The sequence below is a fragment of the Lytechinus pictus genome, chromosome 17, assembly GCF_037042905.1.
Source record: "Lytechinus pictus isolate F3 Inbred chromosome 17, Lp3.0, whole genome shotgun sequence".
NCBI classification, from domain to species: Eukaryota; Metazoa; Echinodermata; class Echinoidea; order Temnopleuroida; family Toxopneustidae; genus Lytechinus; species Lytechinus pictus.
This window is the reverse complement of record NC_087261.1, coordinates 4529004-4673182: the sequence shown is the minus strand read 5'-3', so window position 1 is coordinate 4673182 and position 144179 is coordinate 4529004. Positions and strand designations below refer to the sequence as shown.

The 144179-nt window shown below is 36.1% G+C and overlaps 4 protein-coding genes across 6 annotated transcripts; 1 reads left to right on the top strand and 3 right to left on the bottom strand.

Moving 5' to 3' along the window:
• Window positions 1–5089: 5089 nt before the first annotated feature.
• Window positions 5090–9914, bottom strand: LOC129266844 (uncharacterized). Its single transcript, XM_064112522.1, has 3 exons — window positions 9426–9914; window positions 8288–8406; window positions 5090–7471 (listed from the first exon to the last, which is right to left on the bottom strand). The coding sequence occupies exons 1-3, from the start codon at window positions 9487–9489 to the stop codon at window positions 7136–7138; spliced, it is 519 nt and encodes a 172-aa protein (XP_063968592.1). The 5' UTR covers window positions 9490–9914; the 3' UTR covers window positions 5090–7135.
• A 34436-nt stretch (window positions 9915–44350) lies between these two features.
• Window positions 44351–79631, top strand: LOC129280812 (trafficking protein particle complex subunit 12-like). Of its 2 annotated transcripts, XR_010296319.1 has the most exons (14): window positions 44368–44508; window positions 47745–47839; window positions 48980–50217; window positions 52481–52597; window positions 53438–53551; window positions 61435–61573; window positions 64097–64209; window positions 66012–66084; window positions 69558–69631; window positions 71033–71131; window positions 74896–74996; window positions 76472–76559; window positions 77841–78870; window positions 79276–79631. XR_010296319.1 is itself a non-coding variant. In XM_054916819.2 (13 exons), exons 2-13 carry the CDS (start codon window positions 47794–47796, stop codon window positions 78081–78083), a joined length of 2445 nt encoding a protein of 814 aa, XP_054772794.2. In that variant the 5' UTR covers window positions 44351–44508; window positions 47745–47793; the 3' UTR covers window positions 78084–79631. The 2 variants fall into 2 exon arrangements, 1 of the variants encoding a protein (XP_054772794.2); XM_054916819.2 differs by having other exon boundaries at window positions 44351–44508; window positions 77841–79631.
• Window positions 79632–83220: 3589 nt separating this feature from the next.
• On the bottom strand, window positions 83221–99360 carry LOC129280434 (peroxisomal membrane protein PEX13-like). 2 transcript variants are annotated; one of them, XM_064112457.1, is made up of 4 exons: window positions 99186–99360; window positions 89064–89821; window positions 88450–88575; window positions 83221–86808 (listed from the first exon to the last, which is right to left on the bottom strand). In XM_064112457.1, the coding sequence occupies exons 1-4, from the start codon at window positions 99263–99265 to the stop codon at window positions 86324–86326; spliced, it is 1449 nt and encodes a 482-aa protein (XP_063968527.1). In that variant the 5' UTR covers window positions 99266–99360; the 3' UTR covers window positions 83221–86323. The 2 variants fall into 2 exon arrangements, with proteins under 2 accessions (XP_063968527.1, XP_063968528.1); XM_064112458.1 differs by lacking the exon at window positions 99186–99360 and adding an exon at window positions 91829–92007 and having other exon boundaries at window positions 83325–86808.
• Window positions 99361–104443: 5083 nt separating this feature from the next.
• On the bottom strand, window positions 104444–129324 carry LOC129280802 (eukaryotic translation initiation factor 3 subunit I-like). The gene is made up of 9 exons (XM_054916810.2): window positions 129207–129324; window positions 119565–119745; window positions 118696–118761; window positions 117671–117820; window positions 114358–114485; window positions 111494–111607; window positions 110124–110213; window positions 108615–108781; window positions 104444–107768 (listed from the first exon to the last, which is right to left on the bottom strand). The coding sequence occupies exons 1-9, from the start codon at window positions 129207–129209 to the stop codon at window positions 107687–107689; spliced, it is 981 nt and encodes a 326-aa protein (XP_054772785.1). The 5' UTR covers window positions 129210–129324; the 3' UTR covers window positions 104444–107686.
• Between the last annotated feature and the right edge of the window lie 14855 nt (window positions 129325–144179).

Below are 144179 nucleotides of genomic sequence, written 5' to 3'. Positions count from 1 at the left end.
TTTTATTTCTTTTTTAAATAAAAAAATCGTAAATAAATCTACCTCATTTGCATATATATGAACATCTTTATATGGAAAAAAATCCAGAAATATTGAGTTTTCTCACAAAAACAGTTATGAAAACATTTCAGTCTAGATCAATATGATGTGATCACTAAGAATGGTAAATACATTAATAATCAGCTTCATATCTGAAGTGTAATTTACATATTATGCATCCGACATGTTATAAATATTCAAGGAAACACACGTAAGTGATACTTTCCTCTAAAATTCCATGTAGATTATGTGTATTAACCATGATGACCTTCCCTACACTTCTTGCTTGGTTGATATTGACTTTTGTCACGAGCAGTTACCCCACTCATATTGTACAATGATGAGTCCATTCTACATGGATCCCACTGCTTGAATGCTTCATTATTTCCATCTAAGTCTTGCTCTCTTCTTGACTTTTTATATAGAGACTTTGCGTTTCTTGCGAGTATAGTCCACGCTAGCAACTTCTGGATTGCCAAGTGATCAGCACAAGATGTCACACCCGTACAAATAAAAGCCCATTAGCTTCGAATATTTGGTCCTTGTAGCACACCAATTAGCTTATAAACTTGGGGTCCTTGTATTTAAAGCGCTTAACGATAAATCTCCACCCTACATCTCAGAGCTCTTATCTCAGCATAGACCAACACACAGTCTCAGATCAGCAGCTCAAGCATTGCTGAGGGAATCTCTCAGCCACACAACCTGGGGTGACAGAGCCTTCTACATCTCTGGACCAAAGCTGTGGAATAGCCTTCCCCAATTTATCAGGAGAGCAGAGACCCAATCAACTTTTGAGTCTTACCTGAAGACCTTTCTGTTCCCCACTCCAACATTATCCCAAGACAAGAATAACTCAATTGTAGCATCATTACTAGGACAGTACTTGAACTGAATGATGATCCTAAGCACTGTTTGAAGACATTGGAATTTGTGAGATATTTCCTATTTTTGAGCAAGCGCCATGAGTGCCCAGCTGAGGTGGACACCGGCGCTTTACAAGAACCCATCATCATCATCATCATCACTTGTCTTGGTGGTGTATATGAGTACGTGCTTGGATCACAAGATCTCTGGGCATGCTTATAAGAGTAACAATAGGCATTTGCCTATACGAGCGACATGAAAGCCATTCATAATTTCATGATGAAGGCTTAAAGTGCATTATTTCTCAGATACAGGAATCGAGATAAGACGTTCTTGCTGAATCCAGTTGCTGCTTCATGATGAAGCATCCATTTTCTGTTCTTTCCTCTTTGATAAATCTCCTATGGCAACCAACTCCAAATATTAAAGCTATAGTTTCTAAGTAAGTCGTATGAAAATAATAATATAAATTTTCTGATATTTATGGTAAACAGAAATTCCTCAGTGAGACAATGAACAAACCAGATGGAGGACTAAGCCAGATTATTGTATTTCCAACAAGAGGACACAACGTAATGGAACACCCTGAACATCACCATCAAATACCATCCAATATTGATTAGACAGTGTGTACAACTTCCAGGATTTATTTGCCACAATGTGCTACTCATGGGTATACTGTGAGGTTATCCAGAGGAATAAACATTTTATGGTACGACTAAGGATGTTCTTCTGGAGGAATGCTTACTTTTTTAGTGTACTTTGGACAATCATACAACTCTCTGTACATACTGAAATCCGACAAGTCGAGCATAAGAGACTGAATGCCAATCAAGAGGACGTTAACAAGAACACATCGTTAACCATGTCTTCTTCCGACACAAGTTGCCTCAATGGGACAATGGACATAAGTTGTGTCGGAAGATGTCAAAAGTTTTAGAGAAAGGCTAGGAAGGCTTGCACATTTTAGAGCTCCAAAAGCATCAGTAAGGTAAAGCTCAGAATTGCTACAATGCATTAAAGAGGACCATATAGATCATATTAGGATAGATTTGAATGCTTAGTGATAGCAGCATATTAATTTGAAAAACTGAAATGTTTTCACTGCAGTCAATGTGATAAAAATCAAAATTTCTTGACATTTTCCATATAAGGATACAATGAGGCAGATTTCCTTGCTTTTTTAATAGACATTGAACTTATTTATTCATCATGAACTTTTGTTCAAAATAACTTGCTGTGGACATTTAATTTGTAATCTTTGGATTAATTTCCTCATTTTCTATTTTTTTAAATGGCCAATTTGCATAACATGCAAATTAATTTTCAGGCATTGGGATGAATTCTCATGCTTAGTGATATAGTAGCATATTAATGTCAACATTAATGAAATGTTTTCAAGCAGTCTATTTGAGAAAAATCACAATATCTTGACATTTTTTCCATATAAGGATGCTTATTTGCATAATATGCAAATGAGGTAGAAATTTTTGCACTTTTGATTAAAAACATTGAATTCAGTTATTTATCATGAATTTCCATTCAAATTAAAATGTTTGGGACATTTAATTTGTAATCTCTGGATTATTTCCCTTTTTTCTAATTTTTCATGGCTAATTTGCATAATATGCAAATTTCATAAATTTCCACTGCTTGGATTTCTTGGGACTTTTAGTATGTTGTTTAGGGGACGTTCCTGGAAAGCATTTCAGTGGAATATCTCGTGTTGCAATTAGTGGTGGGTTACCCCCCTATTCTGGCTAGATTGACTGGACTATAAGTCATCATAAGTATGTAAGTTTGCAAGAAAACATTGATGAAAATATAGTTTTTGTGTTAATTAGAACCCACAATCATGTCCTCAATATCTTCAAACCCTGTACCTTCAGGGGTGTTGCTATCTGGAGAGCATGCTGGGGCACTGCTGTTGGTCCACCAAAAGGGACTGCAAAATGTTTCTCTTTCAAATTTCCAAATGGCTTGAAGTTGAAAGGAATTATGGAGGGCCATTAGAGACATAAAATGACCCTACAGGTGTGTTTATATATGTATAGAGTGTAATTCTGGTATCATTTAAAGCCTCCATTGTCCTCCAGAATGCTATTTTTCTTTCGATCCGCCCCTTGAAAACCCCGTCAGAGACGCCGCCCCTGGACCCCCGTCCAAGGGTATTCCTATTTCAAATTTTCAAATGTTGGCAGGTATGCCTCATGACGATGATCTCTGGTGACCAGAGAGTGTGGTTGGGGGAGGGGGAGGATGGAGGGGGGTTGTGATGTCATACCTAAAAACGGATATGACATCATCATGACTAATCTAAAATCCGTTGTCACAATTGCAAACAACTTGGACATAAATCATAATTCTGTAATTATGACAGGAATTACTAAGCATTTTGGCAAGGAAGACTTAGCCGGGAATCCCGTGCAACTTTCTTCAAACTCTGTTAATTCTCACAGACTGCATGAAATAATGCAAGGATGTAAACCTCGCACAGACGTTCAGAGAAATGTAGAATTTTATAAACTTATGCGATGGCCAGATTCCTGCCCTACAAAAAGGACTTAAATTCGTATTTTTGAATATCCGCAGCCTAGTCAGTAAAATATACTCATTATCGCATTTGCTTGCCAATAATAAAATTGATATTCTTTGTTTGAATGAAACATTTTGTGACGAAAGCATAAAGTGACAATGAGCTACATATGGAAGGTTTAGTAATTGAAAGAAATGATAGAACACGTTCCGGAGGAGGTGTAGTTATTTACATATCACGTAATTTGCAATATGTAAGGCGTAAAGAATTTGAAAATCCAGACCTTGAACTGATATGTATTCAATTACGACTGCCTTTTCAAAAAGACATTCTGATTTTCTGATTTTATCGGCCTCCATCCAGTGATGCTTCATTTTTTGAGAAATTCACAGAGCTAATGGAATATGTTCATTGTTCATGTAAGATGATTGATGAAATTTTAGTCTTTGGTGAATTGAATTGCAACCTTTTAGAAAATGACAATTCTTCTCAAGTCTCCAAGTTTTGAGTTTTTATTTGGATCGTTCAATTTTAAACAGTTGATTGATACGCCAACACGAGTAACGAATAACTCAAGCTCATTAATTGATATCATATGTTCTACAAATAGTGAAACTATTGTTGAATTTGGTTGTGTTCACACATCATTGAGTGATCATTATCTCGTGTATGCTATTCGAAGGTGTAATCAAAACAAAACACATTCTAATAGGGTAATCAAATTTCGTTCTAACGAACAATTGGGATCTGATGATTTTCTTCAGAGGTCCGGGATTCATCCTGGTCTGATCTTGAAGTTATCTCTGACGCCAACATGTATTGGAATAAATGGAAACCCATTTTTGTTTCAACCATTGAGGAAATAGCACCACTAAAATATTTACGAGTACGTGAAGAGACTCTCCCACACACACAGAAAATTTTACACAAGTTGTGTTAAATTTTACACAACTGTGATGTACGTATAGAACTCCACAACAATTGTGTGAAATTTTACCTAACCCCTATTTTGTAAAATATACAAAACTATTATGTAAGAATTTACATTTCTGCAAAGTAAATTTTTTACATAATTGCTGTGTAATTTTTTCATTTTGTAAAAAATACACATCTGCGATGTACGTATAGAACTCCACAACAATTGTGTAAAGTTTTACCCAACCCCTATTTTGTAAAATATACCAAACTATTATGTAAGAATTAGATTTCAGCTAGGTAAACATTTTACATACTTGCTGACTAATTTTGTTTAATGCATCATTTTGTTGTAATTTTTATTCAGTATTCTGTACCCTTTACTCTGTTATTGTGTTCACCCAATAGGTTCTCCATGTACTAGCAGAGTAAAGGGTACAGAATACAGAAGTAAAATTTACACCAAAATGATTCATTTAAAAAAATACACAGCAGTTATGTGAAGTTTTTACCTTGCTGAAATGTAAATTCTTAAATAATAGTTTGGTATATTTTACAAAATAAAACAATTATACAGAAAATCATGTAAAAAAAGAACATATATTGTAATATTATAATGACACAGACAAGAACACATCGATCATTATAAACATGTAACAACTTTTTTTATATTTATATGTTTATTTAGAAACAAAATTACATGAATTATTTATACAAATAATTATAAGGGATTAGAAAAAATAACTATTAATTACAATATTTACAAATAATTAGGATGATTCTATAAAAACAACAACAAGGAATATAAAATGGTGGAAAAAAATTATATATGTACTTTAAGTCATGTTTTGAAAAACTAGTAGGCCTCCCATGTAAATTGCTGAAAGATGCGGTTGCAATATTTTGAGTAGGAAAAAAAAAGAAAAAAAATTAAGAGAAAAGAAGAAAAAGAGGAAGAAAAAGAAAGGGTGAAGGGTAGATAATTGTAAAAATAGCGTTTTTAATCATGTATAAGCCATTTTACCCTGATTTTACCCCTGTTGTTCAATTTTCAAAAAATATTATGATGTCACCCCCCCCCCCTGGAAAGTTCGCCCCTCCTACCAAAACACCCTGGCGCCTCCCCTGGCTATATGGCATGTTATTGCTTCTACATCCGAACTATTGGAAAAATGCAGGCACCCTACACTTTGGAATTCTCTTTTTGGTGACAAGCTAATGAGTCAAGTATAAAACACCTATTGAAAATATCAGGTCATTTAATTATTAACGATAATTAGGGCAAACAAACAATCATTATAGATGATGGAAATGAGAGAAGTGTTTTGAAATATACACAGAATAATTATATCACATACAGGTGCATTTCTACTCTAGTTTACATACAATTTAACTGCCTTTATAAGTTCACCACCCAGATCAGGCCTTAACCAACTGGGGGGGGGGTGGGGGTCTATTTGATGACCCCCTCCCCCTCAACGATTCACACAATATCTCCATAATGCATAGTGGTCTTGGTACAAGCTTTCATGAATTTTTTTTTAACAAGTATCGCACAACTTTCAACAGTGTCAACACCAAATTTATCGTGACTGCACATACAGATTTAAGGCCACGATCCTTTGAAAACTTTTCATCAAGTCAAAAAATGACTAAAAAACATGATTTTGGGTACAAATTCAATGCAATATTTCTATGTTTCAATAAATCAATATAAAAATTCACTTTTAAAATTCAAATGGCTGAAATGACTTAATTTTAGCATAATCATACTTCAATTCAATTATGCTTGCAGAGATCACTGCGCATTGTGGAGTTATCACGTGAATCGTTGAGGGAGGGGGCCAAATTGACCCGCCCCCATTGGAATAGGGTTAAACAGTCTACAAGTTGACATTTACTAAGTCAGGTTTGAACAGTCTACAGTTTGACATTTACTTTGTCAATTAAAAAACAAAAGCAGTTTAAAAAATGTTGACATCACTCAACATAGGAACTTCTTTAGAGCAAAAGTTCATTGGAAGAAAACAACTTAACAAAATATAAAATTACTTATAATTAAGACCATACTTCATACAACTAAAAACTTTCTGACTTAACCCTAAAAAGACTAGGTTATTTTGGGCCCTGTGAAAACTTTTTTTGGGGGGGGGCATCAAGTGCCACCCCTCCCCATGCGCATTGTGGAGTTATCACGCAGATTGTTGAGGGAGGGGGGCCAAATTGACCCCCCGCTGCCCCCAAAGGAAAAGGGTTAAACAGTCTACAAGTTGACATTTACTAAGTCAGGTTTGAACAGTCTACAGTTTGACATTTACTTTGTCAATTAAAAAACAAAAGCAGTTGAAGAAAACAACTTAACAAAATATAATAATTAAGACCTTACTTCATACAACAAACAACTTTCTGACTTAACCCTAAAAAGACTACGTTATTTTTTTGGGGGGCATCAAGTGCCCCCCCCCCCCGAGATCTCGGCCCAGGATCACTGTGAAACTTTGCAGGTGCGTAAAGCATTGCGTACACTACAAAACAGTGTCATCACTACTGAAGTTGAAGCGAAACAAAGTATAGTTATTGAATGCGGGCTGCAAACTGGCTTCAGATATCAGATAACGAGTCGACTAAACAGTCTACAGTTTGACATTCACTTTGTCAATTAACCGCCCCCCCTCCAAAAAAAAGAGAAAGTTTAACAAAACATTTATCAACACAGGAACTTCTCTTAAGCAAAAGTATCTGGAAAGGCAATAAACTTGCTAGCTCACATGAGGACAGTTAGATGTTGGTATTCATTATTGACTCATAGGCTGTCTCGAAGATTCTGAACTCCCTGATCGCACTGCATTTTACAGCTCCTTTCATCTCATAAATGTATGTTTGTAGGAACTCCCACGCACCACAACACTGAGGCTGGTATTCTAGATCCAGGACATACACTGCTTTATAGCATGTATCTACAGCTTTCATTAAGCTACTTTGTTCCAATGCCCGCCTTTCCACAATGATGAAAATTTGCACTGGTTTAAGGAGAGACCCAATGACTAGTATGAACGGTTGAGGTCGACTTTCAGGTACAATATCTTCCAGGAACTTGTCTAGTGCAAGGTTTTCCTGAACAGAAGAATGAGAGAAAAAGAGAAAAATATTCATGCAAAAGAGGTTCAGAACTGGATTGGCAGGAAATATAATTTTGATAGATAATTCAAGCCAGGATTACCTTAAGTACAGATCTTCAAATGAAAAAAAATAAAAATCTGAATCAAAATTCATGGAACACACCGTTGACCAAGAGTTACTGACCCTGACCATTGGCTGGTCACATGACATGAGGTGGCTATTTTCCCGAAACAAAACATGTTCAAGTTCAAGCATATTTTATCCATTCTTGATCAGGAACTTGCACTACACGTAGTCCTCTTCGCTGAAAGAAATGACATTTGCTCGATGTGAAGAATGAACTATGTCGATTTATAAATTTATTATTCATGTCTAGAACAAATCAGGAAGTTGGGACTTTTTTGATTGAACACAAGCCATTTTTATGGGTTCGTGATTCATGTTCCTGATTCTGTCTAAGTTTGGGGGGGAGGGGGAAAGCTGCACACTGTCTAAGTGTTTTTACCGGGTAATTGCACATAAAGAAATGTTCAATTTACGAGAATCACAAAATCAATTCTTGTGAGAGTGGTTATGAGAATCAAAATTTATTTTCATGGAATTTGCATTAAACAGTGTGGGTAACCAGATCAGAATCATACATACAATACAAATGTCTCTCGCAAAATTAGAGATTTCTCCTAAGCTGCAACAGAATTGAGCCTCTGTTGTATCTAGAATCTCCACTATAAGATACACACTTTATAACATGCTAACTAACAGGACCAAACAGCATTACAATTTAAAAAAAAGCAAGCTGACCCAACTTACATTTTGGACATCTATGAATCCTAGTTGTGCTTCCCGGGTTGAATATCTGCCCCCTTTCCCCTTTCTTCTACCTGGAAATAGTACTGGTAACAAGCCAAAGGCTAGATTGTTCTTTTGCTCTGAATATAAAGAAATAAAAAAAACAGTAACAAAATCGTTAAAAAACATCTCATTAATTGTTAACATATCAAAAAATCAGTCTCTTTCCCCAGATTTATTTCAAAGACACTTCTATTTAACCCTATTCTAACTGGGCATTTTCAGTGCTTGAGATTACTGGGGGGGGGGTGGGTGTGTCAATTTGACACTCCCCCCCCCCTTAAGACCTTAAGCAAAAAATCTGGTTTCATCACACTCACCCTTTCTTTCTCATTTTTACAGCATTAGCTTGAAGAGTTCAGAGACTTATTCTATTGAGTGTTATTCACTTCATTCTAATAATTTTGTCAGTCTTTACAAAAAATATTTACAATTCTTGACTTATTTTCCTTTCATTTAATATTTTTTTTTAAGTAAATTAAATTTTAAAGTAAATTTTCTCTCGCACCCCCTTTGAGAACACCACTGAAACTGGTTAAAAACAGCCGATAACTTAAAAATTTATTTTCCCCATGGTGTTTGCCGATTTGAAGACACCATTGCAAAAAAATTGGCTCAGCGAGACGCGACGGGCCGCGGCGCGGGGACGCGACCCGAGTGTTTAGTAATAGCCCGGGGAGCGATGCGAGTGACGCTGTATAGGCCTACGTCCGCGTCCTATTCACTTTCTTTGATATGTGAAATTTATCTGTTCATCATTGATTATCTAAAGAAAATGAATCTTGTCCTCAGATCTGCAGATTTATCTTTATTGCAATGCCTGGACTCATATAAAACTTTGGTGTTCGGGTGATGCAAATTAAGAGCGACCACTAATTTACAACCGCGCTGCAAATAAAGCAAGCGGGGCGAAGGTTCGCGGTTGGTCATCAACGCGACGCAACGACCGAACACGACAGAACACTACACTGATCTGTGGCTAAAGTCATTAAATTTTAAGTCACCACATTCACGTACATGCATATAATTTACCTCTGCAAGAGCTATAACTAGCATCAATCATTTGTTCATGAAATAAAAAAGAAGTTTCTATTCTTACCTTCAAATTTGTCCACATAATCCCCAAGCCCCCATCCTCGCAGCACCGTTTCGACGTACGCCATGTTGCCAGAGTACGGTATTTTGTACTTCAAAATTAAGAACTTCTGAATTTTACACTGCGCGCACGTGTCAATAAAACAAAACACAATTATGTAGAAAAACTAAATACACAATCGCCGTGTATTTCGCATATCAATAAAACAAAACACGATATGTAAAAAATCTAAGTTCACAATCGCCGTGTATTTCGCTCATATACAAAACACCATTGTGTAAAAAAAAATAATAAATCACAATCGCCATTTCGCATAACACGGATGTGGAAAAACTTTTCCCAATCATCATGTATTTTGGACTCCATTACTATGTAATATTTACCCAAACGAGGTTAAATACCCTTTTTACAATTCACATATGTATTTTAAATGCTTACAAACTGGCAAAGTAGACATTTTTTACCAGATCTTACATAGATTGTGTATAATTTATTCTTACATGCTATTTTTTTACTTAACATTGGCAATATTTCTGTGAGTGCATGGATAACGCCAAATATAAGAAAGTTAATGAGAAATCGAGATTCGGTGCATCAAAAAATTTTAATGGGAAAAAATCAAAAGATCACGATGAAAGCCAGACTTCGTGTATTTGGAAGAATTACAAAAAACTCGGTAATGTCAACATCTTAATGGAAAAATTAAATTATTTCACTTCTAAAATTCGTGAATCTGCCAACAATGTTAAACAAATGTGGAAATGTCTAAAGGTCTTATTACCACAAAAACATTTATTTATTCCTAATAATAGAAAATGTGTTCTGCCGTGATGACAAAATCATAAGTAACGCATTCAATGATTATTTCGTTAAATCTGTAAGATATCCTGAACTCCAGAAAGAAAGTCTTTCCACACTCGAATGCAATGAAACAGATAATGTAAGAAAGCATGTTCCTCTTTATGAATTTGATTTTGAAGAAGTTAAAGATGTCATAGCTGATCTTTTATCGAAATTAGACACCAATAAATCAACTGGCGTTGATGACATTAGTAGTTCACAACTAAAAATTGCTAAAACAGAAATAACCCCTCAAATAACAAAATTGATAAATATGTCATTTAACGAGGGAGTTTATCCAGATTAATGGAAAAGTTCTAAAATTTGTCAATTGTTTAAGAAAGGGGAAATTAATTTGATATGCAATTACAGACCAATTACAATTTTGCCTGTTGTAAGTAAACTGATAGAAAAGGTTGTTCACAAACAATTATATCCCTTTTTAACCACACATGATATCTTAAGTAAATCACAGTTCGGTTTTAGACCCGGTCATTCGACCTCTGCAGCACTGGGGTTGCTTACAGACCAATGGATACGCTTAATTGACATTGGGGAAACAATAGGTGCGATTTACGTTGATCTAAAACGTGCGTTTGACACTGTCGATGTTGGTCAAATTACGTCGTATTGGATGTTCAGATAAAATTACGTGGTTTAATTCTTATCTCAATGATAGAACCCAAAGAGTAGCTGTACGAGGCACTCTCTTAGATGAGCAATCTGTTTCGCTAGGAGTACCACAAGGGTCCATACTTGGGCCGCTCCTTTTCTTAATATACATCGATGATTTGGTTCATACCCTGAAATATTGTAGTATTACCATGTACGCAGACGACACCACATTATTTTTTTTAACAACATTTTACAACAAATGCATGTACTATCAGTATCAATTTATTATTTAATTTAATTTATATCGTGATATAAGTGTATTTAAGATGTAGAATTTGTGTAAATTCAGTTGTTCTTTGTTTGATATTGATTGTATTTTTCATGTAAATGATTGTAAAGGGTAATGCAATTCGGCTTTTCGGCCGCTATAGAAACCCTTGTTGAATTAAACCGTTTTAAATGAATAAAAAATTATATGTTCACAGTACGTCTGCACAAGATATTCAATATAAGCTTCAAGATGATATGAATTTCTTAAAAGAATGGTTAAACGTAAATAAACTAAAACTTAACACGAATAAAACAAAGCTTATGTTAATAGGGACACCCCAAAAGCTATCTAATATTTATATGGAAAGTGTAATTATCAAATTTAATGGAGATGTTATAAAACGGTGTACAACGATAAAATGTCTTGGAGTCATAATTGATCACCTATCTTGGTCATACCAAGTTGATAATGTATGTAAAAAGGTGTATGCCAGCCTAAGTATGCTAAGAAGGGTTAGGCCTTATGTTGACCAAAATACCCTCAAGACTCTATACCTATGTTTAATCCAATCACACCTTGATTATTGCTGTGAAATCTGGGGGATGCGTGTCAATATGCACACAGATCGTATAATCAAACTTCAAAAAAGAGCGGCTAGATTAATACTAAAATGTAAATGTTTCGTGAACTCCAATGGCTCCCCTTCAATGATCGCGTTACCTATTTTAAGTGTATTTTTATGTATAGATGTATCAATGGTCTGTCATTGGTATTCTATCGTAATGTGTTTACTTTTGCAAGTGACTCTCATTGTTTTAACACTAGATATGCAGCAAAAGGTAATTTGATCACCCCAAAAACTCATACCGAAATTTTTAAACACTCTTTATCTTACTCAGCGATTTTACTTTGGAACAACTTGTCATTTAATTTGAAACAGTCAAAATCTCTATCAATCTTTAAACAGAAACTGAAAGTGCATCTTTTTAAACTTTATTATGGCCTATTAATTTGAAATCAACATTTCTATGTCTATCTTATTTATTTTATTTATATGTATTGCTTTGTATGTAATTTGTTAATTAGTATCATGTTTTTAAGGATGCCGTATGCTTGCTACTCTGTTTTCTGTTATGATATGAGTTGAGTTATTTAGAATATTTCTGTGTATATTTCATATGTATTTAAATGTTTTATACTTGTTTTTATCATGTATTCCAGGGCCCCACGGGAGACCAGTTTATTGCTGAGTGGGCTACCCTGGTGAAATATATTGAAATAAATAAATAAATAAAAATGACAATGTACGAAGTCCTGTTTCAATAATAGGTGATAATGAGGAGGTGGAAATGGGTTTTTACCCCATCCATAAAGGCGATGCGTGCTTGATCATTCGAGCGTGACGATAGGCCTATTGCTCAACTTTTGAAAATATTGCATGGACTTTTTTTGTACGTGCACACCGCAGTATCCACAAGCACAGTCGATAAATATTATTAGGTATTCCCTCAAGCATGACGTCATTACCCACTCGATCATTCGTGCGTAACGATATCACATAAGTTTGAATATTACATGGTGGGTTAAAGTGTGACATGGAATTTTCCAACGAACAAAGTTGATTTTGAGCATTAAATCTTGACTTTTTATACTCCCCGCTCATGAGGCCAATGCATGCTTGATCATTCGAGCATAACACGGTATTGCGTGTAAAATATGCCCTCATTTTGTACAAAATCAATTCGACGTTGCACCATCCAAGGGTGCATTGCGTAATCTGAGTGGTGACGTCATAAATCCTTAGTACGTTCTCAAATATTGCGAATCATCATTATTGTCATTATTCTGTACACCCCTACCCAGTAGTTTGGATCCAAGACTAGGTTACGATTGCGCAATACAATGATGATGTCATACATTGAACAGGTACTGCAAATCAATATGGACAACAAATCAACAAGTATCAGCATTGTTCACGACTCTATATGAGACTTGCGTTCATAGTTAACATTGTTAATTACTTTCTCCGAACAAAAGAATGGTCAATGTTGTACAAGTTTGTTCAACGTATACCAGCAGAAGTAGGAGTAAATAAGATCAACCAAAATCTCATTTGAGGGGGAATGTTGATTTTCATGTGATTACGCAACGTGTTGTTGTTGCTATGTTAGGTGAAAGGGAGACCCGGGGGGGGCACTCGTCCAAAAAAGTGGTAGGGGTGTGCCGCGGGCGAGACAAAAAACGGGGGCCTTGGAGCGGGCTTATTGTAAAAAGGAGGGTCCTCGGAACGGGCTTCGGAACTACAATTTTGTGAAAACGGGGGTCCTTGGAACGGATCGCCAGCGTGCGAGTACGTGCGTATGTACCCCTATGGAACGGGCATGCGTGCATGATGCAGCTATACGCGGCCTCCGCTGGGTGCGCTAGCGCAGAGACGATGGTCGGACAGCGCTCGGCGGCCGCTTTTCACCAAAATTGCAGCAGATCAATGCGACCGGAACGGCGTAACGAAAAATATGCGAAGCTTTGGAGCGGATTTCTTTCTTTTTTTTTCTCGATAAGAACAAAGTGCTATGCCTTGGAGCGGCTTTCTTTGTTTTTTGTCTCGATAAGACAAAAATGCTATGCCTCGGAACGAAAATTTGAGTGTGAAAATGGGGGTCCCCTCCGCGGCACATACCCACTATGCATTATATACTGAGTGCCCCCCCCCCCCCCGGGAAGGGAGATTTCGATTTAGCTTTCAGTCGCGGTCATCACACCATACAGGCCCAGGGGGGCACTTCCATTGGCGAGTGGATACTAAGCGCGACCAAAAAAAAAACGTAAAAAGGATGTCTTTTTCAAAGTAGGGCACGTTACGTAACGTAATAAGGGTGTCAAAAACGCTGAAATAATAAAAAAGGGGTATCTATTTCGCTAGTAAGGCCAGGCCTGCGTGTTTAGGGTCAAATTTGCGAGGGTATACAAAAAACTAAAATGTTTTATAAAGGATGTGGGAGGTGTGGCCGTCATAAACCCAATGATGTAGGTAAAGTTAAAACCGACGACCAAAGTTCGTGACATAATAACAATTAAAATATCGCTGTACTTGTTTAGGGGTTCAATTCAGAGAATACTTGCCAAGTGTATCGTTTTTTTTCTCCAATACTTGGGTTAAGGGTAGGGTTTCACATGCCAAGGGATGCATTTTCAGAATATGGAAAATACTTGTTTGGGGTGCTTTTCGAGACCCCATGGTCGCACATGGTATCCACTCATCAATGGAAGTGGCCCCTCCGGGCATACAGGCCCGTAGGAAGATTGAAGCTTTTTCAACCTTTCAGTGTAGGTTTATAGAGAAGACATACCAGGAATAATTTCTGTAGCTCTCCTCTGCACTGCCTCAATTTTACGATCATCAATTACAAAGCGTGGATTCCAAGACACAGTACAATATTCGAGATGCGGACGGACAAGAGTTGTATACAAAGGTATGAAGATATCCTGATTTGTATTCATAAACTGATAAAGGCTCGTTTAATGACCCCTAGCTTCTGGTTAGCCTTCTATACCATTGCTGTCTCTCGACCTCTTCAAAAAACATTCTATAACACAACCTGTATAACGATAAAACCTACTTGTTTTATGCTATTAACAGTCCTTTGTATCCATAGGAAAAGGAGCTATATAAATCAAATCATTATTATTATTATTATTATTATTATTGCTGTTGTTATTATTATCATTATTACAATAAAAAATGAAAAGGAAGGAAAGGATATAAGAGGGAGATGAATAAAGGGAGGAGGAAAAGTGAAAACGTCAGGTTCAAAATATCATTTATACACTGGCGTAAATCCCGGGGGGGATGGGGGGATATATCCCCCCCACTTTTCGAGGAGGGGGGTGGCCTGTACAATCATCCCCCCCCCCCACTTTTTACGAAAGAAAAAAAAATCACAAGAGATAATTGTTTTATTGGTGAAAATTCTTTCTAAAATACCGCTTAACAAATAAAACAATGTTATTGAATCATAAAATGCAAATAAAGAGCCAGTTCACCATTTCCAAACGAAATACTTGTGTCCTTATTATAACATTGAAGAGAAACCCCCGTTTCTTCCAATTCATCAATGTTCGGGTCTTTGGAAAGGGATTAAAAATTGAATGTAATCTCTAATAAAACCATTAAACCATCATGGGGTAAAAAGATAATAATATTGGAGGGGTATTTGCCATATGGACATAAAGTGGCGTAACTACGGGGGGGGGGGACATGGGAGGCACATGCTCCCCCCATCGGCTGACAAAAAAACCCGGGGAAATGGGGAAAAAGAGAAAAGAGGGAGAAAGGAAAAGAAACGTAGTGGGAAAGAAGAAAGTATTATTCATTATAATGTTATATTATATAATAATTATGTTATGTTACATTACATAAGAAACATTTTTATCATAACTTTATGAAACATAATTTGCCCAGGGCCTATACGTCTTCATTGTTCCTGGTGCTCGCATTGTCTATTCAACGAGATATATAATCCTGTTGTACTAAAACATCCCGTTTTCAAGTCAATATAAACCAAATATATTTCCTAGCACTTGAGTTATCATTGTTTTATGTAGTGACATAGGCCTATGCTTCTTTTACATGACTCAAAAAGTGATTGCCCCATGTCAAGGTCTTTGTATATATAAAAACATTTTCTGTCCGTGATTACGTTCGCATTAGTGGATTGGTGAGATATGTCTGCTCTTCATGAATTCCTAAAATCAGTCCTTAAAATGTCCCTTTTTCTGATCTGAATATCAAAAATTTTCAGCTCGCGCTTCGCACTCGCATCATTTGGTTAATGAAATACGTATGGTCCAAGTTGATTCCTACAAAGAAACCTTAGAATGCCCCACTTCAGGTCTGAATTATCTAACTTATCTAAATTTTCTGCTCGCGCTTCACGCTCGCAATATTTGATTAGTGAGATGCGTATGATAATCATGATTGCAATGACTACAAAAAGTGTTTCATGTGTTCAGATGTAATTCTAATAAAATCAGCAAGCGCTTGGCACTCGCATTAGATGACTATGGTGAGATATGCATACTCTTAATGGATTCCTAAAATATATTCCTTAAAATCTCGCTGTTTGGGGTCAAAATATACGAAAATTTCAGCTCGCGCTTCGCGCTCGCATTGTTTAGCGACACAGGTACCTATCATGATTACACAAATTTGATTATAATGTCCCTTTTTAGGTGTGAATATAAAAAAAATTCATCTCGCGCTTTGCGCTCGCATTATTTGATCAATGAGATACATATCCGTTCAATGACATTGTCCTTAAAATGTCTGTATTAGGTCAGAATAACTAGCAACTGAGCACGCTTCGCGCGCTCACTCAGTGATTCAAAAATTTTGCTGGTGCCCCAACAATGCCGTGACCCACGGTACGCCACTGTGGACATATCAATTACAATTCCTTGCATATCTAAAAACATGATTAAAAAAAAAAAGCCAAAATATTTCAGTCATCCCCCCACCCCTCAACACGGATTTACGCCAGTGCATTTATAACACCTGAAAACTATACATTATGAGCAGTATTTTGTAATCATGAACAAGATATGTATACAAATCTTAATGCGAATGCGAAGGGCGAGCTGAATTTTGTTTATATACTGACTTGAAAAAAAGGTTTGAGGACAGTATACAATGATTCATGAAGAGGGTATAAATCTCACCAAATAAATAATGAACTGATTTTTTTATGTTCAGCACTTTTTCCGTAATCATGAACAGTGTGCGCATATCTCGCTAAAATAATGATCTAAAAGTTGTCCGTTTGTCAAAATTATACCCTCCCCTAATTTCTTCAAACTTTAAAAAATATCGGGCAAAGTTTTAACCGGCACGAGAGTAATGGGGCAGTATTTTACCCAATGCGGGAAGCATATTGTCCAGTAAGGTAAACAAAACAACAATTACTTTAGAATGGGCAAAATTTCCATCACACTGGATAAATAGAAATGCCCAAAAAGAATTCCAATATTGGTTGGACACATAATTATTGTGCGCCAAGTGTCCGCCAGTAAATTCCCTCGAATTCACACCATTCCGTACACAAAAATATGTTTTATTCAGTCGAAAATCATTTCGTCATGACGCAGTTTTATTTTCAGTTATAAAATGAACATTTATTCGCTATATAAAAACAAATTTGACATGAAAATACTATCTAACAATATATAATTTGAAATTTTTAGGTGAACTTTACGTGCAAAAATATGCGTTATACTTTGGGCATTCTCTTTACCCCCTACGAATCGTGGATCGACACTCCTGACTCTAAACTATATTTTTCAAATAGGGTTAGCCTCAATCAAGGAGTATGTAGCGACAGAGCGATTTTCTTTTTTTTTTAATCCCTAAAGAATGATAACAATTCGGAGCTCTTTTGACAAACAGGTTAAGAGTGAAAACTTCAATTTTATGGCAATGGTATTGTTATATTAGTGGTGGGTAAGGTGCATAGAGACGTTAATTTGGAGAAAAAAAAGTTGCAAGACAGTCTACTATATTGCAGGAGATCAATTACTTCATATACTCGCACTTTAATAGAGCATTAATGTATTCTGCATTTAGATGTTATTTTGCGAGGGGCGTTAAAGGAGAATGAAACCCTTGAAACCAGCTGAATCCATATCAAAGAGAAAAATCAAAGAAACATATTGTTGAAAGTTTGAGGAAGATTGAATGAATAATAAGAAAGTTATGAGCATTTGAATATTGAGATCACTAATGCCATGTAGATCATCCCATTGGCAATGCGACCAAGATCTGTGATGTCACACACGTACAACTCCCTCATTACTTTAGTACTTATTTCACTTATATTCTCACTTTTATAGAGCCTATCACAAGGTGAGGTGTTCTCTTTATGAGAGGACAAGTACAGAGGTTTCACAACATTATATCATTGATGAATCGTTTGTCATATGATTAGAATGAGCAAAAAGAGATGTTTTGGGGTATATTTTCAGTGTCCAAAACTGGACAACTCTCCCCTTTTGGACACTGAAAATGTACCCCAAAACATCTCTTTTTGCTCATTCTAATCATATGACAAACGATTCATCATTGATATAATGTTGTGAAACCTCTGTACTTGTCCTCTCATAAAGAGAACACCTCACCTTGTGATAGACTCTATAAAAGTGAGAATATAAGTGAAATAAGTACTAAAGTAATGAGGGAGTTGTACGTGTGTGACATCACAGATCTTGGTTGCATTGCCAATGGGAGGATCTACATGGCATTAGTGATCTCAATATTCAAATGCTCATAACTTTCTTATTATTCATTCAATCTTCCTCAAACTTTCAACAATATGTTTCTTTGATTTTTCTCTTTGATATGGATTCAGCTGGTTTCAAGGGTTTCATTCTCCTTTAAGGAACAGAGCGAAAAAAAATGAATTTGAATAGTAAAAAACTCTGAATTTAAAGAGCACGCGACGATATGAATGATATGAACATGATGAAGGGAATACTACATTACTCAATACGTAAATACGCATATACAGATAAACGACCAGCTGCCTCATTTTTTATGTAATATAAAGTGCATAAATTTTAATTCTTTTACGGTTCGTGATGACTTATTTTTGTTTTCTATTTAGGAACGGGTGTGAAATGATTTGTCAATTGTTAGACTGAAGGTACAGTAAAGAAAAACGTTTCCAATTTTCTGAGAAAATGAAATGAATCGATTTATTTTTTACCACACGATACGTAGAAAAGCTGCTCGCATATGACGTAACAATTAAAATGATTAAAATTCTAATATTTTTCTTTCTTTGATGGACTTTTCTCAAATCTTCAGCAATATTTTTTTCTGCAATTTTTACTATAACTTTATGTCAGGGTGAACTTCCCCTTTAAATGTGAAAGATAAATGACCACATTTAAAAAATTTAATTAATCCAGAATTATCCGACATCATCATAAATATTGAATTGTAACCTTTTTCTACCTTTTCCGAACTGCAATGATGGAATGGAATTGACCTTGACCGAAAATAATATACATAATAAAAACGAAAAGGCAATTTTCTTTACAAGGGTGAACGTGTACTCAAAGTTTGTATTTTTACATATCTTTGGAGAGCATTTTTTATTTGTGGATAGACAAATAAATATCCACATCATTTAAGGGCAAATACTGAGGAAGAGTGGTTTCAACTATCACAAAACCCGAATGAAATTAACACTGGAATAAATGCGTATATAAACAGGGTAATCCAATTTTCGAGGACTAATATTAAACAAATTATAGAATATTATATTTTAGATTGACCAAACTAATAAAGAGAAACTATTGAGGTTTTTTAATAATTCCGTACTTGCCCCTCCTAGACCACTCATGACTCAACTAATTAATGTTTAGTCATCAGTAAGTATTCCATTTTTACAGTTTTTTTGACAACTCTGGGGGATGAGATTAAATTTTCAGTAATGCCTAAGCGGCTGAGTGATTTCTTTGACAATGCCAAGATCATTTTGAAGACAATGTTGATAAGTTTTGATATTTTTCACTGACTGATCAGTTTCAATTCACCCAAACAATCTTAACAAAACCTGGAGAAAAAAAAATCATTTTGTACTGTTTACCTCCGAAAGTAATTCATTCAGCTGTGTATTGTGTCTTGTCACCTTTTGCAAGTGAGCTTTTCATATGTTATAGATGCAAATCTTAATACTCAAGGACCCTTCCGTTTTAGCCCTTTTGAATTTTGATTTTCTTTATTTTGATACGCCCGTATAATATTATTTCACTTAGCGAAAATACCATTATTTGTTATATAGCTGCTGACAGACATGAAAAGACGTATTACTTGCCTTGAGCGATCACACTAACGGTGAAAGAGAACAGCACAATAATGCACAAATACGATGTCATCTTGAAAAGAAGAGTACGTCTGATCGATGCAACAACCAACAATCCAAATGATGACAATTAGGTGTGGCGGATTCCTATTATTACTCTTACCATGCAAGAAAAATCAGTAATTCATCAAAGGCAATATTGCAGTGTGGGTAGTTTTACAGTGGGGACACGCCCACCCTTCATGATTTGTCAACATACGCCGTAGTCAGGGGCCTTTAGGCCAATAATTTGAAGTTTTGGGGACAGAGTTTACAAAAGCACCAAACTTTCCCTATGTCACCGTTAGGTCAATAGCTTCATTTTTTCCCACAGAACATGGTGTTGAAAATTGCATCTTCATGCAAAAATATGCTAATTTATGTAAATTAGCAGTAATTTATGCATGAAGCCATATGCCAATAGGAATTAATAAAAGTAAATAAAGAGATACCAAACTTTAGGAAAGTCTCTTTCAGGTCAATAGCTTTAAATTTCCTTATCAAACATGATTGAAAATTGTGTCTTCATGCAAAAATATGTTAATTTATGTAAATTGGCAGTTAATTTATGCATGAATAGTTAAAATTAGTAAAAAGTAATAAATAGAAACCAAACTTAAAGAAAATCTCTATCAAATCGATAGCTTTGATTTTCCCTATCAAACGTGCTATTGAAAATCCCGTCTTCATCCAAAATATGCTAATATTTATGTAAAATAGCAATTATTTTATATGTATTAATTAGTCCCATTCCAATGGGTATTAACAGTGGAAAAGGGGCAAAACTTTTGAAGTACCTCTATCAGCTCAAAAGCTTCCATTCTACCAGCAAAACATGCTATTGAAAATCCTGTTTCCATGCGAAAGTGTGTTATAATTTTTTTTTTTTTTTTTTTTTTTGAATGGTTTATTTATTTATTTATTTCAAATATTCACTGAAAATAGCTGCCAAAGGCTGAATTACATTCAGTTTACAGATGGCATATACAGACATATAAAAAATATACAACTTATAATAAAATACGCAAATATCAAAATGAAATTATTCTACAAAATAATTATACATAAATATGAAAGTAATTGAAATACCCAGCATATGAGATGGAAGCCTCATGTAAATTAACAATAATTTATGTATGAAGCTGTATTCCAATGACTAAGCAAATATTACATAAAGCATAACGCCGTATGCCAACCCGAACAGTGGCAACATTCTACAAAATAATTATACATAAATATGAAAGTAATTGAAATACCCAGCATATGAGATGGAAGCCTTATGTAAATTAACAATAATTTATGTATGAAGCTGTATTCCAATGACTAAGCAAATATTACATAAAGCATAACGCCGTATGCCAACCCGAACAGTGGCAACATTCTACAAAATAATTATACATAAATATGAAAGTAATTGAAATACCCAGCATATGAGATGGAAGCCTTATGTAAATTAACAATAATTTATGTATGAAGCTGTATTCCAATGACTAAGCAAATATTACATAAAGCATAACGCCGTATGCCAACCCGAACAGTGGCAACAATCGAGCCAAAGGTGGCCAGAATCGAGCCGAATTTAGCCCAAATCCTCAGACTATCGCCAAATGACGATCTAAATAACGACCCGAATCGGAGCGATTATGCCCGAATTCGCCAATTAAGTACGCCACCGAATTTCCCGAAAATACGCCAGATTCTTTCGGAATGGGCTCTAATTTACCGATTTGGCAGCTATTCGGATGCCATTTTTCTATTTTCTGGCCAATTCTCACTCGTCTATATTCTTCTTTGTATTCGATTAATGATTCGTACGATATGGGGAGGCAAGAGTCGGACCTTTACTCTACGACTGATACGAATAGGTCTTAATCTTCCCAGAATAACCCAAATGCCTCCCAAAATCCAACCGAGTGGCCCGAATGGAATTTGTCGCAGCCACATTCGGGAGTATTTTGGAGGTATTTGGCTGGTTTTGAACATTTTCATAACGAGCCGAATTCCTCCAAGAATGTTTCCTAATCCCTCCTGAATTTTCCTGCATTCGGGAGGGGAGAACAGAGTGCTCCAGAATCCATCCTTATGTGTATTCGGATGGATTTGCAACTGATTATGTTCCGTTTTATATAAACCCTAGCTTTAAGCAAGGGTTACACCAAAACCAAATTCTCCCGAACAAATTTGGCCAATTCTGCCCAAAATGGCCTGGATTCGGTACTTATTCGTCTCCGATTCGGGGAGCTCCCGGAATCAATTTGGAAGGATCCGGGACTATTCTGTTCTCCCTTCCCATATACGAGAACATTCGGGAACATTCATGGAGGGATTCTGCTTGTCTTGAAATGTTTAAAACCAGCCGAATATCCTCCAAAATACTCCTGAATGTGGCCACGACAAATTTTATTCGAGCCACATTCGGGATGTATTCGGATGGAATTCGGTTGAATTTGGGAAGGCATTTGGACAATTATTTTGGGGAGTCAACAATGCTCTGATTCGGGACCTATTCCAGACCGATTTGACTCTGATTCGGTCTGAAATTGTTTGGGAGAATTCGGTTTTGGTGTTACCCTAGTTTTAGAGATAGAGATCAATTCATAAGCCAATAAAGAAAAATCACTGAAACTATTCAGGTCACCGTCAACCAAGGGACGACAGAAAAAGAAGAAGGATCAGGTCTCTTTGCTCAAATCTGATGTGTCCCTGTTCTAAAAAATGTACATAGTTGTCAGAGGGGCAGACATGAACAGCTTTTTCTGACATGAGAACCATCCATATACCCTTTTCTTTCTGATAGGGGAAAACTCTACTTGGGAAAGAAATCTGACCTCTTGTATTGCTTTGAATAAAGATGAAATACTGGTTTATATTTTCCATATGATTTGGGTTTTTTAATTGTGAAAGGGGTATGCACAGGATTTATAATTTGCATAAATTTGCATTTTAAACATGATACCCTCAACTGGTCCCATGGAAAGTCACCATAATGAATGAATTGTGTAACAGTGTCTCATATGCATAGTGTTGTGCTCGTCCCTCGGTTTAAAACCTCGAAATATGATAGTTGATGTGTTTTACACATATTTGCAGAAACTTTGCATAAATTTGCATCAATTAACATTGAAAATTGATTCTTTTTCGGGAACTGTACAGAAATCAGTCTAGATTTGATGTCCCATCAAAATAAATCCAAATACCCCCCCCCCCAAAAAAAGGGCTTCTAGAATAGTTTAGGTCTGTACTATACATATACAGTAATTTACGGTGAATAGTGTGATTTTGCATAATTTTGCATAAATTAGCACTATGAAATAGGATTCCAGTCATTGATATCGAGGCATCCTATCAAGAATTAATGCTTTTGGTACCAGTGACACATGTGGAAAAATAATTGTGATTTGACAATTCTATATGTCGAGATATGATAAAATATGTGTTTTTACATATAATTTGCATAAAATTTGCATGAATTAACCTTAAGAGTTGATTCATACTCACCAATTTTATAAAAATCGACCTGCAGTTGAATATTTAGCAAAGAATACCCAAATACACAAAAATTGGGCAATTGGAAATTATTTTTAGTGAGATATGGTGAATTATGAGTTTTTTGCATAAAATTTGCATAAATTAGCATTTTAAAATAGGGTGCCCTTCACCGATTTCGGGGCACCCTATCTAGAAGTAATGCTTTTGATACCAGGGACCCACATGCAAAAAATTGCGCTTTTGTAAATTCTGTCCCCAAAATTGTGCTAAGGCCCCTGACTACCGGGGAGAAAAAGAAAACGGAAGAATAACGGCGGCAGGCTGCGGAATAAGGGTTTACATTGTTGATAAATGATCTTTTAATAGCAAAATAAAAACAGCTTTGATGGCGCCGTGGTATAGTGGTTACGACTTTCGTCTTTCAATCTGAGGGACGTGGGTTCGATTCCTAGCCATGGCGTGTTTTCCTTCAGCAAGAAATTTACCCATATTCTGCTGCACTCAACCCAAGAAAGTGGGAAGAAATTCCTCGAATGCTTGAGCGCCTAGATAGCCGAGCTAAACCTGGGGTAAAAATAGCACGGTCCGCTGGGGGACCAGTTTTCGGAACCGAAGTGGCTAAATATATTATCATCATCATAATTGTCGTTATTATTACTATCATTGTTATTATTGTATACCCAGTTGTTGCGTGTCCGGACAGGTCGTGTATCCAGACATTCAGGTTCAAATAGGCATTTGAAAACATTTTTGCAGGCGAAATTTCTACAAATTTTAGTACAAAGTATTAGGTAATACTCTATAGAACAGATGACGATTACAATTTTCAAATCCTAGTTTGTTAGCCAAAGATAAAAGAGGAAGCCGCAATAATTTTAATTATCCGGACACCTAAACCACATCCTATGTCTTGATAACCTCACTATCGATTCTCATCCTCATATAGGTTGTCTGTCGAATGACAGATCATCTATGAAATTCACCAGACCGTTCTAGAAATCTTAGTTTGTTTGGGCTTCATTAAGGGTAGGCCTCTATAAGAAATTGTGAAATGTTTTTTATTTTAGGGTATTTATGTTTATTTTCCCCAATAAAGAGCCCCTTAAAAAATGTATACATGAAATATTTCTGCGTCTCATCATGCTCCCTTGCTATTTATGAAAGTCTAGATCTGCCCTGCATGTGGGTGGGAAAAAATTGTTTGCAAAAATAGTAGATGTTTGGCACATCTTTTTTAATGTCGATGTTACAGAATTGTTGAATCTGATTTATTTTTAACGTCATTGCCTTGCTCTTCAGACAGTGAAATTCATTATGATAAAAAACATACACGTGTAAGTGGTGTAAGTAGTAGAAGAGATAGTTGTACTGTGTAGTATGCCATTCATTGGTAATAACAAAAAGTTTAAGGGGTTTCAAGTTTCATGAGTTTGCACCAAAAATACAACAATGGCAGTATCAGTTAAAGGATGTACATTTGCATTTTTGCTGTGTATGTGTTTGAGGGTATCACCTCCTTAATCTCTGCTTCCTAAAAACAATGCAATTATAGATAAGTGCACCCTTAAATAGGGGGATTGCATTAAGCTTCGGCTAACAGGGCACTGGAAACGATTTTTTCAGTGGGGGTGCTGATGTAAATTTGACAAGAGAAAATTATATATATATATATAAAAACGGTGCATTGAAAAATAAAGGTCATTTTACTCCTGAGAAATTTGACGGGCAAAAAAAAAGGGTTTCAATTAAATATTTTGATTATTTTTGTTACATTTATCCACTTTTTTCACACCTACCAGCATCATAGGGTTGCTGTTTGCCTAGCATGCATCCCCGCTTCTCATCAGGGCGGTGTCGCCCTCAGAGGTTATATATTTCTTTTGAAATGTTGTTTAACCAATACCAATGCTTTTTTAAACACTTGACACCCTTTATATACATCAAAGGGGTACTCCGGGCTGAAAATAGTTAACCCTTTGCACGCTGAACTAATTTTGGGGATATTAATAGCAATTTTTTCCATGTTATTTTCTTTAGTTCAAGACCATTGGAGCTTCTATTACTGTCTGTACCTAATTTCTTCACAGGGTTCAACGAATCTCGGATGATTTCTTTGTTTTCTCTTTTTTTTTTCTTTTTATTCGTTTTGTCACACAGCAGCCCGGAGTCTGTTCGTCACACAAGTACGCGCACCCAACCCGACACATCCTTATAATTATTAAGTAAATACACTCCCACACTTACCTGCAAGCACCTGTCACCCTAAATTCATTACACCGTATTGGTAACCGAAATTTATACAGCCATTAATGAACCTGGATGACGTTTTGAACAACGCAGTATTTGCACCTCAGTGTAAGTACTACACTGCAAACGAATTTAATATAGCTTTTAATACCACCAAAATCGATTAACCAACGACTTTAGCTTTATGCACGTTAAAATTAGAAGCTTGTATAAAAACTTTGATACTTTCAGTGAGGTCTTATCCATATTGAATACTTTTCCCTTTTCTTTGATCGCCATGTCAGTAACCTGGTTACATTCAACAACTCCAAACATTATCAATATTCACAATTATACATTAAAACACAACGATCGTAAACATGTAATGGGAGGGGTGTCGCTTTTTACATTCATAATGATCTACATTTCAAAATAAGACATGATATTAAACTTGAAAGATATAAAATAGAGGACAATAAAAATGAATAAAATAACTGGTATTGTCTATAGATCACCAAATAACATCACTAACACACTTTTGGACAGATTGGAACTATGCCTCGAAAATATATCACGCGAAAACAAGGACGTTTATTTCATGGGTGATTTCGATATAGACATTTCAAAGCCTTACACTCCAATTGGTATACAGTTAATTGATTTATTTTCTCATTTTCTTTTAAATCTCTCATTAATAGACCAACGCGAATAACTGGTACAACACACACAATACTAGATAACATTTTTTTCCAATGTAGGTACTTTGAATAAAAACAGCAACGGAATAATTCACTATGACATTTCAGATCATTTACCCATATTCACGATATGTCAAGATGACAAATATTTACCAAAACCACAAACTAACGAAAAAAATACCCGACAAAAAAAAACTAAACGTAACATAATCTCTTGAAACTGAGTCGAGTGCAGAGGGTTGGGAAGATGTTTATACAGAAGTGTCAGGAAAGAAATTTAATGCAGTTAGATATGTTTCAGTTAAAGTTTAAACACGTGTTTAAACTATTTACTTGGTCCAGGGGCCCGTTGCAGAAAGAGTTGCAATCAATCGCAACTCTAAAAATCATGCGCAACTTGATTTTCAACCAATCAACAGCGCGAATTTGGGACTTGCGATTGATTTTTTTACTTGCGTTTAAACGCAACTCTTTCTGCAACGGACCCCAGGTTAGGGTAGGCCCTTTGGGTAGGCCTATAGATAAGCATGTACATATGTTTTGATTATTTCAAAAGCAAGTGTTAGAAACGTTTGATACCCCCCCCCCCCCTTCGGGTACGTACAAGATCAGATGGATGCCATATTTTGTACAAATGTTTACAGTTAAAGGACAAGTCCACCCCAACAAAAAGTTGATTAATTAATATATACGTAAAACTGATAATTACAGTTATTAAAAAAATTAATCAAATCTCTTCAATCTTTCTGTTGTTTTCTTTTGATTTGTTTTACAACAATTGTAAATGAAAATATACATGAATATTGATAACATTATTTTTTTTTCTTACAGACACAATTAACTTCAAAGGTTTCCATGTAGCCCTTCACTTTTTTGGATGCAATGCTTCAAGCATATATTTTCTTATAAAGTCTATTTTGTATTTATGCCTTTCTCCAGTCACTATAAGATTGTCACTTGGTTATGTACTTTATGCCATATTATGATAATGTCTCACCCACTGTAAATTTGTTTTGTATATTATTCCAATAAATGCAGAAAATCCTGCCAAAAAAATCCATATTGCACCATTGATATTATTATATAGATGTTATTCAAGAACTATTGCCTCGTAATAGTTTTTCTTATTTAAAGGTAGGTGAGAAAACCAATTATTACGATTGTTGAATTTAATTGTACGAATGTGCAAGATTGCAAGATAGCGCGCAAAGGGTCAAATGTATGTAGGCCCTAAATACATGAAGTAAAAAATAAGATTTCACTGAGCAAAACGCATTGCCATAAAACGATGGCACAATCTGATAACAAAGTTATTGAATTTTTAATTAAGCATTTTGAAAACACTTGTACTTATTCTGTCATAATATATAGGTGGGCTCATGATATCATGTTCCCCCTTCCTTTTTCTGTTACATGAAATTAAAATTATTGGATCTTTTATCTTGGATCTTTATCTACATTTCCATCCGCAATCATGTATCTTCCAAGATAAATTACGCGAGCGCGAGCTGAGAAATGTTGATATTCCGATCTGAAATGGGGGGAATTTAAAAAGAAATAGATCACACCTTTTCATTGATGTGAGTTCAAAGTGCATGCTATCTTAAATTTTCAGATTTTCCGATCTAGGACTATTTGTAGGAAATTCATGAAAAAGATATCTCATTAAGTAGTTCTTACAATGAAATATAAAAATATACATAAAAAAGCGAATGCAAGGCGCTATTAATTTTGACAATAAGACCTGAAAAAAGTTCAGACAAAGTGGAATACAATCATCTTCACATTTTTTTTACAGACGGTTCCGAAATAGTTGGGTCGACAATAGGTTTCTGGTGTATCATTGTAGACAAAAAATTACCATTAGAAAATTACCTTAAGTGGCTATTGAATAAATTTATTCGTTTTTATTGCAGATGACCATTCAAAATTGCAATTATGACGGCCATCTCTAAATCTTTAAGGAAAAATATTGGGTTTTTATACAAAATACCATGGATATTGTCAGTATACATTACTCGATATTGCTCTAAAATGAGACCAATGTGCATGTGACAAGAGATTAGCTAATAGTAATATCTTGTCACAGGCGTATTATCGAATTGCTTCTTTAACTTTACTTGTTGCAATATCATCTATACCATGCTCTGCCATGACTACTGCAATTACTTAATCGAAAATTTCAATCTAGCATGTTTAGGGAAAACTAAACGATTACAACGACTCTTTGCTTTGATTGTAAGCTCAGACACGACACTCTAAAAGCAGCGAGTAAAAGTTTACCCAATATTAGGTAGAAAGGGAATATGCATGTTTGCTGGGTAACATTTGTCTTTTAATATTGGGGAAAATGCATGTTTTAAGGGTAAATTTTAACGCAACAATGCGTAAAATTTACAAAATATTTGGTATCTTTTTACTCAATAAATATGCATGTTTCCATTTTACCCAGTATTTGGGAAACCTTTTTTTAGTGCAATGATGATATAATATTTCGCTATGAACTTTTTTAATTTCAGGTGCATTGTACTGTTAATATTTAGAAAAACAATTATTCATCTGAATTGGTTTTCACAATGAGCTAGGACTTTGTTTACAACCACTTTCTGTTCTTCATATTAGGAGTGTTGTCAATAATGAGCATATGGCCGCAACAAGAATTATTTTTTTGTGTGTTCTTTTCAAAAACAGTAATTTTAAAACTACACCGCCGGTGTTTAAAGAGGGCGACAACACCAAGCATTGTAAAGTACAGCGTGCTCCATAAAAAAAATAATGGCATTTTAAGTAAGTATAATGTGAAAATTAATGAATCCTATTGCATATAATTTTTATAATCGCACATTAGTATTTTTTATCATACAACTGGCTCAAATTTTATTTTTTAAACATTTTTATTTGGTCTAACCATCTCACAAATATATAGAGTTTTCAGAGTAACACATTTCATAATCAAGTCTGTACAGTATGGATAAGTTACAATTTTGATTAAAATAAAGTACAACAAAAAAACAGAACATGAACATAAGAAAGCAACACAGTTTTGTCTAAATTACCCAAAATCGAATAGATTACATTTTTAACAGATCTATGCATAGTGGCGCCTGTATAAGCAATACATTTTTCTGTTTTGTATACTTGTTTTAATTCATTAATAAACAAGTCAAAACATCGCAGGATATCAATATGTCTACATAGATATAAGTTTTTCTTTGCTACAATAATGCAATGATTCAATAAGATATGTTGCCTGTTTTTAATTCCAACTAAAATCTCTTCATCCTTTACATTGATAATTTCCACCACCTTTGATAAACGTTCCAAAAATCTCGTGTTTGCGGGCACGCTACTAACAGGTGTTAAATTGTTTCCTTTTCTTGCTTACAAAAAAAAACTTCTCGTTGTCTATAGCTTTAATTCTATTTAAACTTTGCATTACTAGTAGGCATCCTGTGTCTACTCATATGGGAATATTTTTGTTCTTGTATCAGGGATTACTGTAATATGAGGCAATTCATTAATAAAACTAAAATCATCTTCATTTATATAGCATGCCTTGATCTCCAATATATTTCCTAAGTAGGGGTTTGATATTTATTTTCTTTTAATATCATATCAATGATCTTGGTTGAAAATGTTGATACAAACATTTTTTTTACTAACAAAAACTTCAAAAAATATCTTTATCTATCTTGATATCTATATAACATTTTGTAACCAAAGTTGCCTCTCGATACAGTGAATTTTAAATCTCCGTGGAATAGCAGAAACAATTGAACGCCAAAGAAGATAGTTTTGAAAGCCAGTGTGTTGCCACTTTAAAAAGAGAATTACTTGACCATTTTTATCAAATGAATCCTGAATAAACCAAATACCAATATTGAATGATTCCTTCACAAAACAACTCACACCAGCCACTGTTATTTGCCTATTATTCCAAATAATGCTTTTTATGAGAAAATGCATCACGGTGACTCAAATCTCTTAACTCAAAATAGGCATAAAAACCTCTTTATACAAAGAGGGTACAATCTTAGTTTTACACAATCTTTTTTTTTAATTCCACCACATTTCCTTATAAAATGATTAAAAATATTTTCCATAAAGAATGTGCTTCATCAAATTATCTTACTATCCTTTATATAGCTATTTTCCATAAAAAGGTATGTATAATTTTCTCAAGTTATTTCACCACACGTTTTTTACAATGAATATAAAAATATACATAAAATGCGAACGCACAGAGCTATGGGTTTTGACAATAAGACCTGAAAAAAGTTCAGACAAAGTGGAATATAATCATCTTCACATTTTTTTACAAACGGTTGCGAAACAGTTGGGTGTTGGTGTATCATTGTAGACAAAATTACCATTAGAAAATTACCTTAAGTGTCTATTGAATGAATTTATTCGTTTTTATTGCAGCTAACCATTCAAAATTGCAATTATGACGGCCATCTCTAAATCTTGAAGGAAAAATATATATATTTTTTTTACAAAATACCATGGATATTGTCAGTATACATTACTTGATATTGCTCTAAAATGAGACCAATGTGCCCGTGACAAGAGATTGGCTAATATCTTGCCACAGGCATATTATCGAATTGCTTCTTTGACTTTACTTGTTGCAATATCATCTATGCCATGCTCTGCCATGACTACTGCAATTACTTAATCGCAAATTTCAATCTAGCATGTTTAGGGAAAACTGAACGATTACAACGACTCTGCTTTGATTGTAAGCTCAGACACGACACTCTAAAAGCAGCGAGTAAAAGTTTACCCAGTATAAGGTAGAAAGGGAATATGCATGTTTGCTGGGTAACATTTGTCTTTTAATATTGAGGAAAATGTATGTTTGAAGGGTAAATTTTAACGCAACAATGCGTAAAATTTACAAAATATTTGGTATCTTTTTACTCAATAAATATGCATGTTTCCATTTTACCCAGTATTTGGGAAACCTTTTTTTTTGTGCAATGATAATATAATCTTTCGCTATGAACTTTTTTAATTTCAAGTGCATTGTACTGTTAATATATAGAAAAACAATTAATCAACTGAATTGGTTTTCACCATGATCTAGGACTTTGTTTACAACCACTTTCTGTTCTTCATATTTGGAGTGTTGTCAATAATGAGCGTAAGGCCACAACAAGAATAATTTGTTTGTGTGTTCTTTTCAAAAACAGTAATTTTAAAACTACACCGCCGGTGTTTAAAGAGGGCGACTACTCCAAGCATTGTACAGTACAGTATCCCACAAAAATTAATGGCATTTTAATCAAGTATAATGTGAAAATTAATAAATCCTATTGTATATAATTTTTATAATCGCACATTAACATTTTTATCATACAACTGGCTCAAATTCTATTTTTTAGACATTTTTATTTGGTCTAACCATCTCACAAATATGTAGAGTTGTCAGAGTAACACATTTCATAATCAAGTCAAACAATTGAACGCCAAAGAAGATAGTTTTGAAAGCCAGTGTGTTGCCACTTTAAAAAGCGAATTACTTGACCATTTTTATCGAATGAATCCTGAATAAACCAAATACCAATATTGAATGATTCCTTTACAAAACAACTCACACCAGCCACTGTTATTTGCCTATTATTCCAAATAATGCTTTTTTATGAGAAAATGCTTCACGGTGACTCAAATCTCTTAACTCAAAATAGGCATATAAAACCTCTTTATACAAAGAGGGTACAATCTTAGTTTTACACAATCTTTTTTTTTTAATTCCACCACATTTCCTTGTCAAATGATTAAAAATATTTTCCATAAAGAATGTGCTTCATCAAAATATCTTAATACCCTTTATATAGCTATTTTCCATAAAAAAGGTATGTATAAATTTCTCAAGTTATTTCACCACACGTTCAGGGACAGACAAAACTGATACACAAAATATGAATGTTGACAACGCAAAGTTTTTAAAATTTGTACTATAGTATCTTTCCTATCAGACTAAAATTACGTCTTCGCCAGATATTTAGCATTATCTTTACATCCTTGATACATCTGTCAAAGTTAAGCTTAAAGCTTAATCAGTATCATAAGAGAAAAAACATTCCAAGACCCTTAATAGGGTTATCGGGCCACTCGATGTCGAAATATTCATTTTGAGACTCCACGAGCCCAACCACATAGGCGGCCTATTTAGTGTCACGTTCAAACTCCATGGTGCATATTAAACCTGAGGGTGTATGATATTCCAGACACCGATAGATTCTACGAGCACTAGAGTGCAGAATGGTGTCTACATGCAGGTATAGCAAGTAAATGGTACTATCCCTCCATCGAAAAAAAAAACATAACGTGAAACTGCATGGAAAGAATGTTAAAGTAAATTCAAACCAATGAGAAAGGCGGAGAGGAAAATGGGCAGACGACATGGGCGGGTCCTTACCTCAGTCACCAACCTCGCTCCTTGGTTGAATTAAATGTCGAGGCACGTGACCCCTTCGGTCTCTGGGGCCCGTTGCAGAAAGATTTGCAATTAAACGTACAACTCATACAAACTTAACTTTAACTCAACGGGATGCACGGTTATTGACTTGCGATTATTTAATCGTTTTTAAATGCAGCTCTTTCTGAAACAGGCCCCTGGACCAGCATTATGACATCGAGATCATTCTTTGAAAAATATTCGATCCGAATAAAGAAATATATATTAAGTCATGTTAGTAACTGGTTCTTGAGCTCAGAATCTATCATAAGCTGATGGTGCAAAGTCGTGCCCTCCCTATATGTGGGATAAGAGATCAGGGAAAAATACACAGGGTTTGGGCAGCGCGTTTGAAACAATATTTTAACTGGGGGTGCTGAAGTAAATTTGACAAGCAAAAAATTGAAGAAAAAAAATCACAAAATTAAAAGAATGAAGGTCATTTTGGTCCCAAGAAATTTAAAAAAAAACAAAAGGGGGATTTTGTGTTAAATTTATCATATTCTCACACCTATATAGACAGAATTCTAGGGGATGTTGCCAATCAAAATACACGCAGCATCCCCAGCTCTCGCGCTTCCCAGGTCCATGATTTGAAATTTGTGAAATATAAGTTTTCAGACTGCCTGCAAGTAATAAACCAAAACCTTCGGTCTCTGTTGTAGTGGTTGTTCCTCTGAAATCCATTGGCTCCACTCACCAATTACAGAGACCGAAGTTCTTACTCGATCTTTACAGGGACTTAATGGCCATATGATTATGTATTAAGTTCGGATAAACCAGGGAAGTGGGAGTTGCGCGACAACCGAAGTAAGTAATTTTTTTTTTCTACTAAGTTTATTTTCCCCGTTTTGGTGCATTTCTTTATTTTGGTCCAGTTATTTTTACATATTTTTATGAAATAAAGACAAAAATCGATGAGCCCCATGGGGGGGGGAGATTTTGCATTGTTTACCCCATAATGGCGGCTGCACCATCGCGAGCCGTCTGTGTACGAGGAGAAATTATAAAAAATGTTGAAAAAAATTCCTCGAAATAGACGGCTGCCAGCTGTCTAGTAATACTAAGAGATTTGTTTTTTTTTCACAAATAAATCATCATAGAGAGAGGGAGAGAGAATTTTTGAGAAATAAGTACACGAAAAATGAAATTTGATAGTTATTTATATTACTGATAGAGAGTAAATGGAGTTTTTTTTAACAATGGTTGTGTACTTGTTTTTTGGGGGAGGTATTCGTAATAACCCTTATTGCACGTTTTTGCGAAACAATAATTCGGTTTATGCTAGTCTCTAGCATAAATACCAAAAATCCTCAAAAGCCACAGCAGATCTACAGCAAATAGATCTACTCTTTAAAAATGAATGTTGCTTGGACTTTGAAGAAAAGATGCATAACTTGAAGAAAGGATGCAGGACTGTCATATACCACCTATCAATGCTGCAGATAACAACAGAGAAGGCAATAATGTCACATGTAAGTTGTCGAATGCAGCACAAAAGATAGCATGTGCATGGGACTGAGCTGTGTTGCCAGAGTCATTTATAAGATGAAGGCTGGTTAAAAATACCCCTGATAATAACATTAAAACACAATTCAGAATCTAAAAAGGGGGCTCAAAACAGTGCTAAAATGGCCTCCTAGCAACATTGATGGTCATGCTTGATTTAAAACCAATTTATCAAACTGAGAGCTAAAAATATGACATGATGTACACACACTGTACCCTCGAACTGCTTGTATGAACTAATATAATACAATTTAAAATTGATGGGACTCATTTTAGATACCATTTTGAAAACCATATTTGAGGTTTTTTTTTTTTTGGAGGAGGGGTGGGGGGAAAAATGGACTGCTTCATACCATTGTATCTAATCCGAAAGTATTATTTTACCCTTTAAGCCATAGTGTACACGCCAAGCTCATATCTCTCAGGTGGATTTTAAATGAATTATGTCCATTTAAACTATAATAAAACAAAAGTAATGCTATTAGGGTCAAAACAAAAACTAAGTACTACTCATGATCAACAAATATCAATAAGTATACATGGCTGTACTCTAGAATGTGTAAATGAAGTGAAGTGTTTGGGCGTAACAATTGATAATTGCCTTGACTTTAAGCAACATACCAATTCAATTTCAAACCTTATCAAACGTAAGCTTGGAATTATTCGCAGGAATAAACATTATTTTAATCAATCTCAACTTTCCAAACTTTATTGGGGATATGTCATTCCCCATATCCTTTATTGTTCTAATGTTTGGTTTGGGAGATCAGAAGGAAATTATGACACGCTTAACAGGTTACATAAAAGAGCAGCGTATCTGATATCAAATCGCACATGGATGACACGTTCTGAAATCGTGTTTAAAGAACTAGATTGGCCCTCTCTAAACAAAGTTCTCCATAGAACCTCATGTGTTCTTATGTATAAGTGTGTCAACAAATTATCGCCCGCCATTTTATACGATAGACTTTCATTTGTCGATGATGTCTCTACGAGAACCACACGTAGTTCTGACAAATTGCTCTTGAGATTGCCAAAATGTCGTACGACCTTTTACCAAAAATCTTTTCTGTTTCTAGGCTCTTTCAATTGGAACCAGCTGCCTGACCATACAAGATTTTCAAAATCCGTATATTCTTTCAAATACCAACTTAAACACATATAGACAAATCATATCGTTCATTTTAATCAGTATACAATACACTTATCACCCACTATTCTCTTGTCCGTTCCGTTCCTAAAGTACTCTTAATCTTGATTGCTGCTCTTTTCTTGTCTTTCTATGTTTCCCACTTATTATTTAGACATTAAAGCGTGTCGTGTTTTGTTTGTTTTGTTTTTCTTTCTTTTTATCTCGATGTATATTAGTGATGAAATTTCCAATGATGCGATATGTCTTCTGCTTGTTTTTTTTTTTTTTTAATTCCAAAATTAAATGTATTAGTACTGTGTGATACATTGCCTTATGTTTTAACGATCTGTCATTTTTTTTGTTTTTTAAATATTCATGTATATATATAATCACAGGGCCCTGAGGTAGACCAGCTTTTAATGTTAATATCTTGCGTATTTATAATCTTGCCATCTGTAACTCGTAACATATTTTCGTATTTTACTTTGTATTTGTTCCTTTTTTCTGTATCTCATAATGACCTGTTACTATGTTTTTCGTATATTGTATGTTTTTTAATGCTGATCAGGCCACTCTGTATAAATATTCGAGAATAAATAAATAAATAAATAAATAAACATCAATTCGGCGCCCCTAGGTAGAACAATAATTTAGCATCCCCTAGGCCGAACATCAACTCGCTCCCCTTTCCTCTTCTTCTTTTTTTTTTCTTTTTTCTTTCCCCATTTTTTCTTTTCTTTTTTCCCTCCTTTTCTTTCCTTCTCTTTTCTTCCTCTTTTTGGCGCCTTTTCGCCTACCCGGGGAGACCGGGTCCAGAAAGCCCCCCCCCCCCCCTAAAATACAAATTGGTCACTGATTCAATTTTACTCTTTGGAGATTTTGACGCGGTTTTTTGCGTGTGTAGGTATTTTTAAAAATTTTGCTCCGCCCAAGTGCTGATCATGATATCTTGAAAATAAGCACATGAACCCACAATATCCAATATCCACACCTCTTTAGTATACCTTTCTATACAATCCTGCAAAATTTTAGTGAAACTGGCATGGGTTTTGAATAAAGTGCAGCTTTTTGCTTTTTTTTTGTTATATAAATTTTTATTTCTTTAGATGGATTTTGACTGCATATTATAGGTTAAAACTCCCACGTTGTGATCTCGCGGGGTCTAAAAATGCAAAATTATTTTATTTTATTCATGTAGGTGCAAAGGTATCTTTGTGCAAAATTGGGTGAAAATGACATAGATTTCATTTTAACCATGAAACGTCCTTGAACCACTTTTAAGGCTGAGCGATTCTCCGAGAAGTGTCTCCTCTTGAACCTTAAAAACTTGTGAAAAAAGTTCTTCAGAAATGGACAATCTTTCGTGTAGTGGGAAAATCATGTTGCATATCGCCTTTGATAAGTATTGGACGTAATCCGGGGAGGTTTTATTCAAATTTATCAACATTGAATTTTCAGTGCTTGTAGCTATAGAAAAAATCAAAATGCCATCTCCGTCATTCATTTCATTTCATTTATTTATTTCACCACGGTTAAAAGCCCATTCAGCAATGCTGTTTTTCAAAGGGGCCGTGTTACAATATTCAATACACAAAAATTATCATAGTTTTTTTTTAAGCAAACAAAGTAATTCATTAAAGGACAAGTCCACCCCAGAAAAATGTTTATTTGAATGAATAGAGAAAAATCAAACTAGCATAACACTGAAAATGTCATCAAAATCGGATGTAAAATAAGAAAGTTATGACATTTTGAAGTTTCACTATTTTTCACAAAACAGTGATATGCACAATTCAGTGACATGCAAATGAGACAATCAATGATGTCCTTCACTCACTATTTCTTTTGTTTTTTATTGTTTGAATTATACAATATTTCATTTTTTACAGATTTGACAAGAAGGACAAACTTGGCTAAGCCATAGAGTATTATTAAACAATGCTAATTCCACATGTTGAGGACGAATTAAACGTTGTATCACTTGACATTGAGGAGAAAATTAGAATATTTCATATAATGAAATACAAAAGAAATAGTGAGTGGATGACGTCATCAGTCTCCTCATTTGCATTCCAACCAGGATGTGCATATAACTGTTTTGTGAAATTAAGCGAAACTTTAGAATGCCATAACTTTCTTATTTTACATCCGATTTTGGTCAAATTTTCAGTGTTATGCATGTTAGATTTTTCTCTTTTTATTCAACTCAACTTTTTGTTGGGGTGGACTTGTCCTTTAAAAAAAAATTTACACGGATACAAACAACTAAAGTGGATAAATTAACATTACAGAGTGCAAGTGGGATATAAATTACTGAAATTCAGTTATCATGCACATAGGTATACAACTAAAAATATACAAATCATTATTCCTTGTTTCCGCTTGTTTCCCGCCCTTCCCAAGTGAAATCATTATATAAATCTCAATCAATATGTCTGATTAAAGCTTTAATCAAAGCACATTCGTAATGGTAGCTTCATTTAAATGGAGTCTTAGTCGTGATCTGAAGCTGAAGGTGGACCTTATTCCTTTTAAGTCATTTGTAAGATTATTCCAGGCAATTGCACCTCTATATTTTAATCGCCTTTTCCCATAATTTGTTTTAACTTTGGGGATGCAAAGACTATAATCCGATTTACAGGTTCTATAGTAATATATTTGATAATTAAATCGTCTACTTATATATTCGTGACGTAGATGTTGTGTAATCAAATGTTACCCTGATTAAATTAAGATTAGATCTTTTATATGATGAAAAATTAAAGTATTAGCACCGGATATTATAGGGCATTATGATTAACAAAATTCACATTCATTCTCTATTGTCATTTTGTAAGAAAAAAGCAAGCTCCGTAACCGTCATCTCCGTCACAGCCGTTACGGAGATGATGACGGCTCGGACCGTTGCTGGTCTAATATGCCTATCCTACCACATCCCATCCGCGATAGAGCCATATGTTTTGCTAGCGATTACGATCTTCTCTCTAACTATGCCATCAAAATTAATAACAAGCAGAGGCCTCGAACCTGGGGGGCAGGGGGCGATCGCCCCAGTATTTAATACAATAATTCCGTATGTGCAAAAATAAAATAAGATTGTAATGTTACACAGAAATCAGCAAGCGAGATTGAGATACACAATTCGTTCTTTATTCAAAATCGTGCTCAAAGTGCCCGCTTTTTCACATTGGAATATAAAAATTTTCAGCTCGCGCTTCGCGCTCGCATCATTTCTGTAGCAAAAATCCATACTTTTCATGATTAAATAGGTGAATAGAATGTCCCATTTTCAGTTCTAAACCTCAAAAGAACTCCCGCTTCGATTTGCAATAATCTTTTGTTGGATATATATCCTGTTCTTTATTAAAAACGTCCATTAAATTGTCAATTTTTTTCAGATCGAAATATCAAAATTTTCAGCTCGCGCTTCGCGCTCACATCTATTGTTGTTTTAGATACCCATCTTAATCATTGGTACCCAAAAATGCTTAGAATATCAAGCTTTCAGGTCAGAATATACAGAAATTTCAGCTCGCTCTCGGCAATCGCATTATATGAGTAGAAATATATGTATCCTCCTCATGAGTTACTACAAATAGTCCTAAACAGGCACATTTTCCGGTTTTTCAGGTCAGTACACTAAAAAATTTCAGCTCGCACTCGCATTAATTGTTGGTGAGATATGTGTCTCTGTCTCATGAGTCATATATATATAATGTATAGGCCTTTGTGTGTGGGGGTTGTTTGATTTGTGTGATCGAGCGCCTTTGGAACGTTGATTCATGATTTTGCCCCCCCCCCCCCCCCCAATCTAAAAAATGGATCGACACCCCTGATAACAAGCTATCTAATACGGGAGTTCGGCATTAAAGGAGAATGAAACTCTTGGAGCAAGTTAGCTTTTGTGAAAGCAGAAAAATCAAAGAATAAGATCAACAAAACTTTGAGTAAAATAGGACTAGCAATAAAAGAGTTATGAGCATTTGAATGTCGAGATCACTAATGCTATGGAGATCCTCCCATAGGCAATGCGACCAAGATCTGTGATGTCACACACGTACAACTCTCCCATTTGGACACCGAAAATATACCCCAAAACATCTTTTTTTGCTCATTCTAATCATATGACAAACGATTCATCAATGATATAATGTTGTGAAACCTCTGTACTTGTCATCTCATAAAGAGAACACCTCACCTTGTGATAGAGACTCTATAAAAGTGAGAATATAAGTGAAATAAGTACTAAAGTAATGAGGGAGTTGTACGTGTGTGATATCACAGATCTTGGTCGCATTGCCGTTGGGAGGATCTACATGGCACTAGTGATCTCAATATTCGAATGCTCATAACTTTCTTATTATTCATTCAATCTTCCTCAAACTTTCAACAATATGTTTCTTTGATTTTTCTCTTTGATATGGATTCAGCTGGTTTCAAGGGTTTCATTCTCCTTTAAAGGACGAGTCCACCCCACCATTAGTTGATTTGAATAAAAAGAGAAAATTTCAACAAGCATAACACTGAAAATTTCATCTAAATTGGGTGTAAAATAAGAAAGTTATGACATTTTAAAATTTTGCTTAATTTCACAAAACAATTATATGTACATCCTGGTCAGTATGCAAATGAGGAGACTGATGATGTCATCCACTCACTATTTTTTTGTATTTTATTATATGAAATATGAAATATTCAAATTTTCTCCTCATTGTCAAACAAAGATTAATTCCTCCCTGAACATGTGGAATTAACATTTTATAATACCATATGGTTCAGTCAAGTTGGTCTCTTTTGTCAAATCTGTAAAAAATAAAATATTGTATAATTCAAAGAATAAAAAACAAAAGAAATAGTGAGTGATGGACGTCATCGACTGTCTCATTTGCATGTCACTGAGATGTGCATGTAACATCCGATTTTGATGAAATTTTTAGCGTTTTGCTCGTTGGATTTGTCTCTATTTATTCAAATCATCATTTTTCTGGACTGGACTTGACCTTTAACTGGGCGTTGTGGCATGCGCCTTTAATCCAAGCTATATCATTTACTGTATGTGGGGAAGTTACAAATATTGATGCAGAGGTTCGAGCCCCGGTCACGTCTTTCGGATGGCGACGTTAAAGGTCCCAGACGTAAATAGGCCTAATATCCGATTGATACTGATATACACGTCTGAAAAAACTCAAATGAAGAGTTTGGTTGCAAAAGGGGTTAGACTCCGAGAAAAGCCACGTTTTTATTCTCACTTATCGCAATATTCTTATGAGAAACAAAATTGTAAAGATGTACTACCCTATCGTTAATTGGGTATACCTGCACGTCTTCAAATTTTTCTATATGTTTTTTTTTAAATATCATTGCGGACCTAACCCCTTTTGCAAGCAAACTGAAATGAATCCATAACCTTTTTTATTACAAAATATATGTTTCTTTGCCGCTTTTATTCACGTTTTCATGTGAATTTCAAATTTTCTTTGGTATCATCATAGCGACTAAAAATTTAGAGGTTTTGAGACAGAAAACAATAAGATTTATGAAAAATGGAACTAACCCCTTTTGAGAAATGAGCTCTTCAAAAGAATTTGGTTGCAAAACATGCAAAAGGGAGTCCACTCCAAGGAAATCGTTTTTTTTTATCTTATGCGAAACTAAATTTTCATGATACCCTACCATGAGAATGTAAAATTGGGTGTAACAAGAAATATCTACCTGTCTTCATAGTTTTTAAAATATTCTTTTCCAATGAAAAAATCTGTGTGGATCGACCTAACCCCTTTTGCAACCAAACTGAAATGGACCTAACCCCTTTTGAAAAAAAGTGATTTTTCTTTGCCATTTTAGTTCACTTTTTGATGGGAATTTTCTTTGGTATCATCTTACATGTATATAGCTACTAAAAATCTATATATTGAGACCAAAAAATAAAATTTGATGAAAAATTGACCTAACTTCTTTTGCAAGTGAGCTCTTCAAATACACATGTACGTTGGGAAATGACTCTGAATACAGGTACGACCTGGGTTTGTTACAAAAAAAAATTGAGAGCTTTTCTTGTAGGATGTGGAAAATATTATGGTTTAGGCCTATTTCTTTATCTTCAGCCTGCAACCATCATAGCACTGTGATTTTATGTCGTCACTCGTGCCCTAGATGACGAGGTTTTGCGGGACATGAAATATCCGACAAAATTGTCGTTTTCTTGCAAAATTTCAATCAAATCAAAATTTCATATCAAATTACAACCGGCAGGCAAAAAATGTTCATTCGACCCAACCCATTCTCAATAAATTTTTTAATTTGATATTGCTGATTGACGAAAATGAATGAATATGATTGACAATCTAACACTGATTCTAGGGAGGGTACCTACTGAACTTGCTTTTTCCAAATTGGAAAGATATATCACTACCAACTATTTTTGCTGGCGGAAGAATTAGGGCCATTTTACTCTCTCAAGTGATGAATTTGACCCATAGAGATTATAGAGTAGTTATTAGTGTATATCTCTATGATGACATTCATTCCATTGCTTGTTTTTATGGGCAATACGTCATGATATTGACTATTTATGCCACCCACTGTAAGAAAATTAGGGTGACAATTTATTTAGTATCATTATATTTATATTTTTTAATTTCTTTTATATTCATTCTTACCTTACCTTACCTTACCTTACCGCAAATACTGGAAGAATGCTGAATTAGCAGTCGAGCTTCCAGGTCTATCTTCTAATTTTGTCAGCTTCCTTCATGCTTCAATAAGTTTCAATAAGTTTAAGGAGGCAGTGGGGCAAGTTGGTGAAAATTGACTTCTCATATCCAGTTATTCTTGTTTTTCTATTAAAAAAATAAATACATGTGAAACAAAAAATAACTGAGGTATAAGATATCAACAAACAATAGGGGGATTACTTCCCGAAAACGACAAGTTTGTTGATCGACGATCTATGAGATATTATATAAAATAAAAACATTATAACACGAGGGGATAACTAGTAAATTAAGAGGCTTTTTATAGGAGGAAATTATAATTTGTTAACAAATTTTCGGCATTTGAATATTAATGAATATTAATGAGTCAGAAAGAAGAGGATCGAGGGTATTTGAATTCCAGTTCATCGTGGCTTAGCCGTGAACCAGAATAGCCTGGTGGTTGAGTCGCTGCCCGGAAAGCAGTAGATGGCAGGTTCGAATCCCACTGGTTCCAATTTTTTCTGACTTATGATCATATGATTTTCATACTGATCTTATGATTTTCATTTACAGATCGAGCATACTGATCTTAAACAAATAGGAGTAATGCCGAAAATTTGTTAACAAATTATAATTTCCTCCTATAAAAAAGCCTCTTAATTTACTATCTATTGTCCACGGCGGACGGTATTTGAATATTAATGAGTCAGAAAGAAGAGGATCGAGGGTATTTGAATTCCAGTTCATCGTGGCTTAGCCGTGAACCAGAATAGCCTGGTGGTTGAGTCGCTGCCCGGAAAGCAGTAGATGGCAGGTTCGAATCCCACTGGTTCCAATTTTTTCTGACTTATGATCATATGATTTTCATTACAGATCGAGCATACTGATCTTATGATTTTCATTTACAGATCGAGCATACTGATCTTAAACAAATAGGAGTAATGCCGAAAAAAAATTGTTAACAAACGAGGGGATAACGTTTTAATAAGTTTTTCGGTACTTTGAATTCTCAGCTAGTGTACCAAGCACCAAAAAAATCTGCATTTTTTTGTAAAGATTAGTTATACAATTCCAATATCTCAGTGGCCTAAGATATATTTTCTGGGGTTATATTGACCCGTAAACAGCGAGAGAGATTTATGTGATCAAGAAGTGATAAGATAGAAAAAACTGATTTGAAATGAATGAAAGAGAGACAGGCAAAGAAGAAGAGCCCCCTCCCACACCCGTACCAGAATTACGGGTCCTGTCGGTGGAGTCGAGATCCCGTCAGGTGTAGTCTTCATAAATGCTGATTTATTTTTAAAATGAGCCGGTCGAGGTACCCTTTTCTGGTCAGATATGGAATGTCAGACATTTATCCTATCGAGTGATAGTAAACATTTAACCCTCGAATTTCCTCCTTATTTTTTTAAGAATGCTTTTTAAAGTGCCACTTTAACACACGAGTCTATGGGAAATGAATTAGGCCTGTGATATGATGCCTAAGTATTAAAGGGGAATCCAACCCAAATGAAAACTTGTTTTTAGAGGAAAAAGTAAATTCAGACAAGCTGATAGGTGAAAGTTTGAATAATATTGGACAAACAATAAAAAAGCTATGATTATTTAAAAGCTGTAAATATTGGTATTCACTATACCATGGAGACTTCAAATTGGCCGCATATATGATGTCATAGTGATTTAAGGCAAGGACTACTCTTCCATGTACTGAAATACACGAAATGGCTAAAATGTCATTATTTTCAAAAGTCATACTTCAAATTGTAATTTTCTTTCATGAGGACATAAAACAATATGCTACCTGGGTCATATTTAGATTACTGCCCCAAGGGAAAGGGTACTTAGGAGAAAACCGCAAATCCCTGATAATTAAGTACAATGGCCTATGAGAAAGTTGTCATTGCCCCTTGTCATAATTTTCTTACTCATTTGCCAATTTGAAATCTACATAGTATAGGGATCTCGATTTTAAAACAGCCATAACTTTCTTATTGCTTATCCGATTTCTTTCAAACTTTCACCGTTCTTTTTTATTCATTTTCTTCTTTCCAACACAACATTTTATGACCAAGGCTGGATTCCCCTTTAACGCGAACGTTGTACCGGTAGAGGGCAGCATTCAATTCTATAGCTGGAACGTTAACAATACTTGCTCCCGACGCAGATCCGGAGATTTGGTCCAAATTCTAATTAAATCGGTAATAATTAACGTTAAAAGACTGAAATAACCCCTTTAAACGAGCTGGTAAGTCAAATCAAATATGGTAACAGTTATATCTATCGTACCCCACTCGCATGTAACTTAATATGACTCCCCAAAACTGTACTGAACTGAGTGAAGGACGCCTAACTTAAGTTAACCCTAACGTACCGGTACCGTACCACTCCGCGGCACTTGCCGGTAACCCGGCCCAGGGCCAGGGAGCTCGCTCCCGCCCGCAGCGCAGCTCCTTACCTAGACCAAAAGCTTCGGTCTCTGTTAAGTGTTATGTTGGTTGTTCAGCTGAACTCCGTTGGCTTCACTCACCAAATACAGAGACCGAAGTTCTAGCGCGATCTGTACAGGGGACTCAATGGCCATATGTTTATGTACTTAAGATCGGATAAAACGGGGAAGTGAATTTGCGCGACAGCCGAGGTAAGTCACTGTTTTTGTTCCTTTTAACTTGATTTTTCTCAGTTTTTTGGCAATTGATGCCAAGAGGGAATATTAATTTGCATTTTGGTCGCGTGAATTTTCAAAATTTTTACTCATTAAAGACAAAAATTGAAGAGCCCCGACGGGGGGATTTTGCATTGCAAGTCCCCTAATGGTGGCTGCACGCTAGCGAGCCGTCTGTGTATGAGGAGAAATTAAAAAAAAATAAAATGTTAAAAAACTCCTCGAAACAGACGGCTGCCAGCTGTCTACTCCTTACCTAGACAGGAATAACCGTCGTTTCTGGGGATTTATTCAACAATTTCTGACATTTTACTGTAATCCCCATTTACCGACGGTAGGGTGTACGTGTGGGCTCGCATGTGTTCTCATTCCCTCCCTTTTGTCAATTCACAGTCCAAAGTTTGATGTAATTTTACACATCGAATTTACAATCTAAGGATGTATAAACAACAAACTTTTAGACCTTGATATTCGAATATTTAAATACTTTAAACGATATAGATGAAAAAGGCATGAAAAATATACTTTACCGATGTTTAATTGGGTTGAACACGATAAAAATGGTCAAAATGGCAGCCAAACTATAAAATATTTACAAACGAACGTCAACAATCACGAATGTGATATCGATATTGCTTTCGATATTATACGATCTGCTCCATATGCAAACGAAACCGAAGATAAACGATACTAGTTATACTAGTACTAGTACTAGTTATAATCGCGATATATCGATTCGAGACATTAAGTTAATAACGATAATGACGTCATTCAAGATGGCAACTTGCTAGAAAAACGGTCAGGTCAGGTGAAAATGTCTTAGATGACAGATTTCTCAATCATCCAGAGGATTTTTTTCAATAACTCCGGCCCAAGGTATGCAATTACTTAATTTATTTATATTTCCCTGATAATGGAAACCATGAAACTTTCAATTTTGCTTAAAAAACAGTTTTAAATCGCGATCTATAAAACGCTAGTTCACTATACGTTGGCTGTAGGTACGGGGCCCCATCCCCTTCAGTCTATGTATGGTGAGTGGAGCCAACGTAGTTCAGCGGAACAACCAAATTACAGAGACTGAAGCTTTTGGTCTACTCCTTACCGGGCTGGAGCCCAGGAGTCGTCCGTGTAACTAGGCAGACAAGTACAAGGGTACTCTTCAAAATGGCTTAAAATGGGGTCGCAATAGCACTCAAAATAAAAGGGGAAAAATAAATTATGCAATTACGGTACCTCGATGAAGCCAAGGCAAGGACAAGGTCTACCGAAATGACATTTGACACAGAGTCTGGCTTAGCCTTAGCCTAGGCTTAGCCAGGCGGCTTCTAACAGAGAGTAAAAATCATAATACTAACGTAAGGTTACTCTCATACGAAGCCAGGACTTCTACCTCATAGACCCACACAAAGGAAGCCAAAACCTGAAACTTTCACCCCCAAGATTTCTACTTCTAAAAGATCTAGGTCCTAGCTCTGGTCAGTAGAGGTGCATGGCCAATATTGGGAGACTCCAATAAGGGAGACAATCTCCCACATTGGAGACTTGCTTTGCAAAGAACAAAAGAAACAACACCAACAAAAGCATCATTTTTTCCACCCAAAATTTGTCTCGGAGGTCGGAAGCCCATTTGTGTGTGGATGACAACAAAAGTCCTCATAAAAACAATAGACTAGTAGACAGTGAATTTTTAAAGTAGGGCCTAGATGGTGAAAAGGGGTAATTTTTCATGAGGAATCTGCTTATCACATTTTTATATGCCGCCAAGGTAATCCTTTTGCAGCAAATATAAACAAAGAAAATTGGTCTCCCAAACTGGAGACTGTCTGAAATTGGATACCCAAATTCTTTACAAAAGTCTCTGATATTGGAGATAATCTCTCTCATGGGAGACAGTCTCCCGTATTGGCCGTGTGCCTCTACTGCTGGTGCACGAAGATCATGTCTCCCCTTCTCCTGTACAGCAGGGAGTACAAGTTCAATTTTGTAAGTCTGTCTTTATATGGGACGTTCTTCAGCTCTCTAACCAGCTTGGTTGCCCTTCTTTGGACCCTTTCAATCCTCCTTGCATCTTCTTTGTATCTGTTGTGCCAGAGGACACTCCCATATTCAAGGTGGGGTCTTAGGGTTTTGAAGAGCAGAGGCAGAGTTGTCCTTGTGAGTTGAGTGAAGGTTCTTTTCATTACGGCGAGGAGTTGGTATGCCTTGCTAACTCCTGATGACACATGCTGGTGACCCTAAAAAAAAAGGAAATGTTATTGTTACTTTTTTTAGATCTAGAATAACTGCATCTGTGCGTGGCTGGGGATTGGTGTTAGCCTTGAGGACTCCATGTCTGATATTTTTTAATATTTTGACATATATACTTCTTTAGAGCTCTATGGAGCCTCGAACCACCGGCCATATATTATAACTAGGCTATAATCATGATAATAAGAGACTGCCAAACAAAGATGGATTTCCCTAGGAAATCCATCTTTTAAGATAAAAATCATGTAAATGGTGGTGATTTTATTTATTTTTACACCTTCCTACGGCTACGCCTAATGCGTAGGAAGGTTTAAAAAAACTGGTCAATAAAAATGTTAAAAATTGAAGGTTTCTTACCAGACCGATCTCGTGTAGATCCCTCGATCCGTTTGTCAACAAAAGCAAATACAATAGGTCTGACCCTTGAACCGCCTTGTGATGACGTACATCCGATTAGCGATGTTACAAAATGCCTTTTTGAAGAACAATTTATAGATCAAAATTATTTTACAAATCTAGGCTTTCTTAAACCGACATTGCTTTAACATTAATTTCTTCTAATAATATAGCAAATGCAGCAAGACTACAGTTGATGATCGAGCAAACTTGGATGATAAAATGGCTGGGACTGAGAAAACTGCACAAGACGATGTTTCAAAAACAGGTATGGCTCAGATGCTTGACAGTCAGATTTTGCTTTAATGCAGAATCTTCAAAGATTACAACAGGAGGAGAACCGATTTAAACCTAAAACGGCTGGTGAGGGAGGGGGATAGTAACCCACCCCCTTCAATATTTTCATCCACGCGTAATCTTTTGACTGTACCGCTCACTGTCTCTTACTTCAAAACCATTTTTCAGAAAAGTCAGGCATACATGTACTGATACCATGCTTTGCACCTATTTCTAGACGCCTGTTAGACTGATGATGACTCAATAAAGATCTGGATTCTGTGTACAAAGTCAATAATATTGGATACATGCATGACTATTTTCACTTTCATACTGTCGCATGATTACTCTTCAAAAAGGTTGTGCAAGAAATTTTGCCAAAAAAGTCAAGTAAGGCGAAATGTCGAAATGCAAAAATATACATAGATATTCGAGACTAAATTGCATAAGAAATTGATTTTGAATTTATTCATGTAGATTGATATTTTTTCAAATGCGATTGCTACATGTATATATGTAAGTGAGCTACAAAGAATACTAAGACAAAAAACATAATTCTAGGAGCTCTTTGAATAAGGGCAATATTAGTAATTTTCAATTCATAATTAGTATAAAATATGATTGATATTAAAAATCCTACTAGTTGGCAAAAATGGATAATGCAATGTAGTAGATTACATAGCACTTGATGAGTGTCGTGGTGCTCAGCAGCTGTGACCCCATCCCAGAAGTCATGTACAGTACTAGTCTATTCTGAGAAAGTTGTTACTTAACAGAGCAAAATTGTATTTTAATGTACTTGAACAAAGTAGAAATAATCATGTGTGTGAAGTAAATTTAGAACATGAAAAAGTTCAGCATGGGGCTTAGATGATCAAATCAAACATCATGTTGGAAGTTGAAGTTGAGAAAAATGAAATATTGTTCTGATATTTAATAGTCAAAAACCTTAATCAAAGAAATGTACATGTTGAGCAGTCTGATAAAGGTCTTTGTCAAGGTGCTTTGTTGAATATGGAATTTGAAATACTATCTACTGCTTTTTGTGTTAATAGTGTATTTCATAATTTCCTTTTTATGATTAAATCTAAGTTTTAATAGTCATACATATTTTTTTTTTATTTGTTGTCAGATCCCAAGCCTTTTGATGCAAGCCTTTTCTTTCAAAGTGAAGCAAACAAGCCCTCCTCACCAAGTTTTCCTGTAGAGAGTCCCTTCATGGAGCATCCTACTTGTACACCTCAAATCAATATGGAACAATCTAATGATAAAACAAGAGGAAATGAAGAGGAAGGAATGGGTCAGAACAAACCTGCTCTGCAGGAACCAGTTGTAAAGGACACGCAGCCATCAGTAGCAAGCTTCTTTGCTAAAGACCAGGGCTTGACTCAGAGCTCTGGAAGCTTCTTTGATTCATTTGCCAGTGCGCACGGAGATGAGAACGACTTGTTTTCAACACCACCCTCATCCATTGGAGCGACACCGGTGTCACCAGAAGGTGGGGAGTTTATGAAGGATCCTCTAGGCTTATCGGATGTAGTCCCAACGAATATGGTAGATATAGCTGGAAATAACAGCGAGACGGTGAGCATTGACTCCACAAATCTGCTCACTGAAGAAGATGCTAAGATGGGGAGTGGGAGTAATATGGACACAATGAGCATGGATTCAACAAACCTTTTGTCAGAGGAGGACAAAGATGATCAAAGCATTGATCAGGGGAATGAGAGCTTTGAAGCAAAGAATGACCTGATGGCGGATGGAGAAATAGAATCTGTGAAGGGAAGACTTGAGACGACAATCTCCCTTGAGAGTCCTGAGACCGAGGCAATGGTGATGGAAGAAGGTATACACAGTGCTGCAGCCATGTCAGACCAAGGTGTCAAGGATGTTCCTGCTGCTGGAGGAAAACCTCCAGAGACTGTTCCTGATCAGGTCTTAATTGATGCTGGCACAAGCTTTGGTGCCGAAGATAATAATACCATTCCTGATACGCAGTTGGGATCTCCTTATGAATCCAGCACTACACCACCACTATCACACACTTCCCAAGAAGATACTGTCACTGACTCAACAGATTCGCTGGGGGTTCCTCCACCCCTTGTATCATCCTTCAGTGCTCCATCTGGTCTTGTCAATCCCAACCATGTCAGGCCACACGTGCCGTTTCAGTCCACCACATCCCAAGAAGATGATGATCCATTTGTGGAAGCACTCCGAACCAGTGAGAGTGATCGTCGGCACGATGCATGGATACCATCAGAAGCCACTCAAAGGATCTTGGAGAATCGTAGTATCGCTCAGCAAGGATCAGAATACGTGATCAGGGATCAGCTTACTATGCCTGGTATAATTGTTGAAGAGCCACAGGTAAGAACTGGAGCATTTCATGAAAAGTTTTGTCGGTGATACTCACTGACCAATGTTCTCAGCCAATAAGATGTGAAGATTGTAGCAATTGCAAATATCTACTTTAATAACATAATCCATGAAATGCTCCCCCTTATTACTCATCAAGAACTCAGTGGAATGTATTTTCATATTCAAAATTCAATCGGATTCATACTAAATAAAATTCCCCACAAAATTATAGGGATTACTAGGTTTCATCTGCCGTACTCAACATTTACGATAAAAATAACCCTAAAGGTCTACAAAAAGTGTCTGTTATATTCGTCACTTTGATATTCATGGGCCATTCCACTTTCACGATCTGAAACCCCGATCCATCCCAATCAGGAGAGCGGGATATGAATCTGTTGAAATCAGGAGCAGCGTAATAACGTGAAGACAGGGTACAAGCGGTCATGTTATTCAGATTGGCGTGTTCCGCTAAAAATTTGAACATGTTCACACTTTCATGCCGGTCTTCCCGATCAGAAAACGCCCATTTTGAATGGTGGGGGAAGCGGAAAAAGCATTTAAGCAACACGGTGCGCAGTCATGAGATGAGAATAATCAAGTCTTTCCTGGCGTACTAACAGTAACAGCGGCATGCAGACTCGTTCTTTTGGAAAAGTTGTTTTACTCCAAATTATTTTTCACTAACTCCCGGTAAAGTGGTTCATTTTCCTTCTGATCCTACCCGATCTGAAGGTTTTTTTCGTAGGCATACTGCCCAACTTTGGCAAAAGGAAGCAAGTGACACATCAGTCAAATTAGATTTATTGGTGCTTCTGAAACACCCTTTGTATGTTGCATGTTCAGGCAAAATTTGGGGGGAAATTGATTGTTATATGGAAAGATATTGAAGAAAATATGCTGTTAAATTGCATTGATGCCTATGCAAATGACGAACTCACATTTACAACAAATGATATGTAACTTGCTTCCTTTGCCAAAGTACGGCAGCATAGTGGAACAGGGGCTTTATTTTTTTCAAACTTATCACTGCTGGATTTGAATATATTCGGTAGGATTCTTTAAAAAAAAAAAACTTGCACTGTGTAGAAGATTGGTTGAGGTCAACTTACATATAGGATTAGTTTCTCTCTGTTAAGACGCACTGTCTTTTCTGGACAATTGATTATTAATTTCAAGTCATTTTATCTTTAATTCCTTTAAAAGGCAACAGTTTTATATTGTGTTAATCCTGATTTTCAACTTTGTGTATCTGAAATAAATAGTAATTGATGAAGAATATTCAAATAAAAGTTTGCAATTTTTTTATGGGAAGACATACATTACATGTACAGCATTGCCAATTCAAAACTTTGTTGATTATTGTTATTTCAACATGTTTTTAAAATGTTGAACATAAATAATACTGATAATGTGAAGAGTAACTAGTAACAACTTGTGTAGTGTCCTTTTCTCTAATTAATTCTAGGGCTCTGAATCAATTTAGAAAAAAACTATTAGGAGAAGTCCTCGGGGGGGAGGGGCACTAACATATTAGTCTACAACTGTAGACCCACATCTGCAGTGTGTGTATCACAGCTGATTCAAGGAGTCTGCATAGCAGACTAGGTCTACTGGAGGCTCTGAAATGGCTCGCTTCGCTCGCCCTTTCAGGCTGGTTTGCTTCGCAAACCAGCTGCAGATCCCACTTCACGAGCCATTCAGAGTCTGCATAGCAGACTACTAACATATGGTGGTACGGGGACGTGCCGCTCTGATGACCCCCTTTTTCAGACCTAATTTTTCAGTTCTCTAGATAATCCGAATTACAAAAGTTTCCTTCAAAATCCACCCCGCTCGCAATACCGCTGTTACAAAAAATCTCAGTTCCCCAGCCCTGCTAAAATTGTCCAGTGCGAGCACCGCATGCAAGAGCTGCACACAAGCATTCACAACTCCCTCCTAAGTTGCCGCTAGCAGCTCCATGCACCGCTGGAGTCCCCATATTACATGCACAGCGCTAGCGTGCACCGTACCCACTGTACCGCGATCCCGTTCTGTAGACCCTGTTTTTCACACTGCCCGGTATATATATTTACATGTAGTTCCCAAGACCCCGGATTTTACCCTTGTACATGTAGACAGTTCCTTAGACCCCTATTTCAGGGTTTCGTGAGGCACACCCCCATCAAAATATAATTTGAGTGCCCCCACCCCCCCCCCCAAGAAGTAAGATACTGAATACACTTTGTCCAAATATTAAAACTAAATAATTGAAAATTTGCTTGAACAGGGTGATCCAATCAAAGAGCTTGTTCAGAGATACATGGGTGAACAGGAATCGTCAAAGAGATCCATGCTCACTGTGAATCAAGTCACGAGAGATGAACATGGACTAAAGAGGTTATTGGTGAGTATTATATTCTGAACACTTCTACACAATTAACACAGTATTAACCCTAATAAAACTGGGAGGCTGATTTAACCCCCTCACTATTTTGCGATGATGTTGAAAATGAAACGCCCACTGAAGAAAATTTACTATTCCGTGACGTCAATGATGGAATAGTACACTGTTCTATCATTGACATAGATCATGCACTCTCTCGGGTGCAGCAGTCAGCGAGTTGACTCTACCGGACAAGTCCCATGAAGGGATGGTGCAGACACAGACTCGCGCTCTGCTGAGCACATGACGTCAGGAAAAGTAGGACAGTCAGCGCGTTGCGTTATCTATATTTTGTTTCAGATTTTTAAAAAAGATGAACAGCAAGTACAAAAACTAGATTATCAAGATCTATTGTTCTACCTTATTAAATTTAGGATATAAAACAAATATACCAGGCCTTTATTTTGAAAATATAGTGGGAATTATTAATCCTCGGTTGTTCTAGCAAAATGAATATTTCTCCCTCGGGTGATTCACCCCTCGAGAACATTAGTAATGCCAGTCCAACCTTGGACAAATAATTTTATTTTGCAACTCTTTAATTATACACTGTCATTTGACATACACTATGATTTATCTGAAACTTTCTGCCAAGCCAAATACTGTAGGCTTCAGAACAATCATTTATGTTTTTGCATGAATTGTAAATTATGATTTCATCATTACTGTTAAATTTAACAAAATAATTAGTAAAAGTTTAGACAGGTTTTAGAGTTGCAATTGATCCGGTCAATGAAAAAAAAATGCATTATGAATATAATTGAGAATGTTGATACTGATTACTGTTTTGATTATGACCAGGATGCGGGGTGTCTGCGTGCTGCAGTTGAACTAACAGGTCTACTATTAACCTCTGGAGGTCAGGGAAAAGGTCAAGCTGGGATGCCTTCGAGACACACCCCTCATCTAATGCAGGTGAGATCATCCCCAAGTATGAGGTGTCATTAATAATAATATTAATAATAGTCATCATCTTAATAATGTTATATATATATATGATAATAATTATGATGGTAATAATACTTTACATTTATATAACGCTTCAGACTTTACATACATTTCTAAGTGCTTTATTATTGCCCTGGTCATCGGATGCTCCGTGCCCGCACTTAATGTACATTATAACTTTCTCCATTCCAACAAAAGTTCAAAGACTCATACTATAGGCTTTCATGTACCCATTTATTTCCTGGATGGGGAGTGGGTATGAGTGGGGATTAATGCCTTGCCAAATAACACTATGCCATGGTGGGATTCGAACACATGAATTCAAGAATAATACAGTAGGCGAGGAGCGGTAACGCTACATCACATGTGTTATGTGCCATTGATTTATAGATGCACCAGAAACGTTCATTATAATGAGAGGCTTATAATAATGATAATAATAACGGTGTACACTGTATTTACCCAGGGTAGCCACTTCAGTTCCGAAAACTGTTCTCCCAGCGGGCCCTGCTATTATTATTACCCAGCTAAGCTAGGCTACTGGTTCAGGTGCACACAGCTTTTTGAGGAATTATTTCCTGCCGGTACCCATTTACCTCACCTGGGTTGAGTGCAGCACATTGTGGATAAATTTCTTGCTGAAGGAAAACACACCATGGCTAGGATTCGAACCCACGACCCTCGGTTTGAAAGGCGAAAGTCAGAAACACTAAACCGCGACACGCCCAGGCTTGTAGGTCAACCACTTACAAATCATTCAAATTGGCAACATTGTTTTTGAGTTTCTTTGTTATCAAATTCCTCTCCCTGACAACATCAAATGGAAAGATGAAGAGAAGTGTAATAAGCTATTATCACCTGTATCAGACATCTGAGCTGGTCATTTACAAAACCGTATTGCCCTACATTTGATGAATATTGGGAAGAATAGGTATATTGTTTGTATTTTCCTCGGTCTCAATGCAATATAGCCTTTGAGGATGCGTATGAAGAGATACGCTTCATAATGATCCGCGCACCAACAATACACGTCATAATTAAGACAACGCTTGATCTGGGCGCTTCCAACTACGTGATAATGGTAAAGTGCAGAGCCTAGACCCTGATATTAACATGACACAATAGAACTCTATTCTTAAAAGAAATATCACCATTATCATTATTTTTGCTCTAGATATCTGATTTGGATGATAATAGAAATATTGACTGGCTCTTCTTTCTGGAACATCAAACATATTGCCCTTAAAAGACCCATATTGCCCTCGTCTAAAGACTCTAGCCAATATGATTCTTTTGCTGGCAATATATTTGATGTTCCCCTCAAGGCCAGTCAATATTATATAATTATATCCCTCTTATGAATATTCATGAGTATTCTAGATAAACGATTGGTCAATTCTTGATCATGTGACAAAGTATAATTTCAATAGGAAAACACATCGCTGCAATTAGCTCTGCATATTTTTCTTGTAGCTCTGTATATTTTTTGATATACTTTCATGGGCAGAACTGCGCATGCTCATATTTTCTCTCAACGTTGGAACTGCGCATGCTCGCTAACTTGACCCAGATCGATCATCCACAAAAACTAAATTAAGTCAAATGCAAGCTCCCGGCGCGGCTTGCTCAAATTAGGGTACCGTCAATTTAAAAAACAGTCTGGAATTAATTGAGTCTAGACTACAATTCAGAAAATATAATTCTGACGGTCATTCATACAGGATCCTTGAATTTGGAATAAACATACCTATATAAACAAGGTGAGTCAAGATCCTATACTTTAAAGCATATAATTAACCTGCTTGTATTCACATTTTGAACTGCAGCAACGGCCAACGCAGTGCAGCGGACCTCTCGTTAAGTGCAGTCAGGTAGAAGCCTACCCAGGAACTGTGTAGCATTAGCTCGACTTGCCTAGAGTAGGACTAGGTCCGGCAACGTTAGATTTGGTCTATATTGGTTAAACATCAGCAAGGACTAAGTCCACAAGTTACAGAGGGATGTAAAACAAATACATGTATATCGGGCATTTCTTTCAAAAGCATAGTGGGAATTATAAATGTAACTATGGTAATTGCCAGTCCAACCTCGGAAAAATAATTCCTATTATATCCCTTACTTAAGATTGTTGTATTGAGAGTGTACACAAGGAGAAAAAGAATAGTTTTACTACGAAAAACGTTTGCCATGAAATAGTTGATTTTCCTTGCTGACGTCACGCATAGTCCATTTTTTCCCTAGGGAAAAAGTGAACTATACGTTTTTTGTCCCCGCCCCCTACTCGATTCGCGAGCTGTGCGGCGCGATGCGAGCAGAGCGCTGCTCAGCCCAACGGTACTATCTACTGCATGCCACGGGAAACTTTCGGCGAGCTGCACTAACCAGGTGCGCTCGCTGAACAAACGATCAATACGGCAAGGCTTATTGTTTTCTCAACTTCTCAACGATTGTTCCATCATCGACTTATTAAAAATCGTTTTGCTGTAAAAGTTGGGTATCAACGAAGAATATCGTATGAAGAATATATATGAGTGGAAGGGATATAAAACAAATATACAATGACCCATTCTCGGATCTGGCTAAAACTATTTGCACTCAGGAACATCACAAAGTACTATTCTCCCTCGGGCCGATGGCCCTCGGGAGAATAGTACTATATGATGTTCCATTGATGCGAATAGTTTTAGCCAGATCCTCGAGTGTCATTGTATGTTTGTATACTATACTATCTCAAAGCCTGATATATTTGTATATTATTTTTTTTTTAATCAAATTGTTTGAATTCAAACATTTCATTATCAGGGGGAGTATATTTTACAATAGTTCTTGAGGGAGAAATCTTGTGAAGATTATCAGCACTAGGAGGTTTTAATCATGAGTTGGTTACCATTAGTCAGTCACAGTCAGAAAATTGTGTTTCCTAGCCAATCAAAACCATTGAAAGTAAAGCAGATCTGAGAACTTGTCATATGGCATATTGTTGATGAAATGCTTCCCATAGATCATCGTGGGAACGATATCTTTAGAAAGTGTGAATATGTCAATTATACATGTATAGCAGTCATGTATTGTCTATGTCAATAGGGATATATTGATAAAAAAAATGAAAGTTCCATTATTGTAAACTTCCTCTTCGCACAAATATCACCAAATAGGGAAAGATGAACAGATGAAATTTTTTGTTTAAAAAAATAATCTCTCATAATATGAACATGTATAGAAATATCAAGAGGTGTAATTTAAATTCCAATAATCAAGAGAGTTTGTCAAGCTCAAGGTAAACTTGTTTGTTTCGCCATCGTGGGAACAATATCGAAAGATGGGCGTTAACAATTTTATCATCTATCAGCTACGGTATGTGTATCAGGGCATAATTGTACCAATCAAATTTAAGATTACCAAATTTGGTCATAAGAGAAAAATTCTCAACTAGTATTAAATTCTCTACTTTCCTATGTACAGTGTACATGTAGGATTTTGCTACACCAAAGACTTTTTTTGAGCAAATTGTGACGTAATACCAAGAAAATTATTCCCTGCATATTGATAAAAATGAAAATTTCATTGTCTAATTCCTCTTCATGCAAACATACAAAATTCTCGGACCTTACTTTAATATAGACATGTGAATATTGAGAGGAAATAGAAAAAACAAATTACAAAAATCAAGGGTTACTTTCCGAGCTCAAGGTAAAAAGATATCGTGAGAGAAGTGTGAATATGTCAATTAATATTAACAGTCATGTATTGTCTATGTCAATAGGGGTATATTGACAAAAAATGAAAGTTCCATTGTTTTAAAATTCCTCTTCACACGAATATCACTAAATTGGGAAAGATGAACACATGGAATTTTTTGTTTAAAAAAATAATCTCTCATAATATGAACATGTATAGAAATATCAAGAGGTGTAATTTAAATTCCAATAATCAAGAGAGTTTGTCAAGCTCAAGGTAAACTTGTTTGTTTCATCATCGTGGGAACAATATCGAAAGATGGGCGTTAACAATTTTATCATCTATCAGCTACGGTATGTGTATCAGGGCATAATTGTACCAATCAAATTTAAGATTACCAAATTTGGTCATAAGAGAAAAATTCTCAACTAGTATTAAATTCTCTACTTTCCTATGTACAGTGTACATGTAGGATTTTGCTACACCAAAGACTTTTTTTGAGCAAATTGTGACGTAATACCAAGAAAATTATTCCCTGCATATTGATAAAAATGAAAATTTCATTGTCTAATTCCTCTTCATGCAAACATACAAAATTCTCGGACCTTACTTTAATATAGACATGTGAATATTGAGAGGAAATAGAAAAAACAAATTACAAAAATCAAGGGTTACTTTCCGAGCTCAAGGTAAAAAGATATCGTGAGAGAAGTGTGAATATGTCAATTAATATTAACAGTCATGTATTGTCTATGTCAATAGGGGTATATTGACAAAAAATGAAAGTTCCATTGTTTTAAAATTCCTCTTCACACGAATATCACTAAATTGGGAAAGATGAACACATGGAATTTTTTGTTTAAAAAAATAATCTCTCATAATATGAACATGTATAGAAATATCAAGAGGTGTAATTTAAATTCCAATAATCAAGAGATACTTTTCAAGGTTAACATGTTTGTTTCATCATCGTGGGAATAATATAAAAAGATGGGCGTTAACAATTTTATCATATATCAGCTATGTGTATCAGGGAATAATTGTGCCAGTGAATAGGTTTACCATATTTGGTAATAAGAGAAAAGCTCTCAACTATTAAATACTTTACTGTCTTAATATTTACATGAACATAATATGTACATGTAATACCCAAAAAATAGTCCCTGTATATTTGATATATTGAAATATCATTTTTTGTCTAATTCCTATTAACACAAACATACAAAATTTTCAAAGTTTTCTTTTAAGGAGAATGAAATCTTTGGAACAAGATACATGTAGCTTGTGTGAAAACAGAAAAATCAAAGAAACAGATCAACAAAAGTTTGAGAAAAATCGGACAAATAATGAGAAAGTTATGAGCATTTGAATATTGCGATCACTGATGCTATGGAGATCCTCACATTGGAAATGCGACAAAGATGTGTGATGTCACTTGTGAACAACTCTCCCCATTACTAGAGTATATATTTCACTAATAGTAAAGTGCCTCTTTTTTCACATCTATCAGTAGAGCATATAATCTTTCTACAGGAGGGCATGTAATACAGATTTTTAAAGAATACATCATGGATAAAGAGTTTGTATCACCATATTAAGAAAAAGCAAAAAGAGACATTTGGGGGTATTTTATAGTCCATCGAAGGGAAAGTTGATCACATGTGACATCACACATCATTGTCGCATTGCCAATAGGAGGATCTCCACAGCAATAGTGATCGCAATATTCAAATGCTCATAACTTTCTCATTATTTGTCAGATTTTTCTCAATCTTTCTTTGTTCTTATTCTTTGATTTTTCTGTTTCGACACAAGCCTACTTGTTCCAAAGGTTTCATTCCCCTTTAAATCATATGTAGACTTTATCATCATGGGAACAATATTAAAGAAAGATGTGAATATGTCAATTATATAGCAGCCATATAATGTCTATGTCAATAGGTATATAATCGATAAAAAATGAAAGTTCAATTTTTTTCCATTTCTTTTCACACAAATACATGTATTACTAAATAGGGAAAGATACCAGAGGGGCAATTTTATAAAATATGTACGTCCGACCTCTTGTTTATGGGATCTTCATGAACATTTCTGTGTCTGAAGATTTCTGGTTCTTTTGACAGTCTGTAATGCTCTCAAAAGATCATGACTTGGTCAGTTGATAAAGTGAAGTAAAACTTTAGAAAAATGGGGGTCGGATGTACAAAAAAGGTTGATTATTTTATTTTACAAAATCGCCCAGATCGATTCTTTTGATATGAAACAAAATTTCTTTAACATGTTAATATGGGCTGTATTGAATTTTTCAACAATTTTTTTTTTCTTCATATTTTCATCTATGTGCAACAAAAGATATGTAGTTAAATGAACAACCTTTACCATCATGGGAACGATATCTTTAGAAAGTATGAATATGTCAATTATATAGCAGTCATGTATTGTCTGTCAATAGGGGTATATTGACAAAAAAATGAAATTTCCATTGTTGTAAAATTCCTCTTCACACAAATATCACTAAATAGGGAAAGATGAACACATGGAATTTTTTGTTTAAAAATTACAATCATAATATGAACATGTATGGAAATATCAAGAGATTTGTTTTAAATTCCAATAATCAAGAGATACTTTTCAAGGTAAACATGTTTGTTTCATCATCGTGGGAATAATATCAAAAGATGGGCGTTTGCTATTTAATCATATATCAGCTACAAGTACATGTACATGTACATTGTGTATCGGGGAATAATTTTGCCAGTCAATAGATTACCATATTTGGTCATAAGAGAAAAGCTCTCAACTATAATAATAATAGGTATTGCGCCATCTATTTAGAAGCATCTATTCCGAGGCGCATTGTTATTAATATTACCCCGGCTTTAGCGCAAGCTGCCTTTCAGTGCTCGTGCATTCAAGGAATTAATCCTGCTGGGTACCCATTCACCTCACCTGGGTCAAGTGCAGCACATTGTGGATAAATTTCTTGCTGAAGGAAAACACGCCATGGCTAGGATTCGAACCCACGACCCTCTGGATAGAAGGCGAGAGTCAGAACCACTAGACCACGATGCGCCCACAAACTATCAAATTCTATATGTACAGTCCTACATGATTGTATGTGGAATTTTGCAGAGAAAATTGTGATGTAATACCCCAAAAATATTCCCTATATATTGATATAGAATGAAAATATCATTTTTGTCAAATCCCTCTTTCCACAAACATACACCATTTTTTTTTTTGTTTTTTTTTTTATAGTTTGTGAATATTGAGAGGAAATAGAAAGAATTACATGTATATAGCAGCCATGGGTATATTAATTTTTAAAAATGAAAGTTCCATTGTTGTCAAACTCCTTTTCACCAGATGAACAGATGGACTCTTTTCTGAAACAAAATTCTTATAAATACATGTATTTTTTTTTCATAGTACACAATATCCAGGTTCCATGATTTTGTGTCCCAATGATATCATTTAAATTAAATGAGTAAATTACTAATAATTTCCATGATAGTCATTGGTCTGACACAATATACAAACCAAAAGCTGTGAAAAATTGAATGAATTCAAACCCTAATCCCTTGAAAATCACCAACATGGATAATTTTTCTCAATTAAAAATGTTTCACTTTCACAAATTCACATTGTACAGTGTACATACATGTATAAGTATAATAAAATGGGCCTTCAATGTAAGGGATGTTGTACATATGTACATATTTTCCCCTATGAAGCTACACAATTTTTGTAATTGGAAATCAAGTGATTTTTTTTTTATTTGTTCAATGTGAAAATGGCGATTCCCATGGGCAAAGGGTTAAACAAGTCATGTATTTGATTTTATTGACAAATTAGATGATAGTATGTACAATAACACCTTTTGACATCTTGTACCGACCCCTCACTCTCTCTCTTTCCCCTCCCCCTTTTCTCCAATCCTGTCTGTCTGTCTCTCCTTTTATCACTCTCTGGTCCCCCCCCCCCCCTCCTACCTTTTCTTTCTCCCTCTCTCTCCTCCCTTCCTTTTTTCTTTCTCTCTCTTTCTCCTTTTCTTTCTACTCTCTTCCTCCCTCATTTTTTCTCCCTTCTACTCCCTCCCTCCCTCCTTCCTTTTCTTTCGCCCGCCCCCTCCCCACCCCGTCTCTCTCTCCTTCTCCCATCTATACATGTAGGTATGGTTTACCAGGATTTCAGTGTTGATAAAGCTACAGCAGTTCACCGCAGCAGAACAAGAATTAGATGCGTTTGGTACAATGGATAAACCTGATCTATTCTATGGCTACTACCCAGACCTCTACCCCGGTAGACAAGGTGACTTTCAGAAAGCATTGATTGAGGCCCATTGAAGGGTACTCCAGTCTTTAAAAAATAACTATAAATTAATTAATGTAACACTGCAAAATTTTATCGAAATCAGACGGAGATCAACAAAGTCGTTGAATTTTAAATTTTTGCAATATTTTGCGGGAAAGTCTCATGCATGTCATCATGCGCATTAAGGTGTGCTGATTATGTCATATCTCCACTTTCCCTTTTTATTTTACTGAATGAAATCGTAATTTATAGTTTCATACAAGTGTGTAAAAAGGTTCCCCTTGTATTATTAAGTTGCAGCAATAATTGATATTATGAAGTAAATCAGCAGCTAGCAGATGATTTTGTTACATTCTTGAGGATAAAATAAGTAAACATGATTTCTTTTAGTATAATATGACAAAATAATAAGTTGGGATATAACATCTCTGGAACAAGATGAGATATTTCTCACCCACTGTTGCAATCAAATGCAAATCCCCAAATCAAACTCAATTGTAACCAATCAAAAGTGCACATTTAGAACTTGCAAATGAGGGGATTTTATTCTAAATTGTGAAGATATCCCCATGATGTGTTAAGCAACCAGGGGGGGGGGAGTCTCACAAAGTGTTAAGTGTGACTTAAAGTCACGCTCAAATGCTGACACGCACATGATTTCTAACATTGATGAATACCCAGTAGCGCCATGGACCTAGACACAGAGGGTTATCTACATGTATAAATTGTTACTGGGGGTGCTGTGACCATGCTCAGCACCTCCAGTAACAATAGAACAATCCTCTGCGGACAGGGCATTTAGGAGCGCCTGGCCTCTTAGCATGATTTGACCAATGCGGTGATGTCTTTTATACCATCAGAGGCTGGGAATTTAAGTGTGACTTTAAGTCTTTGTGAAACCCCCCCCCCCCCCCTCCCCGATAGCCACTATTCACCAACAAGTCTTTGAGCCAGTTAGCTATCCCCTTTAGTCGCACCCTTCAAGCATTGTTTGTGGTTCTTTAAAGTAACTTTCCAAAGCTCTTTTAGGGTGCGTTTATGCGCCACTTTTTTACCCTAGAATCATGATTCAAATCATTATTGCGTTTAGTCAAAAGTGAAAATAAACGCCTTTCAAATCACAAACATGAAACACAGAAAAAAGGCGTTTGGAAAGACGTTTCTGTAGAATCACAAATGATTTCTAACATTGATAAATACGCAGTAGCGCCATGGACCTAGCCACAGAGGATTATCTATATATGGTTACTGGGGGTGCTGTGACCATGCTCAGCACCTCCAGTAACAATAGAACAATCCTCTGCGGACAGGGCATTGAGGAGCGCCTGGCCTCTTAGCATGATTTGACCAATGCGGTGATGTCTTTTATACCGTCAGAGGCTGGGAATTTAAGTGTGACTTTAAGTCTTTGTGAAACACCCCCCCCCCCCCCCCCCCCGATAGCCACTATTCACCAACAAGTCTTTGAGCCAGTTAGCTATCCCCTTGAGTCGCACCCTTCAAGCATTGTTTGTGGTTCTTTAAAGTAACTTTCCAAAGCTCTTTTAAGGTGCGTTTATGCGCCACTTTTTTACCCTAGAATCATGATTCAAATCATTATTGCGTTTAGTCAAAAGTGAAAATAAACGCCTTTCAAATCACAAACATGAAACACAGAAAAAAGGTGTTTGGAAAGACGTTTCTGTAGAATCACAAACGAAAAAGGTCGTATAAACACAATAGTGATTTGAATCATGATTCTATGACGTCACTGTGTTGGGCTACTGTGGTTTGACTCTTGCCAATCTCAAGGCACAGGCTATGCTCAGTGTTTGTACATGTGCTATGCATACATTTCTTGTCACATGCAGTTAACTTCATGTTCTGTGTTGGTCATTGCATCGTCCACTGCTTTTTTTTCTTGTGATGTCTTCAACTTCAAGTTCTAGTAATGATCTGGACAGGCAATGATCTCAATTTTTGTCAAGTTTTTTTTTGTCAACAGTGTCAATACGCTGAAGTTCACTTCCGAACACCATTTTTGATAAACCGACAAGATGAATAGAAGTAAACAAAATGAGGTATAATAGACTGAATTCTGGAAGCAAATGATTTATTTTCGAGAGCTGATACACATGCAAAAAGTTGACCTTCCTCTGTCAAATTGCGCACTAGTGATGCGCACTGGATCGGCCCAAATCCTAGGAGAAACAGCATTAGAATGAAGATCGTCTAAATTGTGATTCATGTTCGTGTTTTGAATCATGACTCAAATCATTCTGGCTTGAGGTCGCATAAACACAGCCTTAGGCTTTCCTGATGCCTGTTTCACAAAGCTGTTTGTAGGTTACGAATGACTCTATACGCACGACTGGAACATGATCTCAGGTGATAAAGTCAGCTGTAGACGGATCCGTTGGGGCAAAAAAAGTTCACCAGTCGTGCGTTATTAAAGTCATTTATGGAACACCCATTAGTTGCAAAGCAATCAAAGATTTTGTGTTATCTTTTGATGGTTTGATATCTGTATCTTCTCCACAGGTTCTATAGTGCCTTTTTCATTTCGTTTGATCCATGCCGAGTTAGCTATGCATGTGGGCAAGCACCAATTGTGTTTGGATAGACTCTCTGCCATTTTATCTGTTTGTCAAAAGGTAAGACTCTGAGATTCTTAAATCTTCAAGTTCATTATTTTTGTACTTATCTCAAACTCATATTGTACAACGCCTACATTTACATGTACTTAGCTTGTTTGTACGCGAGCAAATTGGAGGTTGAATGCAGGGGCCGCGGAACGGTTTTCAAAGTGGGGGGGGGGGCTGACCATGCAAAAAATCACAATCGTATGGTTATTTTTACGTTTTTGTACATGGTTTTGGATAAAGGGGGGGCTGAATCCACCCCCCCCCCCCCCCCCCGCTTCCGCGGCCCCTGGAATGTTGAAACATTCGTACTGTTGCACAACTAGCACCCGACGTACCATCCAAAATGTACCGCTGATTCTTATATACCCCCGCCAAACAAAGTTTGAAGGGGGTAAGAATCAGCATTCAGTTGGTCCATTACAAATCTTGCGCTTCAGACTACTCCTTTAATTTTTATCAATTCTCATGAAATTTGGAACACACATTGCTCTTTAGGGTAAAGATGTACATGTACAAGACACATTTTCCACATGTTTGAGAAATTATGTCGCGAGGGTAAGTCAGTATTATGGCAAAAATAAGCTAAAAATCTTGCGTTTTGAGCTACTTCTTTAGGTAAAGATATGCAAGACATATTTTTTGCATGTGGTGGAAATCATGTTGCCATGGTAACAATGTATGGTTGAAAATTGGGTAAATATCTTGCAGTTCAAACTACTTCACCAGCTTTCAACCAATTCTCAGGAAATTTGGCTCACACATTGGTTTTGAGGTAGAGATGTGTCAGACACATTGTTTTTGTCTGTGTCAGAAATATTGTTGCCATGGTAACAATATATTATTGCCAAAAACCCAGGAAAGCTACTTCCTCATTTTTTTTTTTACCATTAATCTTTAAACTTGACACAAGCATTCATCTTAGGTAAAGATCGATGTGCAATATTAATTTTCCAAGTGTGTTTGAAACTGCATTGCCACAGTAAAAACATGTACATCTGTAGGACGGGGGTATTAATCACCTTCAGTGATATTTCTAGTTCTATTCTGAGGTGCTTAGTTGTGGTAATTTGCCTGCAGTTACTAGCAGTATACCTCTTGATACAGTGGTGCTAAAAAAATAGTGAACCCCCACCAGAAAATGAACATATCCAGGCCTCTACAAAAAATATTTCATCGCTTGCCCTGACAGACAAATGATGAAAAAATTTGCTTGCCCGATAGAAAAAACTGCTAGCCCAACTTTTTTTATAATTCTTTTGCTCTTAATTATTCTTTTATGACGGTACTACACTTAATTTTAAAGGTCATGAGAAATAACAAATGAGAATCATGTAGTAAACTCACATAGGTCTGTAAGTCTGTTTTCAGCAATGTTATAACATAGATTCTTATATTGCCCTCATAGACATGGATCTGCTCATTTTTACTCAGTTTGACTAATAGCTTCTCTCAAACTACCTTTGGAGCTGTAAGAATAAGTCACTGCCGAACGTGATGACAAAAATCGCCAATAGTCTGAGGACTCATTATTTACTCGTTTTGGAACGATCACCAAAAATGTTTCAAACCTCACAGAGACTTAGACAAATGATTCCCTGGAATTGTCAATTGAGGCACACACCAGCTTTGAATATTAAAATCAATATTTTGATAAATTTCTTAGGATAAGTTTATGATTTAAATACGCTCATTTAAGTCTGATACCCAGTATTAAGTAAATACACAGAGAACATTACTCTTGGAAACACCCACATTGCATGTGATTGCTTGATGATTGATATTATTATATGAAATTATTTTGTTTTTGATAGATTCTTCAGAATCTCAGAGATGGGAAGTCAGAGTATGGACGATCTATAGAGCTCTCGGAAGAGAATAGAAAAGGTAAAAACCTATTTCGTGTACATTATGAGCAATGTGACCAAAAGATGGCATTGTTTACTTAATGAGCTTTGGGTGGTGTTAAGAGTTTTTTCCTTCCATGAGTTGAATAATCGCCCAATACAAATAATTTTTTGTAAAAGAACATGTTTACCTTTTTCATTAATTTGATAAGATTTCAGTGGTCCCTCTAAAGGTATTGAAAACGATGGTGTAAATGTGTTTTAAACGTGAAATCTGTATTACGAAAAATTAAGCGCCATTATCGTGTATCATACATGTGATTTCATATCAAGTAAGAAATCTTGAAAGATGTATCATTGTTTTACATTACAGTATATTAGATTGGTATTTCAAGATAGAGAAAATTAGAAACCTTAAATAATACATTTATGAATTTTTGCTAAATACACAATTTGCATTCGATTTGTACATGAATTCACGGTTTTGAGCAGTTTTGGGTCTGACATTCACTTACATAATGTTGCGGAATTTCATAACCACGTACTCAGGTCACAAATTTGGTCTCAAAAGTTGCGGGAGATTTGAAAATAAAAAGTCAGCAAGCGGCGCGGTTGAAAAATCTCGCGCGGCGGTTTTATCGTGAAAAATGTAGAGTGGGGCGGAATCCCCCCGGGCCTTTTAGGGTTAAGCTGTGGTTCAACTTTGGATAGCCAATCGTGACATAAAGCTCTGATGGTGGAGGTGTAATTAATCAGCTCATTTAACTCCCAAATCATTCTTAACCCTAAAAGGCCAAGGGGGGATGGAATTCGTCCCCTCCATATTTTTCGCGATTAATCCGCCGCACAAAATTTTTGATCGTGCCGTTCACTGACTATTTACTTTCAAGTCTCGCGCAACTTTTGAGACCAAATTTGCGATACCCAGGTACGCGGTTACGAAATCACGCAACATTATGTAAGTGCATATCAGACCCAAAATTGCTCAAAAATGTGAATTCATGTACAAATTCAATGCATATTGTGTATTTAAGCAAAATTCATACATGTATCATTATTTCTACTTTTACTGATTAATTAATTTTGTCTTGTTTATGATCAGAATTAAGTCTGCAACAATTTCCATAAAAAAACAATAAAAAACGAAAAATAAAAAAACAAAGAAATACATAAGAAATAAAAAAACAATAAAATACATAAGAAAAATTTGCGATACCAATTTTTTTAATGTACATTTGATCAGAATCCTACAAAGAGTCTGTGAATAAAAAAGTAGCAATTTTGGGCCATAATAAGTTAATTAGAGCAAATGTTTTATTTCATGCATGAATTAGCATAATTAATTCCTTTAAAAAGATCTAATTTTTCAGAAAAATTAATCATACAGCCTTGTAGATTTTATCGCATATTACCACTGTGCTAATTTTCGCGACGTTCGTGCGAGATCTCAGGTGGGGGGCAGAATCCGCCCCCCCCCCCCCCTCGGCTGTGTGATGGGTCCAAATAACCCGGCTCTTTTAGGGTTAAAGGACAAGTCCACCCCAACAAAAAGTTGATTGGAATAAAAGGAGAAAAATAAAACGAGCATAACACTGAAAATCTCATCAAAATCGAATGTAAAATAAGAAGGTTATGATATTTTAAAGTTTCGCTTAATTTCACAAAACAGTTATATATGCACATCCTGGTAGGTATGCAAATTAGGCAACCGATGACGCTTTTGTATTTTGTTATATATGAAATATGGAATATTTTAATTTTCTCATTGTCATGAGAAACAAAGTTTTATTCCTTCCTGATTATGTGGAATTACCAACATTTTGTGGCTCAACCAAGAGGGTCCGTAATGTAACATCTGTGAAAATTAAAATATTGTATAATTCAAGCAATAAAATACAAAAGAAATTGTGAGTGACATCATCAACTCTCTCATTTGCATATCACTGAGTTGTACATATATCTGTTTTGTGAAAAATAAGCAAAAGTTGAAAATGTCATAACTTTCTTATTTTACATCCGATTTAGATGAAATTTTCTGCTTTATTCTTGTTTGATTTTTCTCTATTGATTCAAATCAAGTTTTTCCGCAAGTATAAATAAGATCAGTGGCGGACGCAGACCAACGTCATACAATGAAAGTATCCGGCCCATGCATAAACCTAATAGAGTCGCTTTTGTCCCCAGACAATTGGGTCGGAGAAATGCATTTAATTCGGATATGTTGGATCTGCGCCTGAATAAGATAGTTGCCTTCACCATTAAATAGTAAAAGAAAAGGAGTACTGTAGTAAACAGAAGTAGCATACAATGTATTAGCAAAATGTTGATGTTTTGCTCCCCATAATTTTAGCATATACATGTACTTAGACTATGGTCTATAAAGTTAAACTGACTTCAGATTATGTTATGTCATAGACTTGTCAATGTCAATAACAAACATACATATACACTACTTCAAATGCATTTTCCACTGCAGATACTCATACCGTTTTATTTAATTCAAACTTTTGATGGTAGGAAATCTGAAACAAAAAAAATTGTTGTAACAAGAATGTTTTAAAGCCATTTACTCTGATATACTTTAGTCAGGAGGGCATCTTTATGGATCCTAGTAAACAGCAACGAGGTTTCTAAAATGTTGCAAACAGTTTTAATGCCTTTAACCCTAAAATGGCCGGGGGGGTTGAATCAACCCCCCCTCAACAGTTTCTGCGATCATTCCGCCGCGTGAATTTTTTTGACCGCGCCACTCGCAGAGTTTATACTTTAAAGACTCGCGCATCTTTTGAGACCAAATTTATGACACCCGGGTACGCGGTTTCAAAATTACACAACATTTCGTAAGTGCATGTCAGACCAAAAATTGTTCCAAAACGTGATTTTGTGTACAAAGTCAATGCAAATTGAGTTTTCTCATCTTATTCATAAAGATATGATTATTTTTACTTTAAACAGCTGAAAGCAATTGAATTTAACATAATTATGCTTCAAAAAGGTTGTGTAATAAATCTGGTGAAAAAAACAAAGAAAAACAAAAGGTTGAAAAACACAGAAATACATAAGAAATTCATAAAACAATAAAATACATAAGAAATTGATTTCCAAACCGAACTTTTTTTCAATTACCATTTTTAAGAATGCTACAAAGAATATTTTTACCAAAAATTAGCATTCTAGGAGCTTTATTTAGTGAATTAGAGCAAAAAGTATGATTTATGCATAAATAAGCATAATTAATTCATATAAAATAAAATCTCATTATTTTGGAAAATGTTACCATACAGCCTTGTAGATTACATCGCACACTACCAGTGTGCAAATTTTTGCGGCGCTCTCGCGATCGGCGGCCGAGATCTCAGGGGGGGGGGGTTGAATCAACCCCCCCCCCCCCCCCCCCCCCCTGGCCACAGAACAGCCAAAAAAGCCCGGCCTAGTTCACATATGACATTGGATAAATACAACTTGATATGAAGTGATAATTGTCTTTATTTTTTTTCTTGTTTACATTTGCAGCATCTTTGGTTTTGTGGGAAAGTAGACAAATTCGAGTTCTTCATTCAGTAGGAAACTGCCTAGTCAGTATGAAGGTATGGTTTTCTTCTTGAGTCATATCACTAATGAGAAACTACCTTTTTGGTAAAAAGTATGCAAATAATGCACATTGTCGAGGGCGTTGGTAAGAATATAATGCACACGGTACATGTAGCATTGGAACAGTTCTAACATGCGCAAGGTATAGTCAAGGGCATATGGAATGTGTCAATGGTATTGGTAACAAGTGTTAAATTAGTCTAATGCTGGAGCAAAATGGTATGTAACATATTGTATTTTTGATGTGGATCTTTGTTATTTTGATAAAACTATCCTCATCTAAAAACCATGACTAGTCATTTGAACTAGTCATTAGTACCAGTTATTGGCAAACTTTCCTGTGAGCTAAAATGATTGACTCTTCTCATCATGCATTTTAGCCAAGATTAGGATAATTGTCACCATTTTATGGTTTAGACTACCGGTATGTCACTTCAAGTGCTAGTCAATGTCTGTGTGATATTCAAATTTCTCCTCTTTTTTTCGCTATTAGTTGTTTGCTTTTTTTTTTTGGGGGGGGGGGTTCATGACATTTAAAGTCCAAGTTAACTTAATATGCAAGTTTTATTCATATCTATGGTTCCCAGCCCATCAGGGAAAATTGTTTTACTTTTATCCAGTCGGAAAAATCAGGGAAATTGATTTTGAAAATACCTCAAATCAGGGAAAATGCCGCAAATGAGGGAAAAGTCAGGGAATTTTGATCAGCCCAAGAGACGACAGCACGATAGTCAGACTCTGGTATATTTTGTTGCATATCAAAACAACATCCATTAAATGACTGGTTATGGTGGTACTAATCAGTTTTACATCATTGTTTTATACTGAAAATACATGTAATTCACTGCAACAACTTAGAAAACATGCAAAACTTGGAATGGGTTTGAATAATTATCAGGGTACCTTAAAACTTCATCAGGGAATTTTGTTTTCTTGAAAAGCTGGGAACTCTGATATCTTTTAAGCAAATACTAGATCTTTGAGCAGTTACTTCAAGTTCTATGTTGCTCTTATGTCAATTATTCTTTAAAAAGTTGCATTAATTCATTTTTTTGTTCCTTGCATGCTTGCCTATTCTTTTACTGAAGCAATGGCTTTCAATCAACTGCTATTTCAATACATTTGATCCATTGTGTCTCCCATGGGGATTACTTGTACTTTAGAGAAATTCCATGAAATATTTATGTACAACTCCCGCCCCTCCCCTTCCAAATATTACTGTAATTTATGATCTACTCAAGCAATTATACTTTGAGAGCAAAAACCTTTTCTTATAAAGCACAATAGGGGACAAATTATTTCAGGATGTTTCTGGTACTGGGATTGGGTTTACATACTTTGTTGATTTAACTTTTGTGGATTGATATTCTCACTCTCTCATCCCCCCCCCCCCCCAGGAGTACATGCAAGCAGTGAATGTGTTCAAGTCATTGGTAAAGAAAGAACCAGAGAATGAAATCAACATCATGAGTGGTATTGCCAGGGTCTATCTTCAGGTGATTCTTATACATGTACATGTAGTTAGTTTGTGTCAACTTGGTCTACTAGCGGATAGTCTAATTGCAGTCTGGTCCAATCATTACATGGTCTAATACTCAACTGATCTAGATGGTCTATAATTTCACTTCTTGTTATTATTCTGGATTTTGTCAAAATGAAAATTCAGTCCATATAACAGTTCATGTAATCATATACATGTAAACCCCTCAAAAAAAAGTTTGGAAATCTGTGTTTGGCCATTAATTTCTCCAAATTCCCAATGTTACACAATGCATATTTAACATCATTTAAAAGATCATTTAATTCTTTTTAAAATGATACCATGCTTGTTATGATCATGCCATCACGAAAAGAGCAGGATTCAAAAGTGTTGGATGAGGTCTGAATTGAAAAGCTTCAAAACGAGCCAAAAAAATTGGAAATCTGAGTTTGGCCATTCATTTCTCCCAACTCCCAATTTTAAACAGTGCATAATTGATATCATTCAAAAGATCATATAATTTTCTTTAAAATGATACCATGCTTGTTATGATCATGCCATCACGAAAATAGCAGGATTCAAAAGTGTTGGATGAGGTCTGAATTGAAAAGCTGCAAAACAAGCAGAAATAGTCATGTAGGGTCAATACAGAACATTACTCTTTTGTCTGTGTTAATAGAGATGAAAATCCATTCAAATCAAGCCCCTGCTTTTTCATTTTTGTCTCACCTGCATAGCAGTGTGAGACTGTTATAATAGGCGCCGCTTTTCCGACGGCGGCGGCGTCAACACCAAATCTTAACCTGAGGTTAAGTTTTTGAAATGACAGCATAACTTAGAAAGTATATGGACTTAGTTCATGAAACTTGGCCATAAGGTTAATCAAGTATTACTGAACATCCTGCCTGAGATTCATGTCACATGACCAAGGTCAAAGGTCATTTAGGGTCAATGAACTAAGACCATGTTGGGGGAATCAACATCAAAATCTTAACCTAAGGTTAAGTTTTTGAAATGTCATCATAACTTAGAAAATATATGGACCTAGTTCATGAAACTTGGACATTAGGTTAATCAAGTATCACTGAACATCCTGCATGAGTTTCACGTCACATGACCAAGGTCAAAGGTAATTTAGGGTCAATGAACTTTGGCCGAATTGGGGGTATCTGTTGATTTACCATCATAACTTTGAATGTTTATGGATCTAATTCATGAAACTTGAACATAATAGTAATCAAGTATCACTGAACATCCTGTGCAAGTTTCAGGTCACATGATTAAGGTCAAAGGTCATTTAGGATCAATGAACTTTGGCCAAATTGGGGGTATTTGTTGAATTACCATCATAACTTTGAAAGTATATTGGTCTAGTTCATTAAACTTGGACATAAGAGTAATCAAGTATCACTGAACATCCTGTGCGCATTTCAGGTCACATGACCAAGGTCAAAGGTCAATGAACTTTGGCCGAATTGGGGTATCTGTTGAATTACCATCATAACTTTGAAAGTTTATGGATCTGATTCATGAAACTTGAACATAAGAGTAGTCAAGTATCACTGCACATCCTCTGCGAGTTTCAGGTCACATGGTCAAGGTCAAAGGTCATATAAGGTCAATGAACTTTGGCCAAATTGGGGGTATTTGTTGAATTACCATCATATCTCTGTAAGTGTATTGGTCTGGTTCATAAAGCGTGGACATAAGAGTAACCAAGTATCACTGAACATCTTGTGCGAGTTGTAGTAGGTTTCAAAGTCAGCACTGCTGCTATATTGAATCGCGTGATGCAGGTGAGACCGCCAGAGGCATTCCACTTGTTTATGTTTTGTTGTGGTTTATGTAGTGATGGTTCTGTGAGATAACATGATTTGAGTCGTGGTTTGAAATACCCACGCATGTTTGTTATGTGTTTGCTTCCATGTTAATGTTGATGTTAAGTTGCATGAAAACAAAATAAACCGCTGAGAAACTCACTCATCACCACAGAAAAAAGAGCAGTGACTTTCAATATTGTGTCACTTTGCAACTGTTGCATTTTGGCCTTGCCCCACATTTCAAGGCACTGCACCTCCATGTGAACCATAATCATATCATGCAGGGTATCATTTTAAAGAGATTTAAATGATCCATTCATTGATATTAATTACGAATTGATATTTACCAAAACAGAGGAGGAATTTTCGATCAAAGTCAAAAGAAACCGCTGAGAAACTTACTCATCACCACGGAAAAAAGAACAGTGACTTTCAATATTGTGTCATTTTGCAACTTTTGAATTTTGACCTTGCCCCACATTTCAAGGCACTGCACCTCCATGTGAACCATAATCATATCATGTAGGGTATCATTTTAAAGAGAATTAAATGGTCTATTTATTGATATTGATTACACACTGATATTTACTAAAACTAAGGAGGGATTATCGATCAAACTCGGATTTCCAAATTTTTTTTGAGGAGTTTAGATTAGATGGTGTTAGACCAAACAGATGTTGGACGAAATGGATATAGCCTTGCTGAAAATTAGAAGAAATAATTGTAAATTGGCCATGTGGCAAATAGAACAAATGCTTTAACTGGTTGTAGATGAATTAAGATTAGACCATGTGGGACGAAACCGAATTGAAATTAGACAAAGTGGGTGTAGACCAAGTGGTATTTTACCTCTTGATTTACATATCTTTCCTAAATTCTTATTCATGCAGAATAGATTCTTAGCAAGCATTTCTAAACAACACAATGCAAGGGTTAGCGATATTGATAATTATTCACAAAATGGATGATATTCACAAATCGATTTTTAAAGATGATGTGCTGTGGACAGATGAAGGCCTTATGTGCCTAAAGGTGCTGATGGTGATTGTCATAATTGGTGATGCTGCTGATGATGATGGCAATGTTGATGATGGTGATGATGATGAGTTATAAAAATGGTGATAGTGTATTGATGATTGTGATAAGGGTGATGATGGAAATGGTGTGATGGTGTTTATGAATGTGATGATAATGATGACGACGACGCTGGTGATGGTGATAACAATGTTTGTGATAGTAATCACGATGAAGATGGCAATGTTAATGATGATGAGGATGAGTTATAAAAATGGTGATAGTGTATTGATGATTGTGATAAGGGTGATGATGGAAATGGTGTGATAGTGTTTAAGAATGTGATGATGATGATGATGTTGATGAGGAGGATGATGAGGGTGGTGATGATGATGATGATGATGGAGGAGATGGTGATGATGAGGAGGATGATGATGAGTTATAAAAATGGTGATAGTGTATTGATGATTGTGATAAGGGTGATGATGGAAATGGTGTGATAGTGTTTAAGAATGTGATGATGATGATGATGTTGAGGAGGAGGATGATGAGGGTGGTGATGATGATGATGATGATGGAGATGGTGATGATGAGGAGGATGAGGATGAGTTATAAAAGTGGTGATAGTGTATTGATGATTGTGATAAGGGTGATGATGGAAATGGTGTGATAGTGTTTATGAATGTGATGATGATGATGATGATGAAGGAGGATGATGATGACGACGGTGGTGATGGTGATAACGATGTTTGTGATAGTAATGACGATGAAGATAATGGTGGTGATGATGAATGATATTGACAAGATTTTGATGAGGATTCAGAAGACAATGGTGATAAAATTTGATGATGATACATATGATGATTTATATTGACAATTCTGTCTCAGCTCTGTTGCTATAGTATTGCTATTATGCTAAAACCTTATTTGTTTTACCCCCCTGTAGCTTGGTGACTTGAAGTCTGCCCAAGATGTGTACAGTGAGATTGAGAAGAAGATTACCGCTGCTGGGTCTTCGGTCAAAAATGCTAGAATACATATCAACAGGTCAGCATATTCCCATTATGTGAATCCACTACCCCTATCCGTAAAACATATCAGTTGTTACAATGAAATACTTGTATTGGCTTTATTTTTTTGTTATTTTAATTTCATGTTTGATTTTTTTTTTACTTACATTTAAGAAGACATCTTTTGTTTGTAGTTACCTGTAGCTGGTTCCACTGATTTGATTTTATTAGTTATGTAGTTTCCAGATCTTATCACAATTCTGTGGTGAGCAATTAAAATTCATTTCCCCATGACAATTGCAGGCATGAAAATTCTCCGCGTTTCCGCGGATTTCCGCGTTTTTTGTTTGCTGAATTTCCATTTTTTTTACTCCTAAAATCCGCGTTTTAATTTCTGATTTTTAGCGCTGAAATGTTTTAGCATATCTTACGTGTTATATGACGTTCGGCCTTTACAACGATTGCGCAGGAATCTCTTATCTAGCACATCTCAACTCTACACGTGTATTTCGCGGTGTGTTTTACGTTTCTGTGCATGCAGTGCAGCAGTGGTGTGCTTGCAATCGCTGGGGGCAACCCGGCGCGCCGGGCATGCAGCAACCGGGCGCGCATATCATATCGGACCGGTGGAAGACCGATAAAGAAGCTGAATGTGCTCGCAGAGATTTGTGACGTGACATGGAATTTTCATGACGCATTTATAATTCGCGAATATTAATTTGCTTATTATGGTAAGACTGATTAAATTGGTAAATGACTTAAGTTGATTACCGTAAACCGGGGTGACTTTGGACAGTTTAGATATGTGATGATAGGGGGATATGTGAATAATTAAATGGCTCGTTTCATTATTTACATAGGCCTATCCTTTATCATAAAATATTATCTTTTTAAAAACTGTCCAAAGTCACCCCGGTTTATGGTACTTGATTTTTTAGTATTTTTTAGTTTTTTTTAATTGAATTTTGGACAAAAAATCCATATAAATACTCTTCATTACAATCATTCAACTCAAACAGGTTTTTGGAGTTGTAAAATTGATAAAACCCAGGAGCTTCCGGGGGCGTTGCCCCCTGGACCGCCACCGGGGCGTTGCCCCTGGACCCCACCAGCAGCGAGTGGCAAGCCGCTCGCCCACCGTCTTGTCAACGACATTTCCAAAACCCTTTCAGCTTTTTTTTTCATACCCAATTTTCATGCCTGCAATTGAAGATATTGGCTCGTTCTTCTCATTTGAATGTGTTAGTGTTTTTTTTGGCAGTTCTTTAATCACAACTCTGGGATCAGCTAATAACATGCAAAATCCCTTTCCCTTAAAAGCAGACAGTTGGTTAAATATTCAGGATCTTGCTTTCAAAGGAATGCATGAGTGAGTGAGCGAGCGAGCGAGTTTAAAATTTGCTCTTGGTCTCATGGAATGACTAAATGAATGAGCAAGTTTTAAGTTGTTTTTTTTCTTTTGGACTGAACGAATGAAAGAGTTCACATGTAAATTTTGTTCTTTTTTTGCAGAGGTTTCCTGAAAGTAGCCCAGAATCAGTATGCAGACGGCTACAAGCATTTCAATGAAGCACTCAAGATAGACCCTACAAACTTCATGGTTTGTACAAATCTCCTTCCAATAATTAATGCTAGGGCAAGGGCGGAAATCTGTCTCCAAAAGTAGGGGGGACCAGTGGCTGGAAAATTTGACAAGCAAAAAAAAAAGGTTATCACCCCAAATGTAAGGTAATTTCGACCAAAATATATTTGACAAGCAAAAAACGTTATCACCCAATAAGTAAGGTTCATCTTGTCCAAAATACATGTTTAGGGTTAAGGTTATTTCATTTTCTTTCTTTCCATCATAAAAGACCGAAAATAGTAGGGGGACATTTGATATTGTGTCCCCCTACTATTTTGGGTGGGGGGGACGTGTGTCCCCCTGGGATTTCCGCCCATGTGCTAGGGACACATGTTTGCGTGTAGTGCTGGGCTCAATATCCGCAGCTGGACCCCTAAATGCACATCATATTTTCAGAGTAGCAGTCATACTATTGGTTATCTAGGTAGTGATTAGCTCATATAAAACAAGTAATGTGTGAACTGGACTGGTGATGTAGTGAATGGCAGACTCAGCAGGTGTTGGGTGTGCAAGCAACAGCATGACAATACACATGCATACAAACTAGAATGAGCTCGTGTGAAGGAAATAATACAAAAATAAAGCAAAGGATGCACTAGAAAAAGGCCATTATATCTTACACTTTGTTACAAGATTTTCAAAAAATAGAGAACTCATGAGCCACAAGCGTTGGTCTATCTGATCTCTATCTTGGTATATTTTACTGTACCATATTGAGTGTCACTGTGTATGCAGGGACGGATCCAGAAAAAAAGGGGGTTTTCACCTAAAATTGAAGGTCATTTTGTCCATGGACAATTTGGCAAGCAAAAAAAAAAGGTCCTCACTTTCAAAGGGGGGCACACTTGGGTAAAAACTGTATATTTACATTAAAATTTTTATTATGGCTCTCAAAAGAGGGGCAACGGCTTTGCTCCCCTCTCCCCCTTGGATCCGCCACACTGTGTGTACGCCTGTATTTGAGCAATAAGCAGCTAACAACACGCCAAATGTACAAAGGCATGACTGTAGCTTAAAAGAATGGGCAAGGTCTCGATGGGGTGGGACAAGTCATAAAGTTTTAACCTTTGCTTGGCTTGTTGGTCCATGCACTTTGTAGTTTGATTCTGCTTCCCTTCTTCTTTGTTTGATTTGGCGGCAACCAGTCAAAAAATGACAATTTTTGCCACTGCTTTTCGGAGTGTTTGTTTTTCTTTGAGTTGTTTTCCCTTTAATACCTTTATTCTTTCTCTTCTCTTTGCCATTTATATTCTGTAGGCCATCAACAATGTCTCAGTATGCTGCCTGTACCTGGGCAAACTAAAGGAGGCGCTCTCACTTCTTGAGAACCTCGTGAACAAAGATAGCAGCGAGTTCTTAGACGAGTCTCTCATCTTCAATCTCTGCACACTTTATGAACTAGAGTCCTCAAAGAGCATCGTCAAGAAACAGAATCTTCTAAGTCTTGTTAGTAAGCATAAGGGGGATGGGTTTAATGTCAGTTGTCTTAAAATGCCATAGCTCGTCCCCAGTGTAAAGCAAAACTTGTGTATGAAGTCTGCTTGATGGAAAAAGATCGTCAGAGGCATGGCCAGTATTCTAAGGTCTTGTTTCACATTGGCCATTGTCTAAACTCTCTGTGCTTATTCTTTTCCATATCCTTGCCTCAAGTTGGTTTTATTCACTCAAGCAATTGATATATGACCTGTAGGAATTGATTGAAAATCACTCAATCCTTGTCCAGATATGAAGTGACAGAGCAAATAAAGTTTAGGGCATACTCTACGATCCGTTCGCAATTCAATTTTAGGGGGGAAAATCGTAATAGCATTTTGATATGAAGATTCCAAACTGTTAAATATTAGCAATCAAAGTTCTGAATAGTAGTATGAATACTAAAATAAAAATATAATTCTCTTGCCGTGCACCCTGGAAGACTAACAGCTCAATTCTAAATCATAGTGGTGTCATGGTCATATTTGGAATGGGCTACATTGGGAGCCAATATGGACTTTTTTTCTACCACACGACTTTGCAGTAAAGTAGAATTTAGGTCCTAGTATTCTTAACATTCATCGTGATCTTCAAATAAGATGAATATAATTGAACTGTCATATTTAATGAAAAATGTATTTGTTGAAAAATTGGTTCACAGATGGGTCGTACAGTGGGTGCACAAGTCTGAACAGGACTTTATTTTAATGAAGAGTGCAATATTTATATAATATTGACTGGCTTCAAAGGAAATGTGTATGGTATCTGCCGAAATTCAACACCAGTCAATATAATATAAACTTCAACTATATGTGTAAAGGCCACCGCACACCTTACGACTGTTCGCGATCCAATTTTGGAACAAATCGCATGTTGCTCATTTTCTAAAAATGTGAATGGAACATATCATTTTCTTTGAGGTTTAAATTAATTGAAAGAATACTAACATAACCATTTTGATATATTGCAGGCCTTTATTTCGGAGTAAAGGCCAAATTAGTTTCAGATCGTGGCCAATCGTACTACTGCTATGACGTCATTACGACTAGATATTATATTCTCTTTTATTCTAAGAAGGATGATAACATAGTCACAGATTTGATCATAGGTATTCGTACGATGATTTATAACATTACACAGTAAGATATTCCAAGTCTCAATATTAGCATCAAATTCTACAACATTTTATTCTGAAATCGGGTCGCAGACCAGTCGTAAGGTGTGCGGTCGCCTTAATTCAAGCTATTATTTGGAGCAATTTTTATGCAGGTTTGTCTGTTGGTACTTCTGAGTTTAGGTTTTTCATGAAGTAATCCAAGCAAAGTAATTGTGACGTAAATCGTTACCAAACTCAGTGGCACGCACATACACTAACACGTACATAATCTTGGGCTTGATCGGCAGGGGTATATGGATATCATAATCATGGAATGATAATTTAGTAGGAAAATAACAAATATTGCAGATGGGTGTATGAATATCATGGTTATCAGTCATAAAGGTGAGCTGTGGCTGGGCCGTTGTGACACATTTTTTTGTTGAGTTACATAATAAAGCAGACAAAATATGCGTCAATATCTTGTCTCTTTTATGCCTCATTCAGGTCGCGGGGGGGGGGGGGGGCCACTTACATTGACGAGTGGATACCATGCATGACCAAAAAACAAGTAAAAAGGACGCCTTTTTCAAAATAGGGCATGTTACGTACATACATGTAACATAATAAGGGTGTAAAAACACTAAAATAATAAAAAAAGGGTATCTATTTCGCTAGGAAAGCTACATGTTTAGGATCAAATTTGCAAGGGTATAAAATAGACTAGTAAATAAACTAATGTACTTTTTGCCCCATAGTCAACACTACGTGTTTAGAGTCCGATTTGTGCGAGTTGGGGAGGTGGGCCGTACTAACCCAATGATGTAGGTAAAGGTAAAACCAACCTCCGTGAAATATAAAAATATCGCTGTACTTGTTTAGGGGTTCAATTCAGGGAATACTTTCCAAGGGTATTGTTTTGTTTCCAATGCTTGTTAAGGGTGGGGTTTCACACGCCAATACTTGTTAAGGGGTGCATTTTCAGAATATGGAAAATACGTGTCTAGGATGCTTTTCGAGACCCCATGGTCGCGCATGGTATCCACTCATCAATAGATGGCCCCCCCCCCCACCCGGGATTCAGGTAATGCATGTAATTACTCATAGATGATATTTTTATTTCGATGTGCGTTTATTACGTGTTTAGCCAAAGAGCTCGAATGTGATTGTCAATAGCATTAGAAAGGAGTCGTAAGTTGAGAGAGTGAATGAAGGTGAAAGAAAACTTTTATAATTTTTAATTCATAATTTATTGGCATATGTATAATTATAGTATCAATTTATGTACATAAAGTCATATTGTATCTATTAACAGTAGCAAAGACAACTCAAAGACAAATTAATTTCCCCATAAATCTTCTAGAATAAATTTCCTTACACAAGGATGAATTTAAAACAATCCTCAAAACCCATAGGTCAAAGAACATGAATTCTGACATGTTTTTGAAGTTTAAAAAATAAGATTTTAACCCTAAAATGGCCGGGGGGGGTTGAATCAACCCCCCCTCAACATTTTCTGCGATCATTCCGCCGCGCGAAATTTTTTGACCGCGCCACTCGCAGAGTTTATACTTTTAAGTCTCGCGCATCTTTTGAGACCAAATTTACGATGCCCGAGTACGCGGTTCCGAAATTACGCAACATTTTGTAAGTGCATGTCAGACCAAAAATTGTTCCAAAACGTGATTTTGTGTACAAAGTCAATGCAAATTGAGTTTTCTCATCTTATTCATAAAGATATGATTATTTTTACTTTAAACAGCTGAAAGCAATTGATTTTAGCATAATTATGCTTCAAAAAGGTTGTGCAATAAATCTGGTGAAAAAAACAAAGAAAAACAAAAGGTTGAAAAACAAAGAAATACATAAGAAATTCATAAAACAATAAAATACATAAGAAATTGATTTCCAAACCGAAGTTTTTTTCAATTGCCATTGTTAAGAATGCTACAAAGAATATTTTTACCAAAAATAAGCATTCTAGGAGCTTTATTTAGTGAATTAGAGCAAAAAGTATGATTTATGCATAAATTAGCATAATTAATTCATATAAAATAAAATCTCATTATTTTGGAAAATTTTACCATACAGCATTGTAGATTACATCGCACACTACCAGTGTGCAAATTTTTGCGGCGCTCGCGTGATCGGCGGCCGAGATCTCAGGGGGGGGGTTGAATCAACCCCCCCCCCCCCCCCCCGGCCACAGAACAGCCAAAAAAGCCCGGCCTAGTTAGGGTTAATCTTTGAACTTATAACATTTCAAATTTAAATAGCAATGACCACTCTTGATTAAATGTAGAATTTCAGTGATAGCTTCAAAGATTAGCGAGAAAATGAGGTTAAAAATCTGCATTTTACCCAATAATACCATATGCAAGTTGGATGGAGTTCTCAGTAGTACAATAGTAGTCAAGAATAAAAAAGGGATTTACACAACTTCAGGGTCCCGTAACACAGGTTGGTAATTAATCGTACGCTTATTTTTATGCTTGATTGCAATCAATCAATCAATGCTCGGCTTTGTGTTACAGGTCCCTGATTGACTAATCCACTTGTGCAAGTTTGATTGTAGTTCTACAGCAAAATAATATCCATACCACGTAAAATAATTTAACATCACATGACATCTTTACAAGACAGTGCTGAAGAAGCTTCCTGGATCACATTTATTTTCTTATGTATTTTATTGTTTTCTAAATTTCTTATGTACATGTATTTCTTTGTTTTTTCAATGGAAATTGTCGGGGACTTTATTTTGACCATAAACAAGATAAAATTAATTGATTTTAAGCAGTTGGGTCTGCATGCACTTACGAAATGTTGCGTAATTTCGGAACCGCCTACCCGGGGGTCACAATTTTGGTCTCAAAAGTTGCGCGAGAGTTGAAAGTAAAAAGTCAGCGAGCGACGCAGTCAAACAATTTCGAGCGGCGGATTTTTTCGTGAAAAATGTCGAACAGTAAGTCCAGATGATCAGATTTATTTCTAATTGTTATTTCTCTTTCTTCCTGGATGAATCAAAACATACATCGGTTTAACATCACGTGATTATACATGTAGATCCCATTAGTCAAGATATTAGAAAAGTGTCAATTGCAAAGATGCACATATAATGCATTTATGAAAAGTATCATATTGTGTTTTAATCTTTAAAAGTGCTTGTTTTTCCTTATTAAGTATTCGAAAAACTGTTACTGCTAGAAAAGAAATAATCACAGCATCATTTACAGGTTCTAGGGGCCGTTTCATAAAAATTAACATGGCTCAGCAGCCAATCACGATTAAGGTTCCCATACAGTAATGGCAGTTACGATTTTTGTGAAACAGACCCCTGTTGTCTGAATTCTTAGTATTGTAAAGTTAACATACATGTACAGTTATTCTATCATGTATTCTATCTTGAGATTGCATTACTTTGTAGGCATTCCAGGAATGAAATGATGTAAATAGATGTTATTGTACTACAAGTTGTATCAATAAACATACAAGAGATGCAACAACAAAATTGTGGTGTTTTCATGGTTCATTTCAATGTCTAGATATCCAATGAATGTTTAAAGGAAAAATTGAAATCTGTCTGAAGGAAAATGAATCCACTTACAAATGTATACACCAATCCAATTTCACTATATGGAGTACCACCTCTTCTAACTTGGGCTTCTTCAGGTTCGAAGTCTCTGGATGGAGGTCGCCATTTTCGCGGGGTTCTTTAAAATTGTGACGACAGCGATAAACTACATCTCCTAATAGTAGATATCTACGTTTGCCTATTATAGATTCTTATTTCAGCAATAAATCAAATACACATGTAAACTCATAAAAATATTATTCAAAACTTGTTTAATATTATATTATTGTTCCAAATACGATATGAGTTTTAATAATAAATTCAATACCCATATCTGCCATTTTCAAATTGGCAAATTAGCTAGCAAGAATTAATCACTAGCTAATTTGCCAATTTAGGAATCGTTAATTAGGGTGTAATATTTAATTCATCAAATTGTATTTTAAAACTATATTAAACTTCTAACAATATTTTACATGTGTATTTGATTTATTATTGGTGAAATGGAATCTAAAATGTACATAGCTACTTAGATTTTTGAACTTTTTTAATTTTGAACTAACCCCACAAATATAGCGACCTCCATCCAGAGACTTTGAACCTGAAGAAGCTTAACTTTAATAGAAGAGGTGGTGCATGTACTCCATACCGTGAAATTGGATTGGTGTATATATACATTTGTATAAAGTGGATTATTTTGATCATCGTGCTTGTATAAATGATATTATGTGGCATTTGATTTTGGGTTTCATTTTCCTTTAAAGGATTCATATCAATTTGAGAGAAGGTAATGTCTTGCCACAAAGATTTACCTAAAATGAATTAAACATTCTGTCCTAGGAAAAAGGGCAACTTGTTTTCAGAATAAGATCTGTCATCAAACTGACACTTTCAGAAGGGCCATCTGCACCAGCCTGAGTTTTAAACTGATCGCGCTATTTCTGATCCGGCAGATTTTCCTGATCTGAACGATCTTGAGATTATTTGTAATGGTGATGCAATCATCGCAATAGTTCGCTGGATTAATCTCGAGATTGCAATCCTAAGTCAACTTAGGATTATTTGCAAAATAGCGCACTATTTTCGAATTATCCCGCTAATTCGCAGGTGCAGACGCACTTGAGATTCACCTCTGGATTATCTATTCACGGCGTCAGACCATAACGCATCAAAGCCTCACTCGAGCAAGAATTGCTCTGCTTATCGCTGGTGGAGATGAGGTTTCTTGAATCTCGAGATTGAGCTAACTCGGGCTGGTGCAGCACCGCCTAGTAAGAGTAAAATCCTGTTTTTTTATATTTTTTTACCAAATACTCAATTCATTCATGCATGGCAGATTAAATATAATAAATGGTAGCTTGATAAAACTAAGAGGCTATCATGCCTGAATGACTATAAGCATACATGTGTGTTGTAATACGTGTGGAAAACCATTTTATCCAAGCAATACCTTAATATCAAGTTTTGCCATTAACACAACTTGATTACTTTATATAAAACATGGGTATAAATGAGAAAAGGGGTGGCTATACATACGTTAAAGTTACCATTGATGCTACAGTTACAATTTTTTATGAGAAGGGGCTTCTGTATAATTCTGAGCTCACTTTGTACACATTAATAACTTTGAATGTTGAACCAGTAATGAGTTATGTGTCTCGAGACACAAGAGCAAACTATAATCCAGTACAAATAAAAGATCTTACGTAAACAATTAAATCATGATTGCACCATTCCTCTTCCAAGCTTATGTCCTGTTTGAAATTGATAGAACCAAACTCTGTAATCAACGTTATCAGACTCACCAACATTTGAAAAGCAGAAAACTGAACTAATTGTTACAAGGGAGCGGAGCATCCGAGGGAGGGGGTGGGTATGGGAGGAAGTTGTCCCCCTCCCACGGTAGGGAGCTTATGCATTTTTGGATTTACAATTGTACAATCTTTTTCATACCTTGAGGAAAAGATTCAGCCTCAAGAATTACTGCACCTGAGTGTGTTCTAATTTGCTCAATCAGAATACAGACATGGATATTTGGATATGTTAAAAAAAGATAATTGACACACTAATATATGCACCAAAATCCATACAGAATCTGAACGTGCATTTTTTAGGGGAATAAAAACTTCAAAACCCGGACAATTTTGTTAAAAACTGAACGGTTAGCATTACTGCGTTATTTTATATCACAAGGACGTCTGGTTTTTCCCCTATACTGACATTGTGTAATCAGGGATATATTATGATAAACAAAATTAACTTTGCCAGAAGTTGAATATTTTGGGATCTGTAAGCTTTTGGAGAAATCTGACTTAGAAGAGGTACAGTATTACTTTCACTTGGGCGCATATTTATTTTTATATAGGTCGTCGACGTAGTTTACCTGTAGTTAGCTTTTCCCTGTGGTAATCCAGAACATTTGATTAGGATTGGTGTACATCTGTGTATCAGGACTTCAAACCTCCTCTTGTCAGAAGTATGTTTACAAAAAATATTGAGCTTTTGTGTATTAACCATGATCAATAGCACTGTATTTGGTATGGTTTGTCACTTCGGCCGGGGGCCCCGTAACACAAAGCTATGCGATAGAGTGTGGAGCTGATTTTACAATTGATCATATGCAATAACCAATGCAATCGATGGGAAATCAGCCCCATCATTACAGGGCCCAGAAGGGAGAAAACCTTTCTCTGGGTTCAACATAATCTTGAATAAGAGTTTTGTTGCACGAGTATAATAAAACTTGTATTAATAATTGATAACATGAAAAGTTTCATGTTTATGGGTCAGGAACCCATAACGTACCGTACATGTAAAGCTTATATAGTGACCAACCATAGGGCTGGGTTCTACAATTCGGTTCTGACTCTCGCCTTGCAAACAAAGGGTCGTGTGTTCGAATACCACCATGGCAAGGCTTCATTCCACAATTTGCCACTCTCGATCCAGGTGTTAAATGGGTACCCGGTAGGATGCGAAAGCCTATGTAGTATGCCTAGCAATCAAGTCTTGGAACTCCTTGTTGAAATGCTCCCCAGGGAGTCACTGTGGAGAAGATGCATACATTGTATGCGGTCTTGTCAGGATCCGATGACCGGGCTAAAAATGTATCTGTAAAAAGTGCCTTGAGACGTTGTTCCAATGTATTAAGCGCTATATAATTTCAGTGGAATATTATTACTAATGATTGTACTGATCATTGTGCATGAACAATGTAAATCTGGCCCATGATCAATCACAAAGCTTTATGTTACGGATTCCAGAGGGTTGTTTAGAAAAAACATGAGTGGTACTACTCGTATACGAAGTTAAATACCGCAGAAAGCCAAATGGGACGTTAAAGAAAATATTTCCTGAAACGAGAAGTATGACCATCCACTGTACATGATTTCCTTATGACTATGGATAGGGGTGACTGCACACTCACAGGGACAGTCAACATAGATTCTAATCTTCTAACTCCAAGTTGTTCACATCAAGTGATGAGTATTAACGGTAATGATCTTAACAATTCCTCAATAGAAATGTGCGAAATGCAACATCACTAGTTCATGAATGTCAATATTTTTCTCATATTTAATCACCTTATATCAATATATGTCAGTGTTTTTCTACTGCTCCTGGTTCTTTTGGCTCAGATCCTGAAGAGAATGTTTTATCAAAGCCGGCAAAATCTTGCTGAAGGTCGGCAGACGAAGAGTTTGAATTGTTCACATTGTCGGACCTGAAAACAAAATCCTCCCCAAGCTCATTAGAGCTCTGCCCTGCTAGGAAACCACTCTCCATGTCACCAGGAGTTGAGGAGGCATTGAAGGCATGTCCAAAGTCAGTAGAACTTTGGCTGCTTTGAAGATTACCTGCAGTCATCGCTTTACCCGGTGACCCAGAGGCTGAGATGGATGGTTGGTTTACTGGTAAGTGAGGCATCGACTGACTTGAGTTTAAAGGATTCCCTTCCTGTGTGTTCGGTGCGTACTTGCGACCTCTGCGTTTTCCCAAGATCTTGACATAGTTGGCAGGAACAAGGCCGATCTTCTCACCACCTTTGCTGGCTAGTAACCAGCCACGGACCTTGGGTTGTTGATCTGGATAAAAAATCATTACATCAACATATCAGATTGCAATGTTCATTAATATGTTCACATATATGGTTAAGCTTGAGTTGCACAGGGCAGTCAATCAGTGCTTGCCCGAAGATGGCGGTCACAGGTGCAAATCTGTCCAGACCAGTGGACTGCTAAAATAAAAAATACATAATGAATTATTCAACTCAATTTAGGCCTACAGTATATTTCCTTATAGATTTACATATAAATTTTTTAACATGATACTATCCTTCCTAAACCTTGATCAACCAGGTAGAGTTATGAAAATAATAGTATGAAGCAGGATTTCTCAATTTTCTCGCTTGAAATTATGGGCCCAAAAATTCATAATCCCAATGCGTGTGCACAGCCATTTTGTTCTCTCTTTTTTTTTGGGGGGGGGGTCACAGTTACACTGCAAATTGCTGACGCCCTCTACGTTCCTTAGTCACAAACAGAACAAAATGAATACCAATTACAACTGCCTAAACTTGAAATATGGTACCTTTTCATATCACTAAAACATTATTTGCAGAAATTATTTTGGGTCAAACATCATTTAATTGTCTGACCTTAATCCAAACAGAGAGGATTCTATGAATGCTGCAATTTTTTTTAATTAACCTTAAAAAATTATGGTTTGATGTAGAGGACAATATAAAATCTGGCTTGAAATGCAATGAAATACAGATATTTTTCCAAAGAAAAATGGTTTTGAAGTGTCATCCCAAACAAATATTTTAATCACTATTAAAGCTGAAAAAGTAGTACATGTATGTGTACAGTTTAATGTTTGACCTTTATCCATTAGTGATGATTGTGGTTTATACAGCTGGTAATAATAAAATGTATGCATCCTCCTGCAGCTCTACTGCACCTCTAAACAAAATCAACTTATTCCCAAGCTGGTTCTCAATAGTTTGTTTACTGAAAGAAATAAACAAAACCCAACTATCATTATATAAAATCTGAAAACAAATCATATATAAGGGTCTGATAATCCATTTTATCAGAGTGTACTTGGACCTTTGATACATTTATAAGCCAACATGTTCACACTGAACATGCAGGATAATCATACATGTAGTACATTTACATCCCTATCCCTTTCATGATTATTATGCCCAATGTACACTTAGCAGCAAACTAGGGCTCCACATTATGGTGCAATTTTTCAGCTCACCACTTTAATATTGGTGCTTTAGGCAGTGATTTTATTGCATTGCTTTATTTATAATGTATAATACAGTGAATATTCATGAAAAGTTGCCAAACATGAGGGTACATACATGTACATATACCTGTATGCATATGATATATCACGTACAGTACTACAGTGCACAATGGCGTTTTATATTCTGATGCCATTTTGGGGGTGAAAAACCCCCTCCCCACCACTCCACCGTCAACACAGCAGCTGGGTTGGGTTAACCCTAATAGTCCCAGGTATTTTGAGTCTTGCACAGGTTGAATGCTGTTGCGCAATTTTGTAATAGCATATGGTACATGTACCTGGGAGTTGCACATTTGGTTTCAACAGATTTACCACAAGAAATGTTGAGGGGGTCATAATGCCTCCCTCCCCTTCCCGGACAATTGGGGTTGTGATTTTTAAATGATGAAAAAAAGTAAAGAGCATACCTTTAGGTGCCAAGTTGAGAACATCTCCACTGTGAAATGAGAGCTCTTTCTCCGAATCACCATCAAAATCATACTCTGCTCTTCCAACTACATGATCCTCTTCACCTGTAGCCCAGTCAGGACATTCTGTAGCAAAGAAAACATCAAAGTGAAAACATCAAGGTCAAAATCATCAAAGTCAAATCATCAAGGTCACAGCAGCAAGGTTAAATCATCAAGAATAATACTCAGATGTTCCAAGCACACCATCACCTTCATATGTAGCCCAGTCAGAACAACCTGTATCAAATCAGGAACGTCAAATCATCAAGGTCATCAAAGTCGGAAAAGCAAAGTCGAATCATCGGGGTCAAATCCTGAAGGTCAAATAATACAACTACATGTATACTCTCTCATTTCCTAATGACTATATAATTTATTATTCCAGTCTCTTGCTTTTCAAAGGGAAGATGATCAACATGGACATTGTTATAACAGATGTTTTGTTTTTGGTTTTCAATCACCTAAAAACATCAAAACTTTATTCACATTTGTTGGCACCCCAAAAGCTACTTGGTGTTAGAAAGAATTTAAAGATAGACTTGAAGATAGACAAAAACTAAGCGATGACTTACCCTCTGGTTCTTCTTCACTTGAAGACAGTAGTTTCCAGATGATGTAAGGACCTCCAACAACTACAGCAAAGAACATGAAGATTGGCCATGAGGGCGCTCTCTTCTGCTTCCCTCCGGATGGCATCAATGACACTGCTCCTTCCGCTGCTTGGCTTTCTGCTTCCAACCATATTTCCTCTGCAAACTCATGAGTCCTTAACCCTAACAGAACCAGTAACTTCCTGTAGATGTACCGCAGGAACCTGAAGAGGGCTATGGCGGAGAAGATCTTTGCAAGATGAATCTTCAGACGGGAGAAGTGTTCAGCAACACCAAGGACAGCTCTGAAGCTGTTGTATACCGTTTGGAAGGTAGACTCGAGCATCATGCTGACGGATGCAAACGCTTGGACGATACTCTCTATCGACTGAAAGGCAGGTCTGCTGCTTTCTTCTGCTTGCTGAACAAATCGACTGTATGGCTCGTTACCCGCGCCCATCCCTCTGCCATACCCCATACCACCATACATGCCTCCTCCAGATCCACCATACATCCCACCGTATCCTCCATACATTCCTCCCCCATAAGACCCCATCCCCATCCCTCCATATGAGCCTCCATACCCATAGCGATTCACCATACTACCTGACATGAGAGAGCTTTGTTGGCTAGGTCTGGTGGGAAGTGGTGGGGGTGTTCGCTGCACAGATGCTGGAGAGTGGTAGTTCCTCTGGGTATTTGGTAAGCCTGTGGTTGACCTTTGGTTGACATGCTGGTTGCTAAAAACAATAAAAAATATTTAAAAAGGTCAATAGCGCCATAAAAGAGTGTTAATGTACAATAATACTCTCAATATCCCTACATGTAATTCTCACTCACATGTACGATGGCTATATTAAAATAAATTGCAACAAAAATAGAGGTTCAGTCGGCAAGGAAATAACTCTTTTCCCACATGTACTCGAGGACTACCAGTTGAGGCACAGAGCCAATACCGGAAAAAAGTTTCCCATATCAGAGATTCGGTTTGCAAACAGTATCTAAAAAGCAATTTTCCATCTTTTAAGATTGGAACATACTGAGGTGTTTTGACACTTTAACCTTGAAATTTACCTTGTGGATCATCATCATGTGACCTTGACATTATTTTTCATGAAATAAAAGCCCCGATATATTCCTCATGATATATTGAACTTTCAGAATCGCAACATTTTTTGTTTAGGAGCAAATTACATTTAAATTATGCATAGTGCAACATGTAAACACTCAAAATACTCAGAAATTAGAAATTGAAAAAAAAAAAATGAAAATTGCTGTTTGATGTAAAAATCTAAATTCCGCGAAAAATCAGAGATCTCACACCCCTGCATTAAACAGTAATCGAGTAGGGTGTGCTACATGTAGCACACCCTTTTCTTCATAGACACTGTATAAAGCGTAGGTCGAACCTCTACCATTACGAGCCCTATGGCTGACATCAGTCTGTGTTAGAGGTAAACAAAAATCAGAGAATGTTTAAAACCTCCCCCGAAACAGTGGATATATAAGTCTAGCTTCCAGGTTGCCTTCATTCGAAAGGAACTCTAAGCGTAAAGGCTGAAGCCCGTCTCACACTGTGCGATCCAATACGACATTACTTTTGAATAAATCACATTTTGCATTGAATATTAAAGTTCCAAAAAGAAATATATTTATTTGAGGCTCGACATAATGTTAGGAATAATGAAATCATAATTTTAATTTGCGGCAAGCCCTGTTGTCGGAGTATAGTTCAAATCGGCTTCAAGTCACAGCCGATGATGTCATTACTGTTTGGAATGGAATTTGCTTTTATTCCTACATTGAGGCTCGAACTACATTGGATTTTGATTTCTGACCTCAGATCGCGAAGATTTTATCGGATAGGTGGAACGGAGGGTAGCGGTAGTGAAGTGTAGTGGAGCATATATATGAACCCTCGCCTGAGCCCGAGGTAGGCAAAGCCCGCCAAAGCTAAGGCGGCTGATTGATACATATTGTAGGCCCTAATACTTATTACTACAGTACAGTATACAACCAATCACTATAAATTATAGTATAATAAACAATGCAAACATTTGGCAAGATACAATTTAAGGGTATTTATAACAAACGGTTAGATAAAACCTTGGATCTCATGTAAAGTGAATTGCTCGTATTCTGAAGTCAGGTTTAAATTAGTTTAGTTTAGTTTACTCCAACGATGTTGTAGGACTAAGTAGTGCTGTAGCTCGGATCACCTTCCGAACTGAATCCCGACGGGTTGAGCTGGTTCGGTTCGGAAATTACGAACCGGGCTACACTGCCAAGCTCTCTCAACCCGGAAAATTAACCCGAATGCTTTACAACTTGTTTCCGTCATCGCGATAAAACTAAAAATCCATTTAATTGTTTAACCCTAAAATGGCCGGGGGGGGGTTGAATCAACCCCCCCCTCAACATTTTCTGCGATCATTCCGCCGCATCAAATTTTTTGACCGCGCCACTCACAGAGTTTATACTTTTAAGTCTCGCGCATCTTTTGAGACCAAATTTGTGACGCACGGGTACGTGGTTCCGAAATTACGCAACATTTTGTAAGTGCATGTCAGACCAAAATTTTACCATACAGCCTTGTAGATTATGTCACACAATACCAGAGTGCAAATTTTTGCGGCGCTCGCACGATCGGCGGCCGAGATCTCAGGGGGGGTTGAATCAACCCCCCCGCGGCCACAGAACAGCCAAAAAAGCCCGGCCTAGTTAGGGTTAAATATCAATCTATTCACCTGCAACGCCTTACAAAGTTAGAGGCAGACTCAAGCCAAGCCTTTCCGTCCATGGCCCTAAGTACTTAGCTATGTTTTTTCCAGCCCGATATAATCCAGCGTAAAGCAATCTTTGCGAGCCGGCCATGCTCCCCTGCGCTTTGCTGCCTGCCCGCCCTGCGCCTATTCTGTGTACATGTGGCTGTGCGACTGTACTGTGCCGTTATTACAATGTGTGTGTATTATGTGTCCATATAGTGCACGTTGAATGCATGTGTATGGAGTCATGTGATTGATCACATGGTCAGGAATGGTTTCAATCACTTGCTTGATCGAGGGCCGGTTGTCATGTTTAAATTAATTTTCTTCGTTTTGTGAGCTACATGTTTGTAATCGGTGGTGGTCATAAAGAAGTCCAAATGAAAATTTTGTTTCCTTCGAGATGATTGTGATGACAATCAAATGACTTTTTTTGTGCAAGAGGTGAAATATATATGTTCGTCCCCCCCCCCCCCTTTGTGTGTTTTTTTTTAAGGGGGAGGGGGACTGGAAGAGTTATGGTTAGTGTCGTGATGATTGCTATACTTAAGGCTTATCTACCATAGTTTATTTAATGAATAACTGTTGGCTTCCATTTCAAAAGAAACCAAATACATTTAGTCCAAAACATTTGACATATGAAAATGTCATCCATCTTTTATTTGATTTTGTCAGTGATCACATGATGTAGTAGTAGCAACCCAAGTAGCAATACCCATTTATTTGTTTTTCTTTTTTGAATTTTGACAATCTTCCTATCAAGAATATCATCATTCTACTGTTCGCTTTCACTTATGCAATTTTTAAATCGTCTGAATTAGGCCGGGTGGCCGACCGCTGTCTATAAGTGACAAAGGGAGAGAGAAAAAAAAAACAGCGTCATGATAAACTTTTGACCATTATTTTGACCGAGAAAGGAAGGGAGAGTAGGTGAAAGCTTGTAGATTAATTATCAAGAAAAAGTATTGGCACATGGTGTGTAAACAAAAGATAAGATTTTGGGGCGTGTGTCCTCTTTTGAGGACAAGGTCAGAGGGGTGATGTCAGTCACAGTAGTTACAGTCAAGTAGGTCAAAAAATTACATTTTTTGCACAACACACATCAAATTAAACTGGTCCGGGTAACCAAGCCAAACCGAGACGGACTTTGATTCTAATAGAATTTCCGAGCCGATTTCGGGCCGAGTTGAAGGCTCCGAGCTACAGCACTAGGACTAAGCCTGTTCATCGATCAAAGTAGAATGTCTATTGCTGCTCTCCTTCAGAAAAAATTTGATGCGCTACTTATGTTGGCAGGGAGGGGTGGCAGGGCCCACTTGTTCACTGCAACCATCCTGCCTGTGGGGAATCTACAGGTAGGACTATGGTATGCCAATGCTGTACATACATGTAGCACACACTTTAAAAAATCATTTAAATATCACTTTTGTGACCAAAATTACTAATTTCCATACAGTTGCAATTTATTTTCATTAGTAACTTGGGAATAATTTTTGTGTTCACCAGAGCATCAAAAACTTGAATTTTTGGTATATTTTTGTGTACACCCTCTATTGGTGGTGTAGGACTGTTATTTTGACATTTGGTTTCTTTGATAGTTATTTATAGTTCAAGCTTTGGTATTTAGTTCAGCTTTGTTTACATTCTTCATGCTTCTGTTGTCATCATTTACATTTGACTTTCAACCCGCTTCTCCTGTCATTCCTTCCCTATTCAGATGTGTTCATTCATTACATTCCCACATCTGATTCTTTTGTTCAACATTCTTATTATGTAATCATCCCAACATCTTATTCATCTCCATCCTCCATCTCTTATTTGTTATTTCTATGAATTAGACTTTTCCACTTTCAGTTGGCTTCTCCATTCTCTTTATTTTCATCGGTTGATTTTGTGTAATTTAAATTAAGCCTGAGTCGAATCGATTTTAAAATCGGTGTTCGATCGATGTCATCGAGCGCCGGTGCAGATTTTGCAAAATCGGTGCATTGAAAACAAAATAAAAAAATACGCCGGCCGGCCGGCCGATTCGTTTGGTTCCCACAATCAATCATCAAAATAAACAGAAATGTCCAACTTGACTACTAGTACTACTTACTTGATTTGTATTCCCCCCAAAATGAAACCAATTGTGTAATTATGATGCCTATTCACCATTAATTTGAAGTTTATTTCGATCATAGTTCGAGTCTTACTCGTCTGCTCGTGCCGAGATAATTTATGCACGATGAATTCATGAATGGAAGTCATCGATCGTGCAGCACATGCGCTGTACTGTGCTTTAATCAAAACAGAAAATGGCCGGAAAATTGACGCAATCAACGTAAAATAAACCTTGCTATCATGAACAATACTAATATCATGACCATAGAACATTATTTAATCGTAATATTTGACAATAATTTGCATATGATAATCAATAATATGAATTTAGAGCTTGATGTGAAACGTTTGTATTTTGTTTCAATTTTCAATGACGGACATCACATGACGATCGACTTGAGCGAGTGCACTTGTCTAAAAAAAAATTATCACGTCAGGATTGATTCTCGAACATTGTCAACATGCAGAAACTTTTTCAAGATCGTAATATCTCCATATAATAACATTTTACATGACAAACCAGAGTAAATTGCGTGATATTTTTTTCCATCAATTTGAAGCTAATTTTTGCCCAACTTCGGGCTCTGATTTTCATGAATGGAAAATATGTCCTACGTCAACGAACGCCCATGCGCATTGTGCTTCTTTTTCTCGGAGCTAGCTAGGGCCAGAGATGGAATAAAAATAAAAAATAATGCCAGTATAATACTATAAATACTTCCATATGAACATGACATGCTTTGCTGACATTGTATGGCCATAAAATCTTATTAAATCGTAATTATTTAACATCCAATAATAATTAATATGAATTTAGTGCTCGATCCGAGACATATTTATTTCGATCGCATGCTCTGATCTTGTCTTGTGTCTAAACTTAAGAAAATATGGATTATCATAACAGGATTAATTCTCGAACATTGTCATTATTCATATTCCACAATATTTCCTCACAATCGTTATATCAGCATTGAATACCGATTCAAATGACCATCCAGAGAAAATTACGTATTTATTCCCGTCAATTTGGAGCTCATTTTGGATCTATAACTACACAATCTCAGGCAAGTTACAGTGCTCCCGCTGGTTGCACTTTTTTGCTGGCGCTGGCTCTGGCCGGGGCTGCGGGCGGGGCTGGTGTGTGCGAGTCTGGACCGCGAATGCTAGTTGACCGAAAAATCGTTTGGATCGACTCTGCGTGATTCATTTCTTTGATATTGTTTCATTTTAAACTTATATATTGTCATCTGCAAATATCATTGTTGATGATATTTTGGGAAGAATTTTGCATTGGTCCTCGGCTTTTTTGTGTTTTGTGATCATGGAAAATACAAACGAACTTTGCTCTGTCATCTGCTTGTGCAACGCTCACCCAGCCAGCGCATACCGTCAGTGCATGCAATGCGTGCATAGCGCATTGACGCGACGGCCGGAGCAAAAAAAATATGGACTCGATTTTCCCCGCCGCGCCTTCAAAATTCGATTCATCGATGTTCGATCGAATTAAAGCTGTCGAATACCGGTTTTCAAAATAATCGATATGACTCAGGCTTAATTTAAATATATATGCTAATTTTGTAATGCAATTATGAGTTTTACTGAGGCAAGGAAGCCCAGCAAATAAAGCAGTGCACTACCAGACTTCATCGAGTTAAGTTCAATTTGTTCCTGTGTCTTCATAATTAAGTTCCATCTTCTCCTCTCCGTTTGCTTCTGTTTGATGTATGATAGAGCTTGTGTTATTCCCTTCTTCAGTTAAACATTTATTTCCCCCTTAAGACTTGTATTATTTTCAACCCCACAGTGGCAAGTAATATGGCAAAAAAAAATTCATTTTTCAATCTCTATTTTTAATTAAGAAAAAATAATTTAAAGATTCAAATTTATATAAGAGCCAAGTTATGATGAATAGCTGTATTGGAAACTGACAGTGTAAGAAAATCAAGCATTTGTCCCATAGAAAAAGAGAAAATAAGCCAAAATTGCCACCCTTATTTTGCCACACATGGAGATGTAACCATTATATCATAACCTTGTTCATTGAATGAGTGGATGTAACTGAGAACAATGTTATATCATAACCTTGTTCATTAAATGAGTGGCAGGGCCAGGGTATCGTAGACAGCAAAAAATTCCATGAGAACACACACGAGAATCGAAAATCACTCAAAATCATAGGCAATCTTCTCCTAATGCTTAGACCGCGGTCTAACTCTGTGCTGAAATTACGGGGAGCCAAAAATATGTTCATGTATAGATCTATTGCTTACGACTTACAATTACATGATTTACTATTTTGTTTCCTTTTGGCTTTGCTTTCATAATAATACTTTGAAATACTTCACTCCTCTTCAGAGTTCAGTTATCATTTCCAGACAATTATGAACAATATGGATGTCATTATGAGTGAGTTAATAAATTGGATGTGTATTGTAATTGTTAGGGATTTGTGCTGCAACTAGTACTAGCTCTCCATAGTTACACCACAACTTTAAACCAGGGTTTAATTTAAACCCGGGTTCAGAATACAACTTTAAACTAGGGTTTAATTTAAACCAGAGTTCAGAATACGTACGGGTCAATGAATCATGCATGCTCGTAATTAGACCAAAAGCTTCAGTCTCTGTATTATGGTTGTTCCGCTGAACTGCGTTGGCTCACTCACCAATACATACCGTAAGTAACGGTCTATTAACCGTACGTTTTTCTCGGCGGGATAGAGGGGTATGAGCCACGGGTAATAAGAAGCGATTATTAAACGCACCCACCTTCATAACACTCATTTCGACTTTTATTCTCGGTTCAAAGCAGCGAAGTTCCCTGGCTAAGTTCAAAGAGAAGCCAAGCATACTCGGTAATATTTTGTCACAGCTGAGCGAGCGCGAGAGTTGAGTTAGCTGAGCTAGCTTGCGTTGTATTGTGGTAATAGTGCGACTTAAGCTGGCGCTATTCATTTTAACCCTCGATCCCCTCTAAAGTCCTGTTTCGCGCCAGCTTATTTTTTCTTTCCCGTTTGCTTTTCATAAGATAGCATGTACACCACGCAACGAGAGAGACGGCACGAAGCCGTCAAAACAACTGTAAAAAATGCCAATTTCTTTGTTCTTGAACCTTCCTTCCAGTAATCCCGTATCCAAAATTCATGCTAAGACATCGAATGCTAGACAAATTCTGAAAGTGATTGTGAGTTTGTGATGCAAGAAATGTGAATATTTCTTCCTCCTACGGCGGGAAAGACACAGATCATTATTTGATAAGATGTACTGGTACCGTATCGTAGTTTGCAATGTACAAGAACAGCAGTGCTGTGTGTGTGTACACTGTGACTGTGAGGTGAGTGAGTGTGTAAGTGGCCAATATTGTCGGGACCTTTCTTTCTTGCAAACATTTGTAGATGAATTGATCAAGAACAGCAGATTTCCGCATACCGGTAATCTCTTTGGATACTTTGAAATCTTTAACTTAGTTTTTTTTTTTTTTTTTTTTTAGTCCAAAGTTGGGGGTGCGGTTAAAGGGATTGTTTAACTTTGTGAGCAGCTGATTTACAAAATTCTCAAACTGAGACAAAACATGTGTATGAGTGCATGTATTTGTCCCCAAAAACCCTGAAACAAACCACAATATAGAATGAAAAACTCTAATTTAGATACAAGTAGCAATTTATTAGCTTGATTTTGAGAACCGTCTAGTAGACAGGTTAAGCTTATGACCAGTTTACTCCAATTCAAAAAGTCCGTTGGCTATTTTGACTGCCTTCTGTTGTGTGTATCTCCTATTTACACACACACGCTATTAGCTGCACTGAACATTCAGTGTATACCTAGTACACACTGTATGTAGGCCATGCTGTGTTCATCTAGAGTTCGTGTGTTGTGGTGCACAGGTTCACTGTATACACATGTCATAGTTATTGAAACCAACTCCCAATTATTTTCAAACTTTGGTTTACATCTTTAAGGTTTTAAAATTGATCCTGTGGATATAATACTTTCATGACTTTGAAACTTTTGGGATGGTATTTTTACACTATAAGCCTAATGTTAAGCCCATTTTCAAGAACCAAAATGAGAATTTTTTAAATCAGAACAAAGTGAAATGATCACTTTAATCCACGGACGCGACGCTCGCGTCCGTAACGTTGGGGAATTACAATAAGAAACAAGATGGCGGCGTAAACATCGGGCAAGTCTCTTCTGTCTTTTCACAATATTTTCTCATTTTTTTGATGAATTCTTGTTTAAAAATAACGAGAGCGTATAAATGTCGGAAATGAAGTTTTATCCCATGTACATCAGACTCAGAGGCAGAGCTAACCCAGAGAGCTCCCGCCCGCACAGCGGGCGGGAGCCCAGAAGCTTACCGTGTATTTTACCATTGTCACCGGACTAGGGTGATTTATGGTCTAAATATTTCTCCAAATGAATTGTGAAAACAGAAAGTATACAATTACCACGATTATATGGATGAAGGTCTAACGAGTGGCAGATTCCTGACATCTGGGCACAGTCTGGAACCCCAAAAAAACGAAAAGTTCTCTCCTTCTACCCCGTCTCGATCGGCCATTTTCGTTAAAAATCGTAACAAAATGGCCGATCGAGACTGGGTAGAAGGAGAGAACTTTTCGTTTTTTTGAGGTTCCAGACTGTGCCCAGATGTCAGGAATCTGCCACTCGTTAGACCTTCATCCATATAATCGTGGTAATTGTATACTTTCCGTTTTCACAATTCATTTGGAGAAATATTTAGACCATAAATCACCCTAGTCCGGTGAAAATGGTAAAATACACGGTGAGCTTCTGGGCTCCCGCCCGCTGCGTGGGCGGGAGCTCTCTGGGTTAAGGCAGAGCTAGATCTTTTTTTAGTTTTAGTTTTAGTTTACTTTTAGAACAAAATAGAAGGAAAGTAGAAATCTCGGGGGCGAAAGTTTCAGGGTTTTTTGCGGTACACGCAGATGAATAGGTAGGACTCCCTGGCTTCGTTTAGAGTAAGCCTACGTAGTACGTTAATAAATTATTTTTACTCTCAAGAAGCCGCCTGGCTAATATGGGCGGAGTCAGACTCAAGTCAAGGACTCCTTGATCACTCGATACATGAATCACTACGCATCGGACTACACAGAGCTTTGCAGCGAGAATTCACTTCGGTGCCACATAAATCCATCTCTGACCAATAACGACCATGAAATAGACTTTGTTATTAATACTATAAAAGTGAAATAAAATAAAGAACCACTTACAGCATTGCTTGGTCGGCTGGATATCCTAAAGAAGGATTTATTGAGCCTCTTTTCTCCCATGGTTTCGGCGGAGCGGCCATTGCTAAATCTGCTATTAAAATCTGCTAGTTAGAATTTGTATTACGTCATGACGCGACGGGTCATGGCCTCGATCTTATATATCTAGCTCTCGATCTCCCCCCCCCCCCCCCCTCTAGGTACATTCTCCACAAAAGTGCACCAATAGGATTGGACAAACTTTCAAATTTTGACATACGAAAATTAATTAAACTCATTTGAATTCAGAAACTTTAATACTTCGAGAACACATAACAACAAACGGGTGATTTTTGACCCCAACATATTTTTCAAGAAATAGCATTGAACTTGAACACCTTTTTACATAGTTTTTACCACCCGTCAGATACGTTACCATTAGGCCTTAGACAAGAAAAATCGCTGTGGATGTATCATTTGTGGACCAATAGTATCAGTAAATATTTCAAAGTAAACGTAACTAATATACACACATGATTAAAAAGTAATTCTTGACATTTGATTGGTCGAGATGTATCAAAATGATAAATGTTATAAGTCTGTAAGTCAAAATCAGCCCGAAAAAAATAGTATATTTTCAGATAAAATACATTACCTAAATTGCAATTCATATCTCTAATACAATTTGATCTTATATTGCTTTGAAACATTAATAAAAATCATACATAAATACTGAAATTATTAAAGAAATTTCATTGTAAGCACACTTTACTACAGATTTTATACATTCTGAATTACAAGAAAAGAGAAAATTGGTAACGTATCTGACATACTTCCACAAAATTTCGTTTACTGTGGTTTATATCTCAAGATAACGATAAACTCAATCGTGCAATATATTTTACATCCAAACGAATTATCAACTACGAACATTCAGATTTATAATCCCGATTAAAAAACACTACTCAGTAATGCAAAGTCATGTATTCATCTATAGCATATATACGTGCATGCAAATATATAACTGTAATATGTCAATATGGTAACGTATCTTACAGACATCTATACTACAAAATATTGTTACTGTGACGCAATTACATAATTATGTTCTGTTTGAAATGTATGAGCTAAACTTTTGATTTAAAGTGCACAACGTACTTAGTCCATTTCCTTCTATAAACTCATTGATAAGATATCTAACACTATTAAGATGGAACAATATCATCAAATTTATTACCTGCGAGTGCAAGGCAAATATATAACTGTAATATGTCAATATGGTAACGTATCTTACAGACATCTATACTACAAAATGTTGTTACTGTGACTTATAATAGTAACATGCGTAAACTCACTCTTGCATTTTGTCTTACATCAAAATGTTATATCCACCTCGAACATAATGATTATTTATGATGATCACCTTGACATAGTTCAGTAAATAAAATTATGCATCGATAAACAAACACAGACAAAATTAACCTAAGACATAATTATAATACTGTTTCAAATATATGACCAAAGCTTTTGATTTCTAATGTGTACAGTCTATTATGTAGCTTTGTTAACTTTTAATGAAATATGTAACATCATGCAGTTTGGAAAAACATGATAAATTTGATTACATCCGAGTGTTTAGACGAATATATAACTGCAACGTAGGGTAACGTATTTGACTGTTGATAATTTAAACTTATAAGTACAATGTTATTTCACTTGGGCTATACTTGGTGTTTCGGCTCTGCTCCTAAAAAAAGAACCTTCTTAAATTGTATAAAAGATCTCATTCTTAACAATTAATCACGCTGAATAGTTATAAAAAGATTTGTATAAATTAATGTGTTTCCACATGTTCTGTCATAAAATTTGTTTTTAAAATTTAAAGAGAGCCAAGGAGCTATACGGTAGATAGTGGTGGTAACGTAGCAGACACAACTCTCAAGTAATTAAAATGTCTTTGTAGCACATCTGATTCATCATCCACTCAAATATTTCGGTACATTAAAGCTTACACTATATTGACGGATTCTACTTTTTCATATTTTTGTACATTCAGAGAGCCAAGACAAAACAACTAGACTACGGAATCGAAATATTCTCCTTCCACATATCAGTTGACAATTAACATTATGTTGCCGCTTGTACATGATGTGGCACGTATTAAAGCAAAAAGCCGGGTAAAAAAATGATTAGCATGATTTAAGAAGGATAATACAAACCGGATAACAACCGACAGCAAGTAAGGAAAATATTATATTTCAAAATTTCACATTTTCAGAAAACATATTCTAATGAGCAAGTTGTTAATGTCATCCCCTCATAATTTGTCACGTTTAAATGACATTTTGGATTGTTTTTGCCAGCATTGAGGCAACCATACCCCTTTAAGATATGTCAGAACAAATATTTAAGAACAAATAGCATCTCTCATTCATTTTGTTTTAATTTGGGGTTAGTTGAATAGGAAAACTTTACTGTATCATATTTGATAAATGGATTTTTTAAAGGATTTCTGTAAATTAAATGTGAAGAAAATTGTAAGGGAATTACATCATTAACTTGCTCATAAAAAAAGAAATGTTTTCCGAAAAAAAATTAATAACGTCATTATTTTCCTTTTTTATTAAAATATGCCATTTTCATCATTCTTGCATCACAGGGAAAGGATTCCTTTTCTTTGTAAATTGTTCGAAAAATGGGAGGATATGGAAAGTGCATAAATACAAGTAATGCTGTCCAAATATTTGTCACCTGCAAATTCTAATATTGATCCTTTTACTTAATTTGTGCTTCTTTATATTTTTTGGCCAAATCTTCGATTAGTGTCAACTGTTCGATGGTTAACTCAGATTTTCTCTCTGACTTTCCGGATCTCAGCACGCGTTTTACCCATGTCTTTTTTTTCTCTGAAATAAACGAGAGACAGACAGAGAGGAAAAATATCAGCATGGGATTTTTATATGTACATTATTTTATAATTAATAACAAATAAATATAAAATAGTTAGTCGTCGTGTACGTAAAAACATGACATTAATATCTAATAAGATACGTTACCAGTCGGGTAAGATACGTTACCGTGCCTATCTGGTAACATTCTAATGTTCATGCGAGCTATCACACACACTAAACAATCGCATGCATACGTGTTAGATGTCTTAAGCCTATATGTAACTGTTCCATCAACTTCAAATAACTCTCAAATGTATCATAGTACTCAAACAGATAAATGAACTATATTCTGTCAATATTCAAAAAATGAAAATTCTTACCAACCACGTAGCTGGGATGAATAACAAACGGCGAGAAGCCTTACATCTCCCTCAGACTCTCAGCACGTAACGCTCAATGCTTTGAAGGGTGAAGAAGCGCTAAAAGCATGTGCAAAATTAGAGAATGCGCGAATGGGCCTATCAACGCGCAATGCGGTAACGTATTTGACGGTAACGTATTTGACGGCCTTTAGGATCAACCTTGTGTTTTCACAAAATAACAACCTTTTCTTTCATAACTCCCATGTATTACCATAAGCAATGTAGAGTGCTCTAAAACAAAATACATTATAACTTTGTTAACCAAGTTATTTTTCTGTAATAGAGCAAAGTTTCAGTAACGTATCTTATTTTACCTTATGGTAACATACACAATTGAAAACTTTGTGTCTGAATATATTCATTATTATAGAGATTCAGTATACACTATTTGTATTTATATAGCCTTGAAATGGACTTATTCACTACACCGAAATACAGATCACTGCATTATTGTCTTCGTTCTTTTTAGGGTATCATACAAAAAGTAACGTATCTTATCCCGATTTGGAGACACCTTCGCTAAGACCGCAGGAAAAAATATACAAAAGTTTTTTCGCTAAGCAATATGCTTTTTTATTTAGGCACCGAAGGCATTATAAATTAGTGGACAAAACATGAAGTTCGGATATTACGGTAAAGAGCGGGAGTATGAAATATAATCACACAGGTCGCTGGAGACATGGGTAAAATGAGCACATATATGTTTTGTGCTGTCGTATATAATTTTTTCATGAGGTGGGGTGACCTCGGTTGATTTTAATTCTACTCAACATATTCTGTAGTATAAATAAAATTCAAAAAATTGGTTTCCTGATGAATTAAATTATGGTTTATAGCCTAGAGAAAGTTGGAGACACGAAAATGTCCTTTGGTGCCCCTTTTCGGAGAATGGCCCTCTAGCTAGCTGCTACCGCTAGCTCTAGACCCCCCCCCCCTCTTTCTCTCTCCCTCTCTGTCTTTCCTCTGCTTGCATCCCCCCTCCCTTAATTCTTACTTTCTACCTGTTTCTCACTCTCTTTCTCTCCCTATCTATATTTCTTTAATTCCCTTCCCCTCCCTAACCCTGTCCGACCCTAGCGTGCCACCCCAAATCCCATAATGGCAACTACCATGGTAACTAGGGCTCAGCAGCCAATCATAATCAAGGTTTCCATGGTGGTTGCCATAATGGCAAAGTTACAACAGTTCCAAGTCCTTTATGAATCGGGCCCCTGGCTCTGAAATCTTGTCGATCAATTCACGAGCACCCCCCCCCCCCCCCATATTAAAAGAAATGGAATAATTTCATACAGAAAAAATGATTACATTTTAGACTTCCCAATATCGAAATTCTGTCTTATGCAGCAGCACAATAAAAAAATTGAAGGTTTGATGAAAATTTTAAAAACAGAATTATTAAATTTTTTTAATATTGTGACATAATTATGAGAGCATCTCTTCCATAAACATGAAATTACCGTCTGATCGTGACTTTCTATCATGGTCAGCCCCACCCCTCCTCCCCCCCCCTTCAAAACCATTCTGCTGCCTGTCTTCCATACATCACATGCATAGGCAGCAGAAGCGGGGGGGGGACGTCCCCCCCTAAATTTGAGGTGGGGGGACGATCCCCCCTAAATTTCTTGTTGATAACTTTTTTTTTTTTTTTGCTTGTCAAAAAAATTTGGTGGTCCCCCCTAAATTTTCAGGCTTCCGCCGCCAATGGTCATATGATATATTCCATCTAAATTTGTGATACAAGAAGTTGTGGTCATCTTCACAAGCAAAGGACAGACAATCATATCATATTTAGAGACCACACTCTTGCAAATAAACTCGCAATGATAGTCTCTATGGCAGCCATACTCATTGACAGTCATTTTCTTTAGTTCAATAATAGGAAAGTAAGCAAGAACCCTCACCTAGAGGCTAATCCCACCTCGGGACTAGTGTAATGGTTGAAAACAAATTGACAAAACACGTGAAAACATTCTGATACATACTACAGTATTTCTTTATTACATTATGGGGAATAAACAGAAAATAGAGCTCAGAGACTGACATAGGTACAAAATAACTTACTAACCAGACAAATGCTTTAAATAAAATATGAGATAAACAAAGCTATCATAAATTGTATCTGACAAAATGGAAGGAATCCGAGGAGCATTTTCATGAAGAGCATTGTCAGTGAATTCCAATGACTAATTTTCCCACAGCCAATCTGATGCAAAGAAATTCAGTAGCTGATAACATCCATCTTTGTAAATATCAGACAAAACGCTTCATGGAAAGCTCCCCTGATACTGATAGCTGGCTTTATTAATTTAAGAAGATGGACAGCGACAAAAATGTTATGTTTTTAGAATACCAGTTATTAACAATCAATTCAGGTGCCCATTTTTTTTTTTCGTATCTTTAATCCAAAAGTTTGAATGTTTCTTTGTGAAAATAAAACAAGATTATAAAAAAGCGCCAAAACATAATCAGCACTATCGACCACACATGCACAAAGTCGGTTTCAAAAACTAGTGGCAATATAACTGGTCCATCATAATTCATTTACTTTTGACTCTTATCGACTTTGGCCATTACTGTAAACTGGCTTGCCATCATAGGAAATATAACTTCTAATCTTATCTTAATTTCCTAAGAAGATTATCAGACTCTGATCAATAAAACTTCAGGTCATTAATGGATAATGAAAAAATGAAAAATGAAAATCCATAATTTATTGTTCGAAATAGACATGAAGTGAAATACTCCGAAAATTTGCTTTGCCCAATTGATCGTGGGCCCGGCAGCCGCTGTGCAGCGCCAACTAATGGTTGCTTGATGTTCTAATAAATGACTGGGCATGTTGAAGAAAAAGTTTGACTTCACAGAGGTGGTTTTTACATACATGTACATTTCATGTGTATGTTTCTTTCAACACTCTACATTCAAAGAGGTCCAATAATAAATGCACATTTTTCTCAAAATTGAACTTAGTTCATGCTTGTCTTTGTATGGTGTGACAATGTAATGGCTACTTTGATTGTCCCATCGCATAAAATTTGAACTACCGGTATGATACATTTAATATCAAACGGTAGAGCTCTATCAAATAGTAACTACAATGGTGACAGTGCCCAGAGACAAATAAAATTAGAGTGCTATATTCTATGGAATTTACAAATTGGATGGCAACCTTTTTTAAAGGGGCCCTGTTTTTTTATAAAATAACTTGACATACAGAACAGTTCTTTCAAACTCTTGCAACAAGCATGAATTTAGTGCAATATGATAAACAAACATTTCAGGGGTGCAAAGTTCAAAGACCAATAATGCTAGAGATTTAAAGGGGAATCCAGCCTTGGCCATAAAATGTTGTGTTGGGAAGGAGAAAAATACATTAAACAGAATGGTGAAAATTTGAAAGAAATCGGACAAGCAATAAAAAAGTTATAGCTGCTTTAAAATTGGGATCACTAATAGTATGTAGATTTCAAATTGGCAACTGGGTAAGTAAATTATGACAAGGGGCAAGGACAACTTTCCCATAAGCCATGTACTTTATTATCAGGGATTTGTGGTTTTCTCTTAAGTACCTATTTCCCTGGGGCAGTAATCTAAATATAACCCAGGTAGTATATTGTTTAATGTCCTCATGAAAGAAAAATGTAATTTGAAATATAACTTTTCGGAAAAATGACATTTTAGCCATAATATGTAGTGGAGTACATGGAAGAGTAGTCCTTGCCTTACATCACTATGACATCCCATATGTGGCCAATTTGAAGTCTCCATGAGTAAAGTGATTACCAATATTTACAACTTTTAAAAATTCATAACTTTCTCGTTGTTTGTTCAATATTGTTCAAACTTTCACATATCAACTTGTCTGATTTATCTTTTTCTTATAAAAACTAGTTTTTATTTGGGTTGGATTCCCCTTTAATACCTGGGGCCCCATTTCATAAAAAGTTACAATTATGGCAACTTTGCAATTATGGCAACAGCCATGGAAACCTTGATTGGGATTGGCTGCTGAGCCCTGTTACCACGGTAATTGCCGTAATGGCAAAGTTACAACAGTCCTTCATAAAATGGGCCCCTTGAAGGCATTGGTTCAGTGTGAGATCACTAGGCCTGTATGTATACATGGGTAAATTTGTCTACTGCCAACTCACCCACTCACCACATGGTCTACTTTCATTTAGTCTAATGCCATTCGATCCATCAACATTTTGTGTAATAACCATTTGGTCCAAACCAATCATCACTTTGTCCAATTACCATTTCGTCTATGACCATTTCGTCTCATAACCAGTTGGTCTAATATCCATTTCGTTTTCATTCATTTTGTACAATTAACACTTATATATGGACTAAATGGCTATTGGACCAACTGGTTATTAGACAGACAAAAAGGTGAGTGGACGAATTGGCAATTATACCATGTGGATAGTGGACGATTTGATGGTAGACCAAATAATAGTAGACAAGTTGGCAATTGGACGAATTGGCATTAGACGAAATTGAAATAAACATATACATTAGTTAATTGCCACTTGGTTGTAAAAATTGAAATATTGTATAATTCTAACAATAAAAACAAAAGAAATAGTGAGTGAGGGGCATCATTGACTCTTTCATTTGCATATCACTGGGTTGTGCATAAAACTGTTTTGTGAAAAGTAAGCGAAAGTTTGAAATGTCATAACTCTTATTTTACATCCGATTTTGATAAAAAAATTTGGCGTTATGCTCGTTGGATTTTTCTCTATTGATTCAAATTAAACATTTTCTGGGGTGGACTTGACCTTTAGTCACTGACCCTCACATTCATCCTAGCCACATTGATGAGAAGCCCCTGTGAAAGATACATCGCGCCTTTGAATTCCACTATTGAGGCACTATGCGTCTTTTCGCAACAGCTTTCTCTGCACTTCCCATCGTTTCGTCTACGATGAGTGTGATAAGTGATAAGATGCTTACAGCATTCCTGCAAAAAAAAGATGCAGCATTGACTTTCGGTAGGGCACAATATGTGCGATGTCTTTAACCCATTTGATACTGCATGAGTTTGCTATAACACTTGTTTCCATAGACTCTAGCCCATATATGTGCGGGACCAGTCTCCAACAGGTTAAGAATTCATCCTGCGATTTCCGTATGTATTCATTATGATGAGTGGAAGGAAAGTCTGTACATACATGGAAATAAAATGTAATAAAATGTACAGGGAAGGCTAATATTCAAATTCAAACTCAAAGTAATTGGGGTCAAATGAATGGACTCTGACGTAGCCATCTTCTCCGCCGGTGCTGAATCTGTTAGTGAGAAAAAAAAGGAGGGAAATAAAAACAATTAATTCAAAAGAAATTTTACATTATAAGAGAACTACTATGAAGGAGAGAGGGGAATTAAGAAGACACCGGTGAAGGTTGAAACAAATTGATTTTTTAACATTTTTTAAAATTGTGATTAAATGCACACTTCAATTTGGATGAACATTTTAAATCATTCTGAGGAAATAAAAAGGCTATTTTTTGTCTTGCTTTTCTGTCTTGCGATAACTGGCATCACTTTTTGTTGAATCAAGATAATCTTATTCTTTTACACAATTTACAATCCCCTATGTATTCATGTACTGTAGCTATTTTTAAAAGCATTTGGGCTGCATTTGATGCTTGTATTTGTCTTAATCTGTGGAAATGAATTTGAACTGGATTTAATTAATTACACAACACATAAACATTATGCACCTATTCAAACTTTGCAGGCATTTGAACTAAAATCAGGAATGATTTTGCGCTAAAGAAGGAATGCACGGCGATCCCTATAGAAATTGTGTGGTAAAATCAAAAATGGATAGAATTTGGATAATTCTATCAAACTTCAGAATAGTTGGGAGGTCAAAGATGAATGCTTTCAATTTAGAATACATTACACAGAGAAGGAAACCCCTAATATTTGTACACACACACATAGAAAACAATAATCACAATACACCAAATTGCCCATGTAAAATTTTTACAATTTATTACAAAACAGGCCATAGGTCATCCTTAAAAGAAAAAAAATTCTCAATTACATTTTACAATTTGAAACACGAATCCTATCAGAATATTGACTGACTGACTTTCGTTTGTGATATTCTCTATTCAACAACTTACCCCATTCCATCAGGATGGAAAGCTACACTGTTGATTGGACCAAAATGACCTTTGACCTTGCCAAACTCCTCCTCAAAGATGGCATGGTAGAAGCGAGCATCAAATTTACCAACCCTCCCTGAAGTAGTCGTAACGTCCATGGCTTCCTGACCGCCTCCTAACAATACCTGTCATAGCAACAACACGATAACGCATTAATACAAGATAACACATTGTAAAGATAACACATTAATATAAGATAACACATTATTAAGATAACACATTAACATGAGATATTATACATTAATATGAGATAACACATTAATATGAGATAACACATTAATATGACATAACACATTAATATCAGATAACACATTAATATAAGATAACACATTGTAAGATAACACATTAATATGAGAGAACACATTAATATGAGATAACACATTAATATCAGATAACACATTAATATCAGATAACACATTAATATGAGATAACACATTAATATCAGATAACACATTAATATCAGATAACACATTAATATCAGATAACACATTAATATCAGATAACACATTAATATCAGATAACACATTAATATAAGATAACACATTAATATAAGATAACACAGAAATATTAGATAACACATTACTATAAGATAACACAGAAATATAAGATAACACATTACTATGAGAAAACACATTAATATAAGATAACACATTACTATGATTTAACACATTATTATCATCTATATAGAGTGTTCTAGCGATGCATTAAAAATGCATAATTTTGGTCTGCATCAATTGCCCGTGCAGTATGAGAGCGTATCCCTAAAAAGGACCGAAATCCGACGAATATCCCATAGACTCCTGTACAAAATTTGCTAATGAATATGAAAGCTTATTCAACAGTTTAGGGCGTGTGCAATATACAACGCGTATAACGATGAAAGCACAACTACGCTCCATGACGTCATACTGAACTACAGCAAGTCGCATGTCAACGACCAAAATTGATCCTATGAAGTGATAATGTGATAAGTGATATGGCTTGTTAAATCAAATTTCTCCCTCTTTTCTTTTTTTTTGGGGGGGGTGGGAAAGATGATAATAATTATATTGGATGGCGTTATTTCATAAAATACCAGAAATATTCCACTCGTTAGGGCCAATATTCCACTCATCTGCAATTCGTGGAATATTTTCCCGAACTCTTGGAATATTTATTGTATTCCATTCTGAGCCATCCAATATAATATAAATATAAGATAACACATTATTAAGATAACACATTAATATGAGATAACACATTAATATTTTTTTTTAAATTTAACTCTTAGCTCTTTAAGCGCCTTGAGCACTCTACAGAGTGGATTTGACGCATTATAAGTCACATTGTTATTATTATTATTGATATGAGATATTAACACATTAATATAAGATAACATATATTTATATGAGATAACATATTAATAAAAGGTAACACAAACTTTTTTTTCCTGGATGGGTTGGGTTTAGGTGCAATGATAATACTTACATGGTCTTTAATAGGGGATAAAGCAGCTGAATTAACAGGTCTTTCTGTCTTAAACGTCTTCAGAAGAGTAAGATCAGGTAATTCAATTAGCTGAACAAGGAACAAAACAAAAATGAGGCAAAATGAATTATTCATTTAGCATGAATACCTGGTACTATAATAAACTATCAAAAATAGAGAGCAAGATTCTATTTAAAATCATTCAGTCAGGCATGATATTTCCCTCTGAAAAAAATCTGAAAAATAGCCAAGGGTCGCTAAGTCACCGCCGAAGTCCGAGGTGCCCTGGTCAGGGTTACAAGCTCTTGCATAGTGAAGAAATCGAAAGTGATTTTACAAGATGAGTCTGCTTGATAATTTTATCGTTTGACTTAAAAAAGCATGAAAAAAACAGCATGAGAATATTCTTGGGCAAAGGATTTCCCGTCAAAAATATCTGGAAAAAAAAAATTTAATTCTGAAAAAAAAAGTATTTAAAAATCAGAATTCTGATTTTAGTCGGGGGAACATGCCTGTTCAGTTTACTCAACAAACTGGTCGATAAAATTGTGAGAAACAACCAACATATCATAAGAACAATACCATCAAAATTGTCCGATATTTTTTTCCAGAATCAGGTAACTCAGTAGATCTGATCAATACAGAAACAAGACATAATAAAAAAATGTTTTAAAAAAGGAAATTATTTTTATATTACTCAAGAACATAAGTTCAATTATTGCTTCATAGTCCAAGTGGACATTGTTTTACAACTTGAACCTACTAAAAAATAAAGACAATTTGAGTGACCGACTATACAAAATGTGATTGATACTGATCAATGGGCCTTCTGATGATATTATCAGTAAATTTTATGGGTCAACCGTCCAGAAGCTAGACAGCATCATTTCGTAAGCTGTATGTGTGTGCATCAGGTGCTCATGTATGAGTACAATGGATTCAGAACTACATATTCACATATCATAAATCTGGTGGGTGTTTCATAAACCTGTTCGTAAAGTTACGCACAATATTACGCACGACTGGAACATGTTTTTATGTCATAAATCTATTACATGTACTTTATAGGGATATCACATAGCACAAGAAAGGATCACCAGTCGTGCGTAGTCATTCGTATCTTACGAACAGCTTTACGAAACACCCTGGCCTCAAAAGATATGTGATATGCTGTGCAGAGGAAAAAAAGATAGTGTCATGGTGACATATTAGCACAACGTACATGTTTAAGTCATAGTACAGACATATTGCACACAACATAAGGTGAGTGGAATCCCTATGCATTTTATGTTCACTCAAGCACCATCTTCTAAAACTCTCAAAGTTCCAAAGAAAATACCGGTAGTCAAACAAAACTACATCTATCTCACCTTAGATGTGCAGTCCTTAGACGCTGTGATAACCATGTCGTACTTGCTGTGTTTCTGAATGTCATTGATTTGTTTCTGGTGAATATCAATTGTTGATCCTATGGAATCTCGCATCTGGGGATTAGAACAGGGAGAACTTTCAGGGTTTCTTGCATATATATTTCAATTGATTAGTCAATTAATAACTTCCCTCCCTCCTGCCTTTAATAATTTATGGCATTTAGACAAATCGCACATGTGCGATAATTAAGCTGTATCCCCCCACCAAATATGACCTCATAAGCTATTACAAGCGCAAGAATCAGATTGAGCCTTCAAGAGAAATTCCAGTAGTTGCAGTAAACACTGATTTCATGAGAAAGTCTGTAAAACAAGGCTTAATTGTCAGTATATCATCGAGGATCTAGATCTGGTACAGTTACATAGACTGAACTTTGTGAAATCTTGAAATCTACGCTGAAAAATGTTCAGGCTGAAGATCCCCAACACAGATAAGCGCACGCGGGACAGTGTATAATTATTGCTTCGAATGTCGGGCCCCGACGCTCTACCCGAATCCTGTGCTTATTTGCTGATTTCTCAGCAATTACACAATTTCTTCCAGAATCCTTTGGCACATATGTTTTATTTAATACAAACAGACACTTTGGTGGTCATTTCATTGGATTCTGTACGAACTCATTTTGATAACGTTACCAAAACTAGCATTTACCTTTAATACATATTAATGTATTCTGTTACTGTCATTCTCATTCTTCACATTGTCCATTAAGAAAATGTGTCTTATTTACTGTACATGCACTCGACACATCATGAAACTATACATTTTATAAATTGACATAAATATAGAAAATAGGCACATATGTCCACTGTAAAGAAAACTTCAAAGCATGAGAGCAAAATTTGCACGTTTCAGAATACAAGTGCCATTCAACATTCATTATGAGGGGCTTGTGAGTCGATTACTTTTTTCCTCATGGGTTGCAAATGAGAATTGAAAAATCAAGGAAATTTCTAATTATATGAAAAATATCAAGTGCAGGTAAGTATAAGGATTAATCAGTTGAACTCCATGTGTGATCCCAAATCTAAATCTGGTACATTAATGTAAACTTATCTTTGGGAAATCATGAAATCCTAGCTGAAAACCGATAACTCTAATGTTCACTAATGCAACAAAGCATACGTGGGACAATGTAATAATATTGTATGGGAAAATTCCCAAAATTTGTTGGAAATCTGTGCTTATTTTGCTCATTTTGTCAGCAATTCCACACTTTCTTCCAGAGTCAGATCTGGTACATTAATGTAAACTTATCTTTGGGAAATCATGAAATCCTAGCTGAAAACCGATAACTCTAATGTTCACTAATGCAGCAAAGCATACGTGGGACAATGTAATAATATTGTATGGGAAAATTCCCAAAATTTGTTGGAAATCTGTGCTTATTTTGCTCATTTTGTCAGCAATTCCACACTTTCTTCCAGAGTCAGATCTGGTACATTAATGTAAACTTATCTTTGGGAAATCATGAAATCCTAGCTGAAAACCGATAACTCTAATGTTCACTAATGCAACAAAGCATACGTGGGACAATGTAATAATATTGTATGGGAAAATTCCCAAAATTTGTTGGAAATCTGTGCTTATTTTGCTCATTTTGTCAGCAATTCCACACTTTCTTCCAGAGTCAGATCTGGTACATTAATGTAAACTTATCTTTGGGAAATCATAAAATCCTAGCTGAAAACCGATAACTCTAATGTTCACTAATGCAACAAAGCATACGTGGGACAATGTAATAATATTGTATGGGAAAATTCCCAAAATTTGTTGGAAATCTGTGCTTATTTTGCTCATTTTGTCAGCAATTCCACACTTTCTTCCAGAGTCATTTGGCACAATTTTTTTTATTTATACATACAAACACTTGTGTAAATATTTCACTGGATTCTGTTCGAACTCGTGTTGAGATCGTTACAACAACTGGTATTTACATGTATCTTTAACGGTAGTTATATTAAAGGCACTATTTGCAAGCATGTATTAAACTCACAAATCTGTCAGATGAAGGGAATCGTTTATCATTACTTAACGTCAAATCATCTATGACAGCCGGGCTCTGGGAATGATGAGGGGGTGATGAGTGAAGGTGACTTTGGTCAGAAAAAAAAATTGACAAGGAAAAAAAAAGAGAAAAGGTTTTTACTTAAAGGACAAGTCCACCCCGACAAAAAGTTGATTTGAATAAAAAGAGAAAGATCCAACTAGCATAACACTGAAAACTTCATCAAATTCGGATGTAAAATAAGAAAGTTATGACATGTTAAAGTTTCACTTAATTTCACAAAACAGTCATATGCACATCCTGGTCAGTATGCAAATGAGGAGAGTGATGACATCATCCACTCACTATTTCTTTTGTATTTCATTATATAAAAAATATGAAATATTATAGTTTTCTCCTCATTGTCAAGTGAAACAACGATTAATTCCTCCCTGAACATGTGGAATTAGCATTGATTAATACTATATGTTTCAGTCAAGTTGATTTTTATTATTAGTTCTGTTAAAAAATGAAATATTGTATAATTCAAACAATAAAAAATAAAAATAAAAAGTGAGCGATGGGACATCATCGTCTGTCTCATTTGCATGTCATCGAGTTGCGCATATCACTTTTTTGTGAAAAATAGCAAAACTTCAAAATGTCAATGTCAACTTTTTATTTTACATCCGATTTTGATAAAATTTTCAGCATTATGCTAGTTTGATTTTATTCAAATCAATATTTTTCTGGGGTGGACTTGACCTTTAAAAAATCAAAATTAATTTTTGTGTAATACTAATAGCTCATAAGTACCTGTATATCCCAAAGCGTCAGTTCCCCATTCTCATGACCAGTTAAGATAGCAGTATCTTGAAAGGTCCATATTGCTGATGTGATCTTGGATGTATCCATCGGTATCCTCATGAATGGGTTGTTATTTTCTAATAAAATAAAAAAATCATCAAAACATTTTTCAATTCCTCTTAATTCTTGAAAATCACCTTGAGCACTCTTCAGAGTGGATTCAGCTAGATTATAAGTCCTATATATTATTTTTATCAAAAAAATGTATTAGTAATTTAAACAACATTTCTTGTGTGAATCTCAAGGGTCCCATTTCATAATTAGTTACAACTGTTGTAACTTTGCCATTATGGAAACTACCATGGTAACCTTGATTTTTTGGCCTCACACAAGGTTTCTTCCTTTTTGGTCATTACCTTCCTCACTTTCTTTAAATTTGATGTTCATTGTATTTACATTGTCTATTTTTTGTAATGTATTTTCATCTTGATCTCTTGAGGAGAAATAAATGAAACTTAATTCTGATTGGCTGCTAAGCCCTGTTACCATGGTAGTAGCCATTATGGCAAAGTTACAACAGTTGAAAGTCCTTTATGAAACGGGCCCCAGTAATGATTGCATTTTTTTTATAACAAAGTCAACCTTTTTAAGGGTCAAATCTAATGACACTACAGTGTAATTAAATATCTATTATATGACACCTAGATAGATTCTTGTGATTTGATTGGTTAATTGATATCGATCATTCAGCCCATTTTACAATGACGTCATCGACCGTGCAATTTTAGATCCATTCATCGTGCAATTTTGGATCCATACGATTTTGTCCATTGCACTCGCGCACCGAGACTGCAGCTCATGCACCAGCAGTGCGCATGTTGTAATGACGTAACAATCAACAGACCGAACTCGCACTGCATGAGCATGTTTTGCATCGAAATTCATGAATTTCATATGAAAAAAGGGCCTTTTTTAGGTGTCATATAAACCAAATAATGAATGTTTTTTCATTCGTGCAATGGACAGAATACTTCATTCGGTGAAAGATGAAATAATGATCCATTCAACTCGGCTACGCCTCGTTGAATGGATCATTTCATCTTTCACCTCATGAAGTATTCTGTCCATTGCACTCATAAACATTCATTATTTGTATAATATTGAATGCTTGGAAAGGCATGGTTCAACACTATTTCCCAAACTTGATTTATTATCATAAATATATAAATATTTTGAAGGGTCAATATGAACAAACAAAGCAGTCAATTATACACTGTGTGACAATGAGCACCGTACCGCACATCAGCTGCGAATTCAACAACACAAAAAGAATATTGAAAAATTTTGTAATCAGTGCCAATGTCCCCAACAGCTCTAGCTTTGCTAAATTGCAAACGTCCTGTGTGGTGAAAAAGATTGAGATAAGCACCTATATATGTATAAAAAATAAGGTTGAGAAAGTTCAGTTAGTAATTCAAAAGTTAGCTAGAATTTCACTTTCTTAAATTTCTCAAACAAAACCAGAGCCTTTATCAATATTTATTCACTCACTGTAATATTACAATGTATTTCCCATGAGATAATTTGATTTTAGTGTCATCCGATTGACTCTTTATACATGGATACATTGGCAGCTATTTGCATACTCATTAATATTCATTAGTCACATGACCAAGGGTTTTAAAGGGATGGTCCGGCTGAAAATATTTATATCTAAATAAATAGAGTAAAATTCAAAGAGCAAAATGCTGAAAATTTCATCAAAGTCAGATAACAAATAACAAAGTTATTGAATTTTAAATTAAAAGAACAAAAGAACAAGTGGGGATATGACATGATCAGCACACCTAATGAATATTCATAAAGACCTGCCTAGAACTGTTTCACCGGAATAATGCAAATCTTTAAAATTCAATAACTTCATTATTTGTTATCCAATTTTGATTAAATTTTCAGCATTTTGCTTTGTGAATTTTACTCTATTTATTGAGATATAAACATCTTTACAGATCAAACTGTGACATGATGAATTTTCAGATCTAAAGGTACAAAAAAGTGAAATTCAAGCTAATTCAAGCCACTTTTTTCCACGCTTTCTGCTCTTTACAGGGACATATTTATGTACAAAATACACATCAGCATGGGGCTTCGAGGAGCTTATTTTTGCACATTTTCTGCACTATTTTTGCTTCTCTGAAATGCTGTGGAAGTGTTTTCCAATCACGAATTCAAGAACCCTCGAAAATGTCCGGATCCCCGCGATTCGCCAAAAATTATGTACATGTACGCGAAAATCACAGCTTATACAGAAAATTACATATAGTATAATAAAAGTCATTTTCATCACTCTCTTGAAATTATACATGTATATTTCATTATCGCGTATCTAATTTTTCATTACAAATATTACAACATACATTTACTAAAAATTAAGGGAAAAATATCCAGATGACAGAACAGCGGAGCGTTTAATAATGTTGTCAGTGATTTTCACCGACAAAGTTGCTCTCTGCCAATGAGAATCTTCAGTTCAAAAGTTAGTGAAACTTGTCTGAGAAAAACAAAAAAGGCACCTTATGAAGTTGTGAATCAATCTACATAGCCCCATAGTAGGAGCTTTATGGCGACTGATCAGAAGGGTGATTTCTTAAACTGATTTAAATGATCATCATTAGCAAACAATACTACAAAGTGACTGTATGATCAATCAATAAGCTTGTGTGTTACAGGTTGAGTCAAGTTTTGCAATTGATTACAAGATTTAACTTTTTCCTTCTCATTAAATTAATTATCATACGACAAAGAATGGTAACCATGCATAAGTAATTACATGGCTAGCCATGCTACCGGTAAATTTGCAATGTGTACTGTAAATATTTATGCATGGCAAATTTACTGGATGCATGGCTAACATGCGTCGGTAATTACTTGGTTGTAATCATGGTTGTAAAAAAAACAGTTTTTTCGCCAAAAAATTCTACCATTCTATAAAACAAATGATACACAAGTTTGTTCATGCATCGGTAGGACTAGTGAGCATGCGGTAACTATGAAAACTAGTCTAAACCCACCGAAGCACAGCCGAGTGGGTTTATTACAGTTCCATAGTTACCTTATACTCACAAAACCGACTGATGGATTCACATCTGTGCATCATTTGTAAAATAACATATTGACTGTATGATCAACCAATACGCTTCATGTTACAGGTTGCACAAAGTTTAGCACTTGATCGCAAGGCATTCTTTTAAAGATAATTGAATAGATCATTATAAGCCAACAATCTTACAGGTTGCATGAAGCTATTCATCACAAGGTTTACCTATTTGATCGGGATCCCTCTCATCATACACACATAAATCACTAGTCTGTCCCATAGTACGATCTGTGGTAGTGAAGAAGTAATTACTGCTGTAGCTGAACCCACACGTCCTTACAGCTGACTTGTATTCCAGCTCTACTGTACATTTACCTGTAAGGGGCGAATAAAAGACATGCATGCTCTTAAAGATAAATACCAGTTGTGGCACTGATCTCAAAATTAGTTCGAACAGCAGCTATAAATAAGATTACCATCAAAGTGTTGTATGTAAATTAAAAAATGTGCCAAGTAGCTCTGGAAGAAAATGCGTAATTGCTGAGAAATGAGCAAAATAAGCACGGAATTCCATCAAATGTCAGGTATTTTTCGAAGCAATATTAATACACTGTCCCAAATATGCTTTTCTGTGTTAGTGATCATTATAATTATCGATTTTGAGCTAAGATTTCATGATTTTACAAAGATAAGTTTACATTAATGTACCAGATCTAGATGTATAATAGTTTGACAATTAAAAGATTTTCTCATGAAATAATTGTTTGCTGCAACTACTGTCTTTTACCTTTAAGTTAGGTTTTTCAGACCCTGTTTTCATCTACACATTACACATGCATTACAGAGCCATGGCAAATCAATAAAGAGGCCCTGATACTCCTACAAAAGATCTAAAATATAAACTGTAAATTATGTAGCGAAAATGGGCTGGTGAGCTCAAAACAAAAAGTAGCCCCGAAAAAAAAATTTTCCCTGGTGTATACTGCACTATAGAAGTTGTTTGCCACAATATTCAAAATGCTACTGTTTAGGTGTCACTTATTATCCTGTTTCTTTCTATAATCAGATTGTTTCCAATGTGGAATATAAACGAATAATCACATTTGAGATCCAGTAGATGAGACAAGCTATCACTCCCTCAGCAATATAAATGTAGACACCATCTTTCCCAAGGATAAGCTTTGGGAAGATACATGGAAAAAAAAATTGAGGGGGTGATTTGATGTTATAACAAAACAAATCTTTCTTACCAGTTTTGATGTCCCACATTCTCATAGTGTTGTCTGCACTTCCTGTAATTGCTTTACGTGAATCCCCTGGTAAGATGGGTAGTTAAGGTGTATAAATACCACAAGAGATGAGCTTCATGCTCAAATTGCATGTAATAGGGTGGAAATGAAAGACATGGATAGCGTTTATGAGGCACCGATTATCAAGTTCAAGCCCATTCAATGGTGCAATAAATATTACCCCGGTTATAGCTCCAGCTGCTAAAGGTGCTTGGTGCCTTCAAGGAATTGATCCTGACAGGTACCCAATCACCTCACTTGGGTTGAGTGCAGCACAATGTGGGTAAAACGATTATCATGGCCTGCAAAAAGGGGGCAGTTTACCCTGACAATATATTGTTGGTTTTATATATAAAATAAGGAAAAATATTGGTAAAGGTTTGATGAAAAGTCATCAAAGAATTTAGAAGAAAGTTATGAAAATTTGAAGGTTTTGATTTGTGATATCATATAAGTGCATCTACCCCATATATGTATATGAATTCCATGAATTCTGTTTTTTGATAGAACATAAGGAATTAAAATATTTTTCTTACTACTACTACTACTACTGCTACTACTATTGCTGCTGCTGCTGCTGCTGCTGCTGCTGCTGCTGCTGCTGCTGCTGCTGCTGCTAAGGACATTGGGTAAATTTCCTAAAGAAAAGATGTTGACATAGATGGATTTCCACATACTTGAGATTGATCAGGTCAATCGCAACTCTTTGTAAGACTGGGCCCTGATTGATACACGTCTGAAAAATCTCAGTTATACACAAACACACAAACAAACACACACGCACATACATCCACAATCTGGGTCTTGTGGCCTTGGTATTAAAAGGATACAGTCAACATCAATACACCATACAGCTCCTCCATGACCATTAAACGTTCCTAACCTCTCGCCGTTGATGGAGTACCAGATATTAGGTGAGGTGTCTTTGGCGGTGGAGAATAGAAGGTCACCTTCACGGTTGTACTTGATCTGTGTGATGGACCTCTCGTGTCCAAAGAGAGCAATGGGTTTCTGGAAGAAAGATAAAGTAAAGAGTTCAGAGTATGTCCCATAGGGCTATTATCGTTAAGAAAATTCTCTGACGATGTATCGCTGAAAATATTTTATCGATATCGATAACTATCCACAAAAAAACATAATCAATATGCATTTTTTATGCATTATAGCAATGACACAATACTTGCATGATCAAAATTTGTATTTGCCACTGTACCAGGAATGATTTAAAATCCGCCTTCATCGGATGTAAACGATTACATAACATCGTTTAACAAACATATTTAGCATAAATATACATCCTCACCTTTCACATTTCTAGCATTATTTTAGGGTTGGATAATGTTCTGTCAATAATTTTGGGGCTTTTTTAATATCGTTCTGAGCAGTCAACGTCTTTCGCCTATCTGCCATATTGATATCGTGCTGTACATCTTCGGACATAGAGGGCAGTAACACATGGCTGTGTGCTGCCTTCTACGCGTACGTTAGTTGGTCCTTCGCTAAAAGTGTGCTTGTGATGTTTTCGATTCGATCGAAATAGAGTGGAGTGCAGTCACGATGATTGGATTGTCATTATTATTGCGAAATGGGGGTGAGATCATGTTTTGTGGCTGGTAAGTATTTTGCTGAGATTTTGGAGTAATTTCTGTTGCTGGCCTGTGCAGTTTGAGGAAAAATATGTTTTCCGTTATTTTCCGTTTGAAAAGCCACTTTTAATAGGCCATTTCCTTGCATTCTGTGAAATCGCGGAAGATCACCGTGTCCCTATAGCGGGTATTATCGACAAAAGAAACGTTATCGATATCACTAAGTGGCAAAAAACAAGCGATTATCGACAAGACTAGCGATAGAATCGTTATTGATAACAGCCCTAGTTTGGGTCAACACAAAAATTGGTAAGTCAGACTCTTTTACTTCCATCGTTACTACCTAGAAATGAGACTGGAAGTGGCACTGGCCTCAGAACAGTCTCACCCAATACTTTTCGCTGTAAGGCGAATGGTACGCGGCAACGAGTGCCAACTCCCGGGCAAGGGATTGGGAATATCTAATAATCTCTTTATAGTCTTATTCTTGATAAACTTTCTCCATATTTTTTTTTTTCAATATTAGTGGAGGGGACATATGGAAGTCTTGCCGAATAGTGTTTACTCTTTTGAATTCTTAAATTAATTAAAGCATTGCCCCCGGGGGGGGGGCACTCAGTATATAATGCACAGTGGGTATGTGCCGCGGAGAGGACCCCCATTTTAACACTCAAAGTTCCGTTCCAAGGCATAGCATTTTTATCTTATTGAGGAAAACAAACAAAGAAATCCGTTCCAAAACTTCGCATATTTTTCGTTACATCGTTCCGGCCGCAATGATCCGCTACAATTAGCTGCATTTTTTGTGAAAAGCAGCCGCAGAGCGCTGTCAAACCATCGCCTCTGCGCGAGCGCACCCGGCGCCCATGCCGCCGGACTAGTTCCATAGGGATGCATACGCACTCACACGCAGACGACCCATTCCAAGGACCCCAGTTTTCACAAACATTTGTAGTTCCGAGGACCCTCCTTTTTACAATAAGCCCGCTCCAGAGCCCCCGTTTTTTATATGGCCAACGGCACATACCTACCACTTTTTTGGTCGAGTACCTCCCTTAGTCTTGAGGACTCCATGATGATGTCTTTTTTAAATACTTTGACATATACTTCTTCATCATTGGAGTCTTGAAGCCCCGGTCATATATAATATAAATAATTAGTATAATACTACTAATTATTTATAATCACGTATCAAATTTTAGTATTTGTGAAATAATAATTTTTATCTATAAATTGTTCTTCAAAACGACATCGCTAACCGGATGTACATCATACATACACTCATCACTCTTCGTCATGAGCGGACGTGTTTTCTGAATGTCTCCCGACCGACATCCTGGTCATGTATAGTCACCACAATGAACTTTCATGTTCTCGATATACTGCTTGGATCTCTTAAGGGTGTGATTTTTTATGTTTTGTGCCATACTTTTGGAGTGAAAAAACCTTTGGAAGACTGATACCTCTGTGATCTATAAGCTCATCATGGCTCCTCCACCGAATACACGCAATTCGAAACAACAAGCCGAAGAGCTAACCAACACTATACGAGCCGAACTAAATAAAGTGTTAGAGAGTGACGACATGCTTAACAAATTGGTAAGTGCTCTTAAAAAGACTCTTGTTGACGAAATCACACCCGTCATTACCAAGAACGTGACAGAAAATGTACATGAATTTATGGACTTTGAACTAAAATCGAGAGATGATGAAATTGCTTCCCTTAAGACTCACATCCAAACCTTGCTCGAGAAACACGATGATTCAGAACAGTATACACGAAGAAACTGTCTAATATTTCACGGTATTAACGAATCTGAGAGTGAAAACACCAATGAAACTATAATCGCGTTATGTGATCAAAGGATGAATGTAAAACTAGATGCAAAGGACATTGACAGAAGTCATAGATTAGGGCCCAGAAAGGAGAGTAAAAGTAGAGGAATAATTGTGAAATTCACCAGTTATGACATACGGGACAAAATCTACAGAAATCGAAAGAGTTTGAGGGGTTCAAAAGACAACGCTATATTTGTTCATGAGAGTCTCACCAAAACAAGATCTGAACTTTTCTGGAAAGTCAAAACTAGTTTCAGAGATGAACTTGATGCTCTTTGGACCCAAGATGGCCGAATTCTGTGCATTATAAAATGCACGAAAAAAAGAGTCTCAATCACAAAGGAATGTGATCTGTGCAAACTGAATACATCATAATATATTCTCCGAAAAAGGGATTACAGAGTCTATTTACCCCTCTCGTCTTCGAACTCGTCATCCCCTGAATTGTCCGCTACTGTATTGCGATTATACGCCTTCTTTAGTGCCTTTTATCTTAACTGGATTCAGTGTTTTCTCACCTTGGCTCAACGACTGAACGCGTCATCGCACCTAAGATAATCTCTTTTGTGAAAATTGGAGCTACTTTACTTCGTCGACTAAGGCTGCATCGTGCCAAGTCTGCTCAACTTCGTCAACGCCCTATATCCGCTTTTGTATTGTGATTATACGCCTTCTTTTTGTCTTCGTATCTCTTATCTTGGTGATCCGGATTCCAATGTTCTCACCTCGACTCAACGCATCATCGCACCTGAGATAAACTCTTCTGTTAAAAATCAAAGCTGCCCTATTTCGTCCATTAAGGCTTCACATTACCATTTCTGCCGAATTTCGTCAACGCCTTGAATTACCGGACGCACTCACGGAATTAACCATGTATGAAAGAACTCTAGCTCCATCTACTGTCCATCATCAGAACAATATAGGAACTCTAGCGCCATCTACTGTCCCTAATCGGAAAATGTATAATCCATCGGACTTGACTGAGTTTGGACGGTGGTCTCGTTAAAACAGTTCAATGATTCGACACTAAACAAATCCTGGTTAACCTCTGCGTTTCTGAGTGTAAACTTCAACCATTTTGAACTCTACATGACCCGGTCTGCTATCTTAGAACTCAGATAACTCACTATTATTATTGTTATTGTTAGTGGGTTTTTTTTTTTTTTTTTTTTTTTTTGTATGTGACTGTATCATAGGCTCCCCTAAATGGAATTCAATATCTACAAATACCCATGTGCCTGTTGTATGAAACCGGTTAAGAACAATCAGAAGGGACTGAAGTGTACCAAATGCAATCAATGGCTACATATCATTTGTGCTGGTATTCCTGAAGAGATCTACAATGACAAGTCAGAGAACTTTTTCGGTTGGCAATGCAACATTTGTATTTTTAAGGACATGCCCTTCTATAATGAATCGGAAAATATCACTATTCCAGAGTCAGTTAATGTCAGTACAAATACTACCCACCGAAACATTGCTTGTATTCATGGTTTATACTACCAAGAATTACGTGGTAATGGCCTTAAGATCGCCCATTTAAATGTTAACAGCCTACTAAGACACATTGAACAAGTGAGAACATTTGTTAAGACTAACAAGGTTCAGGTATTCGCAATTAATGAAACCAAAATAGATGAATCTATCTATGATAAAGAAATTATGATTGACGATTACAATTTGGTTCGTAAAGACAGAGTTCGACAGGGTGGTGGAGTAGCCATTTATCTCCACAATTCATTACATTTTGAAAAAATGATTCATGAATTCCTTGATGATTTAGAAGCACTTGTTATTAAGATTTACCTCAAGTTTTCAAAACCTCTCATCGTATCAACTTGGTATAGACCACCATCCTCAGATATTGGAATCTTTAATTTGTATGAAAGATTTCTAAGCGTTATTGACACAATGAATTGTGATATAGTTATAGCAGGTGACGTAAACTGTGATATCCTAGCTAAACCCTTATCAAGCATGACCAAGAAATATATTGATATAAATAATGTTTATTCTCTGGTCCAAGTTAATACCAAAGAAGCAACAAGAATCACTAATCTTTCTGCTACATTGATTGATCACCTATTAACAAACAACACCAAAAACGTAGTGAATCATGGTGTAATTCATAACGGAATGAGTGACCATTCGATTAGCTTCCTGACCTGGAACTCTAAGATTTGTGCTCAGCCAAAATTTATCACTTTCAGAAGTTGCAGCAAGCTCAATATTGATGACTTTAGAAATGATATTCGTAACCAGAATTGGGAAAGTATAGATCAATGTAATTCAGTTGATGATGCTGTCGATTTATGGCAAAATATGTTTTTACAAGTTGTTGACAAACACATGCCAAATCGTTCAAAAACAGAGCTGCCAACCTTGTGCAAGCAGAAAAAGGAATCATTATGGCCAAAAAAAGGAATTTCCAACAAAAAAAAGGAATGTGTTAAAACGAACCTTAAAACCACATGCGACAAACATCCAATGCAAAAAGTATGTATGCAGTGAACAATTTAAAAAAAGTTAATCTCTAGGCCTAGTCTGGGCTAAGTAACGGAGTGTTACAAATTGGACCCAGCTTAGTCTTGGGCCATTTGATATAATCTACCAACTTTAATTAAGTCAGTAGCAGGGCTTGAATTAAGAATTGAGAGGGGCAAGGCCATTTTTAAATGGGCACTTTCAGTTTGGGGCAACCAGCAAAGTGGCCTTGGATGCCCCAAAATTTCAAGGGGTATCAAGGCCACTTTTATTCTAGTCAAATGGGCACCTAGGCAAATTTTTCTAAAAATGACAAGTAGGCCTTTCATTTTGTAGTGCAACCTACTCCGGCACTTATCAAAGTGAAGATCTGTCAAGAAAAAATTCTTTCAGGAATTCAGGGGCACCAAAATCAGTTCTGGTGAACATTTTTAGGGCTTCCTTTCCACTTCTAAAATAATTAATTGTTTTATGTTGAGTTTCCTGACAAAACTACCAAATTGTAGACTAAGAGAAAGAAAAAAAAAAGGTGACATCAATTCAGACTTCTCTTCCGAAGTAACATTGTTTTTGCCAAACAGTACCCTTTAAAATTAAAGTGTCATAAAATGGAAGTGTACATGTAACATTCCACAAATATAGAAAAATTATTCATAAATCAATCTAATCTAAAATTCAAATAGATCTAGGTATAGATAAGAAGTTGAAATCATTCCACAAAAGTCCCATCGTAAATCACTTCACCATGTGCACAGCTCAGCCTCAATCACACTGCACGCACACTCAATCATCCCCAGCAGTGACAGCACTATAGAGCAGACATCTAGGCCGCCAGAACTGGGGAAGAAATCTTCCCATTCCTGCTAAACTGAATGCTAAAGTGCCGACTTTTTTAATGAATTCCAAAGGCAGTAGGACATCTCTCTAGTATAAATCATGTAAAACTATCAATAAATGTTGAATATCACCCAGAATTATTACTTCAGGGGACAATGAAGAGCTTTCCAGGTCTTTTCACAGCCGAATTCATCGTATTTGTTTGATACGAGTTGATGAAAATTAACCAGACAGTACCGCCCGTCAAAACATAATCATCCTCGATCCTTTCGTTTGTCATCGTAAGTTGCCATCTTGGATGACGTCATCATCCTTACAGACGTATTTACCAGTCGCTATACATCGCGATTCGTACCATGCATGCCGCTCGCATATTCAACTAACGTATATGTACGTGCACGCTATCAAATTATTAAAGTGCGTTGGAAAACCAGCCGGCGGGCGACTACGCACGCGCAAGTACCAGGCTCATCTCGGGCTCAACACGCACTCCACATACATACAATTCTGTACACACATTATCAAAATTGTCAAAAAACGTAATTTGAAAAGAAAAACCATAATGCCGGAATTTGAATGAAAAAACGTAATGATTACGGCAAAAACGTAATGGTTGGCAGCTCTGCAAAAAGAATAAGTACCAAGGGGTCTCCTTGGATGAATGCAAATATTTGTAAACTCATGAAAAAACGTGACAAACTTAAAAGAAAAGCTTGCAAACTGAAAGATGATAAACTTATGTGCGAGTACAGAATATTACGAAATAAGTTAACAAATGAAGTAAGGAAATCAAAGAAACGGTATTACTCTGATAAATTTACAAATCTCAAGGTAAACCCAAAACAGACTTGGAAAACCTTAAAGTCCATTATTCCGAATAAAAAACGTGAAAATCTCACAGTTTCGTCTAATTCGGATTGTAATACTGAAACTGCTAACCTATTCAACACTTACTTTGCAAATGTAGGGAGACAATTAGCCAGTGAAATACCCGATATGAACCTCCATACAGAAGATGGTAATTATACAAATGAGACTTTTGCATTCACTCAGGTGAACGAACATGATGTTTTGAAAATCATAAGAAATCTTAAAAACACTAAGTCTGTCGGTGTTGATAAGATATCTGTCTTTGTCTTGAAGGCATGCTCTATGGAGATATCAATGAGTATTGCTAAGTTGATTAATTTATCTTTGTCAAGCGGTATATTTCCGCAACAATGGAAACAAGCTAAGATTATCCCAATTCACAAAGGTGGCGATAAAAATTCTCCTTCGAATTATAGGCCCATCTCAATTTTGCCCTGCGTATCTAAAATACTGGAAAGGGTTGTCCAACGGCAAGTTTTAGATTTTTTGCGAAATAATGATATTCTGACACCTGCCCAATCCGGTTTTCGGCCAAGGCACTCAACCATTACCACTCTCCTAAAGGTAACCAATGACTGGTTTCACTCAATCGATCTTAAACATTACATTGGGGCCGTCTTCGTCGATTTAAAAAAAGCATTCGACACCGTGAATTGTGATATTCTTTTGAAAAAAATGAATAACTTAGGTATTTCTGGCACACCATCCTTATGGTTTCGAAGTTACATGTTAAACCGGGTTTGTAGGACTCTTATCAATTCGGAACTCTCTTATGAATCAGTTATTAACTGCCATGTGCCCCAGGGATCACTCCTGGGGCCACTGCTCTTTATATTATATGTCAATGATCTAGTGAAATGTATTAATACATGTCATATCCAATTGTATGCGGATGACACCGTTTTGTATTTTTCACACCCCTCCATAGATAGAATCAACGAGGCCCTAAACTCAGATTTAGAAAATATGTACCAATGGATGTGCCAGAATAAGTTAAGTGTTAACTGTCAAAAAACGGTCTGTATGCTCATCGGAAGCAAGAATATGATTTCTAAACAAAATGTCCTTCATGTTTCCTTAAATAATACCCCATTAGAACAAGTTCATCATGTCAAATACCTAGGCATCATAGTTGATGATTATTTGAATTTTAACTTGCATATAGACAACATGTTGCAAAAAATAGGTCAATTAGTCGGCTTTCTGGGAAGATTGCGGCGATCCTTAAGTGAATCGATCCTGAAATTAATATATAGTTCATTGATCCTCCCCTACTTTGATTATGGTGATGTTGTTTACGATGCATCCTTTAGGAAATACACAGACCGCCTTCAAAAACTGCAAAACAGAGCAGGTCGTATTATACTCCAAATTAAACCCGAATCTCATATATCTATTTTGGAAATGCATGATACACTAAATTGGCAATTGTTGGACAAAAGAAGAAACGATCATTCCCTTATTCTCATGTATAAGATCATGAAAAATCTATCTCCAAAATATTTAAGAAATGAATTTGAGTTAGTATCACATACGTATCCCTCCCGTTTCGGAACCAAATTTAAATTACCAAAACCAAGAACAAATTACCTCAAAAGATCCTTCAAGTATAAAAGCGCCATGGCTTATAATTCCCTTCCTCTTCACATCAAATCATCCCCTAGTATTAATATTTTCAAATCTAAGATTGTTGATCTGTAGCACATGGACTCCGGTACCCCCCCCCCCATTCCCTGTTAGGTTTGCGCCCCTTAATTTTTTTTTTTTTTTTTTTTTTTTTTTTCTTATTAATGTTTACTGTTGATATTTACATTTTCATTTTTCTTCTGTACATCTGTTATTCTAATGTGGTTTATTTGTGTCTAAATTATACGTTAATGTTAAATGTTATGGACCCCACGGAAGACCAGCGCTACTGTGCCAGTCACGCTGAATGTGGGCTATCCACCGTATTTTATTGTATATAATTGTGCTTTTAATACGGAAATAAATACTACTACTACTATACATAAGCGGTTCAAGGGTCGACCCTATTGTATTTGCGTTGTGTACATGTGGATCGAGGGATCTACACGAGATCGGTCTGGTAAGAAACCTTTTTCTAACATTTTAATTGACCATTTTTTTAAACCTTCCTACGCATTAGGCGTAGGAAGGTGTAGAGATTAATAAAATCACAACAATTTACGTGATTTTTATATTAAAAGATGGATTTCCCTAGGAAATCCATCTTTGTTTACATGTCTCTTATACATATATGAACTGGGGTTCAAGACTCCAATCCAATGATGAAGAAGTAGGCCTATAATATGTCAAAGTATTTAAAAAAGACATCATCATGGAGTCCTCAAGACTACCCCCCCCCCCCCCCCACTCTGGTCTTGGCATTGCCATTGCCGGTATTCTGTACGATGAGAATTTAATCCATTTCTCTAGAGTCTAGCTCCGATTTAACTTTCGTAATGATAAACTTCACGCATGATAAAGATTTAGCAGTGCAGCGCAGAGGCACGACGTCAATCGTCACATGAGCTATCGATAATGCAATCGGTATCGTTCTTTTGAACCCAGCTTCATTGGTGTTGCAGCTCGGTCAGTGGCCTTTTTACACTCTCATCTCAACACCAACACACAAACACAGGCAACACCGATGACCGAACTAGAAATCACACATTCACAAAATGACAGTCACGTCAGTCACAATGCATTGAATTGACGTGCGTTCCCACGTATCTATTTCTGTGTCATGAGCTTTTTTACTACTTTTTAACAGTCCTTTAATTCATAGTTAAGTTTAATATTTTTCTCAAAAAATCATACATAGAATACTACGTAATATGAACATTCATACTTTACCATTTTAAAAAATTATATCAGTGACGAATTAGAGAATCAGTACAATCTTTCACGAAATTATGATACCAGCCGGTAGAATTTTGCAACACATGCGCGGGATCTAAATTAGTCTACGATCAGACGTTGTCAATTTTCAATGATAAAAAAGGGGTTTCCGACATTGTATGGCATGCACAAAGAGATGTATACTAATTACGCTATTAGTTATTAGTATATCTATGGGCATGCATGGGAAGCGTGTGCGGAGGGGACCGGAGGGGAGGTGGGGAGAGGAGGACTGAAGCACCCCTCCCCAATTTTTTGGTTGGTATTCTATCATTAAAATCATTCGGCTTTGTTTACCAAATTAATACATGTGCGATAGTCGCATACCCGGGTAGCATATTCCTACATAATGGTTTGACAAAAAAAACGCCTTCATTCGGGACTGAATAATTTCAGCTTATTATTATCTTCTTCTTTTTTTTGCCTGCTTGCCATTATTTTTTTAATCTGGAATGAAGGCCTTTGCTATTATTTTGTTTCTTTGCTTATTTTGGGGGGAGGATTTTTAATTGTTTGTTTTTGGGGGGTTTGTGATTTTTTTTTAATCACCGACCTGCAATATTTTGGAAGTGGAGACTATTTTTTTGTGTGGGGTGGGCTTGTCAAATTTTTGTTAAACAAAAAAAAACAGTATATACCCCCTCTTAGAAAATCGTTCCCGCGATCTACATATTATGCGTTGCACTGTCAGCTAATAAGCAATCCTTGCTGGTAACGGTACGTGGCAGATCTATGATCGAGGGTACACGGCACATATGCCACCCTCCCCCCTGAAAATCTTCAAAAAAGGGGGAGAGGTATAGTGGGGACATTAACCAGGACGGGAAAAAGAGATCAGAAAAAAAGGAAGGGAGCTGAGGGAAAAGAAAGGGAAGTGAAAGAAGAGAAATGGGAGCTCTAGGAAAGAAAGGTTAAAGGGGATGCAGCACCCCAGGTATTCTTGAAGATGTGTAAAAATGGGGGGGGGGGATGTAACGAAATAATGCTTCTGAACGCAGGCTTAATTAGCCTCACATCTCCATATTCTGCCTCCTCCATGGCCCTGGGAACGGGGGAGCGTTTCATGAAAGGACTTGTCAGACGTTTTATCCGACAAGTCCTATTTTATCCGACAGTTACCATAGTAACATTGCTTATCAGCCAATCAAAATCAAGGAAAGATGTCAGATCTGACAACATGCATGTCGGACAAAAATGTTGATGAAACGCTCCCCTGGGGTGCTGCCTGCACCCCCAAGATTTTCCTTGGGGCAGGGAGGCACTTTCCCCAAAAATTCCCAGTAGGAAAAATGCCCTTTTTTTAAATGGAAAGTATACCCTTTTTTAATGATATATGTGCCCTTTTACAGAATAATTTTTTTTTTTAAGGTTAAACAATACATTTTAGGCCTTAGAAAATTACAATTTGTTTGGCTCGCGCTTCACGCTCGCATCGATTATTGTTTAGTAAGGTACTCATCCTGTTATAGTTGCAAAAGTGCTGTAATAAAATGTCCAGTTTTTAGGTTGGAATATCACAAATTTTCAGCTCGCACTTCATTCTCGCATCAATCATTATTTGGTAAAGTACTCATTAGGCCTATGTTCTTGGTTACAAAAAGTGCTTATCCAGTTTTCAGGTTGGAATATCACAAATTTACAGCTAGCGCTTCGCGCTCGCGTCATTTGATTGATGAGATATAAAATCATCTTCATCAGTCACTATAATGCAATCCTTACCAGTGTCTTTTTCTGGTCAGTATAAAAATTTCAGCTCGCGCGAATTTTCTAGTTAGATACACATTTTTTTCATGATAACAAAAACTGCTCGGTATGTTTAATTTTCAGGATATTTGTCCAAAAGTTTGAGCATGGCGATTCGCGCTCGCAACATCTCGCAAGGATGCACTTTTAACAGCTAATAATTTGCGCGATAATTGACCAAAAGGCGAGTTTCACAGCAGCTTTTAGAATGGAAAAATTTTCCAAACCGCTCGCTCGCTGAAAAACAAAGCCTAAATATATTTCATCTATCAGAAATCACTTCAAAAAGGCTTTGCTCAACTTAATACAAAACACAAAACTTCTTAACGCAGATGATAATCTCATGTTAAAAATATTCGTTTGCAACCAAATACCCATTTTGATATATAAGTGCCCTTTTTTTTCTTTGCCCCCCCCCCCCCCCCCAACAAAAATGCGTCCGCTGCGCCTGTTTGGGGTGCTGCATGTATTATTTTACAGTGAAACAGCACCTCCTGAAATTCTGGAAGGAGTGAGAAAAAAATTGGATAAATATAACCCGATCGAGGGGCCTTTATTTGGTATACCGGTAGTGAACCCCCCCCCTCCTTTTCAAATTTGTAGGGACCAATAATGACTTCCATTTTGTATTGATAACTCTTGTTTATTCTTTTTTATTTTTTGGGACCAATAATATCACTTCCATTTTGTAGTGAAAACCTTTTTTTTTGCTCTTCAAATTTACATCAGCACCCCAATTTAAAAAATCGCTCCCAGGGCCCTGGGGAGCGTTTCATCAATATTTTCATCCGACAAGTTGTCAGATCTGACATCTTTCCTTGATTCTGATTGGCTGAGAGGTACTGTTACTATGGTAACTGTCGGCAGGTCTGACTGTCGGATAAAATGGGACTTGTCGGATAAAACGTCCGACAAGTCCTTTCATGAAACGCCCCCCTGATCTCCTCTTTAGGTTGGCTGGATCATCATGGGTCAGCTCCAAACTTATTTCATTATTATTATCATAATCATCATCATGAAGCTACTGTCGCACATCTGTTAACAATCAGTGAAAGCAATCAAATAATATTTTTGTTTGTGACAGTTCATTTTGCACAATTTTATTTTTGCACGGTCTATGTTCGAAATGAGAATAAAGCGTAAATTGCAAGGTGAATCAGAACAAAATTTCATGAGTGTGCATTTTCGGCCTTTTCACTACTTGAAAATCAGACTGTCATAGGGATTCTTGACTCTTAAAGGGATGGTCCAGGCTGGAGGTATTTTTATCCCAATAAAAAGAGTAAAATTCACAAAGCAAAATGCTGAAAATTTGACCACTTGTTCTTTTTATTTTATTATATGAAATAAGGTTTATTTTAAAAGAAATTCTACCAAGAAATAAAACAATTGGATTGACAACGGATTATAAGTGCATTAGTTATTCATCGCCGCAACTTATTTCATCATAATGGAGACACATCATTTACACATGTATAAAAAAATGAAACATTTATGATTTCATGTAATAACATTATAAAAATGAATGTGGGGATGCCATCATCAGCCCACCTAATGAATATTCATGATAGTGTGCATATAACTGTTTTCACAAAATGTTGATAAACTTCACTTTTTTTTATTTGATATCCGATTTTGATGAAGTTTTCAGCATTTTGCTCTGTGAATTTTACTCTATTTATTTAGATATAAATATTTTCAGCCCGGACCATCCCTTTAATAAAATGTCAAAATAATTTGTGTTGATGATTATGTGTCCAACCGACAAAAATGGTCAAAATCAACCATAAGTTAGAATTTACCAGAATTTTGGTTGATATTGACTATTTTTATCGGTCGAACATAACCTGTGACGGTTACTGCATCATTTTGAAAAACAACAATCTTTGACCTGCCTGATCCATCTGAATTTCAGAAACTTATGCATTTATCCACTCACTCCACCTTTAGCAATGAAAAAGGAGAAAAGAAGAGCCACGTACAATGCCCAGAAGGGCTCTGATTCCATTTGAGATGATCTTGTTTTCCAAACAGTTTATATTATCAATAATATCATTCAGTTGAAGAGTTTATCATGGACCTATACAACGGTCCAAGAGTTTATTAACCATTGTGGTTAATAAACTCTTGAAGAGCGACCACGCCCATCTTTCATCTTTGTCCCCCTGGCCTAGCTACCGATCGTACGATTTTTATACTGTACTCTTTGGCCAACCCGGCCCACGCTCCTCGAGCCAGGCCCGCTCTGCCAAGCCACGCCGCTCGCGTCGCGTCGAGCTCGCGCCAGCCGCCGCGCTCGAACAACATTCAGCCAGTTCAAACACTTCGATGCAATCATGGCGGACGCTAGCGGAGACCAAGCGACAAGGCTTTACTATCCAAACCAAGAACTGCAGAAAAATGCACACGTGAAGTCGATCGAAGAGTACAAGAAACTCTATGACCAATCCATAAATGAACCTGAGGTGTTTTGGAGTAAGATAGCTGAGCAATTTTACTTCAAAACTCCGCCGACCGAAGGCAAGCTCTTAGAGTATAATTTTAACGTGAACAACGGGCCGGTGTACATCAAGTGGTTCCAGGGTGCAACTACTAATGTCTGCTACAATGTTCTCGACCGACATGTGGAGAATGGTCTTGGTGATCGCATTGCATTCTATTGGTAAGATATAAAAGATAGGGAAAGGTGACATGAAATACCCTTTTCACTGAACATAGGTCTAGATACTCGACCTGTTGGTCTACATGTACACATGGACTTTCTATGGAGCCTCAACGGTCAACAATACACCTACATTTACAGGTTTAACGTTAGGCAACCATTCTTCGATCTCACACTCAGTTTTAAACCCTTCTAATGTTGTTGTCATGTTTTTATCCTACTAAAGGCTTTGTGATAATGGCTTCAATATTTACCTCCTGGATATTCCTGACCTGTTCACTGAATATGTAGCGTAATAAACGTACATTGCCAGACTAAGAACAACCCTAAAAACAAAGTTAAACTTGATTTTGTGTATAGAGCCTAATGTACATTGTGCAAGTCGAAGTATATTTGGTGACTTATTTTCCACTGATTTGGTATTATTATGCTAATAGTCTTGATACAGTAACGGTGCACTGACGTATGTATGTTCAAAAACAAAGAAAGGGAAGGAAGTAGGAAAGGAAAGAGGGTGAGGATAGATACATACACATACACATCTAGTTCACCAAAATCCACACAGGTCTATCATAAAATTGGATTCTTATTTTTATTCAAAATCTTTGTGTACAATGTTTTGGAAGTTTTCCCCAAACACCCTTTTCTTCCCCCTTAAAGTCTGTGGCCGTTTGTGCCGCTACCTATTTACTTTATTTGTCTATTTATATGTATTTATTCATTCATTCATTCACTTATTCATTCATTCATTTATTTATTCATCTATTTATCATACCAGACAAAAGTGGTGAACAGTAGCATAGTTGGTAGCCATTGTAAGTAAAAGTCATCTACCAGGAGGAACAAGTTTAATACCAGGATGTTATAAAATTTTAACACCAACAAGTCCTGGTATATGTTTACTGTGGAGGAAGTGCTAATGTGTGAAGTTTGTGAACATAACAATTTTTTATGGAAGATTGGTGTGTGTGTGTGTATTTGAGTTTTGTCTGACGTGTATCACTCAGATATGATTATTTACGTCTGGGACCGACCTTTAACGTCACCATCCGAAAGACGTGACCAGGGCTCCGTAACACAAAGATTAGCGATTAATCGCTAAATGGACTGACCAATCAATATCAATGTTACAAGTGCATTATGTTTAAAATACTGACCAGGGACCAACCAGTGCAGTTCTTTCATATTTGCAATTCATCGCAAACCTTTGTGTTACGGAGCCCAGGGCTTGAACCTCTGCATCAATTTGTAACTTCCCCACAGGTTGGATTACAGGTGCATGCCACAACGCCCAGTTGGTGGTGGGAAGATGTGTCTTAAAAGTGAGGGGACTGATGTCGTACAATCATTACTATGCTATGGTCAATTCCATAAAATTCTTGTGTCGACCCCATATATGTTGGACCTACATGAAATTTTCTGTCTCTGATTTCTTTGACAGTCTGTAATCCCGGGGGGGCCACTTACATTGACAAGTGGATACCATGCGCGACCAAAAAAACACGTAAAAAGGATGTCTTTTTCAAGATAGGGCACGTTACGTACGTAACGTGATAAGGGTGTCAAAAACACAAAAATAATGAAAAAAGGGTATCTATTTCGTTAGGAAAGCTACGTGTTTAGGGTCAAATTTTCGGGGATGATAAAACAAAATTAAATGTTTTATAAAGGATGTCCTTTTTGCTCCAACACTACGTATTTAGAGTCCGATTTGCGCGACGTGTGGAAGGTAGGGCCGTTCTAAACCAAGTGATGTGTAAAAGTAACCGACGACCGACAGACCCGTGACATATCACTGTACTTGTTTAGGGGTTCATTTCAGGGAATACTTGTCAAGAGTATCGTTTTGTTTCCTATACTTGTTAAGGGTAGGGTTTCACACGCCAATACTTGTTAAGGGGTGCATTTTCAGAATATGGAAAATACGTGTTTAGGGTGCTTTTCGAGACCCCATGGTCGCGCATGGTATCCACTCGTCAATGGAAGTGGCCCCCCCCCCCCCCCCCCCGGGTCTGTAATGTTCTCAAAGGACCATGACTTGGTCAGTTTATGAAGTGAAGTAAGACTGGAGCAAAATGGGGGTTGGACATATAAAGAGGCAGATTTTTTTATGGCATTGCCCGTACATGTAGGTAGATGGTTTCCCTAATTTAGCCTACATGTAGGTCTCTCTCTATATATCCTTCAATCCTCCTCAATTTTGTTTTTCTTCGTGATCCATATTCATCTTTCTTCAAAGCATTTTGGATTATAGCCGTGCCTTGACCATTTCAATACCACTGCACCTCCGATATGTCCAGCCTGGACCATCCCTTTAAAAAAGTGAGGGGACTTGTGGACTTGATGGGGGGAGGTCAGATAGAGCAAGGGGGTTTGGGGAATGCAGCGGTATGTCAAGATGAATTTCCTCTAGGCTCTACTTTTAGAATACTGATTTAAGATATCATTATTAGCAAGCTGTTTTTTCTGAGATAAGATAAAATGTGACTGGAAAAAAATGTTGCTGTTGTTTTTTGTGTTTGTTTGTTTTCTGGGGGGGGGGGGGGCTACTTGTCCTAACACTACCTATGATCTGTTTCATAAGCTTTTAACACTGCAATGAACAGGAAGTTTTCAGAGCTCTTTTTACAGTGCTCTTTTGAGTATTTCACTCAGGTGCAAAATCACCCCAGCCACTGTGTAATGTTTTTTTTCTTTGCATTGCAAGCAGCATCAGTAGTAGTTAGTCATTATGACAATGCCATGACTACATTACTTCCTACTACTAGTCCGGTCAAGGGACTCCTAACCCTTGCCGTCAGTGCTAATTAGCTTCATTGAATTACATGTACCGGTATGTGGATTTTTGTTTGAACAGCTTTAAGTCTTAGATTAGCAACATTATTTATGTTATCATTGCCACATTTTTACCATTAATACATGTAGTATTTGAGCAAAACATACATATAAAATATAATAGATTAATAATTGAACAATTCCCTTTAAATTGTTTTTGTGCTGGAATAAAGTGAGGAATCTGTCTGTTTGCCTTGGAAAACAATGATTTTTTTACATTTCTAATTTGAAGATTTTTAGTGATTCCTTTTTGTGGAAGAAATTGATGTTTACATGTTTTAAACATGCTCGTGTATGGGACGAAATTAATTTGGTGTTGTGCAGGCACTTTACTTAACTTATTTTCAGCAGTAAATAATTATTTTCGGGTGCAATTTTTTTTCTGGGCTTCATCATCACAGACACAGGTGACAAGTGGAACCTTTTAAAAGTCAAATCAATTTTAAGCTATAGATGCATCATGCATTTAATGATAAATACCAGTTGTGGTAACAATCTCAAAATGAGTTCGAACAGAATCCAATGAAATTATCACAAAAGTGTTTGTATGTGCCAAACTCAAAACAGCTCTCATTCTGTAAGAAAATGTGTAAATGCTGAGAAATGAGCAAATAAGCACGGAATTCCACATCAAATGTCAAGTATTTTTCGAAGCAAGTACACTGTCCCTGTGTCCCACATACTTTTCTGTGTTTAGTGATCATCAGAATTATCAATTTTAGCTAAGACGTCACAATTTTACAAAGATAATTTGACATCAATGTGCCAGAGATCTAGATGTACAGTACCTGTACATGTATGATAATATTTTGACAATCAACCTAGATTTTAAAGGAGAATAAAACTTTTGGAACAAGATAGCTTGTGTGAAAACAGAAAAATCAAAGAAACAGATCAACGAAAGTTTGATAAAAATCGGACAAATAATGAGAAAGTTATGAGTATTTGAATATTGCGATCACTAATGCTATGGAGATCCCCAAATTGGCAATGCGACAAGGATGTTTGATGTCATATGTGAACAACTTTCCCTTTGATGGACTATAAAATACCCTAAAAATTTATCTTTTTGCTTATTCTTATGGTGATACAAATTCTTTATCCATGATGTATTCTTTAAAAATCTGTATTACATGCCCTCCTATAGAAAGAACACATGATCTACTGATAGATGTGATAAAAGAGGCATTTTAAGTGAAATATATACTAAAGTATTGGGGAGAGTTGTTCACAAGTGACATCACACATCTTTCTCATTATTTGTCCGATTTTTCTCAAACTTTCGTTGATCTGTTTCTTTGATTTTTCTGTTTTCACACAAGCTATCTTGTTCCAAAGGTTTCATTCTCCTTTAAAGACTCTCATAAAATCATTGCTGCAACTACTCTCTTTTTATACTTTTACCCGGTAAGCTATATTATTAACTATAGAGTAATGAAGCAAGTGGTCTAACAGCTTGACAGCTCTGTATTAAAGCTGTAAAATCAATTTTATGTGAGGCTAGAATAAAAATTGATTTTCCAGAGTCTGATCCCCCATCACAGCATTGCTGTTTTGTGAGGTCCTCATTAGAAAATCATCATGCACAGGCCAACATTGCACTGCATACAGCTATTAAAGACATAATCAACTTTAAACCTTATCCCTAATATTGTGTGTCTTTTTACCAAACATAGTCATCAGCATTATGAAATCTAGGGATATGGATCTTAAACAAAGGTCATGATATGACAGACATTTAAAGGGGAAGTTAATCGTGTTTCTTTATAAATTTGAAGAGAAGAGAATATTGTAAAACGTGTGAAAATCAACTGATGTTTTTTTTATTTGACCATCTGAATGCTGCTCACTCTCCAGAACTAATGTCTGTGATGGGGATAGTGGACAATTGTCGGAAATTTAAGAATAAGTCTCCCGAAAAAAAAGTTATTCCGGGAGTAACGAATTATTAGGACTCAAAATATTATTATTAAATGCATTATAAAATATCAGTTTAAAATTGCAAAATTTTCTGCAGGATCACCCACTATAGAGGTTTTGTTTTAGTGCTTATAAATATAGCACCTTTCATTTCTTTGTGTGTGTGTGCGTGCATGTGTTTCTCCGTCTCCAGCCTGATTCATACACTCATTACTCAGGTGGAATACTAAACACAGATAACAATATATACAAGATTGTATTGACCAAAATTTGGCACCATTTCATGAATAAGAATATTGCTTTCATTTGATTTGTACTAGATGTTAAAGGAGAATGAAACCCTTGAAACCAGCTGAATCCATATCAAAGAGAAAAATCTAAGAAACATATTGAAAGTTTGAGGAAGATTGAAAGAATAATAAGAAAGTTATGAGCATTTGAATATTAAATAAGAATATTGCTTTCATTTGATTTGTACTAGATGTTAAAGGAGAATAAAACCCTTGAAACCAGCTGAATCCATATCAAAGAGAAAAATCAAAGAAACATATTATTGAAAGTTTGAGGAAGATTGAAAGAATAATAAGAAAGTTATGAGCATTTGAATCTTATTCTTTGATTTTTCTGCTTTCACAAAAGCTAACTTGCTCCAAGAGTTTCAATCTCCTTTAAAAAAAGCTTGAGAAATTAATATTTAAAACAAAATCAGGACAATACTTTACACTACAGTACTAGTTTCATAAGATTGGAAAAAATGTACTATAACCCCCCCCCAAAAAAAAAAAATTAAACACGTATGTAGGCCTATTTCAAAACAGGTGTAACTCTACATTTAGGACTTGGATTAAATATGTCAACTGTCCGAACCCCGGATTAACAAGCGAAGAAGGCCGAGAGGAGCCGATCGGTAAGCAAGGAACCTTGGATACTCGGGAGCGAAGTCAATACGACAAAAAGGAGCCGATGCGAACCGTCGCCAAGACAATCACATAGCTGACAGCCAGGCTGGAGTTGAGATGCCGAAACGGACCGCTACCAAGGCAACGAGACGAACAGCTGACAACCAAGATGCTACCGAATTGCAGACCCTTTCACAAGATGAAACGTCGGGCAACACACAATCAAAGATTACGCAATTCATTCGTAGCGAGCGTCTCAAACAAGCAGACCGAGTTCACACAGAAACCAGCGCTGATGAATCGAGTGATGGTGATAGTCTAGAAATCGAGACGGATGATTGTCCAGAATCGGAAGTATCGATAGAGTCACCCGAGTTGCCGAAGACTAGATCTCAACTTGCAGCGAAGAAACCAGCAAAGAAAAGAAAACTAAAAGAGAAGAAATCAAAGAAAAAGTGAGGAAAAATCTTATTGGTGTCTCAACTTAATTTTCTTTTATCATGTCATCGTGTCATCTTTTGAGCGTTAATGTGAGAGGATTGCGCAACAAAACCAAGCGCAACATCTTCTTCAAATGGTGTCAAAACCAAAAAGCTGACCTCATTTTAGCCCAGGAAACGTATTGGTCGACGGAGATCGAACCAGTCATTAATAGTGAATGGAAAGGCAAAGTATTTTATTCTCATGGAAGCAATCGTGCAAGAGGTGTCGCAGTTATAGCAAAGGAAAATATAAATATCAACATGACTAAAGACAGTAGCTGTGAAGACAACACTGGAAGACTATTAGTGATCAAATTCACGAAGAACTCAGCTAATTATTGTTTAATTAATTTGTATGCTCCAACGGAGAAAAAGAACAAAGATTCATTTTTTAGGAAACTTCGAAAAACAATTGATCATATCCAAAACAAAGATAAAGATTGTTATCTAATTTTGGGAGGCGATTGGAATTCTGTTTTAGATCCACGAAAAGATACGAAAGGATCAAAAAGCTTGTACTATAAAACTCCACACAAACTAAAAACTTTGCTGAAAAATAAAGGATTCGTAGATGTCTGGAGAAAATTTAACAAAGATGTAAGACAATTCACTTGGAGAAATATGAATATGGATATTGCATCTAGATTAGACTATTGGATAATAAGTAAGGACATGTTGGGGAAAGTTGTCTCTACAGACATTAGACCCGTTGTTAAGGGAGATCATAATGCAATCTCTTTGAAATTAAGATTGAGCGAAATAATTAAAGGTCCAGGATATTGGAAACTTAATACTTCCTACCTTAGTGACAATAACTTTAAGACAGGAATTAGAAATGTTATATCAAAATGCCTTAGTGATAATGAAAATACCTCTATGATGAAACTAGAGATTTTGAAGATCAAATGTAGAGAATTTGCTCAGAAATTCAGCAAACGAAAAAGGAAAAAATGTGAAAAAGAACTTTTGGAAATTGAGTTAGCCAAATATGAATGTGATTTAGACAATCGAAATAATGATATAGCAAAAGGAAAATACCTACAACTTAAAGAAAAGTTAGAGAAGCTATACATAAATGAATGTAAAGGTGCCGCAATAAGGTCACGGATCAGATGGATGGAAGAAGGGGAAAAAAACACAAATTATTTTTTATCCATTGAGAAAAAAAATGGGGAAAATAAACTTATTACTCAACTAAGAGTAAATGGGAAGAGACATGTAGTTACTATTAAAGCAACAACATGTCTTAAGAGAAGTTAAACTGTATTATGAAGATCTGTATAAGAGAAATCATATTAATCTAGATCATATGAATGAATATGTGTTCTCACAAGATGTGAAAAAGCTTAGTCAAGATGAAAGAAATAAATGTGAAGGCTTGATGAGTATGGCAGAATGCAAAAAGGCTGTATTCTCAATGAAGAGGAATAAAGCGCCAGGTATGGACGGACTGCCTATCGAATTTTATCAAGTTTTCTGGGAAGAAATAGGCGAGTTGTTAATTAGTGCATTCAATGAATTTTTCAGTAATGGACAGATGTCGCCTTCACAACGAAAAGGTCTCATAACTCTGATTTATAAAAAAGGAAACAGTGATGATTTAAAGAACTGGAGACCAGTAACACTACTCAATTGCGACTATAAAATAATTGCAACAGTTCTAGCATTAAGATTACAAAAGGTTTTAACGAGTATTATTATGGAAACACAAGTAGGGTATATTAAAGGACGTTTAGGAGGTTTCAATGTAAGAATTGTTAAAGATATGATAGATTACATGCATGAAAAAAATGTTGAAGGTGCGGTCATGATGGTTGATTTCACCAAAGCATTTGATTGTATTGATATATCTTTTATAATGAAATGCTTAGACAAGTTAAATTTTGGCGATGAATTTCGCAAATGGATCTGTGTCCTTTACAGTCGAATAGTAAGTTCAGTAATTGTAAATGGTAGGATAACAGAAGAGTTTCAAGTGCAAAGGGGAATACGGCAAGGCTGTCCTCTTTCGGCACTCCTGTTTGTGATTGCAGCTGAATTCTTTGCAAACAAGATACGTAAAAATGATACTATAAGAGGTGTTTGTTTTGATGAAACCAATGGTCACTTTGAGTTAAAGGTATTACAGTATGCAGATGATACTACCTTTTTTGTTGGAGACGATAGCTCATTAGAAATTATTTTAACTGAATTAGAAGATTTTGGGAGGGTAGCCGGTCCTAAAATTAACAAAGAAAAAACTGCACTCTTATGGATAGGTAAGAAAAAAAATCGATGGGTGATACAAGACATTGACCTGACATGGGCAGAAAACCCGGTAAAATATTTGGGCTTTTTTATCTCTAATAATGTGGAAATTGCTAACAGTGCAAATTGGGAAAATAAGTTAGAGAAAATGCAACGTCTCCTAGATAATTGGCGTAAAAGAAACTTGACATTATTTGGTAGAGTGACGATTGTGAAATGCTTGGCACTAAGCCAAGTAGTCCATTTGCTTATGTTTAATTCAGTTCCATCAATAATTATTAAGAAACTAAATAGAATGTTTTTCAAATTCCTTTGGAATTCACGAATGGAAAAGGTTAGAAGATGTGATGTTATCAAAGATTACACACAAGGTGGTCTGAAAATGGTTGACATAGAAAAGAAAGTAGTCAGTTTTAGATTAAGATGGTTAGGAAGGTTAACAAATGAGGTAAATTCTATGTGGAAAACACTTGGAAATTATTGGTTTGAGCGTTTTGGAACTCTTAATCTAATCTTGAATAGCGACTTTCGGGTTCACAATGTTACCCCATTGTTTGATAAGAAAATACCTCCATTTTATGTTGAAATAATTCGAGCTTGGAGTCTGATTGATAAAGAAATATTATTCAGAAAAGAACATGAGGTAGAAAATATTTTATGGTTTAATCATTATATTGTTTTTAATAAATCACCACTATTTTTCAAGGAATGGTACAGTAGTGGAATAATATACTTGGAAGACATTTTGAATGTTAATGGAGGCTTTAAAGATGTATCCGAAATTTCATCTATGTTGAAGTTTAAAAATAGTAAAAGATCTGTCATTTTTTATTATTCAAAACTGAGGCAAGCTATACCTAAAATTTGGCTATCAAAATCTATTATTGAGAACCTACAAAGATCTGCGCATCTTGATATACCCAAACTAAAAATAGGTAACTCAGTAAAATGTCTGGACCACGTACCTTCAAGATACTTTTACAATTATGCTATACGTCATGAAGGGTCAAATTCACGTTGTTGTTTCTATTGGGAAAATATTTCGAAAAAGAGTATAGTCTGGAATACTTGTTTCGAGAGAAACTTGTTAACAGTAAAAGAAAACAAACTTAGATCATTTAATTTCAAAATACTATATAATTTATTGCCTGTGAAAAGAAATTTATGTAAATGGCGTATAAGTGAAGATGCTTATTGTAATAGTTGCCATGTAGAAGAGGACATAACACATGCCTTGATCACTTGTAAATTAAATCAAAATTTTTGGTCATATATAATTTGGCTGATTAAAAAAGCCTTCAATAAACACGTTATTATCGATGTCGATTTTTTGATAAAAAATAACGAGCACAAAGAACTAGATGATATCATTAATGTAGCTTTTTGGACTGTGTATAAATCAATTTTGTTACGTAATTACAGGAAAGTAGACAATAGACCATCAAATCTAACGTTTTTATTTAAATCAGAATTGCGTAGGAGACTAGAAATGAACAAAAACTGTACTGGTAAATCTTTGTATCGTCTTCCGTATGTATTATTTGATTATGTTTAATGTATTTTGATATAAATGTGAAATGCATATACAGATGATTAAATAAATGCTATTGAAAGAAAAAAAAAAAAAAATATGTCAACTTGGAATGTTTACCATTCTAATATTAACGTACATGTAAATGCAATGGTGGTGTACATTTTGGATGACACATGTAAACCCCCATGGTACAAATATTGAACTTGTTTAGCTAAATATTAGCTCCTATTTGCTTGCATACAACGTGGAGCTCTGTGGTATGGTCCATGCATATAATACAGGTACACTAGGCATGGTACAAATGTATGCTACTGAACACCACTTTTAAAGGGGAATCCAACCCAAATAAAAACTTGTTTTTATAAGGAAAAGAAAAATCAGACAAGTTGATAGGTGAAAGTTTGAACAATTTTGGACAAACAACAAGAAAGTTATGAATTTTTAAAAGTTGTAAATATTGGTAATCACTATACCCATGGAGACTTCAAATTGGCCGCATATGGGATGTCATAGTGATGTAAGGCAAGGACTACTCTTCCATGTACTCCAATACATATTATGGCTAAAATGTAATTCTTCCCAAAAGTTTTATTTCAAATTATATTT

Coding starts and splice junctions, on each gene's coding strand:
- LOC129266844 (XM_064112522.1), bottom strand. CDS start 9,489: ATGGCGTACGTCGAAACGGTGCTGCGAGGATGGGGGCTTGGGGATTAT. Junction 8,407..9,425: donor TTATGTGGACAAATTTGAAG/GTAAGAATAGAA, acceptor CTTTATATTCAG/AGCAAAAGAACAATCTAGCC. Junction 7,472..8,287: donor GATTCATAGATGTCCAAAAT/GTAAGTTGGGTC, acceptor TCTTCTGTTCAG/GAAAACCTTGCACTAGACAA.
- LOC129280434 (XM_064112457.1), bottom strand. CDS start 99,265: ATGGCCGCTCCGCCGAAACCATGGGAGAAAAGAGGCTCAATAAATCCT. Junction 88,576..89,063: donor AAGTGAAGAAGAACCAGAGG/GTAAGTCATCGC, acceptor TCTTTGCTACAG/AATGTCCTGACTGGGCTACA. Junction 86,809..88,449: donor TCTCAACTTGGCACCTAAAG/GTATGCTCTTTA, acceptor TTTTTTATCCAG/ATCAACAACCCAAGGTCCGT.
- LOC129280802 (XM_054916810.2), bottom strand. Junction 114,486..117,670: donor GAGGGATCCCGATCAAATAG/GTAAACCTTGTG, acceptor TTATTTTATTAG/AAAATAACAACCCATTCATG. Junction 108,782..110,123: donor TATCCCCTATTAAAGACCAT/GTAAGTATTATC, acceptor TTGCTATGACAG/GTATTGTTAGGAGGCGGTCA.
- LOC129280812 (XM_054916819.2), top strand. CDS start 47,794: ATGGCTGGGACTGAGAAAACTGCACAAGACGATGTTTCAAAAACAG. Junction 50,218..52,480: donor TAATTGTTGAAGAGCCACAG/GTAAGAACTGGA, acceptor TTGCTTGAACAG/GGTGATCCAATCAAAGAGCT. Junction 66,085..69,557: donor CTCGGAAGAGAATAGAAAAG/GTAAAAACCTAT, acceptor TTACATTTGCAG/CATCTTTGGTTTTGTGGGAA.